At 39.4% G+C, this 144179-nt stretch overlaps 8 protein-coding genes and 3 long non-coding RNA genes across 16 annotated transcripts; 1 reads left to right on the top strand and 10 right to left on the bottom strand.

Moving 5' to 3' along the window:
* Positions 1 to 25550: 25550 nt before the first annotated feature.
* Positions 25551 to 27885, bottom strand: LOC131001732 (protein DETOXIFICATION 14-like). The gene is made up of 6 exons (XM_057928293.1): positions 27515 to 27885; positions 26877 to 27421; positions 26715 to 26801; positions 26586 to 26642; positions 26075 to 26519; positions 25551 to 25993 (listed from the first exon to the last, which is right to left on the bottom strand). The coding sequence occupies exons 1-6, from the start codon at positions 27731 to 27733 to the stop codon at positions 25916 to 25918; spliced, it is 1431 nt and encodes a 476-aa protein (XP_057784276.1). The 5' UTR covers positions 27734 to 27885; the 3' UTR covers positions 25551 to 25915.
* Positions 27886 to 47984: 20099 nt separating this feature from the next.
* LOC131001731 (protein DETOXIFICATION 14-like) lies at positions 47985 to 50081 on the bottom strand. Its single transcript, XM_057928292.1, has 6 exons — positions 49697 to 50081; positions 49068 to 49612; positions 48916 to 49002; positions 48799 to 48855; positions 48278 to 48722; positions 47985 to 48196 (listed from the first exon to the last, which is right to left on the bottom strand). The coding sequence occupies exons 1-6, from the start codon at positions 49913 to 49915 to the stop codon at positions 48119 to 48121; spliced, it is 1431 nt and encodes a 476-aa protein (XP_057784275.1). The 5' UTR covers positions 49916 to 50081; the 3' UTR covers positions 47985 to 48118.
* Positions 50082 to 53090: 3009 nt separating this feature from the next.
* LOC131001734 (protein DETOXIFICATION 13-like) lies at positions 53091 to 53994 on the bottom strand. The gene is made up of 3 exons (XM_057928297.1): positions 53763 to 53994; positions 53490 to 53695; positions 53091 to 53362 (listed from the first exon to the last, which is right to left on the bottom strand). Exons 1-3 carry the CDS (start codon positions 53818 to 53820, stop codon positions 53264 to 53266), a joined length of 363 nt encoding a protein of 120 aa, XP_057784280.1. The 5' UTR covers positions 53821 to 53994; the 3' UTR covers positions 53091 to 53263.
* A 1461-nt stretch (positions 53995 to 55455) lies between these two features.
* LOC131001733 (protein DETOXIFICATION 12-like) lies at positions 55456 to 58888 on the bottom strand. 2 transcript variants are annotated; one of them, XM_057928294.1, is made up of 7 exons: positions 58515 to 58886; positions 57267 to 57811; positions 57100 to 57186; positions 56965 to 57021; positions 56649 to 56887; positions 56376 to 56581; positions 55456 to 56196 (listed from the first exon to the last, which is right to left on the bottom strand). In XM_057928294.1, the coding sequence occupies exons 1-7, from the start codon at positions 58752 to 58754 to the stop codon at positions 56098 to 56100; spliced, it is 1473 nt and encodes a 490-aa protein (XP_057784277.1). In that variant the 5' UTR covers positions 58755 to 58886; the 3' UTR covers positions 55456 to 56097. The 2 variants fall into 2 exon arrangements, with proteins under 2 accessions (XP_057784277.1, XP_057784278.1); XM_057928295.1 differs by having other exon boundaries at positions 55822 to 56196; positions 56965 to 57037; positions 57146 to 57186; positions 58515 to 58888.
* Positions 58889 to 66700: 7812 nt separating this feature from the next.
* On the bottom strand, positions 66701 to 69843 carry LOC131001735 (probable histone chaperone ASF1A). Its single transcript, XM_057928298.1, has 3 exons — positions 69424 to 69843; positions 67640 to 67755; positions 66701 to 67546 (listed from the first exon to the last, which is right to left on the bottom strand). Exons 1-3 carry the CDS (start codon positions 69530 to 69532, stop codon positions 67184 to 67186), a joined length of 588 nt encoding a protein of 195 aa, XP_057784281.1. The 5' UTR covers positions 69533 to 69843; the 3' UTR covers positions 66701 to 67183.
* Positions 69844 to 71376: 1533 nt separating this feature from the next.
* On the top strand, positions 71377 to 72420 carry LOC131001737 (uncharacterized). The gene is made up of 2 exons (XR_009094012.1): positions 71377 to 72007; positions 72090 to 72420. It is a non-coding gene; the product is annotated as an uncharacterized LOC131001737 (long non-coding RNA).
* On the bottom strand, positions 72228 to 73300 carry LOC131001736 (uncharacterized). Its single transcript, XR_009094011.1, has 2 exons — positions 72779 to 73300; positions 72228 to 72682 (listed from the first exon to the last, which is right to left on the bottom strand). It is a non-coding gene; the product is annotated as an uncharacterized LOC131001736 (long non-coding RNA).
* An 8526-nt stretch (positions 73301 to 81826) lies between these two features.
* On the bottom strand, positions 81827 to 82900 carry LOC131001738 (uncharacterized). Its single transcript, XR_009094013.1, has 2 exons — positions 82379 to 82900; positions 81827 to 82282 (listed from the first exon to the last, which is right to left on the bottom strand). It is a non-coding gene; the product is annotated as an uncharacterized LOC131001738 (long non-coding RNA).
* Positions 82901 to 86411: 3511 nt separating this feature from the next.
* Positions 86412 to 96607, bottom strand: LOC131001739 (DNA ligase 6). Of its 5 annotated transcripts, none has more exons than XM_057928302.1 (19): positions 94229 to 96607; positions 94012 to 94129; positions 93756 to 93837; positions 93422 to 93524; positions 93224 to 93320; positions 92063 to 92165; positions 91600 to 91710; positions 91390 to 91437; positions 90609 to 90706; positions 90460 to 90525; positions 89702 to 89861; positions 89429 to 89536; positions 88568 to 88617; positions 88239 to 88273; positions 88089 to 88150; positions 87857 to 88018; positions 87670 to 87758; positions 87252 to 87351; positions 86412 to 86801 (listed from the first exon to the last, which is right to left on the bottom strand). In XM_057928302.1, the coding sequence occupies exons 1-19, from the start codon at positions 96549 to 96551 to the stop codon at positions 86505 to 86507; spliced, it is 4212 nt and encodes a 1403-aa protein (XP_057784285.1). In that variant the 5' UTR covers positions 96552 to 96607; the 3' UTR covers positions 86412 to 86504. The 5 variants fall into 5 exon arrangements, 4 of the variants coding, with proteins under 4 accessions (XP_057784285.1, XP_057784284.1, XP_057784282.1 ...); XM_057928301.1 differs by having other exon boundaries at positions 94012 to 94141; XM_057928299.1 differs by having other exon boundaries at positions 94012 to 94147.
* Positions 96608 to 99379: 2772 nt separating this feature from the next.
* On the bottom strand, positions 99380 to 102190 carry LOC131001740 (uncharacterized). Its single transcript, XM_057928304.1, has 5 exons — positions 101934 to 102190; positions 100943 to 101061; positions 100316 to 100373; positions 100100 to 100177; positions 99380 to 99818 (listed from the first exon to the last, which is right to left on the bottom strand). The coding sequence occupies exons 1-5, from the start codon at positions 102106 to 102108 to the stop codon at positions 99625 to 99627; spliced, it is 624 nt and encodes a 207-aa protein (XP_057784287.1). The 5' UTR covers positions 102109 to 102190; the 3' UTR covers positions 99380 to 99624.
* A 14037-nt stretch (positions 102191 to 116227) lies between these two features.
* LOC131001741 (loganic acid O-methyltransferase-like) lies at positions 116228 to 117589 on the bottom strand. The gene is made up of 3 exons (XM_057928305.1): positions 117427 to 117589; positions 116736 to 117344; positions 116228 to 116663 (listed from the first exon to the last, which is right to left on the bottom strand). The coding sequence occupies exons 1-3, from the start codon at positions 117511 to 117513 to the stop codon at positions 116325 to 116327; spliced, it is 1035 nt and encodes a 344-aa protein (XP_057784288.1). The 5' UTR covers positions 117514 to 117589; the 3' UTR covers positions 116228 to 116324.
* Between the last annotated feature and the right edge of the window lie 26590 nt (positions 117590 to 144179).

Genomic DNA, 144179 nt, shown 5'->3' on the forward strand with positions numbered 1-144179 from the left:
ATTTTTCGTGATGATATATTTAAAGTAAATGTGTTGTCTAGCATGAATATTTTATATCATCTGTATGAATTTTAAATAGCATACACGAATAAAAACAGTTTGCTTTATGAATGAAGAGATATGTTGGTATGAATATTAGGGTTGTACTATTTATATATTATGAGATATGCAAAGTTATGAAATCATGTTTGGTGAAAACTATTTAAACTTTTATAATTTATGTACTCAGTATGTATGACTTGCATGAATATGTGAGTGCGGTTGTATGAATTTTTTTTCTTCCAAATGATTGGTCAATGAATATATTTAAAAGCATACATATTTTTATTAAATAATGGTGTATTTAGTTTGTGGTATAAATGATTTAAAGTGTTGAGTGTTTTTCTAAACTATGCATAAGAATTATATCATGTTTGATGTAGATGTATCTACATCGGCTTTGTAAAATAAATTTATTTTTGAAATGGATCATTTTGAATATACATTCATGCATTTCACGTGTATAAAAAAATTCATTAAAAAACCAAAAAATATATGTTGTCTACCAAAAAAACCAAAAAAACTAAGTAAAAAAAATTCATCTAGGTGTAAGTAAAATATTCACGCATAACTGAATACAGAAAATGCATAAGAAATAAACTGAGATCACATAACAAACTATTCATATAGGTGGATGTAAAACATTAATATACCTCTATTTAAAACATTAGTATAGAAACTATATAAAGTTCTTGAATTGCGATAATATGGGAAAGACATACAATAAACATTTGCAATAATATGAACGAGATCATAAAGAGCTTAATGTAATTGGAAATATATTCAAGTACGTACTCAATAAATAATTAAACACAATTATGCAAAACAAAATAATCATAAAATTTGTTACAGTTATATTTAAAAAATTCTTACAAGAGTGAACACAGAAAATGCATACAAAATAAACTAAGATCATAAGAAAATATTCATACGCTATACGTAAAATATTCATGAAAAACCATACAGAGTACGAATAAATTCTTGAACTGTTATCATGAAATTAAAAGTAGGCTTAGAAAATCCAATCTCTGTACGAATAAATTCATAACGTATAATTTATATTAGGGTATGAATTTTTCATATTATTAATGAATCAAAACCCAATCTCTGTACGAATAAATTCATGAACTGATATCATGAGCTTAAAAGCAGGAAATATTCATATCGTATAAGTAAAATATTCATATAAAACAGTGAAAAAATTCGTGAATTGAGTAAGTATGCAAGGATCATGAAGATCTAAGTGTAGCTGCAAATGTATTCAAGTTCATACTCCAACTAAAACAAATGTGTTCCTTGTAGATGGCTTCCAACGTCTCTTTTTTTTTTTCTTCGGCTGTGCGTCAGACATCTCATCATGTGTGCCGAGATTAATCCCTTCTTTGGCACACACGAGGTGGCGATATATAATTTGACCATATTTCCCCTTCTTAGAGGACCCTCTACGGAACATCGAATCCAGACGAATATTCGTATTTCTTATAAAACTGAAATGCATCTTCTTCACACTTGAAGACTTGACTAACAAACGGCTTCACATATTCATCACAAACTGGTATATATAAGTGGTCACCATTTTGAACGCCTTCATTGTTCAAAAAATAACAACATTAGCAAACAAAACAGATAAAAAATTGATGAATGAAACATAAATCATGGTATGAATATTTAGATAATTAGATGTGAACACTGAACATCCTAAACAATTCATTAATAATATGAAAATATGTATTACTGCATGAATAAATAAGTGTAAATACATGAACCTAATTTGTTATACGAATCATCCCTGCAACAAAATATTAGTAAATGACTCAAACTACAATTTATATTAGAGTATGGATTTTTCATATTGTTAATGAAACAAAACTCAATCTTTGTGCGAATAAATTGATGAACTGATATCATGAACTTAAAAGCAGGCAATATTAATAAGAAATTAAAATACTCTACCGAATCGTATTAGTAATTACTACTTGTGAATGAAATAACCATTTATTTTAGATTTCGATTCTTCAGAGAAGTATAATAGTATATATAACTATACAACTGCAGTTCTTCATTATCGGTATAGCATCTATGAAATAATCAAAAAAAAAACATCTATGAATATTTCGCTTATACCTGGATTGTCGATAAGAACTGATATCGTGAAGTGTGTGAAAACCCTGGATTTTCTGTTTCCGTTGGCAGACATCTCGGTTTTAGAATCTGATAGCATATGTGTGAAAATTATGGATTAATGAATATATGGAGAAAATATGGATGAATTATGATATGGAAACGTGGTCCCCTATAATGTGGAAAGATATTAATTAAGGAAATTGTAATTACATCTTTAACCTTCTAATAAATCTCGATTTATGCCATTCAGATTTTTCAAATCAAAATCTAACCGTCCATATAAATTTAATCAAGCGTTGAGATTGAGTCTTATTTTATAGGATAAGATAGAGTCTTATTTTAGCGCAACCCTATATATATATATATATATATATACGAACAAGTGAGTTTAGGGTTCAAATTTCGCTGCTCTCTCTTTTTCCAAATCCAAAAAAGAAATTAACAAATATGAAACATGTGAAAGTAAACTCGCTTCACATTAATTTTTTTTTTTTTAAACAAACAAAAAAACACCTCACTTCACATTAATCGAGCACATGTTTGTTAAATTTCTGCACTAGGCATAAGATCATGGAAAATACGTAGGGCTCGTTTGGTTTTCAGTAAAGGATTATGTAGGATAATTTGTAACCAGGATATTTAACGTGGGTAATGACAGATTATTAATACTGAGTTGGTGTTTGCTATTATGGTTAAATATAGAATATCCTAGTTTAAGTTAATCCTAGGGTGAAGGTGGTATTATTAATTCTAAGAAATCTGGATTAATAATACTGGGCCGTGAGATTAAACTGGGTCATCCGCATTATTACTAAATAATATTAAACACTAAACTGATCTGTACTAAATTAGTTAATAGAGTGTATTAGCCAATATCAAACACGCCCGTAGGGTATTAATATTATATAGAGCATATAAGTTAATATGCAATACACGTGTCCGGCCACCGTAAAGCTAACTCACTTGACATTAATAAAGCACATATTTGGTAAATGTCTCCACTAAGAATAAACAAATATGGAAAATGCGTCGGGTATACCGTATATATGTCTCATAGCTCACATCCTATTTTCGATTACTTCATTAAATGGCTAAGGAATTCGTCCCACCGACATGCTTGAACGCTGTCTCATAGAGATTTATTTATTTAATTTGATATTGAAAGTTACTTTATCTTACAAAGTTTTATGAGATTTTTGCAAATAAAATCACAAATTATTTCAAATTTGTAATTTTAACATGACTTTTGACTGTGGCGAATTAAATCAAAATTTTTTATATTTTTTTCAATTACGTCCCCTATTTTTTTTAGATCGTCAGAGTGTTGAATTGTAACTTACGTGGATTATTAAAGACAACGCCGTTTTTGTAAGGCCTAAACGACGTCATTTCATACAATTTCAATTTTTTTTTTCAAATTAGAAAGAGACTGTATCTTGTATTTGCACTATAATTTTCAATATGTAGTAATTTTATTGAAAATACATCGTAACATGAATATTACATGGAGAAATAATTCACACAAACTTTAAGTTAACAATTCGACAATCGAAAAAATTGGGGGATGAAATTGCAAAAATTAAAAAAGATGATTGATTTACTTCGCCACACTTTCAAAGTTACGTTAAAAAAAATTTGGACCCCCCTGAATCAAAAGTCTGGCTCCGCCCCTGTCTGTACATATCCCGATTTACGTTTGATTCAACCATTTTGTGTAGTCTTTAACTTTCTTATATACTTTTCCTTCTTATTTTATTTTTTTTGTGTTTTGTTTTTTTTTTCTAAAAACTTTATTATGTACTTTATCAAATTCCATTATATGTTAAGTAATAAGGGTTTTTTTTTTACTTGATTAATAAGGTATTTAACAAAATGGTAGTGGGAAAAAAAAAACCACGCTTTTTAGGGCTTATATGCCTTCTTATAATTATTCAAAACAATTTTTTGATATCGAGATTTTGTGTAGATATCGAAATTCACTGGCTTTTGAGAGATTAAAACATCGATCAGTTCTCGGGAGAAGGGAAAAAAGAATAAAAAAAACCGAGTTAAAAATGTCGGATTTTGCTAAATTTCTTAAAATTTTAGTATTTTCATTCAAAAGAGAAAACTTTAGCAGTTAAATAACAAATGCAATCAGACATTTTCCAAAAAAAAAAAAAAAAAACGCGATCAAATAACAATAACATTACAAATATGCTACGGATAGGATCCTCTGTCCCGCAATTTAGTATGTACCACCGTATACCACTCTTAATTTGTTTATTTTATAATTGTTTGTTATAAAAATAAAATATATTATTATATTATGAACTGATCTAATTAATATTTATCACTAAAATTGAAATTTAAAAAAATTATATACCCTAACTTTAAATTAATTAACCCAAATAATAAATTATTAATTCAAATAAATAAATAAAATAATTATAAACTCTAGTTGGATGAGTGAACCCTTGTTAATTATTATTTTAATATATTAAAGCATAATAAATTAAAATTAAAGAAAATATAATTAAAAATTATAATAAATTATAAAAAAATTATAATAAATTAAGAAAATATCATTAAAAATTAAGTGGTACACGGTGGTACATATTAAATTGTGGGATAGATGATCCCAATTCTATAAGATATGTTTATATTTGAACCTTGACCGATCTTATTTGCTTTGTGTTCTTTTTTTATTATTATTAATAAAAAAATTAACAATAGATACGTCACGTCAAATATTGGCACGTCATATTAGCTTGGTATTTGACCGGAATTTGGATTAGTAGCAAAATCAAATAAAATTAAAAGTTTAGTAATTATCACGCCAGTTGAAAGTTTGTGTGCAAAATTAGAATTGGATGAAATTTCAATATTTTATGGGCAATTAACATTTTTTTTTAATCAAATAAATTAGTGGATAGTTTTAAAGTATTGAGGATTGGATGTATAAATTAGTAAAAAGATGAGATGGGAATTGTGATTTTATGAGATTATTACGGCATCCGAATATATGATTGGTGAAAGAGATCCATCAAGGAAAGAAGTTCCATCGATCCTACACATGCATGCATCATCACAAGCATCCCCCACTTTAGATTCCATTGTCGCTCCATCCACTTTATGAATGTTTCATATATGATTAATATAACTTTAATTAGTCTCTACTGTTGTCTGTTGATGGTCTACAAAAGAGTGCTTAATTACTGAAGTGGCTGACAGACTGTTTCGGTGGTGCCTTGCATGCATGTATATGTTTTACATTGACGCATATTTTTTATGCGACAGGGGAAATATTCAAATAATTAATAGTAGCCTTGTGCACTATCTTTTTTACTTACATTCTGTATCATAGCAGAAGAAAATAAAAGGCAATGAGAAAAGATAGCATGATCGAATCTGGAAATATTACTAAAAAGAAGAAATGGTGTTATCACTATCAAGACAAAAGCACTAAGATCGCGTTAAATAATACTAGCTAGTATAAGATTGAAACTAAGATTAGCGAAAGAGAAGATCTCAACTCTTAGGAGCAAATATATTTTGTTTGATAAAGTTTAAAATAATCGATCTCGAGGACACTGAAAAGTAAAATATACAGGGAATAGGCACTCGTAACTATATTGGGAATTAAAACTTAATATTTGACCCTTTATTTTAAAAATATAAAATTTGACCATTTTTTTATAATTTCAAATTGTATTGTCCTTAATTTGGATGGACCTGATCGAATTGGGCGCGGATTCGGGTGATACTTTTGACACTAATGTTATGATATGTATCAACAGTACTAAATTAATATTTTTGATATTAATATTGTCATTTGTGTCAAAAGTACCAAATTACTTGATTTTTTATTTATTTATGTTGGTACTTTTGGTACCAAAAAAATACCAAGTAATTTGGTACTTTTGGCACAAATTATAATATTAATGCTAGAAGTACCATTCGAACTCGTGCACCCAACTCGATCTGGTTCGTCCAAATTAAGGGTAATATAGTTCAAAATTATAAAAAATGGTCAAAATTTGTGTTTTTAAGATGATGGCCAAATATTGAGCAATGACTATATATATATATATATATATATATATATATATATATATATAGGGCAAATAACGTCGAAATCCCTGAAGTTTTAGCGCAATTCTCGTTTTTCCCCTAACCTAAAAATCTCGCGTTAAAATCCATGATTGTTGCTCCGATTCTCATTTTTTCCTTAGTGACGTTTTTCGGCTATTAATTAGATGACGTGTCAACAACATGGCACACTTATGCTGAGTAGATTAATTATAAGCTAAACGACATCGTTTTGTGTCTGAATTAAATAACCTAATAGTGTCAAAATACTTAAAGTTTGGCGCGATTCTCGTTTTTCCCTTGACCTTAACAATTCTCCGACGCCGGACCGAACGTTTTCAAATGGAACCCTCTGACGCTTCAATACTCCTTTTTCATTATTGTTTGGAATAATATTTGCAGCTGATTGAAGATCCCCTTCTTCGTCTTTGATTTTGAATCACTTTTTTGAATTTATTGAGTTGGATGGGAACAAGGTTGGAAAGATGCTATTCAATACTATCTAGCAATGTGTCTGTTAGAAGATATGAAAAGTTAGAAACGAGAAAATCTTCAAAGTTGAAATTCCTGATATTCTTAGAACATACAGTAGACGATATTCTATTTTGCATATGGAGCTGGGTAAAGACGATGAATGCCATTAAATTCTGCCACATGTCCCATGAGTGGGCCGTTGATCTCATTAGATATTTTTCAACCAAACTCATCTAGTCTGTTCTTGTATTTTTGGTATCGTTTTTGTAATAAATTTTCATTACATTTGAAAAAAAAACAAAGGGTTTTTGCAAATAAAATCACGAACAATTTTGAATTTGCAATTTTAACTTGACTTTTGAAGTGTGGCGAATTAAATCATAACATTTTCAATTTTTACAATTTCGTCCCCTCAATTTTTTCCGGCCACCGGAGTGATGAGTTGGAGCTTATGTGAATTATTTTTTTCCACGTAATTAATTTTTGACTAAGATTAAATTGCTGACTAAGATTAAAATAAAATCAAAACCTAATTCTTTTATTTTTCTTCTTTTTCGTCGAACTTATTTCAGTATCCCTCATTTTCCTTAAACTAGTACGCCCTCCCGTGCGATGCACGGCCACGATATATTTATTTATTTTTAAATTTTGAAATTATGTAAAAATATTACTCCGTGGACAATATAGGAAAAGAAGAAGAGTAAAAAGGTACATAAAGCACAATAGGGCTTTAATTGGTGGACAAAAATTTAAGTGCAAGTAGGGCTTTAATTCGTGGACGGAGGGAGTATTATTTATGAATCAAATTACTCCATCCGTCCCTGAAATAAGTTCCTATTTTTCCATTTTGGGACGTCCCCCAAATAAGTTCCTCTTTTTTTCTTTCTATTTTTGGACAACTACCCCACCACTAATAATACTTTATTTATTCTTACTTTTCACTTTTTCACCACTCCCAATACTAATTATAACATTTTTTTTTCACTATCAATACATTTTACCATTTTCCTTAAAACTCGTGCCGTCCCCAAAGATGAACTTATTTTGGGGACGGAGGGAGTAATTAATAACAAAAAATATATTAATTTAAATATTTGTATTTGATTTAAAATAGTGTATAGTAATAATTTTATCAACTTAATGAGTAGGAGTATAATATTAAGTGCTGATGAGGAGTGATATGTGCAGAGTAGAGAAAGGATACAAATCAGAGGAATCATCCTCATCAGAGGAGTCATACTGGTCAGAAGAATCATTCTCACCAGAGGGATTTCATCCACCAGAGACAACTCATTCGGTAGAGGAATGGTTCTTGCCAGAGGAGTTACGTTCGCCCGAGAAATCATCCTTCGCCAGAGAAGTCATCATCGCCAGAGAAATCCTCATCGCCAGAGAAATCATCCTTCGCCAGAGAAGTCATCATCGCCAGAGGAATCACGTTCGTCAGAGAAGTCATCTTCGACAGAGAGATCATCATCGTCAGAGAAGTCATTCACGCCAGAGAGATCACCTCCATCAGTGGGATCGTCAGAAACGCGGGAGACTTCCCGCGTAAAGGCAAAATTACTGTTCTACCCTTCGACCACGCAAGGAGCATGCGTGGGCATTGATTTTACCTTTTTACCCTCAATTGTAATCTATAAATAGACCTCAACTCATGTATTACAATTACGCTATCTTACACTTTTGAATATAACAGCTATTTTCTCTCTAGTGCAAGGTTTCCGATCATTCACTTCGTCTTCTTCAGTCAATCGCACTAGGTATAGTTTATGATTTCACTTTGTAGTTTTAGGTGTTGGTTTCATAAAACACCAACTGGCGCCGTCTGTGGGAACGCTACTGAGCTAGGATGTGAGATCACGGTCGCCGGCGTACGCAGATCTGAAATTCCAATCGGATTTGCGGGCGTTGGCACCAATCGAGCCGATAATTCGGACACCCAGCTGTTTTTGATCGATTAATTGCGTCTTCCGGGTTAATATGCTGTTAATCTGCTATGATTTGCGTTGATCTATGTTTTTGGTGCATGGGGAAAGGTGGCGACGGGCATAAGTCATGAATCGGGGAATTCTACGTTTATTTACCGTTTGTTTAGGTACCATGGGATCCTCTGATGCTCACCGGAACTTGGAAAAGGAGTTTGACTCCGCTGTTGTCACTACTGAGGTGCCTACCTCGTTGTTCACTGGCCTTCAGGGCAATCCTACTTTCACAGTGCCACCGGGATTCCAGGCTATCTCAGCCATGCCGACAACAGGGCTGAATGTCAGCGCACAGAGGTTTGCTTTGGTCACACCGGGTTCTGATCTACCGAATCTGGCTCCCGCGTCTGGAGGAGGATCGATCAACTTTGGGCTGGCAGAGCAAATGATGGCCTTGCTCAGTTATGCCAACATGCGGCAGGCATTGGGAACTCCCATGATGTCCGTCATCCCTACTGCAGCTACCCCAGTGGGAGCAGCCAACCTGCAGGGCACTGAGGCCCCACCTCCCGCTGCTCATGAGGCAAATATACTGGCAATCAACAAACAGGCCGTGATGCCTGGAGAAGGACAAGGGGACGCTGTTGACAGAGAGTTAGCTATACCAGAGGGGAGCCGTGTTAGGCTTAATAGTGTTGTCAGGAGAGAGCGGGTTGACGAGTCTGACAGTCAATCCGTCTCCCTGGTGTTTGAGGAGGAGAGACCGAAGGAGAAAGCACGGCTGAAAAAACAAGTATCACAATTGAAACATCAGCTTGAAAATCTGGAGGAATCGCTGAGGGAGAAATCCCGGAGGGAAGACAAGGAACAGAGATCTGAACGGTCCTACAGAGTAGAGAAGTCTCATCGCCTGGAAAAATCACGGTATACCGAAAGAGGAGAAGAAAGGGAGCTGGAGTTTTCCTCTGGCAGGCCAGAGCATCGGGCTCACAAACGTCATAACCGAGATGTGCCAAGAGATAGAAGGGAGCAGGGAAGATATAAGGAAGACAAGAGGGCTAAGACGTCAAGGTTTCACCCTATCAACAACCGCAGTCCTTTCTCTGACGATATCTTGGCAGACACCTTACCTAGAAGCTACAAGCCCATCTCACTGGATTATGATGGCACTACCGATCCGGAGGTGCACCTCAATCGGTTTGAAGGGTTGGTGACGCTGCACATGCACACTGAGGGCATCAAGTGCCGAATTTTCTCAACTACTTTGACCGGACCAGCTCAGTTATGGTTTGGAACGCTTCCGCCGAATTCTATTTACTCTTTTGAAGATTTACAGACTCGCTTCCTACGACAGTTTGCGAGTTCGCGGAGGGTAGGAAAGTCAGCCCTTTCACTGATGGATATCAAACGGGATCAAGGTGAGACGTTGAGGGAGTATACAGCAAGATTTAACCTCGCTGCTCTGGAAGTGCCAGAGGCAGAATCACAAATAAAAAATTGCGCCTATGTCAGAGGACTCAGGCCGGGGATCTTCTTTGACGAATTGCAAATCTGACCAGCAAGGGATTTTGATGACATTATGGCAAGGTTGCCAGGTTACTTGCAGTTGGAGGATGCCAAGATGGCGAGAAAGGTGGAAAATGATAAGCATAGGGTCAAGAAAGCTGAGGAAGCACCTGAAAGACAGAGACACCAAGATAGGGCCCCATTCAGAGGGTTGCCTCCAAGGGTATTGCCACCCCAGGGAGGCATGCCACCTCAACAACGCACTGTAAATGAGGTTACGCGATTTACTGAGTACACGCCCTTGAATAAGCCGCAAGATGAAATTTTCCATTTGATAAAAGACCAACCGTTCTTTCGGGCACCGGGAACCTACCGGAATGGGCCGCCACAGGAAGGGTCCAATAACAAGTTATGTGAGTACCACAATGCCTTCGGTCACCTTACAAAATATTGCGGACATCTCAAGCACCAACTGGAGTTGTTGGTGCGCCAGGGATATCTCGACCAGTTTATTGACAGAGGAAATGAGGGCTAGAGGCGGATTGATCAGAGGGATCAGCGAGATCAGAGGGATCAACGAGATCGGAGGGATAAAAGAAATAACCGGGATCAGCGACAAGAGCAGGGAAACAACAGAGATCGCAGGCCTGATGACAACCGGGATAATCGCAGAGAAGGGGCAGAGAGGCCAGCCCCTCCTCCACCATATAGAAGAGAGGTGCACATGATTTGCGGAGAGAACGGGACGCCCACATCAAATCGGGCTAAAAAGCAAGTCATCAGAGCAGTAAAAACAGGGTATTATCCTAAAAGGGTCATGGAAATCACGGGTGCGGCAGAGGAGCCGGCGATTACTTTTGGAGCAGAGGATATACGTACATTAATGTACCCGCATGATGATGCGCTGGTCATCACGGCGGACATAGCGGGCTGCATGGTACACCGTGTCTTCGTCGATTCAGGGAGCGCCGTGAATATTTTATATAAGGAATGCCTCCAAAACATGGGAATAGAAGTGCACATTGAGCCCACAAATGCTCCTTTGTTTGGGTTCGGGGGAGAGATGGTTATGCCATTAGGGTATGTGGAGCTGCCGTTGATCCTCGGCAGTGCAGCCAATATCAGCAGAGCAAGGATGGTACGATTTTTAGTCGTGGACATGCCCAAACCTGCGTACAATATCATACTCGGACGACCTGCCTTGACGGCATTCAGGGCCGTGATCTCTATGTTCCATTTGAAAATAAAATTCCCAGTCGAGGGGGGAAGAGTAGAAGAAGTTTGTGGGGACCAAACAGCGTCGAAAGCATGTCACGTCCAAATGCTTGCACACTCATCAGGCCAGAAGAGGGAAAGAGGGACAGAGGGATCCGATACACGGAAGAGGGGAAAGGTGGGCGAGGTGCATGCCTTAGCAGAGGAACGCCAAGAGTTGGCGGATTTATTAAAAGACAGAGACAGCACAGAAAAAACCGCACTGGTGTCCACCAGTGATGTCTGCAACATGATAGAGTTGTTTCCAGGGAGAGAGGGTTTCCAGACAAAGATTGGGTCTGCCATGAGTGATCAGGTCAGAGAGGAACTCATTGGTTGTCTTCGAAGAAATGCAGACGTGTTTGCATTCAGTACCACCGACTTAAAAGGGATTGACAGAAAATTGGCAGAGCATTGCCTCAACGTGGACCCTAAGGTGAAGCCGGTAAAGCAGAGAACAAGAAATTTCGGGGCAGAGAAGGACGCGGCAATAAGAGAACAGGTCTACAGATTGTTGGAAGCAGGGCACATTGTGGAAGTGCAATACCCGGAGTGGATTTCAAACGCAGTGATGGTACCCAAGAAAACAAATACCTGGAGGATGTGTGTGGATTTCAGAGATCTAAATGCTGCCTGCCCAAAGGACCATTATCCTCTGCCGAGGATCGATCAGCTGGTGGATACCACTTCAGGGTGTGCTTTATTGTCCATGATGGATGCATACCAGGGATATCATCAGGTCAGGATGAATAAGGGAGACATTGCCAAAACAGCATTTGCCATTTGTTGCGGAGTGTATGGATGGAGAAGTATGCCTTTTGGTTTAAAAAATGCGGGAGCTACATATCAGCGGATGATGGAGAAAATTTTCAAAGAGCAATTGGCAAAGAACATTTCGGTATACGTGGATGATATGCTTGTGCGGAGTGTCAGGGCAGAGGATCATGTTTCTGATCTGGAAGAAATCTTCACGGTGGTCAGAGATCATCGGCTTATGCTGAACCCAGCGAAATGCACCTTTGGGGTCACAACAGGGAAGTTTTTGGGATATAAGGTCACGCCTGCAGGAATTGAGGTTAATGCAGAAAAGGTCAAAGCCATTATGGACATGACGCCGCCCAGAGGAATCAAAGAAGTGCAGACTCTGAATGGGCGCATCACTACTCTGAGCAGATTCATATCACGCTCGGCAGAGCGCAGCATGCCGTTTTTCAAAGTATTGAGGAAGGGAACTAAGTTTCTGTGGACAGAGGAATGCAGAGCGGCGTTTGAGGATCTTAAAGTGTATCTAGCTAGGCTACCGACTCTGACCAAGCCGGTCCCGGGGGAAACACTGTATCTGTATATAGCGGTGGGGGAGGATGCGATCAGCTCTGTGCTTATCAGAGAAGAGGGAAGCCACCAGAAGCCCATCTATTTTGTCAGCAGAATCATACAAGGGCCCGAGCAAAATTATATAGAGATTGAGAAGGCTGCTCTGGCAGTCATGGTTACGGCCAGAAAGTTGAGACCTTATTTCCTTTCACACCGAGTGATAGTACGCACGTCTCTTCCCTTCAAACAAGTTTTGGGGCGCCCGGATTTGTCGGGAAGAATGGTTAAATGGGCTGTGGAATTAGGGGAGTATGATGTAGAGTATGAACCGAGAACAGCGATCAAAGTGCAAGCATTGGCAGATTTCATACAAGAAACAACTCGTCGTCCTGTACCAGAGTTTTGGGTGGCCTTTGTGGACGGATCCGTGACGAAAGAAGGATGTGGGATCGGGGTTTATATCACTTCACCGGGTTATGGGACATACCAGTTCGCCATCAAATTCACTTGTCGGTTGTCCAACAATGAAGCGGAGTATGAGGCCGTGGTCAGAGGGGCTCATATCTTGTCAGAACTCAAAGCCGAGTATGTCATCATAAAGACAGACTCTCAATTGGTTGCCCAACAGTTTTCAGGGACTTATAGCATCAAGGATCAGCGGATGAGGGCGTACCATTCCAAAATCAGTGAAATGAAAGAAAAGTTTATGGAATTCAGGATCGAGCAGATTGCCAGAGAGGAAAATACGAAAGCGGACTTATTGGCACGCATGGCTAGTGCGGTGGAGCAAACTTGGAATGATGAAATTACTTTACTCTGTGATACCAGAGAGATGGAGACTTCGCAGGTTTTCTCGGTAGAGATCAGGGATGATTGGCGGGCTCCGATTATACACTTTCTGAAGACAGGGGAGCGGCTGAGCAGAGAATCCAATCAGAGGGCTCGCTATGAGAATTACTGCTTAATCAACGATCAACTCTTCAAGCGATCTTTTACTCAGCCCTTACTTAAATGCTTATCTCCAGAGGAGGCTAATTTTGCTTTGAAAGAAATTCATGCAGGTTGTTGTGGTGGGCATATGGGATTTCGGGATCTCATACGAAAAATTATTCGGGCCGGGTTCTATTGGCCTCACATCAACAAGGAAGCCAGAGAGTTCGTCCGCAAGTGCGAAGCTTGCCAGAGGCATGCAGGGCGAATCAATGTACCAGGGGAGCCTATGGGTGTCATGTACGCGGCATGTCCGTTTGACAAATGGGGCATTGATATAGTCGGGAAGTTGCCTACAGCACCGGGAGGGAAATGCTTTCTCATCGTGGCAGTAGATTATTTTTCTAAATGGGTCGAGGCCGAGGCTGTGGGCAAGATTGATGAAGTTACGGTGGAACGCTTCATTTGGAGGAACATCTGTTGCAGATTTGGAGTACCGAGAATCATTGTATCTGATAACGGGACTCAATTCACAGGGCAGAGAATCGCGGATTTTTGTGACCGAATGGACATCACCCAGCGTTTCGTCTCAGTGGCTCACCCACAAGCAAATGGCCAGGTGGAATTAGCTAACAGAACAATCTGTGAAGGGATCAAGAAGAGGCTGAACCAGAGCAGAGGGAAATGGGTGGAGGAGTTAGACACTGTTCTCTGGGCCTACCGAACTAGCCCGAAGACAGCAACGGGCGAGGCACCATTTACGCTGGTATACGGATCCAATGCAGTAATACCAGCGGAGGCCAGACTGGAATCATACCGCATCATCACCTATGATACAGAGCATAACGCCGACCTTCGAAGAACTGAGCTCGACCTTGCGGAAGCACAGCGGGAAGAAGCGCAAATCAGAGCAGCAAAATATAAAAGTGTCATCAAAGCAGGATACGACAAAAGGGTCAAAGCAAGAAAGCTGGTCAAGGGCGATCTAGTATTGAAAAGAGCAGACGCATTAAAGGCAGTGGGCAAGTTTGAAGCAAATTGGGAAGGACCATTTATCGTTACAGAGGTCTTGGGTGGCGGAGCGTACACATTGTCGGATTCAGACGGCAGAACTCTCCCCAGGCCATGGAATATAAACACACTCAAAAAGTTCTATGTATAACTGCTACTTAGCAGGAGTAATCACTTGTAGACCGTATACTCTTTTTCCCCACAGGGGTTTTAACGAGGTCCGGGGCCATGATATCAATAAAACAGATATGTGGTTCTAGGGAATTCCCTGGTGTTGTGTTCGTTTATTTCAATTATTCTTACTTTACATATGTTATTTAACATGTTCATGCAGAGCATTGCACATGTCACCAGAGGGGGGAGTAGGGTGTATACCCGTAATCCCAATTTTCAAATTCAAAATACAAAATGCTTCTTAGCAGGATAAGGGAGAAACGAGTACAAAAACTGCTTCTTAGCAGGTCAAAGGGAAAGCAAAACATCAGGAGCTGGTGACTTCGCCCCCATGTGCCAACACTTCAAGCTTTTCTCCTCCGTTGGGAGATATTCACGCCAGATCTACCTCAGATCCACTCCGGATTTACCCTACACCTGCAGAATACCAAGAAAAGCAACAAGTCAAAATGCCAGAGGGAAAGAATACGGAGGAAAAAGACCAATCAACTTCCAGATCTCGGGAAACCGGTAATAATGCTCTCAAGTACGGGAAGTCCCCTCCTCACAATCACAAAGCTAGAGACCTGCACTGGAAGCACAGAGGGAAAAGCAAAGCCTTCAAGGATATGAATGTTCTGAGGGGAACTTCCCTTACTTAAGTGCTTTACAACCAAGATGGGAAAAGATACGGGAAATGAGAGACAAGGGATGACAGATCTAGGGTTTGAGAGGAAAATAGTTTGGGGGCGGCGGAAAGAAAATAAGGGATCCTGAGCTAGGTCATGAAGGAGGGAGGGGTATATATAGAGACGGTATTGGGCCTAAGAAAGGGGCCAAAGGATAATGGGCCCGAGCGAGTTTATGGGCCGGAGATGGAATAAGAAGTAATTGGGCCAACATGTTCATAACAGAGTATTGCACATGTCACCAGAGGGGGGAGTAGGGTGTATACCCGTAGGACCTAATTTTTAAATTCTAAAAATTCTTCTCAAGGAAAACAGAGGAATCACGCTCCAGCAGCGCAGAGGAATCACGCTCTCGCAGAGCAGAGTAATCACGCTCCCGCAGCGCAGAGGAATCACGCTCTCGCAGCGCAGAGGAATCACGCTCCAGCAGCGCAGAGGAATCACGCTCCAGCAGCGCAGAGGGAGGGTTACTACTTAATCGTAAGCCGTAAAAGTTGGTCGTGCCATCCGGGCCTTCCATGCTCCGCGCAGAGGTTGCACATAATCGTAAGCTACGAAAGTTGGTTGTACCCCCCCTGGGTCCTCCATGCTCCGTGCAGAGGTTGCACTTAACCGTAAGCCACGGAAGCTGGTCGCACCCCCCGGGTTTTCCATGCTCCGTGTAGGGGGTTACTATTTAATCGTAAGCCGCGAAAGTTGGTCGTGCCATCCGGGCCTTCCATGCTCCGCGCAGAGGTTGCACATATTCGTAAGCCACGAAAGTTGGTTGTACCCCCCCTGGGTCCTCCATGCTCCGTGCAGAGGTTGCACTTAACCGTAAGCCACGGAAGCTGGTCGCACCCCCCGGGTTTTCCATGCTTCGTGCAGGGGGTTACTATTTAATCGTAAGCCGCGAAAGTTGGTCGTGCCATCCGGGCCTTCCATGCTCCGCGCAGAGGGTTACTATTTAATCGTAAGCCGCGAAAGTTGGTCGTGCCATCCGGGCCTTCCATGCTCCGCGCAGAGGGTTACTATTTAATCGTAAGCCGCGAAAGTTGGTCGTGCCATCCGGGCCTTCCATGCTCCGCGCAGAGGGTTACTATTTAATCGTAAGCCGCGAAAGTTGGTCGTGCCATCCGGGCCTTCCATGCTCCGCGCAGAGGGTTACTATTTAATCGTAAGCCGCAAAAGTTGGTCGTGCCATCCGGGCCTTCCATGCTCCGCGCAGAGGGTTACTATTTAATCGTAAGCCGCGAAAGTTGGTTGCACCCCCCGGGTCCTTCATGCTCCGCGCAGAGGGTTACTATCTAATCGTAAGCCGCGAAAGTTGGTGGCACCCCCCGGGTCCTCCATGCTCCGCGCAGAGTGCTCAAGCTGGGATGGAAAGCAGCTCGGATAGGAAGCAGCTTAGATGGGAAACAGCAAAGGAGCACTTGGATGAAAAGCAATCACAAAATCTCTGGCAGAGAAGTCATCAAAATCCTCGCCAGAGGAGCCATCAAAATCCTCGCCAGAGGAGTCATCAGAATCCTCGCCAGAGGAGTCATCAAAATCCTCGCCAGAGGAGTCATCAAAATCCTCGCCAGAGGAGTCATCAGAATCCTCACCAGAGGAGTCATCAGAATCCTCACCAGAGGAGTCATCAAAATCCTCGCCAGAGGAGTCATCAGAATCCTCGCCAGATGAGTCATCAGAATCCTCACCAGAGGAGTCATCAAAATCCTCGCCAGAGGAGTCATCAGAATCCTCACCAGAGGAGTCATCAAAATCCTCGCCAGAGGAGTCATCAGAGCCCTGGACAGAGGAGTCATCAGAACCCTCGCTAAGAAGGGTCATCAAAATCAAATCAAACCAGCAGAGGAGATGTGAGAATATAAACTCAGCATGAACAAGCAACAAAAAACAACACAAAGGACAAAGGGAAAAAAGCGACATAAGCGGAAAAGAAGTTTCATAAAAACGTGCCAAGGAGGCACAGCTGTACACCAAAAATCGGAGGTAAGTATTCAGTCTGTACAAAATAAAGAGTTACAGAAATTGTTATCAAATTAGGCAGGAGGAATGGAGGCATCTTCAGGGGAAGTAGAGGAAGTAGGAGCAGAAGCAGAGGAATCCAATAGAGGGACATCACTCGTGGGGATCCGACTAGCAGACGCCCCCCTGTAAACACAGGCAGCATGCCGATCTCTTTCACCTTGGGAAGACGAGCTCCCAAATCCAACAGCTTCATAGCTTCCTGTACATATAAATTCTCATCTCTATACAGATCAAACAGCTGGTCCACCGCGGCAGAGGAGGAGGCAGAGTCGGAGAAAGCTGAAGGCGCTAAGTCAGAGGGCAGGGGAGGCTCCATGCTGAACTGAGAAAATGTCCGGGTGCCCTTGCCAGTGGGATCCCGCAGCCGGTTCACAAAGCGTATCAGGGAAGCAGAGAAAGCAGGCATATACATGGGAGCAGAGGGCAATGAGTCAAATCCAATCCCAAGAGTAAAATAGGGAATGGCCTTCTCCAGCACTGGATACCACCACTCTGGTTTCCCTGGAGAATTTGCAGGGATCCCCATCAGTTCATTTATTTCCTCATCCTTGAGATTATCCATCAGAGCTCGAAAATTCAAGGAAGCGAGTTGCTCCGGGGTGGCTCCCGCCATCTCCAGTGCCTTTGTAGCAGTACGCTCTATCACGTAAGCAAAAAGGGGCCCAAAATCCTCCAGGTATTCGGGAGTCTTTTTAAAAGCCCCCAGAGTGCCCTCTAGCATCACTCCCAGGAAGTGTTGACCCTGCGGAGACAAGAAATACTCCAGGCGTTGATCTCGCGCCCCCAAGACATAGGCACGATTTTGAGCCTCTACAAGTGTCTTCTTCCAGCCACGCCTGGTTTCCTTGTAGGCTTTTTCATACCCCGCCTTGAACCTGGCAAGGCTCTCATGGCTTTCCTTGGTCGTCCTGGTCAATTCAGAAACCAGGGAGGACTTCTCCACATCTGCTTGGGCCAGCTGAGCCTTCAATTCAGCAATCTCTGCTTCAGCCTTACTCAGACGTTCTACCACTCCAGCGACATCATCATCACGCTTGGTGATGTCCGCTTGCTCCTTCTCTCTTTCTTTCTCTGTCATGTCATAGTCGTGAATGCACTTAACAGCTCCCCACATCCGAGCCTCCACCTGCAAGAAAACAAAATGGGTTCCGACAGAACAATAAAAAGGTTAGTAACTTCGTTTTTCTTTCTATGATAAAAGTATAAGAGACAAGGTACCTGAAGAGCCAACTGGCACAGCTGAGTAGCTAAAACCCCCCGGGTCAACTTCTCCACTTTCTCCTGGTCCTTTGAGTGGACACGAGCTATCAAGGCATCAATTAGCCCTTGACCCGACAAACTCGAAATCGGCCCAGGAACAACATCCTCTGGTTCAACAGGGGGCACCACAGCTTTCCCCTTGCCCTTTCCCCCGACAGAAGCGGGAACCTTAGAACCACCAGCAGACTTCTTTGCTGGCCCCTTGCCCTTTTCCCCAGCAGAAGGGAGGACCTTCGAACCACCAGCCGACTTCTTTGCTGGCTCCTGGGACTTGTCGGCCTTCTTCAGGCCCTCCTGCTTCTCCTTCTCACCCACAGAGATCAGAGAACCCCTTTTCCTTTTCTTCGAAAGCTCAGCAAGGGTGACACCGGGGGCCGAATCGGGTGAAGGAATTTCATCAGTAATATCCACAATCTGGATATCTTCTTCACAAGTGCCAGATGCATCACCAGTACTGGGACGTTTGCTCCTACGAACAAGGGCGCCCGCATCAGTCTCCTCTGCATCAAATGGGCGTGAGGCTTCCACATTTCCTTCTGAGATCTCTACTACAGAGGGAATGGCGATCAGCTCGGCCCCGGTCGGTTGTTCTGATAGGGACGTCCTGGAAACAGAACCCCCCGAGCCATGCTCTCCACTGGGAGCAGGAGCAGTAATGTCAGGCAATTTTGCCCCGCACTTGCTTCTCCAAGACATGTCTGCAAATCAAAATGCTATACCATTAGCATCAGGGTAACAGAAGTTAATGTATTTTTCTAACTCATATTCTTTACCTATTGATTTCTGTGGATATAGGGGAAACAGGCCATTGTAAGCCAGAGCCGAATTGTTCTCAGCCAGGTATTTACAGTCTAAAGGCTGAGCTTTGTTCATAGCATTAAGGTGGGCTATAACCCCCAAATCAAAGGTAGAAGGGGCATCGGGAGAGGCCGGCTTATAGGTGGTGCGAGGGTTATGCCATTGCAGCTCCGAAACGAAATACTCGCGCCAAGAACCCGAAAGAGTACGCACATAACAGTATTGGAAGAGGAAGTTTTTGTCGTGAGAGTTTAGGGAGGAAAGAAAGGTGGTGGGATACTTCTTAAGGCTAGCAAAACTGTACAGAGGGCTGTTCTGCATACGAAGCGACTGAGTCTGGAAGAATAACTGGGCAGTATCTCCAACACCATGGAAGCGGCATAGAATGTGAAAAGCGTACAATCTCCGGATGGCAGAGGGAGTGAGCTGGTAAAAGGGGATACGGTAGTAATTGCAAACTTCGGCCAAGAAAGGAGGAGGAGGAAGTCTTAGACCAGCATCTATCTGGGCTTTCCAGATAGCCACTGTCTTATGATCATAGAGTTTTTCCGGAGGGGTCGAGTCTTTGGAAAAGGCGATAAATTGTAAACCTAGGGGGCAGCGACACTTGCGTCGTATTTTGTCCATCTCCGCAACACTGAGGCGGGATTCAGGAATACACTTGGGGGGTTGGGGTGTCTTCTTACCCCTTCTTTTAGGCGGAGAAGAACTGGGAATAATTGGAGAATCATAAGAGGCAGAGGGGGAAGGGAGGCTCTCGAGATCCTGGAGTTGGGGGGATGAAGATGAAGAAGCTTGAGGGGAAGGGGAAGGCGAATGCGAGAACTGAGGAGCGGAAGTGGAGGCCATGGTCGGAAATGTCAATCCTAGGGTTTCTAGCACGCTCAATCAGAGCACCAATAATTATACCATTACACTACAACTAATCACAAAAATTAGGAGAGGAAGGTACGCGAATTACCTAGGTCAAATAAAGATTGACTGTAAATACCGGAACGGAAGGGTCGCGGAAAAACACGCCGGAACAGGAGGGAAGATCGCCGGAAATTGCAGATAAAGGAGTTCGGAAACTTGGAGAAGAAGAATAGTGAAAAATGGAAGTTCGAATCGACTAAGTAAAATGTACGCGGGCAACTACCAATATGCGGGATGCCCGACACGTGGCATACGGAAATGAATCAACGGCCAAAAATCCCTACGGAAAGGCGAAAAGATGCAAAGGTTAAAAAGTAACCTCGGGGTACGGGAAAAAGCACTGTAGATCGGGCAGGCATTTAATGCAGGTGACGTCATCCATGCGGGCGAATCCTCTGACTAGTTGCACTATTCCAGAAGTGAACTAGCCAGACCAGGGGGTGGGAGTAACAAAAACACCAGAGAGCAACTTACAGGACTCACCTTTATTTTCGTGTAATATTAGAGTGTTTATATTTTCATGATTTGCAGGGATCAGGGAAAACCAGCATAGTGCTGATCTTCACAAAACTCTACTGGTTGAACGCGAAGACTACCCGGTTCAACCAGACTAGAGGGGGGAGTGGTTGATGAGGAGTGATATGTGCAGAGTAGAGAAAGGATACAAATCAGAGGAATCATCCTCATCAGAGGAGTCATACTGGTCAGAAGAATCATTCTCACCAGAGGGATTTCATCCACCAGAGACAACTCATTCGCTAGAGGAATGGTTCTTGCCAGAGGAGTTACGTTCGCCCGAGAAATCATCCTTCGCCAGAGAAGTCATCATCGCCAGAGAAATCCTCATCGCCAGAGAAATCATCCTTCGCCAGAGAAGTCATCATCGCCAGAGGAATCACGTTCGTCAGAGAAGTCATCTTCGACAGAGAGATCATCATCGTCAGAGAAGTCATTCACGCCAGAGAGATCACCTCCATCAGTGGGATCGTCAGAAACGCGGGAGACTTCCCGCGTAAAGACAAAATTACTGTTCTACCCTTCGACCACGCAAGGAGCATGCGTGGGCATTGATTTTACCTTTTTACCCTCAATTGTAATCTATAAATAGACCTCAACTCATGTATTACAATTACGCTATCTTACACTTTTGAATATAACAGCTATTTTCTCTCTAGTGCAAGGTTTCCGATCATTCACTTCGTCTTCTTCAGTCAATCGCACTAGGTATAGTTTATGATTTCACTTTGTAGTTTTAGGTGTTGGTTTCATAAAACACCAAGTACAATGAGTATTGTATAATAATAATTAAATTTACCGAAAGTTTTTTGTTATTGATTATTATTTTCTATTAAAATTAAAATTAATAAATACTTTTATAATATTGTCTCGATATTTGTTGATAATTGTGCATTATATTTTTCAATTAATATTTTTAATTTAAATATTTTTATGTATGCTTTGATAAAATAATTCAACAAATAAATATTATGTTTTTTTAATCAAAAGAGAAGAGAAGATATATAAATTTTGTAGGAGAAAAAGATACAAATACAAATACTAATATAATAACAAAATAAGGAGAAAGAGAAAAAAAATAAAGAATATTGTAAAAGAGATAGGAGAGAGAAAAATAATCACTTTAAAATTTTAAATTATAATAAATTATTTATTTCAAATTCATATTTAATGAATTTTAAATCAAATTGAAGATCTTGTCATGATCTTTAACTTAAGATACACATCAAATATATTTTTATAATAGACGAAAAAGAAGTAAAATAAAAGAATTAGGTTTTGATTTTGTTTTAATCTTAGTCAGCAATTTAATCTTAGTCGGAAATTAATTACGTGAAAAAAAAATCCACATAAGCTCCAACTCACCACTCCGGTGGCCGGAAAAAATTGGGGGGATGAAATTGTAAAAATCAAAAAAGTTATGATTTAATTCGCCACACTTCAAAAGTCGCGTTAAAATTGCAAATTCAAAATTGTTCGTGATTTTATTTGCAAAAACCCCAAAAAACAAAGATCATAAAGCGCAATCTATTCATAAAATATTTTCCTTTTATTTAGTATTCAGATTCGAACCATTTAATGTTTAAAGAGTTAATATGTCGGTGTATTTTAATTTCTTTGGCAATAATTATTTTTAAGAAATTGATTACCAACGGCCCAATGAATTAGAGGGTGTTTTACTGAGCTTATATATAAGCTCCTCAAAACAGCTTATAAGTTGTTAGAAGCTTATAAGCTCCTTCAAAGTGTTTGACAAAATAAGCTCCTAACAAAATAAGCTCCCAACAAAATAAGTTCTCTATCCCAACTTATTTTTTTATAATCTCATATGCAACAATCTTTTTACAAATATTTTCAACTATAATTTATTAATTTTCATTATATATCATTCGAGTTCATTTTTCTTCGATTTTCTCTTTGCAAAAAAAAATTCTCTCTCTCTAGTAAAAAAAATTCTCTCTCTAACTTATAAGCTCAATTATTCAAACACTTTGACAACTTATAAGCTCTTAAAAAATACATCTTATAAACTCTTAAACATCTTATAAGCTGCTCTTTAAAATAAGCTTAGCCAAACACCCTCTTAATCGCATCATCGCATCAGCCCAATAGTCGCTAAAGCGAGTAATATATAAGTTTTGTGGGAAAAAAAATAGAGTAACTATTTTTTTTTTCTCAATAATAGACCATAATTGTTTTACCATTTTATATATAGCTTAACAAGAGGCAAATATTATATAGATTCCATAATACCTCACCTTAATTTAATCTATTAATTAGTAAACATTTTCCAATTAGGAGGACCATGAACGTCTATATTTGTTAACATTATTATACATTTAGGGTGTGTTTGTTTTTTATCCCTTTAAATGAAGGGATAATATAATGAGGTATAAACTTATACCTTAAAATGGGGATCATTTATCTTATTTGATTCGAAGAATAATATATTTATCCACTCCTTATAAGGTGGTATAAAATTATATCACTCTCTAAGGTATAAAATTATCCATTTTCCAAAGGAGAAGGGGCTGTCCGAAAAATTATATAACATGCCCGATTTTTTTTGTACATCAAAACAAACGAAGTATAAGGTGGTAAATGTAACGTATCTCTCCCTTATACCTCAAAGCAAACACACCCTAAATCGTAGCGACGGTATTAATCGACATGACGGTATATATTATATTATCTCGGTAAATGTTCGGTATTTATTGATTTTTTTAGTATATATATACCGTAATATCGGTTATTTTGATATTTTAAATATTCATATATTTATTTTATTGTATATCTTTAATACGATATCACATATCTTACCAAAGATTTTGATATAAATTCAATATTTTTCTGCACGATAAGTGCGGTATATCAAATTTTCAATATATTTCCTCATCCCTAAATGTGAATATTACTACGATTTTTTAACCCCCTCCTTTTCGTTTTACTTTTTGGGTTTTAAGTTAATAGACGGTGTTTGGAAAGTGGGTTATCGAACAGAGATTGGGGTTCGTTAGGGTTTGCTAGCAATAGTAGGCAGCCCAATAATTTTTTTTGAGCCATAATTCGTAAACGAATTACACGCGACTTTTGCATCAGATATTGAATTTTAGTTATATGATCTATATATATATATGATCTATATATATATATATATATATATATATATATATATATATATATATTAAAGCAAAATCATGTGAAAAATCAATTTCCCGCTCATGTCTAGGGTATTTATAAATGGCAAGTGCATTTATTATTTTTATCTTTTTCATCTAATTAAATTTGTGGCAAGCACACAAATTTGTGTGAATGGGCCTATATATAAAGGTTACTGTATTATAGTATATTTAAAACAATAAGCTATTTTATTTTCATACTTTATGTTATTTTTGAATAAGACCATTTTAATCAATGTGATTCATTTATGACTCTCTCAGTCTACATAACAAAATTATCACAATTTTTTTTACGGTTCGTCCACGAAAATTTTGTAACTTCCATTTATAGTAATAGTGTTCACACAACTTCACTCATATTAAAGTGAGACCCTTACCCCACTCACATTTAATTAAAACTCGTGTCGTTCATAATATGTCAATTTTTTTGTGAACAGAAGAAGTATATTGTATATGAGTATATAAAACATATTAATAATACTGAAAGATTATATTTTAATTTTTGTTAGAAATTTTTAAATTTTAAATTTACTTATTTTTTTAGTGATTAGTTGGTATTGTTTCTGTCTGTGTCTTAATTCGCATGATATCAAAGAAATAAAGGCTACTTTTATCTTTAATTCTTTTTTTATAATAATTGGATATAATTATTCTTTGAGAATAAATTGTATAATGATTATGATTTTCTAAACGTAATCATTACAAAAATAGTATCATAAGCGTGTAATATAAAGTAGTTAACAATTTAGAAGTATGATTTACTTTCAAATATGTTTATTTTAATTATATAGTAAAATGTTCAATTTTTACCTCCCTAATATAAAATAGATCGTCACTATACAATAAAAAACCTCAAATATACGATACTTACATTTATACAACTAAAACTTTTATACAACATAATTTTACTCACAAAAAATTATACTCCCTTCGTCCCAAACCAAATGTCCTATTTTTCTTTTTGGGCTGTCCCAAACAAAATATCATGTTTCCTTTTTTGGCAATACACACTCTCTCTCTATACTTAATATTTAAATAATTTCCACCAACCCACTTTATCTACTTTATACACATTTCTTAATCCCCGTGTCGAAAAGATAGAGGACATTTCGTTTGGGACGGAGGGATTACTATTACTCCGTATTTGATTTAACCTTACTAAATACACACACTAAAACTACACACATCATTTCATGTGTATCAAAAATTTTAATTATCATTATTTTGGTGAAGTTATACACACACACACAACACACACACTCATATATATATATATACATATATATATACTCCCTCCCTCCCACTTCAAATGATCCAAAATTATAGAATTTGTCCTATAATTTTGGGCCATTTAAAGTGTGACGAAGGGAGTAATATTTTTGTGTCTTGCATAGGAGGAATGCTAGTTTATTATACACAGAACAACAGCAATAAATATAAAAACATAATAATGTGCATGAGTTGGCCTACCGACAGAATGATTAATGTCTAAGGCTAAATGTCTTGCGATCGAGTCCACCGTGGCGCGGCCTCTATGCATCATGTTATTCGCATTGCTGACAGATTCAATAAGATAGGCAGCAGTAGAAATTGAAACCGGAGATTATGCTGCAAGCATTAATCTTGGAAAGGGGAAAAGGCTTTCAAATTGGAAAAACAAGATTGTAGTATAGTATAAGTGAAGAATCATGAAAATTGTCAGCCCAAAAGGTGGGGACAGAAAAAACAACCAAAACTTGGATCATGCTATTAAATGGGCCTCAATCTCATCTGGCAGTGGAATTTTATGAGTAAAAACTCGGTGCCTGGCCTCCCTTGCCTGTAAGTAATTAATTAACAAGTGCATCACTACAAAGTGTGACAAAAGCAAACAACAGTAGATAATGGAAGGGAAGGATACCTGGTTGTCCCAATTAGTAAGAGATGTTATGAAAGAAAGTGAGAGAGCCTGCACAGTTGTTCCTGCAACCAATCCACTCCAAAGGCCCTTCCCTTTGAGGTCCAGCACAAACCCCAGTAGCAAAGCCACTGGGATCCCCACTATATAGTAAGACCCCAGATTCACATACGCCCCTATGTGCTGCCATCCGCTCCCTCTAGCTACTCCCGAAAGCACCGCCTGCGAGCTATCCATGACGATGGACATGCAAAGCAGAGGAACCATTTCTTTCACGCCCTCCACCACTTGTTTCTCCCCGCTAAACGCATATCCTAATATGCCGCGGCACAAGTAGAGGCTCGTGCTGGCTATCACGAACTCCGCTACTGCCAAAACTACCACTGCATACACAGCAATTCGAGCTCCCTCTGGTTTCCCTGCTCCAAGCTCGTTCGACACCAGGGTGCTACATTAATTAAAGCCAATCATCATTCCCTTATTCATACGAATATAGAGAGTATCAAGAATCGACCTTGCAGCAGCACCGAAGGAATACGGTATGTGATAGTGCAGCGAAGTCATTGTGAAGCTGCACACAACCAACAATTACACATTCAATACAGCATTACATAGAACAATGATTCGAATACAGCATACATACCATACAGCAAGAACGGATGTTGCCAACTCTGGATTTGGCAGCAATCCTGAAAGCAATATCACCAGCTCAAACGACCACCACTCCAAACTGCAAAAATCAGCAATGAGAATATCACCAGAATGAAGGCTGCCGTGCGGCAAAACAATCAAATCAAAGTATTACCAGACCATCACAGCAGATGGGACAGCAAAGCGGAAGAACTCCCTCACAGTGAGAAAAATATCTTTGGAAAAGGAAGCGCGAGTTTTCTCACAGGTTGGTGAAAACTTGACATAAAGCACAAGCAAAGCAACGTTAAACCAATAGGAAATGGCGATGGACAGGGCAGCCCCGCCGTTTCCAAGATTGAACTTGAACACAAAAGACCAACACAGGAGTAACTGGAAGCAGAGGGAGAGTAAAGCGGTCCACAACATGGGAAAGATCAAACTCTGCGTCTGCAGGTAGCGAACAAGAGACTGAAGAATAGCATAGGGAAACAATGTAGGGATGAGATAGATGGTGTATTTGCCAGCTTCAGCAGAAATGAGAGGATCTTGACCCATCAAAATTAGCAACTCCTCTGTGTAGATCCAAAGCACACAAACAGGGAGGCACACAATAAACAGACAGAAAATAGCCCCATAAGTGAAAGCCCCAACTCTCTCGTATTGCTTGGCGCCGTATGCCTGCCCGCACAGAGTCTCCAAAGCACTAGCCATCCCGAACTGCATCATTACCAACACACATCACATACTAGTATTCTCCAATCGAATCATCAACTTAAAAACTGAAATAATTAGTGTTTGGAAATTAAATACGAGTAAGCTGAATCCGGTGACGTTGGAGAGAGAGGTGGCTATGGAAGCACTGGAGAGAGAGAGTTCGCCTAAATGACCTAACATGAAGATCGGAGACGTACGCAGAAGGTACTGCGACAGCGTCACCACGATCATCGGCAGCGCAATCAGATTCACACGGTTCAGATCTCCGGCGGCCGTACGCCACCGTTGGGTCCCCGTCAGTAGAGGTACCTCCATTGGCAGCTGCTTTTTGATTCGATATATTTATGAACCAGAGGTTCTAGTGTTCAAATTCATTTTGGCAAGGGAGACACCACATCAATGCGCAGTTAATATTTGTCCTTTTCTTTCTACCTAATCTCTTGTCGTTTAACTCATGCATGCAAAAAACATGTCATGTCATCTCATCTGCAAATATAAATAAGTGACGCTGATAGGACAAAACAAAATACTACGTGGGTACAAAATGGGGTTGGTGGCTCAATCCGGATTAATTCCATCCACCACTTATTATTTGGGTTTTCACTTCCAATCTAAAATATGTTGCCAACCCATAAAAAAAAAAATATTTTGGCTCCAACAGATCCTAATTGTAATTCATCGCATCAGCAAAGCATAATTCTAGCTGCCATATCTTACGTCGGAAAAAAAATTAACATTATGTAGAATCATGCATGGTAGCCATATCTCAAGTCAAATTAAAAAAATAAAAAAAAAAATCTTTCATGGCAGATGAAACTGCAAGAGAAGATGCTTTAATGTTTGAGTTATTCGAATTTATGGACAATGCCATGGGGAATAAGGTGTCATGCAATACCTTGAAAAAGAGCAAGATGAACAACAACAAGAGCAAGGTGAAATAGAACGAGAAAAAATTGAATTAAAAGATCAAGACAATAAATATTTGTTTGAAGGTGATAACACAACTGTTGAGATGCTGCAAACTGATCCAAGGCCTAAATTGATATTTGAAAGTGGAAAAGATCTACTAGAATCCTATAAAGCCTATGTCAAGGCTAAACGTTTCAATGTTGCAACAAGATCCATAAGTAGAGTTAAATATCTTCGATTCGATATACGTGTAAAAGGGAACGACAGTAGGAGAGTAAAAGTTTTAGTAAGAGGATGGACTGATTCACTCGTATAAATGCAACATACAATGGTGATAGTGTTTGGTTGATTAGGAAAGTGTTCAACGAGCAAAATCATGAACTTGAGCCGGAAATGTTGGAGTTCATGCCGGCTCATAGGCACTTATCAAGCAAACTGAAAGGATATATAGTTAGAAGCACATGATCGTGTTGGGATGTGACTATATCTAAGAGTAAAAGGATGCTGAAAATATTTCCTAGGGACCATCTAATTTTGGAGCAATGGTCAAAGTTTGTAGGAATTATGTGGAAGAGAGTATAAGGGTGGCTCCAACAATGATCCCAGTTTCTAGTTTCTAAATTGCCACATCACTGCCACATCAGCTTTAGAAACCCACCTACTTTTTTTTCTCACATCTTCTCCAACAATAAACCAGTTTCTTACTTTTTCAGGGTCCCACCATAATACACACTCCCTCTATATATCTATATATATATATTTCTCAATTAATTTTATTTGTATTATTATTTATATACTTTAATTATATTTTTAAATTAAAATTCTATATTTTAATTATCTAATTTAATAAAATAAATTAGCCGTTGAACAGTCGGGAAAAAAAAGCAAAAAATGTGAAAAGCTCCAAAAGAAAGCAATTATGTCAGCTGAAGAAAACAATAAATGAAAAAGAATAAAAAGAAATAAATATGAAAGCTTTGAAATCAGTTGAAAACAAAATAAGAAAATAAAATAAAAAAGAAAAAGGTTGAAGGAGGGCCCGCACATGTCAGCAGAAGCTGGGTGCAAGAATGCACCTAGTTCCTCCGATTTCCGAGCCGCACCCAGTTCTTGAATTCTCCAACGGTGGTTCCCAAAATAAGAAACTAGAATTTGGTGCCGTTGGAGGCACCCTAAGGTTGCGACTCGGCACAAGAGACACCATTGCTATTCAAAAGTTGTTCAATTCGTGTCAAAAGAATGACAAGGATTTCTTTTATTTGATGGATGTCGATGACGACTCTAGACTCCGCAATGTATTGTTGTTTACAAAAGAATGACAAGAAGTTCTTTTATTTGATGGATGTCAAACGAAGGAAGTATTTAACTTTATTCAATATGTTTGTTGTTTACAACGTCACTGCACATATTGTGTTTGATGATAAAAGAAATACGAGATGAAAGATCAAATTACACCTAAGCACTAAACTAGGAAAGATGCATATGTAAAAAAATATATGATTATGGGTGTATATATATTCATGAAATTCTGTTATTTTTGTTTTTAGTATGCACTGAATAAATTTCTATTTTTATATAATAATGCTAATGAAATTCGAAATTTGTGATCTTTACCCTCAGAAAAACTCATTCTACCACTAGACCTTCTAAAAAAGACAAACAATATGAATTTCGACATGCAACCAAAGGTTTAATACAAGCACTTGAGATATGCTTGAGTTTTACATAAGTTAAAACCAATTAATAATGAAAGAAATGGGTTAATCTATATCTATACCTATTATAAAAATGCCTTATTTTATAAAATTTGATTTGCCTATTTTGTCCTTATTTTTAAATCTATTTTAAGGTCAACAATGTCACATCATGTTATTAATATTATCCTAAGTTCCTAACCACGCACAAGAATCTATTTCCTAGGACAATTCTAATTTCTAAATAAGTTTGAACTCCTTCAAATCACTCACTATTTATATATATATATATATATATAGATTATAACTTTCAAACCAAATATATCCAAAAAAAAAAACATAAGCGCATTAAGCATTAAGGGAAATATAATTTGGTATGATAATAATATAAGATAATAGTATTGTTACCCGTCCATGAAAATAACATTGGTAAAATTAAATCACATAGAAATTTCAATTAGATAAATATATAAAAAGTTGCACAACAATACATAAAGGATACTTGTCATTTAAAATGATTGATCTAATTAATTTGCAAATTTGACTAAGTATTAATAAATTCTTGAATTATGTTATACTGATTTTCTACATTTTTAATTTAAGTTCTAATTCTTTTAATTTCTTATTAAAATTTTATCTATCATTTATATATTATTTTAATGTTATACTGCTGAAATAAGATTTTATTAAAAAGAAAAGAAACAACAACGGAGAACCAAAAACCCTTGAAAGCACAAAGCTGCAGACTAAGGGCCGAGCCTCGTTAAAACCTCATAACAGTTGAGGAAAAAGAGTACTCGTCAAGGACCAAGGTTGACAGAGCTGAGTTAGGAGGTCTCAAGGATTCCGGCCGAACCATTACCCTTAGGCCTCCCGGCTCGCAACCGATCCATAACAAAAGAAAAGAAGACCAAAAAATCAAGCGAAACGAGTAAAATAGGGAATAGAAACATCCTCCTTGACAAAATCATGTAAACCAGCAATGGCATGAGGCCAAAAACCCTCCTCCGAAGCTTGAGAAGCCAAAAAATCCGCCGATCTGTTGCCCTCACGAAAAATGTGAGAAATGCGCCACGTGAAAGTATGGAGTTTGGAGAGAGCAAGCTGCCACCTAGGCTTGAATCTCCAAGGAACCGTCTCAGAGAGCGACTGAAGAAGCTGAACCACGTAAGAAGAATTCGACTCAAACCAAACTCTCTCCCATTTGGCACGATGCGCAGATTCAATCGCAATAATAATAGCTAAAAGTTCTGCTTCGAATGCAACCCCCTGGCCGCCTGAGAAATGATAACAACCAAGAACGTCATTGAAGGCATTCCTAAAGACGCCCCCCGCATGAATCCTCCCTTCACGGACCGAGCCATCAGTATTAACTTTAATCCAAGACGGCGGGGGAAGGTGCCAAGCAACGTAAATAAAGGAGAAAGGCTTCCTTGGTTGTCCAGCGATGGAAAGATTCTTAAGAATGAGAAGATCAAAAACCGAGTTGTCCATAGAGCCAAGGACGAAATTGTTGGCAGATTCACAAAGAAAAACCCGGACCTGCTTGAGAATCAAGTGGCGCGAAGGTGCTAAATTTTTATGTATGACGTTGTTGCGGTGAGACCAGAGACTCCAGAGGAGAGAGACCACCCCAACTTTCCACAAATTGCCCACTTGTTTGCTATTTTTCTGGTGGATAGAGAAGCGAATCATGCTGCCCACATCCAACGGCAAAGTTTGCTCAATCAAAAACCAACGAAGGACATCCGCCCAAATAGAAGCCGAGAAGGAGCAGTTCAACAGAACGTGATCCATCGTCTCTTCCGCTGCCGAGCATAAAGGGCAGCGGTTAGGCCCGTGAAAACCAAGGAGGCGATTCATATCAAAGGTAGGGAGCTTGCCAACAATCGTGCGCCAGACAAAGAGAGATCGCCGAGCGGGGATAAAAGGGGCCCAAATCCAGGAACCCCAGTCGACCTTAGGGAACTGTGGTCGTAAGTGACCAAAGGCCGAAGTAGCAGTAATGTTCCCGAAACCCGAGTGTATCCAGGATCTGTCGTCCGCCAATCCAGGAATGGGGGTAGATATGATGTCGAGAGCAATGCGTGGGAAAGACTGAATAAAACTAGAAGTGAGGTGCCACTTATTATCAAAGTAGAAGTCTGAAATCTTCTGAGAGAAATAGGGTGTCATGAACTCCGAAATATGAAGTTTGTCGATCAGCCGATACCCGAGCCAATTATCTCTCCAAAAATAAATTGTATCTCCAGTACCAATCGTGCAGAAGGTATCCGAAACAATCTCCCGAATCGTCCTTCTAACACCAGTCCAAATCGATGAACTCGCCCATTGGGAAGCCCAATCCATGGTCTGAGTGAGATATTTCTGACGAAGCAGCCGATAGCCGAAGCTGTTCATGTTCATAATATACCAACCCAGCCGAAACATGAAACTATTATTGATGTCAGAGAAAGATTTGACTCCAATGCCGCCATGTTCCTTCAGAGCACGAGCTCTGATCCAACTCACAGAAAAAGAAGGTTTCTTCAGAGTACTCCCAGTCCAGATGAACGATCTACAAGCTCTGTCAAGAGCATGCAGAAGTTTCGCTGGCCATTTATAAACAAGCATGCTATGTACCGCAGCACTGTTGATAACAGAAGAAACTAAGCAGATCCTGCCCGCCATAGAAAGTTGACCACCTTGCCACCTAGGGAAATGGGCAAGAATCCGATCATAGATAGGTCGAAGTTTAGCAGCAGAAGCTCGACCCGAGAAAATAGGCACTCCCAAGTAAGTGAAAGGCATGGAGCCAACGTTGAAGTCCAAAATCCGTTGAAGCCGAGAGCGTCGCCCAGGAGACACCCCTTTTCCGAAGTAAAGAGTAGACTTTTGCTTGTTGCAGTATTGACCAGAGACCGTGGCATAGAGCTGAATAATCGAGTCTATCATAATGCAATTACGCTTGGAGGCCTGACAGAACAGGAGCACATCATCAGCGTAAAGCAGATGAGAAGGGAATCTCAAAGATCTCCAGAAACGCATGCCGTCAATTAAACCCCGATTACCAGCATCCAAAAAAATACGGCTAAGAACATCTTCCGCCAAGGCAAAAAGAATGGGAGACAAAGGATCTCCTTGTCTTACTCCCCGACCGCATTCGAAATATCCATAGAGAGCACCGTTGAACCGAATAGAGATGCGAGCCGAGCTGAGAATAGTTTTGATCCAAGAGCAAAAAATATTGGGGAAGCCAAACTGTTGAAGCACGAACAGAAGAAAATCCCATCTAAGCGTATCAAAGGCCTTATGAATGTTGAGTTTAAGAGCCATGTTTTTGCCGTGTAAAGACCTCTCCATGCAGTTCGCCCCTTCTGAGGCAAGAGTGATACACTCATGAATATAACGTCCCAAAATAAACCCAAATTGATTTTTGGAGACGATGTTGGCGGCAGTAGCATTCAGCCGGATTGCCAGAATCTTGGCAATAACTTTGTAAAAGAAATTGCCAAGAACGATGGGCCGATAATCAGATATAACCTTGGCATTAACTTTCTTGGGAAGAAGGCTCAGAGTATTGGAATTGAGACCCGAAGGGAGATAATGATGAGTGAAGAATCTTCTGATGGCGGAAGTGAAATCATGCTCAATAATTTCCCAAGCGGAACGATATAAAGTACCTCCAAAGCCATCCGGGCCGGGAGCGCTATCTTTGTCCATAGCAAAGACCACCGCTTTGATCTCTGTAGCAGTCGGACAAGTAACCAAAGCCGATTTCTGATCCAAATTGAGGCTACTGGTGATATAATTACTAATCCACGAAAGATCGCCCCCAGGATTGAAATTCGCCGCAAAAAGAGATTTATAAAAGTTTTCCACATGAGACGCCAAAATGTTATGATCTTCAACCAGGACGTCGTTAATCTCAAGATGTTTGATAGTATGGCTAGCGCGCTTCATTCTCACCATGTTATGATAAAACTGAGTATTTCGATCTCCATCCTGGAGCCATCTAATTCTACTTTTCTGGCGAAGTAGGTCCTCTTGCCGAGAGAGCATGACCAAGATAGAGGCTTCAAGCTCAACTTCTTGATCAAAGAGCGCCTCAGAATAGCCAACATTATCGATATTTGCCTGAAGAGAAGAGAGCTTATTATAGAGCTCCTCAAGCGAAGTGTTGAAGTTCCCAAAAGTGGATTTATTCCAAATTTTGAGCTCCTTCCTCAAACGTTTCAACTTGTGCATCATACGCACCATGGGGCAGTTCGAATCAACAACAGGAGCCCAAGAACGCTGAACCATTGGAATAAAATCAGAGTGAGAACTCCACATGTTCAGGAAACGAAAAGGACGGGCGCCAGAGGTATTAGGAGGAGTGGAACATTTAAACAAAATAGGAGCATGGTCAGAGCCAAGACGAGGCAAAACCCAGCTCTCAGTAGAGTGACATTGCGCAGCAAAATCCTCTGAGAAAATAGTGCGGTCCAGGACAGACTCAGTAGTCATAGGAAATTTACGCCTGTCTGTCCAAGTAAAAAAAGGCCCAGAGGTGGGAGCTTGAATGAGAGCATGACGATCAATGAAAGCTTGAAAATCTCTACATGAAACACGGCTGGGAAACCGGCGTCCACGCCGCTCATGAGCTCCAAGCACAGCATTAAAGTCCCCAAGAATAACCATTTGAGGGACCATACAAGAAGAGATATCATCCCAAAGAATCCTGCGAGTGATATAATTACAACTTCCGTGAACAATAGCCACTCTGAAAGAATAGCTAGAAAACAAGATGTCAAAAATAACCATCTGCTCCGTGGACATAATCAACGAGCAGGTAACCCCGGTGGCGATGAGAATCCAGATGTTGGAAGCATGAGGGGCGCGATCATTTTGATGGAAAGGAGTCAAATTGATAGAGTTCCAGAAGGAGGCCGGAATATGAAGAAAGTTAGTCTTAGGCTCAATAATGCCTAGAATAATAGGATGATGAACATGACAGTAATTGTGAAGCAAATTACGTGCTGTGTCCGTCATACCACGAATATTCCAAGAGAGAATATTCATTGAGAAAGGTGGATATTTTCGTCCTCCTCTTGAGGATCGTAATCATCATCCACCATATCACCCCATTTCCGTGAAGAAGCGGCGTCCATACTTTTACCAGCAGCAGAAGAAGTTTGAGAGATAAGAAACTCTGAAATTTGGACGCCTTTATCCACCACTTCCTTAACCAAAGAGTTAAACTCTGTCGTGGTCCCCTGAAGTTGTCCTACCTGATCCCCAATAGTATCGGCCTGATTGTGCCGTAGACGATCTTTTATAGTCGGAGTAGCCGTGCGCACCAACTGTTCGACAGTTTGCTTAGGCGGCCTACCCCGCCCCCGTTTGAGTGGTACGGCTTCAATCATCTCATTTGTAGTACGACTAATGGCACCAACTGTTCGACAGTTTGTCTCTTGTTCTTGCCTTTCACTAGCACTATCAGCCTTTTGATTTTGAGTTAATGAGGTTTCTAAAATCTGCACTTTCATCATGTTACCCAAGGCTACCTCCTTATCAGTAAAAGTACCCATCTCAGTGCTCTTGTTATTAGTATCATCTTCGGATATTATAAGTGGTACGGTGTTCGAATAAGGAACGGGTCTGCACGCAGCTGCAAGCAAATCAGGTCCGGACAAACCTTCTTTACGCTGGGGCAAATTCTGTGCCCCATCTGTCTGACGAAACTCCTCAGCGGGAGTGTGATTAATATGTTCCGAAGCGCTGATAATGGAAGTCCTCTCCTTCTCAATAAGAGGCTCCTGGTTGACGTCCTCATCTCCGGAAGGTTCTTGAGATAAAGCATCGAAAGAATTACCGATAGGAATCTCTTTATTTTTCTGCCATTCTTTCCCCATAGTTTTGTTGTGAATGGTTTTGAGAGAAGGTTGATCCGAGCTTGTGGGATTCGTGATGTCAGTGTTGTTGTCCTGCTGTTTCTTGCGGCGGCATTGAGCAATGTTATGACCTGCAAGTCTGCAAAAGCCACAAAAATGCGGCAAATTTTCATATACGAATTCAACCTCGAACGAGCGCGTCCCCGCGTCCCCTTATCCACCGTGAGAGTTTCGGGAATAGGCTTAGAGACATCCATGTCAACAAGAACACGAGCAAAGTGACCCACTTGCCCAGAGAACGCAAAACCATCAAGTTTAATAGGAAGACCGACATATCTGGCGATACCGATTATCACTTCCGGATGCCAGTATTCGTGAGGAAGATAATAGATTCTTAGCCAGACTTGGGAGAGAGCAGATGATTCTTTGTATGGGTCAAAATCCGGAACCCATTCCCTGATTCGAATAATACCTTTGCTCAATTTCCAAGTAGCCCTAGATTTTGCCGTAGCAAGCTCATATTCATTCGCGAAAATTATCGAAAAGAAACCTTTTCCAAGTGGCACCACACGGATGGCATCCGAGGTTTTCCATAAAGCCATGAGTTCTTGTTTAATGTCAGAAGCAAATCTGGGGGCGTCTCCCTTATTCAGCAAAAGCCTGGCGTGAATAGCGAACTCAAACTCCTTGAGTTTACTTTGATACAGGGATTCTGGAATCCGAAGAATAGATTTGTTGCCAATGTTTACAGGGTGAAGAGCGTTGTAGTCCTGGGCGAAAACATCTGCTGGTTTGGGAACTGATCGCTGGACCGTTCGCGCAAAAGAGAGTTTGTTCCTTTTCGCCTCAGTGCTAGGGCTAGATATTCCATGCAGCGTCGATTTGACAAGAGCTTCGGAATGACTCTTGCTGTTCTCAAAAGCGGGTTTGAGAGTGGAACTCGAGGGAACCTCCGAGGGCCGAGTTTGGTTCTTACCGGAAGAAGCAGGCATAGGCCTTACAAAGTTGTTGGAGATTGGAGGAAAATCTATAGTCATGGAAGCAGGCGGGGTAGGGTTGCTCATGTCATCCAAAGGAAATCTTACTTGGGCAACAGCAGAATTCAAACACGATAACTAAAAACAGCAAATGGTCGATTTATCCGAATAGAGCACGATGTATGAACCAGATCGAGCAAAATCGAGCCAAACAAACAACGAAAAAAGAAGAAGGAAAACAAACTGAATAAACGATGCACCTCAACAATAAATAAAAGACTTTCCAAGCTTACAAGGGTTTTCGATCGGGGAGAGAGGACGAGAACCGCATCATCCGTTCCGGAGGATTGACGGAGGCTGCGGAGGACGTCCAGACGCCGCGTCGTTGTTCTCGATGGACTGCTGGGACCGCCGCTGTGGTCCGGCGAAGCCGCACCAGACCAGCAGGGGGTCGAGGTGCAGCAGGCGCACAGTGTTCGATCGACGTCAAACGGCTGGAGGCTGCGGTGAGGAGCGCACCCCCAGTCCGGCCGTGAGTGGAGAGTGGAGCCGAGAGCAGCGGCGCTCAGCTCACGATCGGACGCCGTGTCGTCTGGAGCGGAGTGGAGGAGCGCACCAGTCCGGTCTTGAGTGGAGAGCGGAGTCAAGAGCAGCGGCGCTGTGTGGAGGGGCGGAGTCGAGAGCAGCGGCGCACCACTCACGATCTAGAGCAGCGGCGCTGCGTGGAGGGGCGGAGTCGACTCCTGTGTGGAGGGCCGGAGTCGAGAGCAGCGGCCTTGAGTGGAGAGCGGAGTCTAGAGCAGCGGCGCCCCACTCACGATCGGAGCAAGTCAACGGCGGCGGCAGCTGAGGGGCCGAACGCCGTGTGGCGGTGGGGACGGTCCGGACGCCGACAGATGGGAAACGGAGGGCGTAAAGGTCAAGCCCGTGGGCTGCGCATGCTCATACATATTAAAAGTTTCGAATATAGATCACATTAAATTAGTATACAAAAAGGAAAAATAATTTAACCATCAAAATAAAGATTTGAATAAGTTAACCAAAGTAAGCTAATTATCATTATAATACCATTCCAAACTCCGATAAAATAATACAGTATATATAATTAATTGGATCTTGAATATTAGCACTTTGATATTGTTTTAATATCATATTTTAATTTATATACTATAGATTATAGATGTTATGACCACTTGCAATATCCAATTATTCTAAAAATGTGAAATGGGTCAGATTTGTATCTAAAAATCTTTTAGAATTTGGATTAATTTTTTATTTTAATTAACTATCTCAATATTCTTTATTGTGGTTTAGATTATTTTTTTTCAATTTATGTTGGAAATAAGCTAACCGTATAGTTCTTATTATAAAAAAAATACCATTATTTCTTATGCATTAAGAACAAAGGATTGACATCGACATGTCATCCAATCTACTAACTACCATTAAGATATATGAAAATGTGTACTATTTGTATGTTTCACTTTGTTAAGATTTTACTTCATTAAATTAAGTAATTAAATTTAGGTATAGCTTAGTTTCACGAACTTTATTTAACTTAAAGATTTCATTGAATATTGGGAACAACCTTATGTTATATCAAAATATTTCCACTCATTGTGATGTCTATAAGATCAACTAAAAAATAAGTATGCATGACTATTATGATATACTCAAAACTCAATCCATGATGACTTTAACCAACAATTGTACATTTCTTAGGTAATCATGCATTTTGGTCCAGTCTCAAGTCCATTAATATTTTTTTAAACTTTCAATTTCCTAATTTAATTCATTGGTTTGATGATTCTTGTCATAAAGAAAGATTTTATTTGGGATGGAAGTAGGAAAGCTGAAAAAGCAAGAAAAAAAACTATTCTTTTACTATGGGATAGGAAAAAGCTTCACATAAGACAAAAGTTGAAAATAAATTACTCCAAAAAAGGACACATCACACAACATGAGCACAAATCTTAACAATTTTTTAATTAAAATATTTATGTTTATATATTGCACTAATGAGGTATATAGACAAAGAAGACATCTACAAAAGCAAAAGAAACATAAACGAAATGCAAGTGATTTGAATTGTAAGTATTACATTATTTTAAGATAAAAATACGTTTAATATATTATGATAAACTATCAATATATTTTTTAATTATATGGTTTATCTATTTAGGTTCATTGCTACATGAATTGAAAAAGGTGTCTGATTGCATTCATTGTGGTGCTAGAAGATTTGAATATGAACCTCCTACTTTTTGTTGTGATAATGGAAAAATTAAACTTGCATTTTTGAAGTTCCTCTGGAGTTGGATGAATTGTTTACAGTCAATTACAAGAAGCTATTAGTTTAAGGAGGAATATTCGTGCTAATAATAGTATATTCTCATTTGCTTCGTTCGGTGTAAATTAAATTGGATAAACAACTCGCATCTGCAAGATGAGGAGTTTTTTCTTTTCGAGCACAAGGAATGGTTTATCATGATCTTCCTGGATTTATCCCACAATATACATCTCCAATATTTTTTCAACTATACGTTTATGACACGCAAAGTGAGGTTGAGAACATAATTAACATAATGCAAAATCAAATTTTGTCAATGGACAATGTTCAGCTTCATATTTCTAAAGATGTCAACTTAGATCAATGAGTATATAATTCTCCACATGCAGATCAAGTTGCAGCTATATGGGTTGAGGGAAATAATGAAAATATCCCATGGAAGCGGGATATTGTAGTTCATTCTCATTCCGGTGACAGACATAGAATAAAACATTATTATGGATTTTATGATCCATTGCAATATCCAATTCTTTTTCCAATGCCCATAACAGGTTCGCATTAAAAACATTAGAAAGATTGATCCAACGTCTTCAGTTCGTAACACATATTCTGTTTCTACTTCTACTTTATTAGCAAGAACCGTGATCGTAGGCGATATTATCTCCAATGAATAACAAGGTATCTCTATTAACTTTTTATAAATTGATCGATGATTAAATTAGTTACGTAGTTATCATATTTTATATTTTTATAATGTTTATAATTGATTAATTTGATCAATTGTAGTATCAAACTTTTGGATTTAAGCGTGTGAAAACAATAAAAATATACTTTGAAGTCTTTCTGCTCTTACCGCTAACTACCGGTACATGAATGATCTGAATTGATAAAGTGTTGATTTTTATTTAGAGAGTTTAGCTAATAATGAATACATTGAAACAATAACAAAAAATATACTCTATTAATTTTTATCATTTTATATAATTCTAGATACAAAACAACAATAAATGTTATACACGACGACTGTAATGCACATGTTACATTGTTCGATCAAGCGGCGAAGGTATATGTAGGATGCTCTGTGTAACACCCTAATCTAATTAAGGAGTAAAATAAAACTTTGAAATAAATATTTAATGCGGAACTCTTTAAAAAAAATTATTAAATCAACTTTTAAAATAAAATTCTAGCAAACAATTTAAGGAAAGTAAAGCCTTAAATGTAATAAACTTTTAAAACAATTTTCAAACGATTTAAAAGATATCAACTTTTAATGATATATTCAAATACTACATTTGGTTTAAAATCGACAATCAACATCCTGTCCCAAAGCATGACATAAAGATGTCATGAAAAATATTTAACTATTAAGTAAAACTTTAAATACTTGAATCAGTTATCTTCAAAATGACTTGAGGCGGCCATTCGACCTTCCACGTGCCTCCGGCCTTTAAAACCTGAAAATGTTAATAATGGGATGAGCATACAATGTATACTCAGTGTGAGATATCATGCAATAATTGTCCAAGATAATAACACAGTAAACACATACGGTCACTTCATATATATCCTCAATATTCGCACTGTGGCAACCCAAGGACGGTGAAGTCCTGGACCCTATTTACGGGCCCCTGGCGACATCCTCAAAATAAACCTCAAATCGCATTGTGGCAACCCAAGTACGGTGAAGTCCTGGACCCTATTTACGGGCCCCTAGCGATATCCTCAAAATATACGTCATAACACATATGGTAAACACATATTATTAAAATGGACAATAAATAACCACAGCATGTATTTAAATAAATCTCACACCTGAAAATTTAACTTGAACTTGAACTTGAACTTCAACTTGAGTAATTCAATTAAAATTCATATCCTAGTCGCGCCGCACCTAGTCAGATAAAATTAAATAACTTATAAGGGCCTAATCAAGCTTTAAAATATTTAATTGAAACAAAGGAATTGATTTTATAAAATCAATAAAATTAATTATTATGAAATTATTAAATGATTAAAGGTATTTTGTTATATAAAAAAATAAATGGCTCAATTTCAAATTAATAATATCAACTCGTATTATACCTCCATTTCAACTTTAAAATTAAAAGAATCAAAAGTCCAATTGACTAAATTTTATTAAAAGGCAATGTTTCAGCCTACTAATGAATAAGCTTAAGCCCACAAATGGGAGCCCAACTTCTCCTTCTTAACTCACGCTAAATCCCTCTGTTTCCTATTTTCTCTTCCTCAAACTTACGCTTCATCTCTCCCTCTGAATCTGACTCTCGCCTACACCGTCTGCCACCCTCCGGCGAGCAGCCGACACGAATGCCGCCGCTACGCCGGCCGCCTCCTGCTCTGGCCCGGCGTCGCCCTCACCTCCTCTCTCCCTCGTTTCCACGGTTGAACAACGCCAGCAGCAGCGCTGCCGTGACAGCAGCGGCGCCGCCCGCGACTTCGCCGACCACCCCCGAACAGCCGCCGAAACTCCTTCTTTTCTTCCCTTAGCTTACCCCCTGGTTTAGCCCCTCAATTCCCCAAAGTCAAAAACGTTTTCTTTTCTGTGATAGAGTTTTATTATACCTCTCATTGCTTTCAATTTCTTTTCAATTGCAATGAATTAGGAAGGGATTTGATTATGTGCGTGGGTGTATTTTTATATTTCATGGAAAAATAAAGCTTGGATTTCAAGAAGAGAAATTATGGTTTGAGGCATGTGAATCTATGTGTTGCTTGATTGAAGGTATTAAAATTGTGAGAAGCTCAATTGTATTTCTGCAGAGAATAAAATGAGAAGGAGGATAGTATGAGATGGTAGCTTACTGTATTGAAAAAGACTTACAAATAATTTTAGATGTAAATGAAATTACCAGCAGCTGTAGAGGTCAAGATCAAAAAGAAAGGTGAGAAGGGAAATCTGCTGAACAACATGCGTTTACCAAATTTTCAGGAATGAGGGCGGTGAAGCTGATGGGTGAATTTAAATATAACAATTTCTGAAGTGATACGTGGCCAAGCAGAATATGTAGGTGGCTGAGGGAGGAGAAAACCAAATGAGATCATCTGTCCCAAAATATAGTGTGTACCACATGTACCATTCTTCATTTCTTTATATTTTAAAATTATTTTTTATTCAATTTTGATTTATTATGCTTTTATATAATATAAAGATAATTAACAAGGGTTCACTCATCCATTTAGGGTTTATAATTATTTTTTTATATTTATTTGAATTAATAATATATTATTTGGGTTCATTAATTCAAAGTTAAGGTATATAATTTTTTAAATATTAATTTTTCAATGATAAATACTAATTAGAGTTTATCATATAATAATAATTTTTATTTTTATAAAAAACAATTTATAAAACAAAGAAATGAAGAGTGGTACACGTGGTACACACAATATTGTGGGACAGAGGATCTCATCTGGGAGGAAACACGTAAATTTATCTCTTCATATCATAATTAAACTACAAATTACTATTATTAGTATAATAATAAATTCCTAAAAGTTATGGGCTTACATATAGATATAAGCCTGAAGAATCACGTTACATCGCTCTAAAATTTAATCAGGCCCAACATGTAAAAAGTATATAAATATTTTATCTAAGGCCCAAATTTGCATTAAAAATATGAGAGAATATAATTTTTTTTTTCTAAAACCAAAGTCTTAAAATTTATTCATTTAACTAGGAGCGCGACTAGACAAATTCTTCAGCTTAACATAATAAAATTTTCAATAACTTCACAATTTAAATGCTTCAAAATAATTGGAATTTAAATTAATTTAAAATAAATAAGTTTAAATAAATGATTTGGTTTCGGGCTGTCACACTCTGTGGATGAATATCTTTTTTCAATCAAAGAGGTAAATTAAGATTTCCTACTTAAACACTTACTATAATTTAAATAATTTATATAACAAAATTCAGTATTACGTAATTATAACAATTATATATTTGCATAGGGTGAAACAGACTCCATATACTATAGAGGATTAAACACACAAGCGTACACAGAAATGTGCTTCATGACGATGCTCAAGTCTATAAAATTCGATCAACGGGGAAATCTCAATATTTTAGCAAATGCAATTCAAAAGACGCAACCAATGGAAAACATCAATGTTGGAGAAATTGAAGAAGAGTCAACTCAATAAGAAGAAAAGAAACATTCACCCGAGAAATAAAAAAAATAACCCCGTCTAGAAAGAAAAAATCTACGATGCAGTTGCAGCCTACACAGAACCGCAAAAGAAAAAAAAGTAGAGTAGCTAAGAAAAAGTTTGATGAATACATTGAGTATATAAGTGACAAATTACACGCGACTTTTGCATCAGATATTGAATTTTAGTTATATGATCAATCAATCAATCAATATCAATATATATATTAAAGCAAAATCCTGTGAAAAATTAATTTCCCGCTCATGTCTAGGGTATTTATAAATGGCAAGTGCATTTATTATTTTTATCTTTTTCAACTAATTAAATTTGTGGCAAGCACACAAACACAACTCGAAGGGTAATTCTATTTATAACCCCCATTTTACTCCTTATAACCCCTTATATAAAATAATATTAAAAAATATATACAAATTTACTATTTTAACCTGTAGATTTATTTTTGCAGCTAAGGTGTATAGCCCCCAGCAGAAAACTCCTCACTTTCTAACTTGTAGCCCCAATCTACAGAAGTGCAGAAACTCCTCACCTTCTTCCTAAATCTACCATAGTCGTTTCTTCCTATTCCGGCGAAGGTCACCGTTGCTTCAACCACCACCACTGGCGCCTCTCCTTCTCTCCTTCTAACCCTCTCTCTCGCGATCCAGAACACACACACACACATAAAGAGGCACCGCCCCACCCTTCTTTCTAAATCCTCCGCCGATGCCCCCTTTATATTTCCGGCGAGCAGCAATGGCAGGGCAGCTGACGCCGTCGTCAGCATCCTCGTCTCTAGGTATCTGACTCACGGCTCGAATATCTGTTTGAAACTTTCGATCCCTAAATCTACCACCGCCTCCTCCCTCAATTTCCGACGACCGCCTCCGCCTCTTCCCTCAATTTCCAGCGACCGGTTCTGCCTTCAATTTCAACGAAGGCCACTGCCTTTACCCTCTCACGCTCCGAACAATAACAATGGCGAGCAAAACCGCCATGGTTGCTAACTGTCGGCCAACAGCAATGGCCAAACAGAGGACTAGCATTTTGCAATATGTATAAATTTTGTCTATGTGGTTATAGATTATACATCAACAAATAAGCCTTCTTGAATCTGCTTCTCTCTCCAACTATAGTAGCCTTGCCTTCTATTCCCTTTAAACAACTACGAGCAGGAGTGAGATAAAATAGGTAGAAGGAAGTTGGTCGTTGCCATTGCTCCACTATTGAAGAAAAGATTGTTCATAGCTCTATTTGTTGTTCAAATTGAAAATCATAATATGGTAAAGCCAATGAATTTGAAAGCACATGATGCTGATATAGAGAAAACAACGAGACTTGCCAGGAGTTCTATTTACTGTATAATAGAACTGTGATTTTTTGATGTAAATGTAGGGGCTATACAAAAAATTAAATTCTAATTTAATTGCAAAATAAATTATAATTTGAGGCTATATAAATTAAGGATAAAATTGGAAACTTATAATTATTTTTTATTTTTATTTTATATGAGTGGCTATATGGAGTAAAATGAAGGCTGTAAATAGAATCACCCCAACTCGAATTGCTTTTGAATTCATTTTTATTTGTGTGAATGGGCCTATATATAAAGGTTACTGTATTATATATTTACATCAATAAGCTATTTTATTTTCATACTTTATGTTATTTTTGAATAAGACCATTTTAATCAGTGTCATTCATTTATGACTCTCTCCGTATGCATAACAAAATTATCACAATTTCTTTTACGGGGTTCGTCCACAAAAATTTTGTAACTTCCATTTATAGTAATGGTGTTTGCACAACTTCACTCTTACTAAAGTGAGACCCTTACCCCACTCATATTTAATTAAAATTCGTGTCGTTCATAATGTGTCAATTTTTTTGTGAACAGAAGAAGTATATTGTATATGAATATATAAAACATATTAATAATACTGAAAGATTATATTTTAATTTTTGTTAGAAATTTTTAAATTTTAAATTTACTTATTTTTTAGTGATTAGTTGGTATCTGTGTCTTAATTCGCACGATATCAAAGGAATAAATGCTACTTTTATCTTTAATTCTTTTTTTATAATAATTGAATATAATTATTCTTTGAGAATAAATTGTAGAATGATTATGATTTTCTAAACGTAATCATTACAAAAATAGTATCATAAGCGTGTAATATAAAGTAGTTAACAATTTAGAAGTATGATTTACTTTCAAATGTGTTTACTTTAATTATCTATACTATATTAAAAAGACAGTTTTCAATTGGAAATCAATTTCAAAATTAAATGGCAATTTTATAGTTATAATAAAATTGAAGGTTTATGTTTTAACTATATTGTTCTTTTTATTTTCTATTTCTTTAATTTTTGATTTGTTGTTTTAATTTATTTTCAAAATTGTGAAATTCGATTAATTATAAAATATTTAAGATGCATATCAAATTAAAGATCATGATAAGAGCTTTAATTTGATATATTTTATGTAAATATTTGATTTAAAATGTACAAATTAAATTTGTTTTAATATTAAAATCTTATAAATTTCTCTCTCCTCTCTCATTTTGAAAAAAAAATATTTTTAATTCTTTTTTATCAGTATTTTTTATTTTTTAACTTTTTCTTTCTTTCATAATTGTTAATTATTTTTTTATTTTTTTTATTTTAAATTCAAATATATTTAGTTAAAATTAATTTTTATTATATTCATGAGTATGATAATTAAATTAGTATTAATTTATATATAAATTTAAAAAATAAAAAATATTTTACCGTGCAAATGCACGGGATGCAAATACTAATATAGTAAAATGTTCAATTTTTACCTCCCTAATATAAAATAGATCGTCACTATACAATAAAAAACCTCAAATATACGACACTTACATTTATACAACTAAAACTTTTATACAGCATAATTTTACTCACAAAAAATTATACTATTATTTGATTTAACCTTACTAATATATACGCACACACTAAAATTACAGATGCCTATATACGACTATACACACATCATTTCATGTGTATCAAAAATTTTAATTATCATTATTTTGGTGAAGTTACACACACACACACACACACACACACACACACACACATATATATATATATATATATATATATATATATATATATATATATATAGGGTTAGGTTATATTGAGAAGCTCAAATGTGTTGAGAAGTTGAGAAGCAATTTAATAGATGAACATGCCAATTAGTTTTTATGAACACGAGTTTGATCTGGGGTTCGATCATTGGCGGTGACGTATTTTTTAATAAATTAAATAGATTCGTATGTTCGTCAGTTGTATTTGGTATGTTCAAAGAATTTATTTATATAGTGTCTAATTACCATGTTCATCAAAATGTACTAACATGTTCATCTATTACATTGCTTCTCAACTTCTCAACACATTTGAGCTTCTCAATTGAACCAATTCCTATATATATATATATATATATATATATATATATATATATATATATAGGGAAGGGCTAAAATAAGAGCATTTCTTAAGATATAAAATAAGAATCATTTTCAGCCCTTAGATCATCAAGATCTACGGTTGATTCGTAATCATGTTGGATGATTTTAAGGTCCTGAGTTCGAATCCCAAAGGTAGCAAAAATTTTATTTTCACAATTCATACTTTTATACAGCGAATTCATACGTGTTCTACATAAAATTCATACATTAAAAATTGCTCTTATTTCTTATTTTAAGATGTGCTCTCACGGTAGCCCACCCCTATATATATATATATATATATATGCATATATATATATAGGGTTGAGTTCAACAGAGAATTATCTTTTTCGAGAGAACGAACAAATCTATATATTTTACGAACAGATCAACATAAGTAATGAACAGACGTATTTAGTAAAAATATAGAAAAACTCGCCACCAGCAGGATTTGAACCCGGGGCAAATTGTTGTTCATACGGTACATTGATCTGTTCATTAAAATTATAGATCTGTTCGTTTTTATTTTACGAATTCTCTATTCTCCACAATATTTAGCTTCTCTGTTGAACCCTTCTCTCTCTCTCTCTCTCTATATATATATATATATATATATATATATATATATAGGGGGGGCGCTCTAGTGAGACCCCCTATTTTTCATGTAACATGAGGACAATGAATAAGACATATATCTAGCGAACAAGATGTATATACAGATGAAAAACAAAATTAAAAAAATTGGTAATGAATAAGACATATATACTGATGAACAATGCAATATATACTAATGAACAATGTAGTATATATTCATGAATAACAAAATTTAAAATATTCTGCTCCCTCCAGAATTCGAACCCTCCGAAAAAAAATCACCCTCGAAATACAATATCAACCATAGGATTGATGAAATAAACGCACCAGATTGTACCCTAGATCTCACTAAAATTAGGGGGTCTCATTGGAGCGGCCCCCTATATATATATATATATATACTCCCTCCGTCCCACTTCAAATTATCCAAAACTATAGAATTTGTCTTATAATTTTTGGCTATTTAAAGTGTGATGAAGGGAGTAATATTTTTTTTGTGTCTTGTACAGGAGGAATGCTAGTTTATTATACACTGAGAATAGTAGCAATAAATAAAAAAACATAATAATGTGCATGAGTTGGCATAGAATGATTAATGTCTAAAGCTGCAAGCATTAATCTTGGAAAGGGGAAAAGGCTTCCAAATTGGAAAAACAAGATTGTAGTATAGTATAAGTGAAGAATCATGAAAATTGTCAGCCCAAAAGGTGGGGACAGAAAAAACTAGCAAAACTTGGATCATGCTATTAAATGGGCCTCAATCTCATCTGGCAGTGGAATTTTATGAGTAAAAAGTCGGTGCCTGGCCTCCCTTGCCTGTAAGTAATTAATTAACAAGTGCATCACTACAAAGTGTGACAAAACCAAACAACAGTAAATAATGGAAGGGAAGGATACCTGTTTGTCCCAATTAGTGAGAGATGTTATGAAAGAAAGTGAGAGAGCCTGCACAGTTGCTCCTGCAACCAATCCACTCCAAAGGCCCTTCCCTTTGAGGTCCAGCACAAACCCCAGTAGCAAAGCCACTGGGATCCCCACTATATAGTAAGACCCCAGATTCACATACGCCCCTATGTGCTGCCATCCGCTCCCTCTAGCTACTCCCGAAAGCACCGCCTGCGAGCTATCCATGACGATCGACATGCAAAGCAGAGGAACCATTTCTTTCACGCCCTCCACCACATCTTTCTCCCCACTAAACGCATATCCTAATATGCCGCGGCACAAGTAGAGGCTCGTGCTAGCTATCACGAACTCTGCTACTGCCAAAACTACCACTGCATACACAGCAATTCGAGCTCCCTCTGGTTTCCCTGCTCCAAGCTCGTTCGACACCAGGGTGCTATATTAATAAAAGGCAATCATCATTCCCTTATTCATAACCAACAATTAGACACCAGAGAGCATCGAGAATCAACCTTGCAGCAGCACCAAAGGAATACGGTATGTGATAGTGCAGTGAAGTCATTGTGAAGCTGCACGCAACCAACAATTAGACATTACATAGAACAATGATTCGAATACAACATACATACCATACAGCAAGAACGGATGTTGCCAACTCTGGATTTGGCAGCAATCCTGAAAGCAATATGACCAGCTCAAACGACCACCACTCCAAACTGCAAAAATCAGCAATGAGAATACCAAAAGAATGAAGGGCAAAACTATGAAATCAAAGTATTACCAGACCATCACAGCAGATGGGACAGCAAAGCGGAAGAACTCCCTCACAGTGAGAAAGATATCTTTGGAAAAGGAAAGGCGAGTTTTCTCACAGGTGGGTGAATAGTTGACATAGAGCACAAGCAAAGCAACGTTAAACCAATAGGAAATGGCGATGGACAGGGCAGCCCCGCCGTTTCCAAGATTGAACTTGAACACAAAAGACCAACAGAGGAGTAACTGGAAGCAGAGGGAGAGTAAAGCGGTCCACAACATGGGAAAGATCAAACTCTGCGTCTGCAGGTAGCGAACCAGAGACTGAAGAATAGCATAAGGAAACAATGTAGGGATGAGATAGATGGTGTATTTGCCAGCTTCAGCTGAAATGAGAGGATCTTGACCCATCAAGATTAGCAACTCCTCTGTGTAGATCCAGAGCACACAAACAGGGAGGCACACAATAAACAGACAGAAAATAGCCCCATAAGTGGAAGTCCCAACTCTCTCGTATTGCTTGGCGCCGTATGCCTGCCCGCACAGAGTCTCCAAAGCACTAGCCATCCCGAACTGCATCACATCACATACTAGTATTCTCGAATCGAATCATCAAGTTGAAGACTAAAAAATAATTAGTGTTTGGAAATTAATTACGAGTAAGCTGAATCCGGTGACGTTGGAGAGAGAGGTGGCGATGGAAGCACTGGAGAGAGAGAGTTCGCCTAAATGACCTAACATGAACATCGGAGACGTACGCAGAAGGTACTGGGATAGCGTCACCACGATCATCGGCAGCGCAATCAGATTCACACGGTTCAGATCTCCGGCGACCGTACGCCACCGTTGGGTCCCCGTCAGTAGAGGTACCTCCATTGGAATATAGTAAATGGCAGCTGCTTTTTGATTCGATATATTTATGAACCAGAGGTTCCTAGTCAAATGTAGTGTTCAAATCCATTTTCGCAAGGGAGACAAATAGTAAAACAGTAGATGGGCAGCGCACGCAATTCGATTTGGCAATTGGCAAGGCAACACCACATCAATGCGCAGTTAGGTTTTGTTCTTTTCATGCTACCTAATTTCTTGTCGTATTGCAAAAAACATGTCATCTCATCTGCAAATATAAATAAGTGATGCTGATAACACAAAACAAAATATGCGGGTACAAAATGGGGTTGGCAGCTCAATCCGGATTAATTCCATCCACCACTTAATTATTTGGGTTTTCAATAAAAAATAAATATTTAAAGTTGTTGTTTTACCCTTCACTTGTTTCACTTCCAATCTAAAATATTTTGCCACCCCATAATTTTTTTTTTAATATTTTGATCCTAATTGTAATTCATCGTATCAACAAAGCATAATTCTAGCAGCCATATCTTACGTCAGAAAAATAAAAAATTAACATTATGTAGAATCATGGTAGCCATATCTCAAGTTAAACTAAAATAAACATTCTTTCATGGCAGATGAAACTGCAAGAAGAGAGCTTTAATGTTTGAGTTATTCGAATTTATGGACAATGCCATGGGGGAATAAGGTGTCATATGCAATACCTAATTTTTCAAAGATGAAAAATAGCAAGATGAACAACATCAAGAGGAAGGTGAAATAGAACGAGAAAAAATTGAATTAAAAGATCAAGACGATAAATATTTGTTTGAAGGTGATAACACAGCTGTTGAGATGCTGCAAACTGATCCAAGGCCTAAATTAATACTCCCTCTGTCCCATTAAAGTTGGCAACATTTCTATTTTGGGTGTCCCACTAAAGTTGGCCACTTTCTAAAAATGGCAAAAGTTTACTTTAATTAAGTCAACAATTACTCACTAATTTGGTCAACAATTGTAGACTACTTTCTAAAAATGCCAAAATTACTTTAATTAAGTCAACAATTACTCACTAATTTGGTCAACAATTGTAGGCCACACTCTATTAAAACATATAACACTCAATTTCTTAATCTCCGTGTCGAAACGAATGTTGCCAACTTTAGCGGGACGGAGGGAGTATTTGAAAGTGCAAAAGATCTACTGGAATCCTATAAAGCCTAGGTCAAGGCTAAACGTTTCAATGTTGCAACAAGATCCATAAATAGAGTTAAATATCTTCGATATACATGTGAAAGGGGACGATAGTCAGAGAGTAAAAGTTTAATACAAGCACTTGAGATATGCTTGAGTTTTACATAAGTTAAAACCAATAATGAAAGAAATGGGTTAATTTTTTTTCCGTCTGCCCCTATGTCTTTGTGAAGCATTTTCGTTACTAAATTATGTTATTTGTATCAAATCAGTTACCTAAAATTCAATGAGATTTGTTATTAAACTTCCAATTCAAAATTTCAATCAATTCTAGCTGGTGGCAACCAAAATACCACATACTTTCCTTGTAAGCCGAGTGATATCTATGAGATCCGCCAACGTCATGTCAAGAAAAAAAAAAGATGGAAGCTCTCGTTTTTAGCAGCCAACCAACTTCCTCGACCACTGAAATCACTAAACTCAGGATCCAAGCATAAAAAGTAGGGGTAATTGCGGGAAAATCCATCAGAAATTTTCATTTTCTGAAATATATCATGACCCCTCAATTTGACTTATAAATCTACCAATTTATAATTTAATCTGATTTTTCCCCCGGCGAGAAGCTCCGGTGAAATTGAAACTGACGTGGCTCCTAATTGGCAAAATTGATTCTGACGTGTATTTAGTTTAGTATTGTTTTATTTTATTTTTTGCTTTAAGAGAATGAAACGGTGTCGTTTGCAATGCTGACTAAAAAATTAAAAACCTAAAATCCTACACGTCAGCTTTCCCCTTCACCCCCACCCAACCCAGACCACCCCTTTCCCCCTTCGGCCACTCCGCCGCCGTCACTTTCTCACCCCCGTTGTCGGCACTTCTCCAGGTATCTCTGTTGACTGTTGTCTGTCCATTGAGGAAGAAAGATAGAGAGAGAGGCGGAGGAGATGAGCGAGAGAGAGAGAGAGGCGGAGGCTATCTTCCCACATCCGCACACCTCCGTCGGACCCTCTCTCTTCCCCCACCTCGGCGCCCCCACTTCCCCCTCCCCAGACCCCTGTCAGCCCTTTCCCCACCCTCGCAGACCTGAAATCGGCGAATTTAGGGCTCAACAACGAAGGTAGCGGCAGATCTTTGCTTCAACTCTGAAATTTCACTCATTTTCTGGAAAAATTAATGAATGAATTTGGTGTTGTGGAAAAATTGATGAATGAATTTGGTGTTGTGGAAAAATTTCACGGCAGATCTTTGTAGGTGGTGGAGGGCCGCGAAGGCAGAGCCTCTTTGTGAGGCAGAGGAGATGAGCGAGAGAAAGAGAGGCGGAGGCAGAGGAGATGAGCGAGAGTAAGTGGTGGAGGGCAGCGGAGGGGAGGTCGCCGAGGGGAGAGGAAGGCGGAGGAGATGAGAGGCAGAGGTGGAGGTGCAACTGTTGCCTATTGCCCGTTGTTGAGAAAGAGAGAGAGAGAGAGGCGGAGGCGGAAGCTCATACTCGATCTGTTTGAGGCGGAGGAGACGAGTGAGAGAGAGAGAGGCGGAGGCCTGAGGCGGAGGAGATGAGTGAGAGAGAGAGAGAAGAGGCGAAGGCTCTGGGGCGGCGAAGCTACCGGCCGGAGCTGTGGCGGTGGTCAAGGGGAGGGCGGAGAGTTGTGAATCTGTGAGAGAGAGAGTGGTGACGTGTGGAGTGTGTGTGTGTGACGTGTGATTCAGGCTGCCACATTGGCATTCCGGCGTCCACATCAGTATCAATTTGGGGGGACTTGTAAATTATGGGAAAAATCAGAATAAATTATAAATTGATAGATTTAGAAGTCAAATTGAGGGGTCATGATATATTTTAGAAAATGAAAATTTCTGATGGATTTTCCCGCAATAACCCCTAAAAAGTATATCCACACAAAATAAGACGACATTTTTCAGAGATCATAACAAGTGAGCGTATCCCACAACGGAAATCGTCGATCGAGTAAAATGCTGTGAGAAATGGCCTCCTTTCTAATCAAATCATGATGGCTGCCATTGTTATGAATTTGATTAAGCGGCAACTACCATAGAAGATGCTCAACGCTGCAAAGCACATCAGATGTTTGAGGAAATGTCTGAAAGAGAGTTCAAGGCTGTGTTCACTGAACGAAGAGTGGCTAGTATATATGTGTGAACATTTAATTTGCTTCCAAAATCAATGCTTGGAGATTTTTTTTTTCACACTATCTCCACCAATTTTTCTCTTTCGTGCTCGCATACGGAATCAATTCCAGCTGGAAATTCCTCGGAGAAGATCATCTGCCTTGCTTCAATTGCCTAGCATAGTGGAAAAAGAAGAAAACAAATCATGAATGAAATGAAAACTGGTGTCGATAGGAGATGAAATCATATTTGATGTGCAGTGGCATCACAAAAATTGAAGACGTCTCGATTAATAGAGTACCTTATTTTCCCAGTGAGTGAAGGCAGTTAGAAGAGAAAGCGCGAAAGATTGTACGGTTGCTCCTGCTACGAGTCCGCTCCAAAGGCCTTGCCCTTTGAGGTGGACTACAAATGCAAACAAGAGAGCCACTGGGATGCACACCAAATAATATGCACCCAGATTCACGTACGCCCCTATATGCTGCAACCCGATGCCTCTCACCACCCCTGCACAAAAATGAAGGTTGCTTTTGGACTAATTTGTTTACATGGAAGAATTTGAAATGAAGTTTACCCGAAAGAACAGCCTGTAAGCCATCCATGACGATGGAGATGCCGAGGAAAGGCGCCATTTTCCTGACATAATGGATCACTTGTTTGTCCGCGCTAAACGCGTACCCTAACACAGGACCAGATGATCCAATGGCAAAGCCAGCTGCTAGGAACTCTGTGATCGACAGAGCCAACACTGCATACAGAGTGGTTCCGGCTGCTTCCGGCTTTCAATATATATTTACATTTACGTGCTAATATTTCAATATCCGTCAGACTTATTTTGTTTTGTTCTTTTATATTGAAAGCTTAAGATGACGTGTCTAAAAAATAAAGAAATATAAAAAGCTTATATAATTATAAAGATCAACACTAACCCAAATTAATTTAGTGTAATAGCATAGGTCAAATTAAAATTACAATCATAACTTTAGCTGGAAAAAAATTACAATAATAACTTAGTTCAAATTATTAATTATATAATGTTTAATTTAATAACATTAATTATGTAAGATACAATAAAAGAAACAAAAGTTATATGTCGGCAAACAAATGTGATCTCGTTAACTACGTTAGATGCAATAAAAGAACTAAATTTTATAAGTAATTCAACAATAATAACATATACTTCCCCGTTCACGATATTAATTGTTTTCACTTTGTGACGACACAAATTTTTAAAAAGTGATGGATAATAGTGGGTATTCTTGTGAGTGGAATTTGGTTCCCATTATTGTTATGAGTGGAATTTGTGGGACCCTATTAATATAAATAGAAGTGAAAACAATATTGTGAACGGACCAAAATAGCAAAAGTGGAAATGATATCGTGTACGGAGGGAGTAGTATTTTTTTCCTAATGTACCACCCACGCTATATGCGGTGATTGTGATTTTAGACTTGCGTAAATTGTGCATATGTTTAATTATTACTCATCTCGTCCCAATTTGAGATGTCACATTTCCTTATTTGGACGTTCCAATTCAATAGGTCACTTCCTAACATGAAAAATAGATACATAACAAACACCATCACTCAATTTATTATTTACATCAAATGTCATTATGACCCATAAATAATTATCTATCTTTTCACGTAAAAAATAATATCTTCGTTCTCTTTTCTACTTTTTTGACAAATATACCCTATAAGAAGTTATCTAGAAAGCAACAATAATTTTATGCAAATTCAAACATATATAATTTTCTTTATTTCTTAAAACTTTTGATCCAATTAAAATTAGATTATTTAATCTTGACTTTAATTTAAGTTCATTTGATGATGAAATAAATATTGAAAATTAATTAAAATCAAAATTAAGAAAATAATAATATCTGATAACATATTTTAAGAATTTTTTTTATGTAAATATTTTATACATATATTTATTGTGGTATTTATTTATTTAATATATAGCATTTGCAACCGTACAATGTATGAGAAATGTTTTTTAAATTTATTTATATATATAAAATAAATATTAAGATTATCATATAAACATTATAAATACAATAAAAATTACAATAATTTTATTATAATATTTAAATAACATATCACAATAAGAAATAATAACTCAATTATACATTATACATATAATAAAAGAATTTATATAAATATTTAAATAAAATCTCATAATCACTTAATTTAAGTACATATATATTAAGTATAGTTAATTAGTGTCTTTCAATTATTGAACACCTTAGAATTTGGAAGATTTGAAAACTACAGATATATTTCCTGTAGCCTCATATAAGAAACCGATGCCAGATATTTGCACGGAACAACTTGCATTAACTAATGCAAGAACTAAAAATGACTTGAGTTTTGACAGCAAAAAAATAAAACCACCACAGCTGAGACCTAATTAAATTAATGAAACTAACAATGTCAAACGCGGATACCAGGATAGCCCAGCAACAACTTAATAACTAAAGAAGCCATGGAAATGGAGATGTTATCTGAAATGCTTATCCAGGGTTCTCCGTTCTCACTGTTTTCCGGGTTGAAATTGATGGCAAATATTTCTCTGAATCCTGTCAATCATGCATGATCTTCTGGGGAGGCTCCTCTCGCAGCTGCTCATCATTATTTGCTTCTTTTCCCTAGAGAATACTCCTATGTAGGAAGGATTCCTTCCATCTCATTCTTTCAACTTTCTCTCCATGTGAATGCACTTGTAATTCCCACTATCATAACCCAAATAAACATAGAGGGCAAAGGGCAATGCCTATTTTTCATCTTAGCTAGGTAACAATACCAGCAACAAAACCAATAATGGAAAAAATATAATAAAGAATAAAACAAGTAATTTTCCTTCACTGAACGAATAGTGGATACTCTATATGTGCAAACATTGTTTCACAATATCTCCACCAATTTTTCTTTTTCTTGCTTGCATATGGAATCATTTCCAGCTGGAAATTCCTCTGAGAAGATCATCTGTCTTGCTTCAGTTGCCTATAAATTCCAGTCCAGCAAACATATATTTAGGGGAAAATGAAGAAAACAATTCATGAATGAAATTAAAACTGGTGTTAATAGGAGATGAAATCCTTTAGTCCAAAACTGATGTCTCAAATCATATTTGATGTGTACTGGCATCACAAAAAATGAAGACGTCTCGATTAATAGAGTACCTTATTTTCCCAGTGAGTGAAAGCAGTTAGAAGAGAAAGCGCGAAAGATTGTACTGTTGCTCCTGCTACGAGTCCGCTCCAAAGGCCTTGTCCTTTGAGGTGGAACACAAATGCAAACAAGAGAGCCACTGGGATGCACACCAAATAATATGCACCCAGATTCACGTACGCCCCTATATGCTGCAACCCGATGCCTCTCACCACCCCTGCACAAAAATGAAGGTTGCTTTTGGACTAATTTGTTTACATGGAAGAATTTGAAATGAAGTTTACCCGAAAGAACAGCCTGTAAGCCATCCATGACGATGGAGATGCCAAGGAAAGGCGCCATTTTCCTGACATAATGGATCACTTGTTTGTCCGCGCTAAACGCGTACCCTAACACACGACCAGATGATCCAATGGCAAAGCCGGCTGCTAGGAACTCTGTGATCGACAAAGCCAACACTGCATGCAGAGTGGTTCTGGCGGCTTCCGGCTTTCCTGCCCCCATCTCATTCGAGATCAGGGTGCTGGACTCCACAAGGAAAACAGTTAATATTCACAACAACTTATGTCAGACTACAGTAATGTAAAATCGAGAGTAGACCTTGCAGCAGCGCCAAAAGAATAGGGGACGTGATAGTGCAAATACGAAATCGTGAAGCTGCAAGCAAATGGAACTAGACACTTGAAATATACATAGATTAATAGATAGTGTGAGTTATTCAATCAGCCAGAATACCATATAGAAAGAACTGATGTCTCCAATTGTGGATTTGGCAACACACCTGACAGCAACAGTATTATCTCAAAAGACCACCATTCCAAACTGTAAAAATACCATATGAATTTAAGACCAATCCAAATTTGAAAAGATAAAAACAAAAATGAAAGCCAACTCAAACTCACCATACCATGGCAGCAGATGGTATTGCAAGCTGAAAGAATTCCCTCATGGTAACAAGCACATCCCATGACAAGGGAGCTCGTGTTTCTTGGCAGGCAGACGAATACATAACATAAAGCACAAGCAGAACAACATTAAACCAAGACGATATGGCTATGGAGATAGCAGCTCCAGAATTTCCGAGATGGAATCTGAATATGAAAGCCCAACAGAGAGGTAGCTGGAAGCACAGAGATGCTAATGAGCTCCAAACCATAGGGAAAATCAAGCTCTGGCTCTGCAGGTAACGAACAATGCACTGAAGAAATGCGTAGGGGAACAACGTTGGGATGAGCTGGATTGCGAACTTCCCTGCTGCAGCTGAAATTGAAGGATCTTGGCCCGTCATGAGCAACACTCTCTCCGTCAAGATGAAGACGAGAGATACAGCTATACACACCAAAAACAGACATAACATTGCACCATAAGTAAGAGTTCCCACTCTTTTGTATTGCTTAGCACCGTATGCCTGGCCGCATAGAGTTTCCAGAGCACTAGCCATCCCAAACTGCACGGTATCGTTCACTTAATTAACCAACATCTAACATAACATTCTATTCTATATGAAGCAACCAAGTTAGAACATTAGTTGTTGCAATTGGAACTATGTTACGCATAGAGATTCGGGATACTGTGATAAGATCTATAGATAGAACATATGATTGAGTATTTAAAAGATTATGTGATCCAGGGCGGCCGGGGATGCCTCCGCGATCGCCCATCTTATTATCCTCGCATATTTAAGTAAAAATGTAATTTCGTCTGTCCAAACTTGTTTCTAAATACAAAATTTAATTTCGCCCGTCCATTTGAAAAATGTTAGCTCCATCCCTGAGAGAATCAACTATAGGTTCAAAGTAAATGATAGTATTTTCTATCTATTTAACCATCCTAGCACACATGCATAGTAATACTTGGATGTTTCGCTAGAATGATGAGGCAATGCCTTCTCAATGTTGGTTTTGAGTGTAGAGTTATTTAGTATTGAACTAAATTGTCAATATTGTTAGAAGATGAAATTTTAAAATGCTTATCTTTAGATAGAAAATAATAATGGATATCAAATCAGGTTGAATGGTCGTCCAACTTTAATTTGTTTATATATAATCTTCCATTTTGGGAGGTAATTCGTTGGCAATTTCCTAGAAGACACCACAAAATTGATAATGAAATTTGGAAATGAAAAGTGGTAAGAGAAAATGACAACTTACAACGACACTGAATCCGGTGACGTTGCAAAGAGAGGTGGCGATGGAAGCACTGGAAAGGGAGAGTTGGTCGACGTGGCCGAGCATGAACATGGGCGAAACCCGCAGCAGAAACTGCGACACCGTCACCACGATCATCGGCAGAGCGATCCAATTCACACGATTCACCTCCGCCGTGAAGGCGATTTTCCTCGCGGCTGCGGCTGCGGCGCTTCGCTTCGGCACTAGCCTCTCCACCTCCATTCTCACCGGACTCCTTTTTACGTAGGATTCGTATGTTGAGAGTTGTGTATTAGTAAAAGTTGCCCAATTTTATACCTCCACTCAATTACACGTGGCCGCATCCTACTTTCCGTGCACTCCTTTGTTTTGTATACATAGGGTCAATCTCAGAAATTGCATTCAAGTTTCTGCATTATTTAATTTTAACTTTTTCTTAAGGATCTTATATACATATGAGTAATAGTGATTAATTATATGATAAAACTTTATAATATTAAATAATTTAATATGGTTTTTTTTTATCTCAATAATTTAATATGTTAATAGTTACTTCCTATATCCTATTCAAATAAACTCATTTTCTATTTTAGGATGTCACACTAAAATAGACTCAATCTTAAATTAAAAATAATTAGGGACATCTTAATTCTTAATTAATGGGTAATTACAAAAAAAGAATCTTAATTAATGGGAGATATACCTTTTAATTTGAAAACCCAATTTTCATTTTTTTAGTTTTAACTTCATTCCTCTCCACACACACTCTCTAGTTGTTGGTGTCGTTTCTTCAAATTCCCTTCTCCTCTTCAACGGCGACGATCGCGCCGCCGACTCTCCAGGCTAAACCTCCGTCGTTCCTTGCCAACCGTCGCCGCCCTTATCTCTAGCGACCACATAATTGGAAGGTTGCCGCCGTTGGGCCCTAGGTACCCAAATTCCTATATTTCTAAATTGCGGCCACCTCCCTCTGTTCTCTCCTCAATTTCCGGCAACAACACCACAACTCCGCCCCTTCCCATTCTCTCATTTGTTATCTCCTCAATTTCCGGCGACAACACCACAACCCCACCTTCCCCTTCCCCTTCTCTCCTTAATTCCCGATTCCAAATTCTCGGACCATATCTTTCGGATCATATCATGATCTGTCTCACATCGGTTAAGTATGGGCTGATCGATGTGATTTATAACACCTTAGACACTCTTCTTGATAGCCTGATTTTTTAGTATGAATTCTACCTAGGGAGTTGTAACAGATCATTATCGGTCTGCTAGGGGTTTTGGCCACCATCGTTGCTGCAAAAAATTGAAATTGAAATTGTTGAAATACGAAGGGGAATAAGGAAAAAGAGAGAAGAGTGAGACGGAGATAGTGAGAGAGAAAAAATGGTTGATGTTTCTTGGGAAGAAGAGGTAGAATTAGATATGGCATGTGATACGTTTTTAATTTAGATTGACAGAGTGGGAGGATTCAGTGTTCCTAGATGACATAAAATTGGTTAAGTATGTTATGAATGGAAAAAAGGTCCCACCATAAAGGTAGTGTTAATAATTATAATTAATTGTATTGTGAGTTGAAAGATGATCCACCATGTGGTAGAATAGGTAAATAAGTTAACATATGGAGGGTAATCTATTGTGGAATAGTGTACATAAATAGAATAGGACTATTTTGTGGACATTCCAAAAAGGAAAATTAGGACTATTTTTATAGGACGGGGAAAGTACAACTTTCTATCTGTAATTTGCGCATTAAATAATTCATGGCTACTACTTCCTCCGTAGTCCTAATTTTTCTTTTTGGAATGTCCACAAAAAATAGTCATAATCTATTTGTGGACCCTATAATAGATTACCCTCCATATATCAATTTATTTACCTATTCACTTTTATTAAAACTCATGTCACTCCCTCCTATGACTATATTTACAGGATGAAGGGAGTATTTCACTCCATTTTCAACGTCTTTCGCTATTTGGAACAATGATCCGACATCCTTGAAATTGGGGAAAATGGGGTTGAAGATTGTGATGGTGACGTCGATGTTGTTTTCGACGAATGCTCGCAGGGTGTGTTTTTTAGTGGAGAAGATCTGTAGGTGTCTGAAGATTTTCCGCAACAACGGATCCATTAATTGACGAACGAAATGAAATTTGTGGAGAAATTGTTACAGATTAATTAAATATAGTGGCAAACAAAGTGAAATTTGGGGAGAAATTATTGTGAATTTAATCAAACATTTAAGGTTGTGTGGTGTCAAATTATTGTGGATGTGCATTTGTGTTGTTAATGTTCTTGAATTCACAACCACTTCGATGAATTCACAACTGAATCGCTAGTGTGGTTGTGAATTCGAGTTTTAAAACTAGAATTTTACAACTCGAACATAGATTGATTGTGAATTAGTTATCTTGGTAGTGAATTCGAGTATTAAATCTATATTCACAGTCGTTCAAGTATTAAAGCTATTAATCACAACTAGGTGTCTTGATTGTGAATTCAAGTTTTAAAACTAGAATTCATAACTCAAATATAGATTGGTGATAAATTCAAGTTTTAATAGTATAATTTACAATTAGAAATAATATTGCTTGTGAATTCGAGCTCAAAAACTCGGATTGACAACTAAAAAAATTAAGGGTTAATTGCATTAAAATACCTGACCTTTTCCCAAAATTTGGTTTTTTAACAAACTTTTTAATTGTAGCAAAAATTTTAGCTACATTTCAATTTATTGCAGTGTTCGTCCCGCGTATATTTCCGGCCAAATCCATTCATTTCCGGCCAATTTATTTTAGCTACGTTTCAATTTATTGCAATGAATTTGAGACGACAATGTTTCATTACCCGGCACGACATGCCACCTAAGCTTTACGGAGGTCCACCTCAGCATGAATTTGGCCGAAAATATACGCGGGACGGACATTGCAATAAATTGAAGCGTAGCTAAAATTTTTGCTACGATTTAAAGTTTGTCAAAAAATCAAAATTTGGGAAAATGTCAGGTATTTTGATGCAATTAACCCAAAAATTAATGGGTAATTTTTAAATTTTTTATATAAAGGATGGTAAGTGTGGCTAATTTTTTTTTTAATCTTAATAAATAATTTTTATTTTTTATTATTTCAATTTCAGTATTTTTAAAGTTTACTCCCACAAAAATATATAAATACGATGATTGTTTGAATCTATTACCTTTGTAAAGTAAATCAAATATGAAAATTTTACGGAAAAAAAAAAAAAAAAAAACTCGTGTATGTACTTTTTACTGAGATTATCCATTTGATATACTTCTTTCGTCCTGCGAAGCTTGAGCAATTTCTTTTTGGCACGAGTTTTAAGGAGTTAGTATATTGGGTGTTAAATGCGGTAGGTGAAAAAGTGAAAAGGTCAATAAAGGGAAAAAAATTTGCCATATAAAAAAAATGCTCAAGTTTCACTGAACAACCCGAAAAAAAATACTGCTCAAATTTCGCGGGACGAAGGGAGTATAACAATTTTGAAAGAGGACAAATTGTTGTTTTGCTATATCTGCAAACTTTCGATAGTATTACTCTACAAATCTCTAGATAATTATTCCCTCACTTCCAATTTTTAGTATTCTTAATTCTATTTTAACTAGTACGTCCGTTCATGCGATGCACGGCCAATATTACAATTGAATGATATTTTAAATAAATAAAATATACTACATATTAAATATAATTTAAATATGAGTTAATGCACACATGAATCTAAAAAAATTGAAATTATTCACGACACAATCTCCAAAAAAAAAAACATGAATTTGAAAACGTTTGAATTTTCAATTTTTGAAATACCAATTAATTAATTTTAATTGATAATGTGTATCAATATATACGTAATCAAATATCAAAAGCAATTATAAATGATAACGGGTATCATTATGTATCATATAATATTCTAAGATGTACAAAACTGTTTATTTGCGTATAGTTTAATAAATTTTTTGAATGCATATTTATATCATATTTATTTGGTCATTTTGTTTAAATACAAATTTTTAAAATAAAGTTCCTATGCAACATCCAAATATTTGATTTGAATAAACATGACAACGATTATTTTTATATGCGTCAAAATTTTTATTTGTGTTATTTTACCGATATTTTTTTATCAATGGGTAAGTGAAAAAATAAAGGGTTGAACATGAGATATATGTAGTTTATTTTCAAAAATAAAATGTACTCCCTCCGTCCCAAACGAAATGTCCTATTTCTTTTCGGCACAGAGATTAAGAAATGTGTATAAACTAGATAAAGTGGGTTGGTGGAAATTATTTAAATATTGAGTATAGAGAGAGAGTGTATTGCCAAAAAAGAAAACAGGACATTTCGTTTGGGACAGCCCAAAAAGAAAAACAGGACATTTCGTTTGGGACGGAGGGAGTATATGATTTAATATTTAAAATGCTATTTATATATATATATATATATATATATAAATATATATATATATAAATTAATTATTTATCTACACATTTATATTCATATAAATTTCACTTCAAAAAAATATTTTTGAGGTAAAGTGTTCTAAAATAAACAAATATAATTTTTATCCGTTTAGTTGCATTAAATTATCATAATATAAAATAGAAAAATATAAAAAATGATATTTAATACAAATATAAAAAATGAAATAAATTATATATGAAATAGATAAACGGGTCCGGTCATTGATTTACATGTTTGCATAATAAGGCACAAATTCTATAAACTGATTACTTTAAAACAAAATCTTATTATATGTCTATCAAAATAATTAAAATTTTATTTTTATTTTTAATAAAATAAATCCATACATTTTATTTATATAGGGAAGAAAAATATATTTTTCATTTCTGCAAACTTTATTTGCTTCTGTTCGTCCATTACTACAACAATAATAATAATAATATCTATTCTATAATACGATTAGACCTTAGCCTACATGGCAGGCCTCAAATTCTTTCTTTTCAATCTCAATCTGCAACGTGGCATTTGAGAATCCAATTTATATATTCTCATTCTCACTTTTAAAACAAAAGTCAGGCCTCCCTCTTCCTCACGCCTCCATTTTCCTCACCCCATCGCCGCCGTCCCTGAATCAGGTCAGCATCGTCTCCCCCTTCACTGTCTCTCTCTTCTTTCAATCCTTTTATCTCTCTAAAGTCGATTGCACACTCAAATTGAGCCCTAATTCCCCCCTTAAACTGCCCGCCTCTCTCTCCCTCTAAATTCAGGCGTTGCCGCCGTCCTAAGGACAGTGTTGCTTCGCCCCATCTCTGACTCCCTCTTCCATTCCTTAATTAGTTCGATTCTGTTTCCACTTCTTAAACCCATGAGAATTATCCATGAGAATTATCCATTCGAAGTAATTAATACAAGAGCCCTAAGATTTCTTTTTCCTATAACCCGTTGCCGTTCCTTCTTCTAAACTCCGGCGAAATAGTCGCCACTGAACTTGCGGTTCGTCCGCTGCCGAGTCACCGCTGAGTTGAGCTGCCAGAGCAGAGCTGCCAGAGCCAGAGCTAGCCAGAGCAGAGATGCCAGAGCCAGAGCTAACCAGAGCAGAGATGCCAGAGCAAAGCTTCCAGAGCAGAGTTGCCAGAGCAGAGCTTCCAGAGCAAAGCTGCCAGAGCCAGAGCTAACCAGAGCAGAGCTTCCAGAGGGCCAGAGCCAAGTTGCCAAAGCAGAGCTGCCAGAGCAAAGATGCTAGAGCTAAGTCATTAAAGTTAGAGCCAGAGCCAAGTCGTCAGATCCAGAGTCAGAGCTAAGTCGTTAGAGTCAGAGCCAGATCCAGAGTCAGAGCTAAGCTATTGAAGCCAGAGCGCGGAGCCACACGCCAGAGACAATTCGCCAGAAGGCGGAGCTATTTAGCAGAGCGGAGCCAAAGAGTAAAAGTCTGCCCCAAGGAAGGAAATCCAGAGCTACTAGACAGAGCGGGATGATGAGGACATAATCCAGCTCTGTAATTAGGAGACAACGACCTGACAAGTTATAATCTAATAATAGCCTTAATTAGTTTAATGGCGAGCATGCGGAATAGATGACCAAACGAATTTACTACTTTACCCCTGTAATGCTTATAAATACCTACGATGATGAAATAAAGCACACACTCTCTCTTTTACTGCTTTAAGATCTCTTCTCTTTCCTTTCTCTCTAGAGTTTGAACTAATAAAATTACATATATAAATAAAATATCTAAATTGTTAGAGTTATGTTTGTTAGATAGTTGACAATTGGAGTCATGGTTGAATATAATTTCATATTTGATGATGCTCTCTCAAACTCTAGATGAGATGATGCTCAAAACTCCAAACGAGATGATGCTCTTTCAAGTTTTAGACGAGATGATTCTCTTTCAAGTTTCAGACAAGATAATACTCAGAAGTTAGAGATGATCTGTCAAGTTTGCGACGAGATGATGCCCACAACTTGGTTGGTCTTAAAACTCCAAATGATACGATGTTCGATAAATCAGTTATGGTCTTTTAAATATCAGGCGAGATTATTTTCATAATTAGTTATGCTTTTAGAAGTTCGGAATTATATGATACTCACAATTCAATTATGATTTTTCAAACTCCATATAAAATTATGGTCAAAAGGCAAAAAAAAATAAAAATTGAACAAAATTAATAAATCTTGTAACAACAAATGCAACAAATCAATCTGCCATCATACCTATGTCAAATTTATATATATTTCTACTCTCTTTTTTTCTTACGCGTTAACTTTTTATAAAATTTCATATGAAAACTAATGGGTATTTTTATGATCTCAACAAAATTAATAATTTAATTGCTAAAAGTTGTTGAGATTAATATAATTTAAAATATATTACTAATTTAATTTAATTTAATTAATTATATAAATAATTTACATAAAAAATTATTTTATATAATTATCATAAGAATAACATAAAATATATAAATTACAAAAAATATGTACCCGTCGAATTTCGACGGGTAATACACTAGTATATGAAATAGATAAAAGGAATGAAAGATAAGAAACGTAACATTCTATTTGGAGAAATGAGAAAGGAGATGATAGAGAAAAGATGGTAGATGAGAGAGAAAAATAATAATTTTATGACTTTAAACGATAATAATTTATTCGTTATAAATTTAATTTTTATAATTTTTATATCAAATTAAAGATCTTGTCATTATCTTTTATTTAACATTCATATTAAATATTTTTTTATGAATCGAAGTTGATGATTTTAAGAAAAGAATCAAAACAAAAAAAGATATATGAAGATAGAGAAATTTTGGTGGGAAAAAGTTACTGTTAGACTCATCTTTTATATACTATATAGATTTGTCCTATATTTCAGTATCCATTTTTACTTCAGGTGGTCTTGGGTACAATCGGGGTGCATCTGCACAAAAAATAATGTCATTTACACAATTTGAGTCAGGATGAAGGTTCGAGTCAGGGTGTGGATCAGGGTCTGAGTGCAGATGCCACCTGGTTGTACAATACACCCGATTGTACTCAAGTTTTTGTATTTTTATTTTTTAGTAAAAAGTAGGTGGGACCCTTACTTCACTTTAATTATTTTAACACTCACATAAAATGTGAGACCCTAATTTCACTCACAACATAATCAACTATTTTATTAAAATATGAATCACTCTCAAATGAATACTAAAAGTTAGAAGGAAGAGAGTATCAGATAATATTAAACGTAACTCAATTTTTTTGAGAGATTTTATTATGGACACAAAGATGGAAGGGTTAATTGCATATAAATTACTAATTTTCAACGAATTCTCATTTTGCACGTGAACTTTAAAATATTTATTAAAATTACTCAACTATTAATTTTTCTCACTTTGCATATTTACCCATTTTCAGACTAAATTTTGGAATATGGAGATGACCCTCCATAAATGATGGAAGTTCGTTCCAAACATGAAGTGCATCGGCATCTCTCACCCTCAGAGACTCGCAGTATTTTCAAATCCTTACATCAGTAGAGTTGGCTGAAACCGTATTCATCCTCTACACTCCGACTTGGCTGCATTATGCTCACTTTGGCCTTAGTCTCCTCCTCTGTATAGTCTGTAATACTTACCACAACAAAAGGTAAATCTTAGAATGACTCACACCGCTCTGCCACAACCTTCCAACAATCAACTGCAAGAGCCCACACAACAAAACAATGCCAAAGAGTTTCAAAATCACCCCTACAAATTGCATTCCACGCTTCAACAGATTTCCTTTCGTCAGCAGGTTTTTACAAAAACACAAAAATCACATTAACAAAACTGTAACTTTAGTAACAGGCAAAAGCCAGCAAAAAAGAGGCTCCTAAAGCTTCTCGAACAAAAAAAAAATGGCTCCTAAGCCATAAGTTTGAACTAAAAATGGCTCAACACTGCACAAGTCCTTGAACACCTTAGAATTTGGAAGATCTGAAAACTACAAATATATTTCCTGTAGCCCCATAAGAAACCGATGCCAGATATTTGCACGGCATAGCTTGCATTAACTGATGCAAGAACCAAAACGACTGACAGTTTTGACAGCAAATAGCAGCCACAAAAAATAAAACCATCCTAGTTGAGATCTAATTTAAACTAACAATGTCAAACGCGGATACCCAGCAACAACATGATGACTAAAGAAGCCATGGAATTGGAGAAGTTAGTCGCATCATGTTTTAGGCTCATCTTTATCTGAAATGCTATTTGCTGAGTGGAGTGTCTCTTCTTCATGCTTATCTGCTTCAGCAACTTGATCAGGGGAAGGAGCTTGTTCTCCGTTCTCACTATTTTCCGGGTTGAAATTGATGGGAAATTTGGTCACTCTTGGTTTGTCAGATAATATATTTCTCTGAATCCTGTCAATCATGATCTTCTGGGGAGGCTCCTCTCGCAGCTGCTCATCATCATAGTCATTATTGACATAATAGCCCACACGGACAAATTCTTGTCCCACGTAAGAGCATGTCAATAAAAGCACCGTGACACCTATAATGTCTTCCTCGCGAATTCTGGAAGGATCCGGAGGGTCTGCCTGATATTAATAACCAAAACAGAATATAAGATCGTGAGAAGCATGCAAAGTAGTTTAAGTTTCCAATGTCTAAGTACTTGACAATAGTTTTACCTGCAAAACAAAACGATAATTGCCAACGTTGACTGGGCCAACAAGAACACTTTCCAAAAGTTGGTCATAAGTTTCATCTTCAGCAGATCCTACGTAAATAAGTTTCCACTCCAGATCTGGAAAGCACTTTGTTAAACAATGCATTACCATGAAAATTTGTGTATCTATGTGAAGTCAATGATCCACAGACCTTAAAACTGAAAAAACCTAACCACCCGTATTCTGGAAGAGAAAAAATGTATAGTATTTGGACAAGGTTTACAGTACATTTCCAACAAGCAATCATATCATTATTTGCTTCTTTTCCCTAGAGAATATGTAGGAAGGGTTGCTTCCATGTCATTCTTTGAACTTTCTCTCCATGTTAAATTATTAATGCACTTTTAATTCCCACTAGTAACAATTATGATAACCCAAATAAACAGAGGGCAAAGGGCAATGGATATTAAGCCTAATTTTCATCTTAGGTAACAATACCAGCAATGAAACCAAGAACTTAAAACACTAATTGATAATGAAATAGCATGAGAAGCTTCACATCCAAATTATAATCCTCTCAGTAAACCCCTCGGTTTTTCCTTCATTACAGCCTTCATGCCTATTATGAGGAGTTCTAAAGTCAGTAGTGGCTTTCTCACCCAGAATATGGGTGGAAGTTCCATCCTCATGCCACTCTTGTTTGCTTGCATGTGCATTATATAAGAGGTTAATTCTGCAACTGGGCTCAGCAGCTCATGGCTAGTACTATATAATTCTAAATCCACTCAAAACAGGAGAACCAGCCCTATTGCTGCTCATAAAGACCCATGTAACAATTTGACAGATTAGGTTACTTGAGGTCACGATGTACAAGCAAATTCCGATCACTTCTGGATGTTGTTATACGAAGTAAGTAGCACAAATCATATTAGGTATCTGGGAGAAATATAGGTTTCAATAGAAATGGATATTACTAAAGCATCCCTTTCATGGTCCGCAGCCATTGTAGTGAACTTGTTTGCCTAGCACATGGCAGAATGAACAATGTCTTCTGACTATACATTTTCAGATAATTTCAGCTTCAAAGCTCATGCATCTTAGTTTGAAAGGCACCATAAAAGGTTCAATTTGGTCTATGTTTACATGACAATGAGCTACCAAATTAATGGTAATTTTCATTTTCGAATTAATGAATCAATGGAACTTGAAAATTCTCAATTATGTCTAGCAAGATTAGCGAATTTTACAACTGCAGGGTTTTCGTGATTGGGTGAGAGAATAATCATCTATCCTGTCTCAAACAATTTTTACATGAAATCAGGGAGAGGTCCTAAATAGCAAAACAGAGTCTATAACCATGTAGTCCATGAATGATGAATCCATCCTCTTTCCCCAAAAGTCAACTTAGAAAACATGATATGGATTTTACCTTGTCTTCTAATAGGTTTCTCTCTAAGCTCCACCATTTATTTCTGCCGATCTAGTTGTTAGGGGATTAAGACCAACAGCAGAACATAATGTTTGTCGAAATCCTATCAGAAGCTTAATATGAATTACAAACCCTAGAAACACCCAAATAAACTCTCTCCGTCATCACTTAAACCGATATACCAAATGATTAAGTTTTCACATTCAGGATAACTAATACGGCAAATCAAATAACACAAAATCGCCAAAAAGAAGGAAGTCCAACACGCATATCTAGAATCAAGTAGCCCTAAATGTTCTCCGAGCTAATAGAGGAAAATATTCACCTCTAACTCAAGTGAGCACGAAAATAACAACAGAAAATGGTAAAGAATTACCGTCTTTGAGAGGAGTAACGCATTCGTAGGAGATTTCGAACTGAAAAGGGGACAAAAAAGAGGCCGGATTGTCGAGCACGGCGACGTTGGTGATGTTCACCGCACTCATTGTACGGGCAAGGACGTGGCAGAGTTGGAGTTGGTAAAATACGCCTCCGATGGAACCGCACGCAGAGCAAACTTCATGGAACGGAGGGGCAGCAGAATTGAAAAGGAGCAGAAACAAGATTTGGATAATTGTCAGAAACCGAAGAAAGGTGAACACAGGCGAAGCGAGAATTGGATGTCACAAGACAAGAGGAAGAGCGCCCGGCACAAAATAATATTAATAATTAAACACTAAAATAAATTGAGCTTCTGATTTTTTTGCTTTGGGGAATATTTATACGACTGACTGCCTACTGTCTCGGCAACCGGGTGTAGCCGGTTTCGGAATTTGGCGGGAGTTTCTTTCATTTGGGCTAATAAATTGGGTTGGGTCAGCTGGAACTACGTGGCCCATAAAACTGAGCCCAATTCAATTTGATAGTATTAGATTCAAATATTTTGGGGAATCGAAAAATTTTGAAGGCGTGAATGTATGGAGATGATTTTCTCCATGAACCATTTCATGGAGTTTGGTAAATTTTCTAATTGGAAAAAGCAGGAATATTTGGTGTGACAAACCATCTCAAAGATGAAGCATAACACCATCGTCCTCACTTTCACCTTTGTTATATTAAGGTCATCGTCTCTCACTTTTGAGATACTATCATTTTGAGGTCTTGGTATCAATATCAATATGATAGTTGCCTTTTTCAAAAAAAAAAAATAATAATAAAAAAATAAAAAAATGATAGTTGCCGAATTATCACAAACCAACGAGCAAAAAGAAAACCGAACTGTTAAATATTTTTTAAATACTCCTTCCGTCCCACTTATCTTGGCACATTTACTTTTGACACGAAAATTAAGAATAAATTGTTAAAGTGTAAAGTGCATAGGGACTATTTATTTTATGTGTGTAGAGATGATAGAGACTACATGCTATTTTTGAAAATTGTCATTATAAATGGGATAAACTAAAAAGGAAAGTGTGACAAAATAAGTGGGACGGACTTACTCCGTCCCATTAATAGTGTCCCACTTTCCTTTTTAAGTTGTCCCATTAGTAGTGTCTCATTCCCTTTATGGTAATATTCTCTCTCTCTATATTTAAGAAATGGGATAGTCTCTATATCTAAGAAATGGGACAGTACTAAGAGCATCTCCAATGCTCGTTGCGAAGGAGGCGTCGACCCGGTGCTTCCTCAGCTGCGCTGCATTGGAGAACCAGGGGGAGTCAAAGCCGATGCTTAGCGGAGACCCGGAGTGAAGAGGAGAAATGGTTGGCGCGTCCAGAGGACGCGCCCTATTTAAAAAAAAAATCGAAATTTGCTTAAATCTTTTAATTATTTTGGTTTTTAATTATTTTGGTTTTTTAATTATTTTGTTTGTTTTCTTATTTTGGTTTTTAATTATTTTAATTTTTTCACAAGATGTTTAGTTATTGTAATATTTTTAATTTTAAAATTCTATATTTTATTTTAATTGATGCAATATTGAATATTTAAATATAATAAAATTTTAAATTTTAAAATAAAATTTAAATTATGTAATTTCTTTATTATTTAAATAATGTAATTTTTATTTTTATTGTAATGTTGAATTTTAATTTTAATGAAATTTGGAATTTAAAAATAAAAGTGTAAATATGTGAATTTTGTGCAAATGACAAGTAAACATTTTATGATGGTACATTATCATATTGTTCTTTTTCTAATCTATATAAGTAAACATTTTATGATGGTACATTATCATATTGTTCTTTTTCTAATCGATGTGGTATCAGCGGATAACAAAAAAATAAACTTCCTTGATTTTTGAAAGAAAACAAACTCTCTTTTTGTCATATCCCAGTTTTTAATCATTGATTAAAGACTTAATAATTAGGGTTCGGCATCCATTAATAATAAAAATGGTTTGATTTATCAGATGTCATTTAATTGTTTTATATGTGTCTTGATGTGCTTAATTCTTATTATTATTTGAATCCGTTTGAATTTTTAAAGGATCTTTATAAATATGGTGCACAAGTTTAATTAGTGGTTTGAGCATATTATATGAGCCTTATGGATTTTTTTTTTAGTGGGCATGAAGCCATGAAATTTCCTTTAAATGGGATATTAAGTTTTATAAAGTGTTTTACTTCAATAATTTTACTGCAAGGATTTCATAAAGAATCTTTTAATTGATCAGAGTCAAGAGCTCTATTTAAATTTGATACATCTTAACCGTAGCCTACTTCCCCACCATTACATTTTTTTTTCTTCTTCTTTCTTTTTCCCCACCACTACACCTAATCTTCCACTTCACTACCAACTTTCACCACCAACTCTCCTTTATGCAGACAATCAAATCCTCATAATCTTAGCAAATCTTATCATCAATCCTCTGCCATTTCAATTAGACAAAAGCCAAGTTTTAAAAGCTAAGTTTCATTCTATTAGTTCATCCGCTCTTTCCTTCTCTTTTCAACACACCCAACAAAGTTTAAAGTGCAGAGGTAAGTGTTCCAACCAATTCTCTTCTTCTTCCTTGGGGATACAACCCTCCATTTTAACTATGTTTATGTTTCCAAATTCCAGTAATCAAGCAGATTCAGATCCAAATTCATTGTTAAATTGTTGATTCGCAGATCCAACTTTGTGAGTTCAGAAAATTATCAAGGTTACCTCCTACTTTACTTTTTCCATACATTCATTTGTTAAATTACAAAACTATGATTCAAATGAAAACAGATAGAACACACGCATCCATTACCACTTCTTTTAGACTATTATTGTTTCAATTACATTAGCTTATCACCATCAGAGAACCACCAACAGAATAATACACACGCACACATTTTACTATATTTCTATCTATTACAAGTACAGATCAGTTTTTGTAAATAGAAATGAATGAAAATGAACAGAATTGAAACCCTAAGTGCTCTATGTGTGTTTTGTGCGTGTGACTGGAATTTGGGGGGGGTGAGAGCAGCCGACGGCTGCTCGCGGCCGGAGGCGGCGCGGCGGCAGCCGCCGCCTTTTTCCTTTGTCTATCTGAAACGAGAGAGAGATGGTTAGGGCTTCTGTAAAAATAAAAAAAAGAGAGAGAGATACGGGAAAAAGGGGGAGAGACTTATCTTTTCCGACGACGCGGCGGAAGCAGCGGCGCAGCGACACGAACGGCGGTTCTGTTCGGCCGGAAAAGAGGAGAAAAGGGAGGAGTTCAGATCTGTTTTTTTTTAAAATAGAAAGGAGAGGAAAGGGAGCTCAGATCTGGAGCTTACCTTTCCGGCGAGACAAAGCTCGGCCATCCACCACGATTCCGGCCATGGCGGAGACGGCGGAGAACAGGGGAAGCGGCGCGGCGACGCTCGGCTTTTCACAACGGCCGGAGAAGGCACATGCAGCGGCGGAGAGGCCTCTGCCACCCTGTTCCAAGGCCGGGGACGACCAGGCGGCGCCGTGCTTGGCCACGGCGGAGGCGGCAGTGGCACGCGAAGGAGGCAGAGGCGGCGTGTGGTTGTTTCCGAGAGATAGAGACGGACGAAAAGGGAAGAACCAAAGGGGAAAGAGAGAATAGGGGAAGGGAAGAGAAGCGGCCGGCGAAGCGGCGCTCGCTGCTGACGGCGCCGCTGTCGTCCGGCGAGGGAGAGGGAGGCAGACCGAGAGGGAGAGAGAGGGAGAGTGAGGCGTGCTGTGTGTGTGCGTGTGTTATGTGTTTTGTGTGTGTATGTATATGTATGTATGATTAGGGTTAGGCTTGGGCTCAAAGCCCTATAATGAGGATGGGCCGAAATTTTTTTAAAAAAAAAAAAAAAAAACGAGTGGGCCGATTTTATTTCTGTTGGGCTCATTTTAATTAATTTTGGGCTGTTATTGATTAATGAAGCCTACGAATTTTGGCCTAATTTAATTTAAAAATGCTTGATTTTTTTTCACTAAATTATTTTAGTGAATTTAAATCTCTTGACTTAATTTTAATATTGAAAATTGGGACTATTTATTTTAAATGAAGTCCGTTCTTTTATCTAAATTTATTAATGGACTTTAAAGCAAATATTTTGGGATTAAGCCCCATTTATTATATGATAAAATTATTTTCAAAGCTTACGAGTATGGATTTTTTGTTTATGGTTAAAATGTTTTATTTCATATCAATGGATTTTAAAATGTTTTATTATTTATAAATGAATAATGGAATTTCTTATTTATTTTCATGATAAAAAAAAAATGTGGAATTGTGTTATAGAATGATTAAGTATATGATTTACTTTAACAAATGAGCTTGGGATTTAATTGAGATATTAAATTACTAAGCATGTGTTTTTAAATGATTTATTTATTTAAGTGATGAAAATGTGCGAAGTATTGGAAAGCATGATTTATAATTTTCAGGGTGATAATATATGGCTTGTTCTTAATTGATGGAGTACTTGACTAAATGACGGGTATAGAGGGAGGTTATGGATTATGTACATGTTGATGTTCGAACAAATGGGTTCGAACCTATATGATAGTTACATGATAATTGGTTACATTTTATTGATTGAATGAAACGAGATTAATATGGATGCTAGAACCCTAAAACTTTAAAAGATACCTTAGGCACGTAGAATTAGACTTTGTCTTATGACAATTTCTTCACGAACTTATCGACTCTTCATCAATGAAGGTCCGAGCGACAGAAAGTGAAGCAGAAGAAGAAACGATTCCACGCCAACTTTAAGAACAATTGAGGTGGGCATTATTTTATTATTACGTATATAGAGATCCCCTGCGTGACGTAGGCCTCATATGCGAATATATATGCATGATATGTTTTGACTATTTATTCAGTTCTTATGAAATGTTTATATGTTTAATGCCCTTTATGAAAATGAAAATGTTATGAAAATGAAATGTTTATGAAATGATTGACTGCCAAAATGTTTATGTTTTTATATGTATCCTATCTGTGTTGGTTCGCCAACTTTAAAGGAAATCCAATTGGGATCCTATGCTAGACAAAGGTCGCTAGCTAGGGTTAACGTGTACACTCATGGAGACCGCGAGTCGCTTGCGACCGGTCTTGGCGTCCGTGGTAAGGAGGCCTCCTTCCCGGCGCGTGACAGAAAGGACAGATATGGATCATATAGACTGAAAATGGGATGCATCCACCTTTATGAAAATGAATGAAATGTTTTAGTAAGCGCAGGTCATTTATGAAAACCCCTGTGTGTTACTGTTATGGCAGTTCAATTTATATATGTATGCATGTTGTATTTTCGGCTTATGTCACTGAGTATTTTTATACTCAGCCCTGCATGTATTTCTAAATGTGCAGGTTGAGCAGGCGATGGAATGGATCGGTGTTGAGCGGATTTCCCTTTTGATGTTTATGTAATGAAACCTTGAGTATGCATCTCCATATGCATAACTCACACGTTTTTCCGCTACAAACACTCTGAATTTGTTATCGTATTGTGGAACTTATTACTCCTTCATTTTGTTTAACTCTCATTTGGGGTTTAGTCGTTATGGCTGGCTCATTTGTTAATTACCCAAGTGGTTATATATATATATATATACCACTAGTTTGTTGTTATTAATGTTGGTTATTTAGTAAATCCCTTTTTAATTTCCATTTCTTATTGTTCACCCAAGTCATAACCCCGGTTAACCCGTCATTGGGATAGTGGGCTGTGACAGAGTGGTATCAGAGCAGTTCATTTGCTCTGGCCCTAGAAACCTTATTCTAAAAAGTCATGTCTAGATTGATTCACTTGACATATGTGGGATCATACGACACCGCTCAACACTCCATTGCATCGTGCTCAATCAAGGAAAAAGGTAACTGCAGTTACAATGTTTTAAAGATGTTATTATTCTAAACTGTTTCATGAAAATGTTTATGTAAAGAGCATGCTATGATGAAATGTTGAAAGTTTTGCCTTTCATTGAAATGTTGAATGTTTTGCCTTTCATGGCATATCATTGCAGTTATGATGTTATGATAAGAGAAGAATGATAGAGAATTGACACATGCTTTCCCCAGAAAACATAGATTGCTATAAGTTGCATGATCACTATTCTAAAAGAACATAGACTGCTGGATTAGTAGGATATCTCTACAATCTAGATTCTTAAAGTGATGATGTAGAAGAATGAAAGAGAACTTAGAGCATTTCAAACTCCCACAAGAAAACAATGGTTCTTTTGAACTACAAAGAGGAATGAAAAGACATGTACACGTTGAAGGAAAAACACGGGATGATGATACAAGACGAATTCAAGGCAAACGCTGCATCAAGGGTTTGAGCATAGTCTCTACGTTCAAATGTTCACACGCGATGGAACACCGAATCGACTTTTAGTACACGATAGATTTTAAGAACAGTATGCTTTGCCTATATATATATGTATATATTTGTGTACATGTTATAGCGGGGGTTTGGGTCCAATAGGACATAGAACTTTAAATTAAGCTTTTGGTTTGCCAGTACGAACTTGAGTTTTATTATTATGAATAGTTGTCCACGGCTTTCTAAGTTTGGGATGATGTTTTCCGTGTGATTGGGAGGTGATGATGATTGGACCTAGCCAGTCCACATGATCCAAATATCAGTCGACGTCTTTTGGGTTGAAAACCCATGTGTTTCAACTTTCGGTTGAAAAGCCAGATGAGTTTTTATTCTAGATCATTTTGTTCGACCTAGTAGTTACTCCTTTCTACCATCTGGTTATTCGTTTGAGTTTCTCAACAAATTTTTTTTCTGCACCACTTTGTTTTGATATCGTTCAAGAATTGAGCCTTACAATTGTTGAGTTGTCCTAGTACCCTCTTGTGATCAATAAGGATTTAGATGTTTTGTTATGATGCTTTCATGATTAAATCAAGAGGAATATGTTATGAATTGAGGTAAGGAATATACTGAGGATCTTTTATTTTTGAAGCACAGAATGCCTCCCAGAAGAGCCCCAAGAAACAATGTGGGAACCGCAAACGAACCCCCACGAAGGGTTGAGGAACTTTTTCTTAAACAGAGCCCACCAACATTCAACGGGACCGGCAACCCGACTGATGCCGAAATCTGGATTAGAGCAATGGAAAGGATTTTCGACTTTCTTCACTGTACTGATCAAGAGAGACTCTCTTGTGTTGCATTCCAACTAACTGGGTCGGCAGATTTTTGGTGGGAAACCAAGAAGAGGGCAATGACCCTCGAACAATTGGAAAACCTGACTTGGGAAGACTTCAAGACGGAGATCTACGATAAATACATTCCCAAGAGCTACAGAAAGAAGAAAGAGACGGAGTTTTTCAATCTGAAACAAAACAAGATGTCCGTGACGGAATACGATCGCGCTTTCTGCGACATGTCTCGCTATGCCCCTCATCTGATCGACACTGATGAAAAGATGGCCGAGAAGTTTCGTTCAGGCCTTAGGCATGAGATCAAGATGGCGCTTGCTAGTCATGGTGATCTCACCCACTCTGAAGCACTTAGCAGAGCCCTGGATGTTGAAGCAGCAATGCCTGAAGACCGCCCAACCCAGACTCAAGCTCCGGGAAACAACGATCGTGGGAAGAGAAAATGGGAAGGCAACAACAACAATAATAGGGGTTACTACAACAACCAAGATAACAAGAGGCCATGGCAAGGAAACATGATGCCACAAAGGCAATGGCAAGGACGACCAGTCAATCCAGGATCAGCTGGAAACAATCAGGGCCAGCTCAGGGCACCTTTGTGTCCCAAATGCTCCAAGTCACATCACGGCATATGCTTGGCTGGCAGCAATACCTGCTTTAAGTGTGGCCAGAAGGGCCATTTTGCCAGAGACTGCCAAGGAAAACCACAAGGAGGAATGAAAGGGCCGAATCAGCCGGGCCAAGTACAACCACTCAGGGCTATCCAAGGCCAACAGTTACTCTACCCACCACCACAGCAACAGTATCGACCTGCGGCACGTCCACCGCAAATTCCACAGGCAAGAGCCTATGCATTGCACAAGAATAAGCAAGGAAATAACCAAGGGAATTTGGCAGGTATGGGCACATTACTTGACACACCTGTTATACTTCTGTTCGACACGGGTGCCTCGCATTCTTTTATTGCAAGTGTATGTGTAAAAACTTTAAAGCTCCAACCTGAAAAGACTAATCAGGACTTGAGAATTTCTTCACCAATAGGAGGAATAGCAGTAGTAACACATGCTTGCTCGAACCTAGAACTGACCATAGGATCGTTTAAGGTTATAGCAAACAACTTGCACGTCATATCGATGGAGGACGTTGATATAATCCTGGGAATGGACTGGCTAGCGGAGAACTATGCCACGATATTGTGCCAAGAGCGGAAAATCGGTTTCAACTTTCCAGGAAGGGACGCTTTGAGTTTCCACGGAATATGCAGGAGGAACAGAGTGCCGACTATTTCAGCTTTACAGGCAAGGAAGATGATGAACAAGAAAGACTGCCAAGCCTTCCTCGTATACCTGAACGGGGGAATTGAGACCGAAAAGACAATGGAAGATGTAGAGATCGTGCGGGATTTTCAAGATGTTTTCCCAGAAAATTTGCCAGGATTACCACCTGACAGACAAGTAGAATTCACCATCGATCTAGAGCCAGGAGCGGCGCCGGTATCAAAAGCACCGTACAGAATGGGCCCGAAGGAATTGGAAGAGTTGAAAATCCAGTTACAAGAGTTATTGGACCTAGGCTTCATCAGGCCTAGTGTGTCCCCATGGGGAGCGCCGGTGCTGTTTGTCAAGAAGAAAGATGGCACCTTGAGATTGTGCATCGATTATCGAGAGCTGAACAAGCTAACGCTTAAGAACAAGTATCCATTGCCCAGAATTGAAGATTTATTCGACCAACTCAAGGGCGCGAGTGTTTTCTCCAAAATCGATTTGAAGTCTGGGTATCATCAGTTAAAGGTTAGACATGAAGATATACCCAAAACGGCTTTCCGAACAAGATATGGTCACTACGAGTTCGTAGTTGTGCCGTTCGGACTAACAAATGCACCAGCTGTGTTCATGGACCTCATGAACAGAGTATTTCATTCCTATTTGGATAAGTTCGTCTTGGTGTTTATTGATGATATTCTCATCTACTCCAAGAATGAAGAAGAACATATGGAACATCTGAGAACTGTGTTACAAACGCTAAGGGATGAATGCCTTTATGCCAAATTCAGCAAATGTGAGTTTTGGCTCAAAGAAGTTACATTTCTGGGACATATTGTATCTTCAGAAGGTATTAAGGTGGACCCCGCCAAAGTGGAAGCAGTACAAGGATGGAAGTCGCCAACTACCCCAAACGAGATCAGAAGTTTCTTGGGATTGGCTGGCTACTATCGAAGATTCATTGAGGGATTTTCCAAGATAGCAAGGCCGATGACGCAATTGCTCCGAAAGGGAATTAAATACACATGGACTAACGAGTGTGAAGAAAGTTTTCAGCTGCTCAAGGAAAAGCTAACTACAGCGCCAGTGCTAACAATTCCGGAACCAGACAAGGAGTATGTGGTCTACACGGATGCATCAAAGAACGGACTAGGATGCGTTTTGATGCAGGAAGGCAAAGTGATTGCATATGCATCGCGGCAACTTAGGCCACACGAATTGAATTATCCGACCCATGATCTTGAACTAGCGGCGGTAGTGCACGCACTAAAAATTTGGAGACATCATCTATATGGTGTCAGGTGTGAGATTTACACCGATCACAAAAGTCTGAAGTACTTCTTCGAGCAAAAAGATCTCAACATGAGACAGCGAAGGTGGCTCGAATTAGTAAAAGATTATGACTGTGGTATAAATTATCACCCGGGGAAGGCCAATGTAGTAGCCGACGCATTGAGCCGCAAGGTCCCATTGAAACTGGGATACATCCTTACAAAGGAAGAAGAGCTCATACGAGATTTTGATAGGATGAAATTAGAGGTGATAAACCCACCTGCTACAATAGCGGGGGTGGTCGCGATTATACCGAATTTGAGGAAATTGGTGGTAGAAGCTCAAAGGAAGGATGATAAATTGGAGAAATTACGAGCTAAGATAAGAGAAGGAAATCTCAAGAACTATCACGAAGAAGCCGACAATGCTATTTTCTTTGAGAAGAGAATATGCATCCCTCATGACAATGAACTCAAGAACAAGATCATGAGCGAAGCCCATGACACTCCTTATGTCGCCCACCCGGGAAGCACTAAGATGTATCAAGATCTAAAAGAAAATTTCTGGTGGGAAGGAATGAAACGAGACGTGGCTTTATTCGTCGAAAAGTGTCTAGTTTGCCAGCAAGTAAAGGCTTTACACCAACGACCTTACGGCGAGCTACAACCTTTGGAGATTCCAGAATGGAAATGGGACGATATTGCAATGGACTTTGTTACAGGATTGCCAAAAACAAGACGAGGTAACACGGTAATATGGGTCATTATAGACAGACTCACAAAGAGTGCACACTTTCTGCCTATCCCTATCACGTATAGATCAGATAAGTTAGCCCAACTCTACATCAAGGAGATCGTGCGTTTACATGGGGTGCCGAAGACAATCACGTCCGACAGAGATTCGAAGTTTACCTCCAGATTCTGGATAAGCTTGCAGAAGGAATTGGGAACAAGGTTGAATTTCAGCACAGCTTTCCACCCGCAGACCGACGGTCAGTCCGAAAGGACAATTCAAACGCTAGAAGATATGTTAAGGACTGTTGTGCTAGATAGAGGAGAAGATTGGGAGCGTGTGTTGCCACTAATCGAATTTGCTTACAACAACAGCTATCAAGCAACTATCGCCATGGCACCTTATGAGGCGTTATACGGGAAGAAATGTAGATCGCCGCTTTACTGGGATGAAGTCGGCGAAAGAAGAATCTTGGGGCCAGATACAGTAGGCGAGATGATCGAAATCGTCCGTCAGATTCGACAGCGTATTAAAGAGGCCCAGGATAGACAAAAGTCTTATGCCGACAAACGTCGAACCGACTTGCAGTTTGAGTGTGGGGATAAAGTCTTTTTGAAAATTTCTCCCTCTAAAGGGATTACAAGATTTGGCGTAAAGGGTAAGCTTAGACCCCGTTTTATAGGACCCTATGAGATCCTAGAAAGGGTGGGCCCGGTAGCTTACAGGCTGGCGTTGCCGCCAAGCCTTGGGAATGTGCATAATGTGTTTCATGTGTCGCAGTTGAGAAAATATGTTTATGATCCAAAACACGTGATCCAAAGAGACGACGTTATCCTTAGCCCAGATATGAGCTATGAAGAGAGACCCGAATCTATTCTAGATCGGAAGGTTCAAGTACTAAGGAATAAGTCGATACCCTTAGTAAAAGTCCTTTGGAAGCACCATGATCAAGAAGAGGCGACGTGGGAACTCGAGTCTAGCATGAAGGAGAAATACCCAGAATTATTTCCTGAGGTACAAATTTCGGGACGAAATTTATTTTAAGGGGGATAGTATGTCATATCCCAGTTTTTAATCATTGATTAAAGACTTAATAATTAGGGTTCGGCATCCATTAATAATAAAAATGGTTTGATTTATCAGATGTCATTTAATTGTTTTATATGTGTCTTGATGTGCTTAATTCTTATTATTATTTGAATCCGTTTGAATTTTTAAAGGATCTTTATAAATATGGTGCACAAGTTTAATTAGTGGTTTGAGCATATTATATGAGCCTTATGGATTTTTTTTTTAGTGGGCATGAAGCCATGAAATTTCCTTTAAATGGGATATTAAGTTTTATAAAGTGTTTTACTTCAATAATTTTACTGCAAGGATTTCATAAAGAATCTTTTAATTGATCAGAGTCAAGAGCTCTATTTAAATTTGATACATCTTAACCGTAGCCTACTTCCCCACCATTACATTTTTTTTTCTTCTTCTTTCTTTTTCCCCACCACTACACCTAATCTTCCACTTCACTACCAACTTTCACCACCAACTCTCCTTTATGCAGACAATCAAATCCTCATAATCTTAGCAAATCTTATCATCAATCCTCTGCCATTTCAATTAGACAAAAGCCAAGTTTTAAAAGCTAAGTTTCATTCTATTAGTTCATCCGCTCTTTCCTTCTCTTTTCAACACACCCAACAAAGTTTAAAGTGCAGAGGTAAGTGTTCCAACCAATTCTCTTCTTCTTCCTTGGGGATACAACCCTCCATTTTAACTATGTTTATGTTTCCAAATTCCAGTAATCAAGCAGATTCAGATCCAAATTCATTGTTAAATTGTTGATTCGCAGATCCAACTTTGTGAGTTCAGAAAATTATCAAGGTTACCTCCTACTTTACTTTTTCCATACATTCATTTGTTAAATTACAAAACTATGATTCAAATGAAAACAGATAGAACACACGCATCCATTACCACTTCTTTTAGACTATTATTGTTTCAATTACATTAGCTTATCACCATCAGAGAACCACCAACAGAATAATACACACGCACACATTTTACTATATTTCTATCTATTACAAGTACAGATCAGTTTTTGTAAATAGAAATGAATGAAAATGAACAGAATTGAAACCCTAAGTGCTCTATGTGTGTTTTGTGCGTGTGACTGGAATTTGGGGGGGGGTGAGAGCAGCCGACGGCTGCTCGCGGCCGGAGGCGGCGCGGCGGCAGCCGCCGCCTTTTTCCTTTGTCTATCTGAAACGAGAGAGAGATGGTTAGGGCTTCTGTAAAAATAAAAAAAAGAGAGAGAGATACGGGAAAAAGGGGGAGAGACTTATCTTTTCCGACGACGCGGCGGAAGCAGCGGCGCAGCGACACGAACGGCGGTTCTGTTCGGCCGGAAAAGAGGAGAAAAGGGAGGAGTTCAGATCTGTTTTTTTTTAAAATAGAAAGGAGAGGAAAGGGAGCTCAGATCTGGAGCTTACCTTTCCGGCGAGACAAAGCTCGGCCATCCACCACGATTCCGGCCATGGCGGAGACGGCGGAGAACAGGGGAAGCGGCGCGGCGACGCTCGGCTTTTCACAACGGCCGGAGAAGGCACATGCAGCGGCGGAGAGGCCTCTGCCACCCTGTTCCAAGGCCGGGGACGACCAGGCGGCGCCGTGCTTGGCCACGGCGGAGGCGGCAGTGGCACGCGAAGGAGGCAGAGGCGGCGTGTGGTTGTTTCCGAGAGATAGAGACGGACGAAAAGGGAAGAACCAAAGGGGAAAGAGAGAATAGGGGAAGGGAAGAGAAGCGGCCGGCGAAGCGGCGCTCGCTGCTGACGGCGCCGCTGTCGTCCGGCGAGGGAGAGGGAGGCAGACCGAGAGGGAGAGAGAGGGAGAGTGAGGCGTGCTGTGTGTGTGCGTGTGTTATGTGTTTTGTGTGTGTATGTATATGTATGTATGATTAGGGTTAGGCTTGGGCTCAAAGCCCTATAATGAGGATGGGCCGAAATTTTTTTAAAAAAAAAAAAAAAAAAACGAGTGGGCCGATTTTATTTCTGTTGGGCTCATTTTAATTAATTTTGGGCTGTTATTGATTAATGAAGCCTACGAATTTTGGCCTAATTTAATTTAAAAATGCTTGATTTTTTTTCACTAAATTATTTTAGTGAATTTAAATCTCTTGACTTAATTTTAATATTGAAAATTGGGACTATTTATTTTAAATGAAGTCCGTTCTTTTATCTAAATTTATTAATGGACTTTAAAGCAAATATTTTGGGATTAAGCCCCATTTATTATATGATAAAATTATTTTCAAAGCTTACGAGTATGGATTTTTTGTTTATGGTTAAAATGTTTTATTTCATATCAATGGATTTTAAAATGTTTTATTATTTATAAATGAATAATGGAATTTCTTATTTATTTTCATGATAAAAAAAAAATGTGGAATTGTGTTATAGAATGATTAAGTATATGATTTACTTTAACAAATGAGCTTGGGATTTAATTGAGATATTAAATTACTAAGCATGTGTTTTTAAATGATTTATTTATTTAAGTGATGAAAATGTGCGAAGTATTGGAAAGCATGATTTATAATTTTCAGGGTGATAATATATGGCTTGTTCTTAATTGATGGAGTACTTGACTAAATGACGGGTATAGAGGGAGGTTATGGATTATGTACATGTTGATGTTCGAACAAATGGGTTCGAACCTATATGATAGTTACATGATAATTGGTTACATTTTATTGATTGAATGAAACGAGATTAATATGGATGCTAGAACCCTAAAACTTTAAAAGATACCTTAGGCACGTAGAATTAGACTTTGTCTTATGACAATTTCTTCACGAACTTATCGACTCTTCATCAATGAAGGTCCGAGCGACAGAAAGTGAAGCAGAAGAAGAAACGATTCCACGCCAACTTTAAGAACAATTGAGGTGGGCATTATTTTATTATTACGTATATAGAGATCCCCTGCGTGACGTAGGCCTCATATGCGAATATATATGCATGATATGTTTTGACTATTTATTCAGTTCTTATGAAATGTTTATATGTTTAATGCCCTTTATGAAAATGAAAATGTTATGAAAATGAAATGTTTATGAAATGATTGACTGCCAAAATGTTTATGTTTTTATATGTATCCTATCTGTGTTGGTTCGCCAACTTTAAAGGAAATCCAATTGGGATCCTATGCTAGACAAAGGTCGCTAGCTAGGGTTAACGTGTACACTCATGGAGACCGCGAGTCGCTTGCGACCGGTCTTGGCGTCCGTGGTAAGGAGGCCTCCTTCCCGGCGCGTGACAGAAAGGACAGATATGGATCATATAGACTGAAAATGGGATGCATCCACCTTTATGAAAATGAATGAAATGTTTTAGTAAGCGCAGGTCATTTATGAAAACCCCTGTGTGTTACTGTTATGGCAGTTCAATTTATATATGTATGCATGTTGTATTTTCGGCTTATGTCACTGAGTATTTTTATACTCAGCCCTGCATGTATTTCTAAATGTGCAGGTTGAGCAGGCGATGGAATGGATCGGTGTTGAGCGGATTTCCCTTTTGATGTTTATGTAATGAAACCTTGAGTATGCATCTCCATATGCATAACTCACACGTTTTTCCGCTACAAACACTCTGAATTTGTTATCGTATTGTGGAACTTATTACTCCTTCATTTTGTTTAACTCTCATTTGGGGTTTAGTCGTTATGGCTGGCTCATTTGTTAATTACCCAAGTGGTTATATATATATATATATATACCACTAGTTTGTTGTTATTAATGTTGGTTATTTAGTAAATCCCTTTTTAATTTCCATTTCTTATTGTTCACCCAAGTCATAACCCCGGTTAACCCGTCATTGGGATAGTGGGCTGTGACACTTTTATTCTACTCTTTCCATCTTAATTATATAGATCGATTGAAATTTGTACAAGAATTAAAAAATATATTTAAATAACTTCCTAATATATTCATATTTATTAGTATTTGACAATGCAATCATGCTAGAAATCAATCAGAATTTAAACACGCATTACCTTTTTTAAAAAGGGTAAATATCATGAAAACTCCTGAACTATACCCATTTTATCAAAAATACCCCGAAACTTTCAAAATGTTCTCTAAACCCTCAAACTATCAGGTTTTTATCAAATATATCCTGTATTTATTTTTCGGTTACCAAAAACGTGATGTGGCTCGCCGGATGCCACAATGTAATTTATATTATATTTTGTTTAAATGACATGAAAAAAGCGACTTCGTTTCGTACCATATTCTACCGCGTTTATCCCTAGTTCTAGGTTATTAGCATGAATTTCAAACACGATAGGAGTCAATTTTAAATTTCAGAGTGATTTTTTTTTAAATAATATGGTACGAAATGACGTCGTTTTTGTCATTGCATTTAAAAAAAAACTAAATATAAATTACATTGTAGCATCCGGCGAGCCACATCATGTTTTTGGTGATCAGAAAATAAATGCGGGATATATTTGATAAAAATCTTATAGTTTGAGGGTTTAGAGAACATTTTGAAAGTTTCAGGATATTTTTGATAAAGTGGGTATACTTCAGGGATTTTTATGATATTTACCCTTTTAAAAATTAGCATCTATATTTGAGACATCTAAAAGAGAATAATAAACCTATATACAGAACCGATCACCTACCCACCGTGGGCAAACATAACGTGCCCACCATTGATGTGACAATTTTAATTAGGAAAGATAACTAATAAATCTTACTCTAATTAAAATTATCTTACTATAATTACAATTGTCGCATCATGGTGGGCACATTATGCATGCCCACGGTGGGTAGGTGATCGGTTCTGAACCTATATATTAATTAATTGGGACGGTATAAAATTTTCTGGGTTGCCATATCTCTGATTCAACATATATTGTTGACAGAATCAACGTTAGAAGCTAGATAAATTTGTTATGGCCTGATTGAGTCGAGAGTTATGTACTTAGAGGTGTTTACTTTGCAGGATTGATAAAATATATGTTTGAGGGGTGTCTTACTTTGATGGAAAAAAAGAGAAAAAATATATTTTCACTCATTTTCTACTATTTTCACATGTTTACTAATTATTATGATGAAAAAAATTTCTCCGAGTAGGATGAAATATTTTCTCGGACAGCTTCTTTTCTCTCATTTTCTCTTCAATGTTGAATAATATTATCCTAGGATAGGGTAGGGGTGTGAATATTTTCCAACATTTTCTCATTTTCATCTATAGATGAAAATTTTACCACCAAAATAAACGCACCCCGAGTATTTTTATCCTTCATACTAGGATTACTTCAATCTCACCCTTTGAATGAGATATGAATCAAGCAAAAATTGCTCAAATGATAGAAATTATCAAGAGCATTAAGATATCCCAAAATTTCATGCTACTCTTTGGCCTTGTTTCAAATTAAGAGGAGAGAGCAGTTTTCAGCTCACTTGGAATCTATGGCTCGAAATATGTATTGTCACGTTTGTCTAAGCATGAGATATGTAATACCAAAGGTTGATTTTCCATTTTGGCAAGCTCAAAAAATAAGTTACTAATATTCTTCAAAAATAGGGGATCACAGATACCCGGTGTGTCATATTTCCATTTTTCTGGTCTGCAAAGTGAACATATCAGCTATATCAGAAGCTGTGGTGCAATCTTCAGGCTTTCTGTCCATTAGGGATCGAATAAATCTAGGAAATCTAACAGAAATACCGCGGGATGGATGGACTAAACCAAAGGCAGCATCATGCACTGGTGACAAGGTCAAGTCTGCACCCTTTATCTGCCACACGACTTCCGCCGAAAACCACATGTCAGCCACCTCTGCTGTTCGATAGTATGCTGGCCTTTTTGACATAATTCTCTCACCACTAAAGAAGTCTTTCATCTGAAAATTTTATTCAATACATTTGCCCCATATCACATTACAAATAGATATAATAATCCTAAAAAATAACTAGACTAAAACCCATGTGCTAAGTAGACTACAATGACTACACCAATAATCACCAACTCTTCCCCAAAGAGTGGCCTAAAATGTGAACAGAATATAATTTGTGTTAATAGGCAAAAATGCCCTTTTTTATAAACACTTGTAAAAATGCCCTTTTTCATAAATGAAAAAGGGCATTTTTACAAGTGTTTATAAGAAAAGGGCATTTTTGCAAATGCCTCATATAATTTCATAGAGTTTATCAGAGACCAAACCACGTAAATCTAATGGAGACTTGAAAAACTCTATTACTACTATAAAAGTGTGGATTCTTACAAAGTTTTGATACACCAACAATATCCCTACTTATTTTATTCTCTATGGATAGTTAGCTTTTCGACATACCTCTTTGTAAAAAGCATCTGAAAATCCTGACATGACTCGGCAGACACTCTGGAATTCTTCAGTATCAGGATTGTAGCAGGCCATTAGAAACGGACTGAACCTGGAATATCATAAATGCAGTTTTACACGCGTCAAACAAAGATTCTTCTCTTTCTTTCTAGACTCTGAGGAAGACGTGCAAAAGTGAAACTACCATCACTGCACTCAAAATGCCCCACTAGATTTTGACTGCATATGTCATAAATGGGATAGCAATATTGGGTTTCAACATCAATTACTACACTCAAAAGGAAATAGTTTTCACTGTTTCCTCCTTTTTTCAATTGACATATTCCCAGCACAGGATTAATTACTGCCAGCTTGACGTTTAGTATCATATTCATAGAGAAAGAGAAATATTAGAGATAGTACTCTTTACCATCCTGCTTTTCTTCCATTTCCATACCAAGCACCTATAGGTACCAAGTCCAAGGAATCACTTAGCCCTTCTACATAATCTCTTTTTACCTGCAAAAGGAAAGGTTGATTTGCTCATTAGTAAAGCGTTACAGACCACTTCGTAATAAAATAATGTTTTAATAAAAAGTTTCAAATGCATATAACACCTTCAACCAGGCATCAGAACGCTTTGATGGAGCATACCCAGAATCAACATCAAGAGATTTAACCATGATCCCTTCACATGAGGAGTATATGGCGTCAGATAGAAAACTGCTCATCCTATTTGTCGTAGTTTCATTATTTGAATCGGCATCTTGGGGTTCAACCTAAAAGAGATGGGTTATTTCGTAGGAACAGTGTAACATACTCATTCATCAAAACAAGAGAAAAACTCACAGTCATTTCTTTAGCATATTCGAAATAACCTGGTCTCTCTTCACCAAATAAATCCCTCAAATCTGGTCCCCCAAAGAGAATGCAAAATTAGGCTACAAACTAAGTCATCCAGCATAACAGGGATATGATCAATAAAAGGAAATTCCATACATTTCCGTCTTGCACGTAAGGGCAGATCCAACAACCTGCATTTAAAATTTTGTATGGCTTGAGTGAGAAGTTATAAATCAAATGCTTCCATAATAACACAACAAAATTATCAAACACAAACAATAAAATGAAATCAGGAGCAAGTTGTGAGTAAATCAACACATTAGGTATGAGCATCTGTATGAGAGTTGAATGAATCTTTAAACTAGTTACGATCATCATATGCATTCTTCTTCTTTTTTTTTCTTAATTTTCTATGGGTATGTGGGGTTAGGGCCTTTGGGGGGGGGGGGGGAACATTCTCAAAAGAGCTGCAGGGCAACACTTACTGCTCTCCACTTGCAAACATGATGTCAAAGACAAAAACGCATATGTCAACCTGCATAAACAGAAGAGGTCAAATACAATAGTCTTTTTTTCCCCCAACAATAACCAGCTTCAGCACAGTCCTACAAATATAGCATCAAACTGGGACATTTAAGAAAGAGTTTGCCAGCAATGGAACCTTCTCATCTTAGGATATCACTTTGAAGTTTTTATGTTCTGATGTGGAACCACAATATACTAGATTTTGAATATTTCATGTGGAGATCTATTGTTTCTCGAATCTGATTACTTTTCACCTACTTTAACAGAGACTTAATGAGTCATAAGACCCATAGAAGGTCTTTGTACACATCTTCATATGAATAATGCCTTTTGAAGTGAGGAATACTAATAAAATTATTAGAAACTAAATGGCATGCCCAATATGTCCATCAAGAAGGAGGAGAATTTAGTAGCATTCGGATTTAAATTATTTTGGTAAGAAGCAATCAATGAAAAGTGGTTATTTTGAAGTGCATTAAAGGTTAACACATCGAAGGAAAAGGAAAAGAAAGAAAATATCCAAAGATAAAAAAGAAAAGAAGAAAAGAGATTTGCACATGGTTTCCATTTTCCAAACACATCCTCCAAAGCCTTCAATCTAAATTTCTAAACACATACGGCAGGGAGTGTATGTGTTTAAGGCCAGAATAAAATTTTCATTGATTTATTACCCCTATCTATTTGGCTGTAAGCAGAGATTCATATCATAATGTAAAATGCGAAACAAACTTATAGAATAAAATTTCTAAACTTGAGGAGCAGATCAAGCCAAAATCATTTCCACGATTAGTTTTAAACTTTAAATAGTGACATTGGATAACCTTGATTTTATCTAAGTCAACCAGGGAATCCTTACTCCCTCTCTCCCTGGTAGATAGCTCTTGAAATGACATTAGCCTCCGACCATTCTTTCGATCAATTGCAACCACCTGAACTCAAAATAAATTATGTGTTATTATAACCCAAGGTCCCTGTAAATCTGAAACCAAGCAATGAACATATGGATTTGCAGATTGCTAATAATTTAGGTGCATCTGCATCAGAATGAAAATAGAAAAATAATAGAAAAATAAAGAGGAAGAGTGAAGATTGACCTCAGTGTCCAAAATAAATGTTACAGAAGCATTCACACAAGAGTCTAAGACTATCTCAACTAAATCTGGGAATCTTGATGTGGTTTCATCACCATTCCTTGAGAAGACACGTATAGAACCGTCTGCTAATCTGTGAATTTGAGCGCGTTGGCCATCATATCTAGAGAACACAAGGAATCTAAATGTTCAGCCATTGCCAATTTGAACTCCATTGAAGAAAGTGTAAGAAGGAAATTTGGATCTTTTTTTGTAATGTATATAGTGTATACTTAGCCGATTTGGATGTTACGAATTGCCATACTACCAAGAACTATTCAAAGGAAAATGGGCTGTCTTGTGCAAATGCCATATAATGTAGGAAAAAATTGAAGCTTTAACTTGGAATTTAGGAACAATCTCTTGATCCTTAGAAATTAACAAAACCAAAATACTGATAAGTAGCCCCAAAATCAAAGCCAGAAACCATAATTCGGTAAATAAGAAAGCTATCATTTCTGATGGAAAACCAGACTCAGTAGTTCTGAAGAATGACTTGATAGCAGGAGCTCAGTAGTGGGGTGCAGTTGAAAATTCTTTCAGTTCAACACAATGACGATTGATTTTCAACGCCAGTTGAGAACTACGCAACACGAGAAATGGAACTGAGTACTAGTAGTATCAAATTACAAAAGCCAACTGGATTTCCAGATCTGCATTTAAATTGCAATAACCAACATTCGAGAAACCAAATCCTTATAGTAAGTATTTTAAGAACTGACTTATATTCACATGTGAATGCTCTGTTTTGGAAGATCTTCAGCACCTCCAGCACTCCATTAGTAATTCTGAGATGATATACCATGAGAATAAGCAGGCATACGTAAAATAATCAGTTTTATGTCGAACACAAAGGAAGTAGCCATAATACTTGGCAAGCATTGGCTTGATTGGTATGCCAGGGACCATTGATATGGCTGATGATGAAAACTGGATCCCTTTTTCCATCAGAGATGGGATAAGTATATCCTGTTAAAACAACAAGAACAACTAACAAGTTCAGAATATCTCAATCACAAACAACTCTCTATAAGTACCTATCAAGAGGTTGGTGTTCGACCAAAAAGATATAGTTGTAAGGAACAACCTTACAGCAAGTTTAAGAGAAGATAATATAAAAGTAGTAAATATGCACTATTATATCACCAGACTATCTATATTCTGAAATATGAATCCTACAAGAGAAATAAGCAAATCAAGTAAATAAATCATTGTTCCTATGCTTCTTTACATTTTTTCTTAAAACATGCTATGCTTCTTTACATTTAAAGTCACTAAATGGAAAGGAAAAAAGAAAAAGTCTCAAGAATAGTTGCTTTAGAGAAAGAACTGAAGCCAGATAAGAAGTTTAATCACATGAAAAATAGTAAGAAAAAGAGAGGCAAATCTCTTCTTCGTGAAAATCTTTCAGCTATTAAAATCAGAAGGAGGGATAACTGAGATATGAACATGCACACACAACCTCACATATTCTCCACTAAAAAGTATCCAAGCATCTTATCTGATCTGATGAAGTTCTATCAAAGATAGGAAATGGCCAATTCAAAATTTCATTGTTCACAGAATTTCAACCATATTTAATGCAGGAACAGAGTGTACTGACAATAAAACAGCCAACAAGAATGAGGCAGGATGATCGAATCAGAAGTTACCAAGTTTGGAATTTTGTTGTATGCATCAACTACAGCACTTGAGAGACGCTGTCAAAAAATGAAGAAAAACAGATAAAATGAGCAAAAACTACAGCATTCCATTCATTGAACAGGTGATTTACAAAAAGTACCAGGATATTGAGTAGAACAGATTACAAAACTTGATACCAAATGAAAGACGGCAAGCATAGCAACTCAAAATAAACAAACCTGAATGTCTTCCTTCAAGTTTTCAGCTGCTCCTTCATAATTAATCACAATGGCCTGGGCTAAAGCAGGAAGAATGGTTCGCATCATAGCTCCAATTCTTAAGTTCCTAACCTACACCAATTAAAAAATATGAAGTCATATACCCATGAGTAACGCAAAACCATGACTATATATGATGTAAAATAAGCTACATGGGAGGAAAAGCTTGTTGGGTTATTTTTCATTTTCGTACTCAGCTACAGTAGAGAGACATCAGTCTCTCATCATCTTTGCAGTCAGGCGATTCCAAATCTCAGGGAACAAACAATCCTTCCCAATCTTCCGTTCTTTTATTTTTAATTGTATTTGGAACATGTTCCTGTTCCCCAGTAATTGTGCTACATAATCTTTTTCTATAGCCTTAAAATACTGGTTTAAAAATAATCCAATTATTAGCATAACCACTTTTACGTTTTTACCATACCAGAGTTCTGACAAGAAATTTCATCTCCTTCTCTCTACATGAGCACATGAGATTCACAATGAGGCTTTTCTTCCGGCTCGTACTACCACTACCTGTTTGTACACTGACGAATTTCATGTAAAGGTGAAAGATGCTTACAGAATATAGTAGGATAGATAAAATCATAAGACCACTTCAACTTGGAACACATCAGTTTTTGACATAAAAAACATTTCCAAAGCAAACTCTACAGTATCACAACAAAAAATGTGTAGTTCATCGAAAAAGTTATTGCCCAAACCAATTTAGAGCCTAGTAAAAGAACACATAATAAACTTAACAAACAGCATTAGCTATGCACCCTAAACAGACTTAGAAGCTACCAAATAATCAATTTCATGATTGCAGCACAACACATAGGTTAGAATGGAGTCACTGGACCAGCTGAAGTCCAGATCTTTTAAGTTGGATTCAATCCCATCATTTTTTAATTTTAATACCCATATTTTACCTTCTACGCACCACCGTCTCTACTCTTTTATGTTCAGATGCCCCATATTCAAGATCAGAGCAACAGGGTATTCTGGCCACCTGATGCTAATAATTGATGCCATGTTTCTTTCTTCCCCCAAGAAAGGTGACCGACGATAATATATTAATCTTCATGAGAAAATTTTAGCACTTCTCATCTGTGTCCTTATCAAGTAATACTCAGCATTCAGGACTTATAAAACCAATTTTCTCCTGAACAGCAGGCAAAGGTACCAAAGTAAGCATGCACTAGAAAGAGAATGAAGAGTATGACAACTAATTTGCAAGCTAGAAGATCAATAATACATTGGCATGTTCCTAAATTGGTTTGATCAATTAAAATAGTTACATGAGAAAAAAATAACTCACATATTAGAAATATATTGGTATTTACTAGAAGATAATAGAGTATCAAAAGGGGAATACATACAACGTAGCATGACATAAGTAAAATGCATATTTTTCATCAAAATCCAGAAAAAAGGACATGGAAAAGTAAATTTCCTGGCTTCACCACTCCACATAAGACACACAAATGCTGCTCTCAGATTCATGGAAATTAATTTTGGGCTTTGTTTTCATGCAATTGTTTGAGGCCATGGACCAAAGATATATGAGTGTCTTTTTAATCCATAATTAGGATATGCATACCTTATCTTCTGTAAGATAGAATACACTTGCCGAATTGTAAGCGCTGCTGGGGGAGCAAGTAGTGATTGCGTTTGCCGACAAAGCTGAGCAACATCACCTGATAGAATACAAGTTACTTGATAACAAAGCAAACCCACCAGTACCACAGAGGAGATTGTACAGAATAAGGAGAAAGAAGTCAAAATTGTAATCATATACCAAGATCACCAAGGCTGTCATAAAGAGTCTTTATTTTTGATCTGTTAGTCCCACAAGCTTCTTCAAGGGCCGAAATAACAATGCCACCACCAATATTCAGTTCCTACAACATCCCATACAGCCAAAGGATTCCAGAACAAACATGAGATATGCAATGTAAATAAACTATACATATACAGCTAAATATGTGAATATAAGAAACAGGATGGGAAGGGTTTTATCCCCACGAAATTATAATTTCCAGCTCTTGCATTTACATTGAACTGTTCCAGTACAAATTTATACAAAAATATAGAAAGAATGGAAGGAAAAACAAGATTGAGTAAAATATTACCGTATTTTCATGCTCAGGAGCAATCCTATTTGTGCACAAATACACAGCAGGAAGCACATCCTCTGGTGAAAGGACCAATAAACTACATAATGAAGGATAATGAATGGTATAAAGAATACGGCACAGACCGATTAGTTGGGATTCTTGGGAAGAGAAATATTACATACTAACGTGCAATTCGCCTAAAAAAATACTAACATGCAATTCATATAACAGATTCATTTTATATCAAATAACAAATAAGAGGACAACAGACCTCCTAAACATGTTACACAGCATTGATGTAGCTTTAATTTTGCCCTTTTCTTCTTTAACCAAATCAAAAGTACGCGCTATATGGATGTATGGAGCAGGCTGTCCTTTCCTCCAGCATGCTGGAAAAGATTCTAACCCTTTAAAAGCATGATATTTAAGCAATAACGTCCAAACATGAGACATAATCAGTTTTCACAATCAGATGACTATAAACTAACCATGTTCAATAGGGGAGTATCGGTCAGGTGGCAGAGATACATAATCTACAGAAAGATTGTCCTTTGATAAAGTAGGGAAGAGAATATCAGACTTGATTTCAAGATTCTTCCTCTCAGATTGTTCAGCATCGCCTTCCATGGAGGAGATTATACTGGTACACTCAGACTCTTTGAATTTGTTACTACCCAGCAAATTGTCTTTAATGTCATTGGCAGTACTAGCATTGTTATTGTAATATGTATCCAGAGCCATATTGATGTCTCCTTTGGTCTTCTCAAGAAGTGTTGCTGCATAGCTTCTTAAGGATTCACCACCATTCACAAGCTGAATAAACTGATTCACCTCTTCTTTGTTCAACTCAGTAACCTCAGTGGGAAACTTTCTTTTATCATCGGTAAATTCAACCTCAACTTTAGTCTCTTCAGGGACAACAGGCATTTTATTTTTAAAGAATTTGGTTATGGTATACTGTTTTGAATCATTAACATTCCGGGTTAAACCTACTCTTGCTTTTTTTGTTCCCTTGCTATCGAGGTTTCTCTTCCTTTTACCTGGAGAATTTGCACTCTTCTTTATATTCTTAGGACTAGATAACTTGAAACTCTGACTCAGAGAAACAGTCTCAGAGTGATTGGTCTTCACAATAGATTTAATAGGTGAAGCTGGTTGATTTTCTGGACCTTCAGCAGAAGCACAGGAGACCAATGCACCAGGAAGGACCTGTTCATGAAACTCTGTTTCATGTTCATAAAAATTAGACGCTGCTTCAATAACATTTCCACCTGAACTATCAAGTAAGTCCAATATCTGAGATAGAGTGACCCAAATGGGCAAGCAGTCCCGAAGTTCCTGTGCAGATTTCTCCAAACAATCTTTTCTGATATCCTCTGAATCACATTGCGCATGTTCCTGTTGAGGAAACGGAGATCTCCTGTCACTTTCCTGTTCAACGTCAGTACAGCAATGTGATGCAGAGCATGGGGCATCCTTTTTATCTTCCATTATTACATCATCGGACCTGAAAGGGGAATCCTTCCCTACATCCACTGCCTTCGTCCCAGCACGAAGAAAACTCATCAAAAATTCCTGCTTGATGGCCATTTCATCAACCAAACCAGCAAAATGCTTTTGCATTGCATTGGCATGTTTGCTATCAATATTTTCAACATCAGCACCAACTGTGGGAATAACACGCTTTGGCTTCAAGAACTTCACATACGCTCTAAGCTCATCATAGTTCGAATGCTCACTATATGGAACTAGATGAATCTCGAATGAGTCCTTAGTTCTCACTGAGAACTTATTCCGCTTGACTTCATATGTCCACCCAGTCGGAACAAAGCCTACAACCTTTGAATAACCTCTCTCACTCATAATCTCGCTAATCTTCATGAAGTTAGGTCGAAAATATGGCCATGTCTCACCCAACACATTCCAACCAACAACATGAACATCACTCTCGGACTCATCCAGTGTGAAAACTCCCGTCTCTCCCAATCCCAACGCGCATAAAACTGCCATCTTCCTCCCACTCACATGAATCTTCCTCTTACACCTCCGCGAGATCTCCACCAAAATCCTCTCCTTCCCAATAACATATGTAGCCACCAAAAACAACACATTCTTCGCAGTTACACCCGCATTCTCAACTCCAAGCCTCTCAATCACCCCAACAATATAATCAATCGACTCCTCCTGACTCGGAAACACAAACTTCGGATTACAATACGTGGTATCTAGAAACACAGCATCAGCACCAACGAACTCAGAAATCACACTTTCATTCTTCATTTCCTCAGAATACCTGAAATCACCAGTATGCACATACTTATCAAACCTAACAATACTACCACTACTACTACCTGCACCGCCGCCACAGCTCGCCGGTACCTTGAACAAGAACTGAACTGCGCCGGGGCAGTGGTTGGCGTCGACGAGCCAGACTTGGGAGCCATCAATTAGTACAGTTTGGGCGAGAGGTAAGGGGAAAATCAATTGCTGGGGAATGTTGAGGATTTGGTGGAGGAGAGTGGCAGTGGTGGCTGAGCAATAAATGATGCCGCTAGTCCACTGAGGCGAGAGGCCGGTGTAGTGATCGGAGTGGAAGTGGGAGAGGAAGTAAGAGACGGAGAAATTGGGGTCGGCATGTTTGAAGCCGTCGACGATGAAGCGGGTACGGGGAATGAGTTTAGAATAGGGGAGGGAGGCGGGGGGAGAGGTGAGGGGGCAACCGGGTGGTGGCGGGGGCGGCAGAGAGAGGGAGGAGAGGGCGGCGCTGTGGAGGGCGGCGGTGGTTAACATGAGCGGTTTGGAAGCGGACATTGAATCGCAAGCCCGATCATCCACGACTGTAATTGCACCGGTATCGTTTCTTCCCTTATTGCCTCACCAACATGAATCAAAATATAAAATATTTGTGATTTTTCCAGTCTGTTAGTATACTGCCTCTATCTCTCAATTCTCAATAATTTCCTAATTTTCTGATTTGATCCAAAAAAAAATTATTTTATTTTTGGAACGATTCTTACCATTAATAATACCTCATTTATCTAAACTTTTCGTATTTTCATCACTTTCAATACCTCATTTACCCTTATTCTCGTCTTAAAATATATGCACCTCACTCGTAAGAAGTTATTTAAGGACAAAAGAAGTATCCATTTTAGGGTTATTGACTTATAAATACATTAATTTTGCATCAATTTTAATTTTTAACATAATAAATTTTAAAAAGTGTTTAAAAAATATACAAATTTATTGATTGTAGTAAAATTAACTTTTGCACCGCTTGTCCGTGTGATGCACAACAAGCATCAAATTAAATAAAATTAATATAAAAAAAAAAAACAAAGAGAGAAAAAAATTAACATTAACAGGAACAAGAGAGAAAATAAAAATATTTTAAATTTTAAATTTCTCATAAATTATTTGTTTTAAATTCATTTTAATTGTTTTTTATAAAATAAAAGTTCTTATCACAAATTTAAATTTAAGATGCATTGTGAATATTTTTTTTCATAAATCAAATTTAACGATATTTAGATAAGAATTAAAATAAAAAGAAGAAGAAGAAGAAGAAAAAAAGAGACAGTAATAAATTGGTGGGAGAAGAAAGAGAAAATTGGAGGGAAGAAGTGGAGGAAAAAAAAAAACTTCCTTTTTATGTATATAGATTGAACTGGTGTGCCACATCGGAATGTCAATTGTGGATAAATCGGACATTTACAAAAAACGACAGCGTGGACGCATTATGTCAATGTTGTCATTTCTTATCAAAAAAAATATTTCTATGTTCAAATTGGACAGATATCAAGCTGAGATGTTGACGTTGAGGTCAATTGCGAATCCTAAACGACGCTACTATTGTTGCCTAATATGGAAGGAATGTTCCTAAAAAAATATGGAAGGAATGAAATTTTGTTCTATTTGCTACTAAGGTCATTCAAAAAATGATTATTTTAGAATTATGTTTGGGTTTAATTCTTATTGTTAATTTAAAAGTTAATTAATTCATTCAAATTTTAGAGTTTTCATCAAAGTTAACTTTAATTTGATCGGACATAGAATTCGTGTTAAAATTATTTTGACTAATAAGTTGTTGTATTTTTTGACATTTTTAAAAAATTGAATTAAAAATTTAAATTAATTCAAAATTGATGTATTTATGCCCCACAACCCTTTATTTTATTTTCAATTTTACTTATATTCTTTTCATAATTACATTTCATGATTTTACATCCACTACTTATCTATATATTATATAAAAGAGCAGTATAACGACTACTTTTATCCGCCAAAATTTCTCTCTCCTCATTTTTCTTTTTTTGTTTTGATTCTTTTATAAAAATCATCAACTTTGATTAATAAAAAGATATTCAACATTGATGTTAAATTAAAGATAACGAAAAGATCTTTAATTTGATATAAAAATTATAAAAAATAAATTTAAAATGAATAAGTTATTATTAATTAAAGTTACAGTTTTTCTCTCTCTCATCTTTTATCTCTCCTTTCTCTTTTCTAATTTCTTTTAATTATACGGTTCTTTCTCCGTTCATTTTTCATATTTTCTATTTATTTTTTTATTATAACAATTTAATGCAACTAAAAAGATGAAACTTATATTTAACCCATTGATAAAAAATATTTGTCGGTAAAATACACAAATAAAAATTTTGATGCATATAAAAATAATTGTTGTTATATTTATTCAAATTACATGGCATGTATGCACTTACGACTCACCGATGAAACCATTTTTCGGATTTATATTTACATTTATTTATATTTAAATTATATATATTTAATATGCATATTTATTTATTTAAAATATCGTTCAGTTTCACTGATCGTGCATCGCACGAATGGACGTGTGCTAGTAAGTCATTATACCAAGGTTACTATTTTATAAAGATACTAAAACTTAGGAATTGTAACAAGAAAAACGTTGGAAAAAAAAAATCTTAAGCCACATTTATTTTCATGAATGGGTAATTTTATCCCTGTTATTATGATCTTTTCAATCTCTTATTTTCGATTGAATTTGAATAAAGCAAAATTATATCAAATAATAAAAATTATCAGAGAATTTTTAAGATATTATAAAGTTCTAATCCATCACAGACTTCATAATAAACAAAGGACTAGCAATATTGACATTTATTTTGCATGATCGATCGGACAACTGATTGAGTATTTTTATCTTCAATATTAAGATTTTTTCAATTCCACACTTTTAAATGAGACATAAATCAAATAAAATTAGCTAAAAGTTATCAAGAACATTAAGATATACCAAAATTTATATCCATCAAAATAAATAAATGATTAATTTACTATTTTTATCTATTAAAACTAATCGATTAATCCTAAAAAATAAATGCACTTATTTTATAGTACTCACTCCGTCCCCTAATTTTTTATCACTTTGAGAGTGACATGTATTTTAGTAAAATTATTGACTGTGCTGTCAATAAAATAAATATCCCATTTTATTGGGATGTTGAAATAATTAGAGTGAAATAAAAGTCTCATTTTTATGAAATTGTATGTAATAATTTTACTAAAATAGAGAAGAGTAAATATTTTCGAGACGGAGTAAAATAGCAAAATAGAGAAATGATAAATAATTGGGGAACGAGGAAGTATTATTTTTAGAAACTCAAGCTTCTTTAAAAACTAAAAACAAACAGAACAACGGAATAAAAAGTTGATCAAAAAAATATACACATAATCCAAAACATAACAACAGCAAAAGCTGTTGTAACTAGTTTGATGAGTCGATGGTAGTTGGTTCCATGGAAAAGCCAGTTAAATCAGAAAGAGATGGAAAAACAATTTCTAATAATCCAGTGACATTCCGGAACTCAAAACTACCTTCCACGGCCAACAATTATTATAGAGGCAAAAGCAAAACGGGGCAAGGGCTGAACTCCGCTAACAGGTTCGCGTCAACGTGCTTGGAGTGGATGGCCTCCATGCTCATAACCACCAGATCCATATTCATTTCATCAGCAACCTCTCCGATGATTGCAGTTGGCTTGTTTCCTTCTCCCAGTCGCTCTAACAGCTTGAATTCATGGAAGCCCCCTGTATTGTTTGACGATAAACAAGTCAACCAACATTGCCCCACCCAAGGAGTGAATTTGTATGAACTCAGCAATCATCTATAAAGATAAGACCCTAATCATATATACTGCGTGTTTACTGGAAGAATCGAGCCATATGCAGTCCGGGGTAGAAAATTTTGGTCGACTACAAGATATTCTCAAACAAGGAGGTTCTCAAGAAAGTAAAACTTCACACACAAACGCAAGAGCAAAGACAAACTTCATGCAGTGAACATATCCAATTATGGAGAAAACATTTACCTTCAGATAAATGCCAACGAATACTAGCTAGTTGAGTATCATGCTCCGACAATGTTTCCTTCTCCTTTTCATCGATAACTGCAAAGAACATTAAGTTCTATATTTCTTGAATCTGGCATCAAAAAGTTCTGCAGCATGTAAGTTCTCCCCCCAACCCCAACCCACAAGTTAGTTTTGCAGAAATGTATAAGAGAAAGGTGGAGTTGTTGACCATACCTACAACTGTTATTTCAGCCCCATATTTCTTTGCCAAAGCGGCAATTGTCGATGTCGCCTATTAAAGCAATGCTAGTTCTATAAGTATAACCACAAACACATAGGAGAATCACAAGGTAAGCACTAAGCCATAAATAACTTTATCCAACAAACTGTAGCCTGCAGAAAGGGTCTCTAGTCTGAAAACATGTACTCACCGCCCAACAGATATGGTAGTAGCAGAAGTATGGAATTAATGATTTTTTTTGCTTGTACAATATATATATATTTTTAATATCTCTTATTAGTGGTTGTTAATTAGTTGGAGCAGTTCAAGAAATGAAATTGAAGCAGAGATTTCAGGGTGCATGAGCAGATGATTATTAATTAAGAGAAACAACAAACTTTAGACACTACATGAATATGAGGGACAAAGGACTTTGCTAATATACCATACACCGATATGTAAGTATCCAGGGAAAAAGTATAAGAAAAGTTGGGGGCAAACCTAATGTAAGTTAACAGTGAATATCTACACTTAAAAATCTGAAGAGTTGCTAGAAACCTTTGAGTCTACTGTCTACACCTACATACAACGGTAACCATATGCAGCTAAGATTCTCTCGAAACAAAACAAAAGAACCATACCTGCTTTGTACCATCTGTAAGATAAGGATTACGATCTATGACTGGAAGGAGCAAGTGCTTGAACTCAGTAAAGGTATATGCAAGAGGAATGGCTTCTGCTTCGTTTGGTTTAGATTTCACTGGAAGGAGAAGAGAAGCAAGAAATCTTCAGAAACTGAAACACGTGATCACAAAGTGATCTTTCATATAATCCAAGTATCTAACATAGGCACGGATCCCTTCACAATGAAATTACCTATGGGATTTGAAACATGCTACTGCATTTTCTTCAAAGAACTATAAATTCTTGATTGGCGGAAGACTAGATTCAAGACCACAAAATCAAATTCCAAATTCACACTTCTATAGTTATAATATGAAATGTTCAAGCGGGTGAAAATGAAATGAAATTAACCTTGGCCAGATACTGTTCAGCTCACTCCTTTTATTCTTTCGTATTAACCCTAAACTAGTATCATTATGCCGTGATGATGCAATACTGATTCATGACTAAAAGTCGAGTAGATAACTATTTCTGACATACTGACAAAGCAAGTTTCTCAATTCATAAGAAATCAGGAAATAACAAATAAAAGAGTCGATCATAGTTCCACCATGCAACTATTTTACAAATACTTGAAATCATTCATAGCTCGATTACGCAACTACTACTTGTTATCACGAGAATAGACCCTACTTGCACCGAGTATAAGAAAGCTAAACCAATAATCTAACTAAAAAAAGTTAAAGGCGATAGAAGCATCCGTAATTTCAAATTATCAGTAAAAAAAAAAGGATCTTTGCCGCACCAACTACTTAATATAATAGCATCACAATCAAATAATCCCAAAATTTAATGCATCGGACAATCAAAAAGGGGGAAAGAGAGCAAACGTCAGCTGCATAATTTAAATTTCAAATGCGCGCCTAAATTTGTAAATACATCAAGTTAACTGGAGATAATCGCAAAGTGGGGCAAATATAACGAGTAGAGACTGAAGAAATGAATCACCTCGAAGCAGAGATGTAGTGGATAGTAGGGGAGAAAAGCAGAAATTGCGGGGTTTGAGTAGCCGCGAAGGGGGGTAAGAGAGAACTGAAAGTGGTGGTGCGAGAGAAGACGCAGCGGTGAAGAGGGGCTCTGCTGTTTGCGGCGGAAGTGCAAGCGAGCAAGACGAGACGGCCATGGAAGAAGATTCAGGAAAGCGTGGGGGTGTGAGTGTGGGGTTGCTAAAAGACCAGAAATGCCCATATGAATATATGATTGATTGAGATGGGCCATAACTCAAAAAAAAAAAAAAAAAAAAATTACTACTATAAAATTTGGATTTTTTAATAGTGGATAATTGTAAAATTAATCATGGGTTATTAGCATGTAAATACACGACCTTTTTATATTTTTTGAAATTTAACATGACTTTTATTTTTAGCCCACAAATACACGAATTTGGCATTTTTTTTTCTGATTTTTGACATCGATAAGAAAAAATTCTAATTTACTATTAACGTGAAGGTCGGTATACCATGTCATCCACTCTCTAATCAAAATAATGAATCAAATTACTCTATTCAAGTGCATATTTCGTAGTCCACGTCATGTATTCCGACCTCCACCTCAACAATAAATAGAGTTTTTTCAAGTCGATGTTAAAAATCAGAAAAAATACTAAGTTCGTGTATTTATGGGCTAAAAATAAAAGTCATGTTAAATTTCAGAAAATATAAAAAAGTTCGTGCATTTACAGGCTAATAACCCATTAATCATGGATGCATACTCGTTTGATAGTTACAATTTTATTTTCGAACCTTCATAATCGAGGCTTAAATAAATTTTCGGACGATCGAAAAAATTATATAACCATATACTCTCTCGTCCATGAAACAAGTACTCATTTGCCTTTAAATTTTTGTCCACGAAATAAGTACTTGCGTTTTTTGAACATATTTACCCTTTCTTACTTTCAAAATTACTACACTTTATCAATTGGACTCACCCATCTTCTACTTAAATAACTAATTAAACACTAGGGGTGAGCAGAAACCGAACCGAAATGCAAAACCGAACCGAACCGAACCATTTTGGTGCGGTTTGGTCTCGAATCTATTGGTTCGGTTTTCAGTTCGGTTCCAAAAATTAAAAACCGATAAGTTTCGGTTCGGTTTCGGTTTTCAGTTTTTGGTTCGGTTTTAAACCGAACCGAACCGATAAATATTACTCCCTCCGTCCCTAAAATAACTTCCTCTTTTTCCATTTTGGGACGTCCCCCAAATAACTTCCTCTTTCTTTCTTTCCATTTTTGGAAACCTACCCCACCACTAATAATATTTTATTTATTCTTACTTTTCACTTTTCACCACTCCCAATACTAATTATAACACTTTTCACAATTTCCAATAATAATTATATCACTTTTTCTCCATTATCAATACACTTTACAACTTTTTATTAAAACTCGTGCCGTCCCCAAAGAGGAAGCCATTTCAGGGACGGAGGGAGTAATATTTTATTATATATTTATATTTTATAATATATATTCAATTTTCTAATTTTTAATTGGTTTATATATTTATATTTTATATAGTTTATAATATATTAATTGGTTTTTCATAAATTATACTCCCTCCGTCCCAATATTGTTGGCCACATTCTTTTCGGCATGGAGATTAAGAAAGATATAGTTAGTGGAGATTAAGTGTGGTCCCTACTATTTAATGTATTTTGTGAAATTTAATTAAATTATTAATTAAGTCTTTCTTGAACCTAAATACATGTCTTCTTCTCCACTTTCTGGCTGACAGCGACGCCGGCGCCGGCGATGGCGACAATCGCCCCAAATTTTTTGCCTAAGCTTTGTCAAAAACCAAATCAATCCCAAAAAATCAAAACCAAATCAACCCCAATTTCCTCAAAACCAAATTAGTGGAGGGAGAAGGGCGGCGCCAAATTAGAAGAGGGAGAAGGGCGGCACCGTGAAGAGGAAGAAGAGGACCCACGCTTCGATTTTCAGCCCAACACCGGTGTTGTCGTCGTCGCCGTCGCCCATAACCACTGCTCCTCCAAATCGCGTGGTGAGGGGGAAGGGTCGCAGCCGCTACTTGAATGCCCTAGCCCCCAGGCTTCGATTTTCAGTGAATCAGTGAAGAGGGAGAAGAGCAAATCGGCGACGAAGGAGAAGGAATCTGCGAAAAAGCCTAGCCCCAAACCAGAGCAAACCCGCGATGGCGACGAGGTGGGCGGCGGAGCCTTCAGATAGGAAGAAAGGGGCGGCGCCGGTGGTGCTCTGTGCGTGTGTGTGCGCAACAAGAGAGAGACAGAGGGAGAGAGCAAAGACGAGGAATAGGGATGGTGTCGTCGTGAAGGAGCTTGACGCCGGCGTCTGGCTCGCCGGCGACCAAAGACAGCGGTCGTACTGGGGAGGAGCGGTGGTGGTAGGGGGGAGGGCGGCTGTGTGTGTGTGTGTTTCTTTAAGAGGGTTTAAGTTTAGTTAAAAACTTAAATTAAATTAATTAATTGTATTTAATTAAACTAAACTTTGCCATTTTTCGAAAGTAGCCAATAATAGTGGGACAATCCAAAAAGGAAATGTGGCCAACAATATTGGGACGGAGGGAGTAGTATATTTATATTTTTATATTATTTTACAGGTTTTTAATTGTTTTTTTTCGAAAAAAAAAAGAATTTTTTTTTGCATTGGTTCGGTAAACCGAACCGAAACCGACGGTTTTATCGGTTCGGTTTGGCACCCTCAATTGGTGCGGTTCGGTTTCAATTTTAACCATCGGTTCGATTTTCAGTTTTAAATTTTTGGTTCGGTTTTGCACCGAACCGAACCGATGCTCACCCCTATTAAACACCATTACTTAATTAAATTGGGCCGACTGATTTGCATCTGCTAATTTTAACTTGTTTTCTTTTTTCAGCCCACATTTGCTAGGGTTGGATCCCACCTATTTCTCTCATTTATTCCCTAAAGAGGGAATAAATTTGGTAGCCTCGAAAACCCTAAAAACTAGCCGATTCTTCTTATTCTTTGCCGATTATCTTCCGATGGCTGATGCTCCTACATCTCCTCCTAATTATTCATGGATTTTGGAGGACGAATCGGTGGAAAATGCTGGTGGTTCCGGAGGTGGTTGAGACGGAATCCATGGTGCCGGAGATCGAATCCATGGTAGATGCGATGCCGGCAAATGAAATTCCCCTTCTTAGTGCTCCGACTCCTGGATCTGTTGAAGAAGCGATCTTCTACGACTTTGCTCAATATGAAGGCGAAAAGTATACTAAATATGTGGGCCTTTCAGAGTGTATTCTTTCGGACAGTGGCTACGACGAGTGGGTGGCCACCGGTAGCCTCATCCTCAATGAAGAGCCACCGCGGGTCTGGCAGAAGCTCACTGACACCTGTGTGCGCCGCCGCCGTCTACAAACCCTAGCAATATACTTCTCTGCGTTGCTAGATCTGAGCGATTAAGGTGATATCTGTGAACTTTAGCTTTTGTTATAGTTTGTGTTTGGGTTTGTTGGTTGGCTGGTGATGCCATTGTTTGTGTTCTATGGTTATATTGTGTTGATGGCTGGTGATGCACTTATTTGTGTTCTGTGTTTATATTGTGTTGGTGGCTGGTGATGCCCTTATTTAAGTGATTAAACTGATATTGGATGCATTAATACTACTACTTGTGCCATATGATGTTATCTTATATGAGGGTGATTGTTTATCTACTAAGTGAGCAACCACTAGGTTTGTAACCTAGTATTGGATGCATACTTAAGAGATAAATAGTCTGAAATGTGTACTTAATAAACAAAAACACAATAAAAGAAGTTTACATTCCAAACAAATTCAAAACATTCTAAGATATGTTTTGTTATGTTCCAAAAGTATGTTCACCCAATCTTCTAATTGATGTTTACATATGTGAGACCCTCTAGGATGTCTGACATGTTCTGTTGAAATTCTTCAACTTGACCATCTGTGTATTCTGCTGTGTCAGCATGATTGTTGCCCTCTAAGAACTCCATACTCTTATCCACTAGCTGTTGTGAAATTGAAATTGCATCTGGTAGCATGCCAATCATTTCTAACCTCCCTTTGTTCATGTGCGGGATTTTATAATTGTTGTCTCATTTAGCTTTGATAATCTCCTGGTAGCAAGACTGCAGAGTTAGAAAAACATGATTTATCTTTTGAGGCGGGTACTCATTGTATGCATCTTACACATTCTTAATTAGTTCCCCTACGTCCTTCGCTGGTTTCTGATCTTTAAGGCTTTGAATTGCTCTAAAGAATCCCAAATCATTAACATTGGTGTCTGGAGAGTTAGCAGGTTGGCAGAGCAGTTGGATATTGAATCCATCTGCTCTTGCAACTGCTAAGAACTCCGGATCATCAACCTTGATGTGTGGTTTGGCATTGTCTTGTTGTATAAATATATTATTGCTTGCAAATGAAGGCCACTTTGATTTGAAGTAGGGAAACATCTGTGACATGAATATAAAATGGCTAAGTGATGAATTATTAATTAAATTCTGATAGTATAATATAAAATTGCATACCTTGTTAATCATTGAGTCCCTTATGACGTTTTGGGTGATATTGGGTATTGCTTTCACTTCCATTGTACCGTTAACTCTATTTTTTCAGTTCCTTTGAGCTGCCTCTTCGTATGTGAATGGGAAAATTCCCATCTTCCCATCAAAAATCACATTTCCTTGAGCATCTATGATAGGTCGTGCAATGGCACAAGTAAACATAATCTTTGGTATGTACCTCTTTGATTTGCAAGCCCTATACGGGTCCAACTCACCCAGCATAAGGTAATATCTATCCTTGCTTTTGGTTAAGTAAAACCACTTCTCGTATGTGTATATGGTGTTGAACATAGTTTGAAACTTGATAAATCCCTCATCATTTATGTCACTAAGCTGCCTAAGGCTCCATGGCAGCCTTGATATCTTGTTTTGAGGGGTTAAAAACGGCTTGATAGCATTGATATGTGCTCTAAGTTTCTTGTCTTTCACCCACACACCTACAAGTGACTTACTAACCCCTAAATTACATGTCATGACTCTAATTGAAGATCTTTGTAGCACACTTAACTTATTTACCTTTTCTGAATCGATCGTTCATTTATCCTTGTGTGTTGAACCTCTTTTCATTGATTTCAATTGTATAGGTTGTCCGAGCGCTTGTTGGGCAGTTGCCGATTTCCAAATGCACCAAATAGTCTTCAAACTAACTTTGAAGAGTGTGGTTGCCTCCTTCTTTGCACCGTATTGAAGTTTGTTGTTGGAACTCCGTTGCAACAACCACTGTGCAACTTGATTTCTTTCGTCATTAGTTAGCTTTGAAGACTCTCTATTTTCTGCCATTTTAAGGAGTTGGGTGAAATTAATGTGTTTACCCAACTCCCACTTATATTTATTGATTCTAGCATTGGTAGTTGTAGTTTTAAATTTCCCTCCAATCTTTTGGAGTTAAGGTTTGCAAAAAGTGGCGCCACTTTTTTGTCTAAGTGTAGTCTGCCACTTTTTAGTCACTATGTAATCTGCCACTTTTTAATGTAATCTGACACTTTTTAATTTTATGTAGTCTGCCACTTTTCAGCTTATTCTTACTGCCTTGCTTTCGAATTTTATGGAAATAGATTACTAGAAAATAAAAGAATAAATAAAGAAAAGAAATAAAATAAATAGAGGAATACTAAAATTAAATTACAAATAAGTTAAATTGAAGTCAAAATAAGTAAATGAATAAAACTAATGTTAAATGCCTTTATGCTAATGAAAAATTAGTAAAAGTAAGTAAAAGTTATTAACACTACCATTTTAGTCTTTCACAACACCTTTTTCAGCTTTTTTAGTCTTTGTGCCTAGCACCAAGTAGGTACTTGTTTCGTGGACGGAGGGAATAGATACTAATATAGATTAAAATCAATTGAAAAAATTATGTATAGACCCGTTTAAGATGATTCTACAATCTAAAAGATAGATGAAAGAATGAATAATTCTAAACTCATCCTTCAATTTTTTCGATGATGATGATGATGATGATGATGATGATGATAATAATAATAATAATAATAATAATAATAATATTAATAATAATAATAATAATAATAATAATAATAATAATAATAATAATAATATTCACAGGGTAATACCCTTACATCTTTTTTCTCTATAGTAGAAAATGAAAATGAAGAAATTAGTTCTGCCTTTATTATGAATAAAAAACAAGAAGTTATATTTCTTCTTGAAGAAAAAGACATGAAATGGAAAGATGATCCATAGACCTTAATAGAAAGATACATGGAAAATGCATCATATGCATCCCGGGTTTATAAACCAAGATTATATTATGAGAATATACTCATTAATAATGGGTGTGAAAATTCACATTTTTCTAGTGAGCAACCTGAAGTTTATAACTTTAGTAAGATTATTATTAAGAAAATTATACCTTTGGAAGAATGGGGAATATCTCCACAGAGGATTAAAGAGTTTTCTTATCCCTCTAGTAATAGTCCTGTCAAATATAATTATTGGGATTCTATTGATGCTTTTGATAAGGTTTTATTATATGAAAACAATAAACGAAAGAATTCTTGGTTTTTAAAAATTTGCTCAGAAGTCTATAAACATGATATTCCAATATGGTTTATTAAATGGTGGCAATATTTTGGTACTAGTGTAAATATTTTGCCAGAAGAGTTTTAAAAAGATTTTGATAAATGAGTGAAAATTTCACCAAAAATTTTAGAGAATGAAGATAAGGATTATTATATAGAAGGAATATCTTCTTTATACTTCTTTGTTGAATTCTCTATTCCATGGATTTGGAGATGGACTCCAAATTTTGGTTTTAATGAAGAGAGTGTCCGTTGTATTAAGAGGATACTCATTCAAGATTTTGGGATAAAATGATCAGAGAAAATCCCAAAACCAATAATCCACATGGTATTGATACCATGATTAAAATAAAAGAAACAATTTCAGAATATGAGAAACAAGTTAAATTGGGACTCGGAAAAGAATCAACTTCTCCATTTGATTATATTTCAAGAAAGTTAAAAATGCAATCAGAAGTTATATCAAAGGAGAAAATGATTGAAACTTATATTGAAGAAATGAAAAAACATTTGCTATCAAAATTTGATGATGACGAAGCAATGTCGCAGAAATCTGCAAAGTCTGATACTTCAATGGCTAATGCGAGTCATAATGATTTTCAAGATGCCCAAGATCCTAATGAGGATTCAATGGATCATGTTTTTGGAGCTATCAAAGATGTCCTTATTGAAAATTTCAAAATAGGAGAATCTTCTTCTGCTTCTAATCAGAAGATATGACGAGCAAGTTCAAGAAAGCAATAATATTGCTTGTTGAAGATATATTTGAAGATATGATCGGATAGTCTAGATAAGGTATGATAATACCTTTAGAAAATTTTAATTTTCTAAAGATGTAATGATTTTCGTTTGACTTCTGTAAAATATTAAGCACTAAAAATAGTGCTATAAATAATTGTAATGGAAGAGGAGAAGACATTCTCTTTCTTCCGCAGTTTTTTTTTTTCTTTCTCTCTATTCTCTGCATTGTAAAATATTTGTATGAGAGTGGTGTATCTTGCAATAAAAGCTTCTAGTTTGTAAGTCTTCTTATTTATTTATTTCTTGTAATTATTATTATTATTGTTGTTTTTATTGTTTTAATTATATGGATAGCCTAATAGGCTAAACCTTATTATGTGATAAATTATATTTGAGCTATATAATTATTTTAACATGGAATCTTGGTATTATATGATGTGATTAGGGTATAATAATGAATTAATAAAGAAGAATAAGAGGTTAGATGTAATGATATCGGGCATGCTCAAGGTTTCGTAAGATTTATTTGTCACACTGTTTACCCATGTGAAGCCATTGTGAGGCTATTGTCTGGGGTTTTTGTGTGAAGTTCCTGATCTGGAAATTTTGAGCTGATGACTGATATCTATTTACCTGTAAAAGTAATCAATATTATGCACTATTCCTCTTCATATTCTTCTAATTTAATTCTTATGTTACCTACAGTCGCTCTTATGTTTTTTATTATTATTATTATTATTATTATTATTATTATTATTATTATTATTATTATTATTATTATTATTATTATTATTATTATTATTATTATTATTATATTGGGAAAAGGTGCAGATTGGCCCCCGAAGTAGTAGCCCCTATAGCGTATAACCCTTCTTACTCACTGTGTGTGCAACTAAACCCCCTAAACTCCGAGAAAAGGGTGCAAATTCCCCCCTCTGACCTAACGCCATTAAGTGTCCGTTAAAGTTTGGGTTTAATTGCACCCTCTACTTCAGCGGTGGATCTGCACCTTAATTTTTTTTTTTTTATAATTTCAGCAACCCACCTCCGGCATCAACTTAACCACCCCGTACTCATCGATTCTGACTTGCATCTTATCAGCTCGCACGCGCCCAATCTCTTGGTTGTCGACTGCCCACTGCTTACGTGCAGCAACGCCACCAACTTCTTCACCGCCCCGCACAACAGCATCTCCTCCAACACCTTAACCTTTTAGGCTTATCTTAGATATTAATTGTGTATATATTTATCTATATAATATATATTTAAATTTTATTTATTTATTTTTGAATAATTATTAAAACTCTAGATAATAATTATGATTTTATTTTGGGTTAATTTAATATTTGTAAATTTATTTTAAAAGAGAAAAAAGAATGGATTCGATTCAGGACTCGAGACCCTGTGAATCTAATGATCTGGACATGAATCTCGTTTTTTTGGACCTAATGGATTTGGACCGGATCCTGACCTAAGTAAAAAAATACGGATATGGATTTGAACCAAGCAGGATTCGATCCAGGTCAACATCTGGAGTTGGTGATGCTGCTGGATGTCGGCGGTAAGCAGTCGACGATCAAGAGATTGAGCCAAAGTGTAAGTTGGAGCCGATGAGTACGGGCGGCGGTTAAGTTGATGCCGGAGGTGGGTTGCTGAAATTATAAAAATAAAATAAAAAATTAAGGTGCAGATCCACCCCTGAAGTAGAGGGTGCAATTAAACCCAAACGTTAACGGACACTTAACGGCGTTAGGTCAGAGGGGGGAATCTGCACCCTTTTCTCGGAGTTCAGGGGTTTTGTTGCACACACAGTGAGTAAAAGGGGTTATACGCTATAGGGGCTACTACTTCGGGGGCCAATCTGCTCCTTTTCCCTAATATAATAATAATAATAATAATAATAATAATAATAATAATAATAATAATAATAATAATAATAATAATAATAATTGCCTGTAAATTCAAAACGTTTTCACGAATTCTAAAATTACACCTATTTTTTTCCCTCAAAATCTACAACCTTTTATTTTCTTCTAATTTATGACCGATCATTAGTTCTCCCTGACATTCATGTGCATCTCGATCAACTCGATCTGCCACTACTTCCATGATAGCATATAGCTTTACCACTACCGTCATATCTGACTCATTGGGGTTTTCATTTTTTGCGAGGGTGTTGATTTTGATAGGCTTCTCTATTTGCTCCATGAATCCTCCAATTCAGAGCCCCAAAATCTAGATTCCGACGATCCGCCTTGGGATGTTGTTGGCGGCCTTGACAATTTCTCTTTGGTTCAGGCCGCCTGAGGCGGGGCCGCGGCAGGTGGGGGAGAGGAAATGGAACGACATGTTTGGGGGAAGAGGAAGGGATTTTATTTATTTATTTATTTTCTTTTTTTATTATTTTTTAAGTGTCATTTTTAGTCAATATATCAATTTTTTAATCTAAGTATCATTTTCGATCGACACAGTGTCATTTTAGACGACCACGTCAGAGAAAATCGATGATCAGACATAAATAAAAAGAAAACAAAAGGTTATGGATCCCGAGAAAAAAAAATATAAGTCAATTTCAGAATTAGTGAAAACGTTTTGATTTTACTGGAAATTAGCCCTAATTATTATTATAGCCCCTGCAACTAAAAAATGAATTTAAAAAGTGTCAACTCAAATCATCGCTTGAATTGAAGAGGGAAATGTAGAGGCTATTATGGTGTGTTTGTGGGAGGGAGGGAGCATAAGAAAGCACCCACTATGGCAACCATTTTTGAGATAGTTGCTGACCTAGCTTGGGTAGCACCATAGTAGGGAGGGACAAAAATTGGGTAGCAGAAAGTTGAAGGTAGCAAAATTACTATCTGGGTAATAATTACGGTGGTGTCCCCACAGAGGGAGAGAGTGACGCGCGAGTGGGTCAGCAGCGCGTGCAGTGCATGCACCCCAGTAAGCATTGTCGCGGGTCCTAGCGCCAACTTTTGCATTTAATTCTCTTTTCTTTCAAAAATTGTTTGCCTTTTTTTTCCTTCTTCTTTTCTTCTTTCGAGCCGTTGGTTCATCTTATTTTCTTTCTTTTTTTGTAAATTATATTTTAGCATATATTTGCTATTTTCTCTTGTTTAATTTAATGAAAATAAATTCTAACGTTATAATTCTAACAAATAAATTTAATAACAGTCTAAAATTCTTTTATATATATTGAATCAAATTCATATGTTTTCTACCAAAAAATCATTCTTCTCCATTTCTCATGTTTCTTTTTTCTTAAAAAATTCAAAAACATCATTAGTGGATTTCAAAATTGGTTTGATCCTATGATCAAATTATGCTTCTCAAAATTCAAGTTTTTCTTCCCAAAATTTTGATGATCCTTCTCAAAATTCCAACGTTCGTCCCAATTTTTCGAATTTTTCTTGGCCAAATATGCATAATTCTCAAATATATCATAACAATCTCATGAGTCAATCGATCTCTCCATTTGGATTTTCATCCTAAGGGCATCTGCCTTCGCTTGCGTTTATGCTTTCAGACTCGTTGAGGATAAACATCGTAGATGGGAGCGGTACTGGCTAAGGGACACCATTTTCAGGAAATGAAGTTCAAAGTTTGGAGAATATAAATATATATGTCGAGCCACAATCCTACAATGACCATAATATCAACAAGTGTTGAACGTTTTATTCAGATGCGGAGTGTGAGGTTCTTACACAATATTGGATCGATATTAGTATTGATTTAGTGGCTGGAAAATATCAAAAGAACAAGCAAATGTGGAAATGAGTTGGAGAAGTCTACAATGCAAATCGCTCCACCAGCACTCCAAGAAGGGACATAAATAATTGAAGGTTCATTTATACAAAATGCAAAAATAGACAAAATTATTTTATGAATGTTACGACAAGATTGCAAGATTCTGGAAGAGCGGTAAGAATGATGCTGATATTTGGAAAATGACACACACAAAATACAAGCTGCATCACGGTACACAAAGTTTGGTTGAGTCAATGCATGACTCATCCAAGCTCCGAGCCCACTTTCGAGTCAAAATCTGCATTGGGTTGGCTCATCATGTTGACTCATATTAATTAATTTTGAGTTTTTGAATTTTTAATTTAATTTAAATAACACAAATTTAAATTAGACATTCACTTAAATTAAAAATACATAAATTTAAAATACTAAAATTTAAATTATATAAATTTAAAGGGATTATGGCAAAAAAATACACGAACTTTGGAAAAAGTTGTAATTTCACATGAACTTTCAAGGGATATATTTGCTTCACTAATAAAATAAAGTACAGCATTTCTCATGCAAATCAGCATGCTTTCTTCTTTCCAAAGTGAAACATCTATCACCCACAACATCACATGTCTCGGTGCCCCTCTATTTAAAATTTAATCATTCAACTCCTCATCACACTCTCCTCTCTGATGCCAAGCCACAGCCAGACCACCATCGCCACGGCGGAACACCACCACCACTAGTGCCCCACCAATCAAGTAATCGTTGTTGCGGACGCCTTTTTCATTTTTTTTAATCCAACGCATGTAATACACGCTTTGTATATTTTGGCCTGATGAGTTAGCCTCGTACACTTGAGTTGCGCCTCGAGTCACCTATCCTTGCATCGGTTGGCTCATCGCCAAGGCCGACTCGAGTCGGCTATGAGCCAGCACTGATGCGGCAAAATTTTAAATTGAGGTTAAGCTAACACCGATGCTAGTGGTCCAAGTACTTTGAAGTTTGGAATACAAAATTTTAAATTGAGGTTACTTTTTTTTTTGATCGGTTTAAATTGAGGTTACTATCAACGACAATTTGTAAGCATTATTATTTTATATTGATGTTTCACTTTCTTCTTATTAATATTGTTATAAACTAATTTTGTGTTTGTGCGGTGCACTGAAAACATTATGTTACACTAAATATGATAAGATTATTATTGATACACAAGTTATAGTGTTTTGGTTAATCTTAAATATTTATAATTTTGATGACTGTTGACTAAATTCTTGATAATTTATTTATTATTTTGACTATTTTTTGCAACATAGGGTATTTTAAGCACATGACTATAATTTATTTGTTGTTTTGACTAGTTTTTGCAATATGGAGTATTTTAAACATATGAGATTAAATCAACAGATGCCATAAAAGTTTTTATGTAAGGAATAAAAATGTCCGCCAACTGGGCCTCTTATTTATATATAAGTTAATTTATTGAGGTAATTTATTCAATCCTAATAATTATTAATATGATTTTGTTCCATTGTCTCAATTGAATTATAAGTTAATTTAAAATGAAATTATGGTAGTCGTTGTGAATTTATCAAGCAATAATTGTAGTTTATATAGTGTAATGAATTATAATAATATACAACATATTTTTTTAATTACAACAATAAATTATAGTGCTGCCATTTATAATGAATACAATGAGATTATTATTAATACACAATTTATTATATATGATAATTAAGTTCGGCTAGAAATCTCTTAATCTTCGTTCCATAAGAGTGTGCATGATTGTTGGTGAGACGAGTTTTAGTAAATGTTATGTGAGTGTGTTATTAGTGGAATAATGATCCAAAAAAAAGTGCAACCTCTTATGAGACGTACTAACATAGCAAAAAATATATATTCTTATGGGATAGAGGGACTAATAAATATGAGATAATTATATATTTTTTTTAAAAAAAAATAGAAAGATAGTTTTAACAGAAAAATATAGGTTATTATATTTATCAATGATTCTTTTTATATATAAATATATATAGATGTCATTAATTGAACTATTAGGTGTTAAAACAAGTGTCCTTTATACTTTATAATATATGGCATAAAATTTGTCCATTGTATTTAACAAGATTTCATATATTTTTATGTTGGCTATTAAAGAAGTATAAATTTGTATTTTAGTGAAATTATGTAAATTGTGTGCTACAATATGTGCTAATATAATAAAACGGATAAAATAGATTAAAACATCATTTGTTGTCCAAAGACATCAACTGCATATTATATACTATAAGTTTTGTTTCATAGAAAGTTAATTAATAATTTGCATATTTGTATCTTAGTCGCTATAAATTAATGTCTGTCTTTCACGCAACTAGTTTATTTGTGTGATTGGAAAGGAGAAATATGCCGTACAATTATTGTTGGATGAATCCAACTATCAACTATAAACTACTCGAGTAGTCTTATTAACTTTATTATCTTAAGACTAACAAACTATTATTGTGAAAGAAATTTAACCCATCAACCAAAAGTGGTCCAAATAAATAAAATGAAAGCACCTGGAATATATTATTCAGCAAAAAGCTATATAGCGTTTACGTAGATGGAAAATGAGAGAAAAAGTATAATTTCACCTATTTTCCATCATTTTCATATATTTACTATGATGAAAAAATTTCTCAGCGCAAAGTGAAATATTTTCTCGAGCAGCTTCTTTTCACTCATTTTCTCTTTAATGTTGGGTGTGAAAATATTTTTTAAGATTTTCTCATCTTTTTATCTTTAGTAAACATATGATAAAAAAAAAAAGAAGAAGAAGAAGAAGAAGAGAAAATGATAATATTCTCTCATATTTTTTTATCCATCATTTTCTAATGAAAATTTTATAACCAAAATAAACACACCCTATGTGTACATTGTTACGCTCTTTTGACTAAATCGTGTCTTTTACATAATTAGGTTTATAAATATGTTATATGTAAGTGCAATTAACAATACAAACTTGTTATTATCACACAAATAAATATTTGTGTACATGTTTGGAAAAATTAATTATCTAGCCTTGAACTAGTATTTGAGATATATACTGTCCGGCAAAACACTGATTGTCTCGCCACATATTTCACAGATTAGCTAATCTTTCATAAATGAAACGAACGAAGCTAGTTGCACAATTTGTGGAGAAGTAGGATGTCCAAAAACACACATAATTTACATCATTGTTATTGTGAAAGCTAAAAACATGTAGAATTATGAGCAATGAAACACAGAAACAATACAATTTTGAGAATCATGAAAACGCCTTCCGTTTGAGGAACAGAAAGTAGATAGTCTCTTTGTGATGAGTGTGATCAAGAATGGGCCTCTCCAACAGTTTGTTCAAGTGCAGCTCAAACACTTGTTCCACAATCCCACTCCCAAACCGCTCCTCAACAAGCACCCCCACCACAGCTCTCATATGAGACACCACACTTGCAGCATCCGGGTCGCGCCTCATCGGAGCACCCATCTCAGCCACTCTCTCCACATCAAACACCCCGTTCGCCACGATCACCGCCTCCACCTCCGTCCGACTCGGGTAGTAGAAAGGCAAGTTGAAGGAATCCACCTCCTCTTCCCCTATCTTCCCCTGCAACCCCAAGGCTTAAATCACCAAAACAAAAAAAACTGCCTCCTGTGAATTCATATATATATAACTCACCATCTTGGCCATCTCGTAGAGGCAGGATCCGAGAGTATGAAAAGCGTGACCGATGCTAGAGTCGGAAGCAAGAAGGTAACCATCAGGAAAGCCGATCAAAAGCAGCAGCACGAGGCCTCCGGGCACGAGCTCGAGGCCTCTGGCGCTCAAGAAAGCATCCATGTCCCTCTCGTACTGAGCCCGATACGCGTCTCTCACGTCCTTCCCTGCTCCCGAGTAGTGAATGCGGCCCTTGTTGGGCTTCTCCGGAGCCGCCGACAGCCAGTGAAGCGCGGTGGAGCAGTGCGCCAAGTGGATGCTGCCTCTGGGGAAGAGGCGGCCGTGGAAGGAACCGGGCGCCGCGGCGGCCAAGTAGTTCCGGGAGGGAGGCAGCAGCTTGAAGAGAGTGTTGAAGTCGTTGCCGATGAGATCGTTGAAAAACACCTGGAACTCGGGGACATGAGCTCCGCATCGCTCCTCCACGGCAGCGATGATGTTGTCCACGGCCAAGAAGGCGTTGGGGCCCACGGAACAACCCAAGTCCGCGATGCGGAACGTCTCCAAATCAGTGTCCACGTGCTTACTGATGAGCTCCCGCACCAAATCCTCTGCAGAAACCAGCAATTCCTTCTGTGATCACACAATCCATTAATTAATTTCTCAACATAATGTTTATGTACATTTGCTAAAGAAGAGAGAATTAGTAAAAAACCTGGTATGCAGAATTGCGAGCGTAACTGTTGGGGCCATCGCCTCCTATCATATGGTGTTTGGAAGAAGAAGCGCCGACTTCACCCATCCCCTGCTGTTTCTGCTCATATAGTCGCTCACTTCCATCTTTATACTAACTCAATTTTCTATTTTTATTTATTTATCATCTCTGTTTCGTTTTGTGATGCACTCGGGATCGTGCGGATCAGCCCGACCATAGTCGTAACCCTCTGAGTAAGCTTGAAATCAGCATTGGTTTTACATGAATCCGACCCATAACGAATGAGTTATGCCCAAAACAGTGGACGTCTACCGGGAAACGGAGCCCAATGGAGGCCACTTGGATTCTGTTGTCTTGGCACTGTTTCTTGCGAAATAATGTTTGGGCCTTATCTCCCTCATTACTTATCGGATTGCGGCGATTCACACGTCTATGGAAACCTTAATCCGATCCCTACGGCCCGATGCGGTCGAATTTGACGTTCGACTTCTGCAAAAAAAACTGGGCAAGAAACGGGATATAGCCCTTGACGGAAAACGCAGATCCCCACTGTTTTGGTCGTATCTCCTTCGTTACTCGACGGATTGGGACGATTCTCGTGCCGTTGGAAAGCTAATTCAGAGGCCCACAACAATACTGAACGGTCCAAATCACAATTCTAGTCCGTTGAAAAATTATCGGGCAGGTTGACCGGTAATCCATGCACCGAGCGATCTCGCCCTCCCGGCCCGAACCGAGATGCGATCGGAGCGTGGTTGGAACGTCACTGTATGTTTCCCATGACATATGGGTTCCAAAGGTGAAAGAATCAAGGCATTCCGACTTGTAACGAAGGAAAGGTTCGCATAATACCCGATTCATCGTTCAGAAGCAGTTCTGAACCGCACGATTTTCAAATACGATGCACTCGGGATCGTGCGGATCGGCCCGGCCAAAGTCGTATCCCTTTGAGTTAGCTTGAAATCAGCGTTGGTTTTACATGAATCCGACCCATAACGAATGAGTTATGTACAAAACAGTGGACGTCTACCGGGAAAAGGAGCCCAATGGAGGCCACTTGGATTCTGTTGTCTTGGCCCCGTTTCTTGCGAAATAATGTTTCAGCCTTATCTCCCTCGTTACTTATCGGATTGCAGCAATTCACACGTCTATGGAAACCTTATTCCGATCCCTACGGTCCGATGCGATCGAATTTGACGTTCGACTTCCGCAAAAAAAAAAACTGGGCAAGAAACGGGATATAGCCCTTGACGGAAAACGCAGATCTCCACTGTTTTGGCCGTATCTCCTTCGTTACTCGACGAATTGGGACGATTTTCATGCCGTTGGAAAGCTAATTCAGAGGCCCACAACAATGCTGAACGGTCCAAATCACAATTCCAGTCCGTTGAAAAATTATCGGCTAGGTTGACCGGTAATCCATGCACCGAGCGATCTCGCCCTCCCGGCCCAAACCGAGATGCGGTCGGAGCGTGGTTGGAACGTCACTGTATGTTTCCCATGACATATGGGTTCCAAAGGTGAAAGAATCAAGGCATTCCGACTTGTAACGAAGGAAATGTGCGCATAATACCCGATTCATCGTTCGAAAGCAGTTCTGAACCGCACGATTTTCAAATACAATACACTCGGGATCGTGCAGATTGGTCTGACCATAGTCGTAGCCCTCTGAGTTAGCTTGAAATCAGCGTTGGTTTAACGTGAATCCGACCCATAACGAATGAGTTATGGCCAAAAGGGTGGACGTCTACTGGGTAACGGAGCCCAACGGAGGCCACTTGGATTCTGTTGTCTTGGCCCCGTTTCTTGCGAAATAATGTTTCGGCCTTATCTCCCTCGTTACTTATCGGATTGCGGCGATTCACGCGTCTATGGAAACCTTATTCCGATCCCTACGGCCCGATGTGGTCGAATTTGACATTCGACTTCCGCAAAAAAAACTGGCCAAGAAATGGGATATAGCCCTTGACGGAAAACGCAGATCCCGACTATTTTGGCCGTATCTCCTTCGTTACTCGACGGAATGGTACGATTCTCACGCCGTTGGAAAGCTAAATCAGAGGCCCAAAACAATGCTGAACGGTCCAAATCACAATTCCAGTCCGTTGAAAAATTATCAAGCTGGTTGACCGGTAATCCATGCACCGAGCGATCTCGCCCTCCCGGTCAAAATCGAGATGCGTTCGGAGCGTTGTTGGAACGTCACTGTATGTTTTCCATGACATATGGGTTCCAAAGGTGAAAGAATCAAGGCATTCCGACTTGTAACGAAGGAAAGGTGCGCATAATACCCGATTCAACGTTCGGAAGCAGTTCTGAACAACACGATTTTCAAATATGATGCACTCGGGATCGTGCGGATCGGCCCGACCATAGTCGTAGCCCTCTGAGTAAGCTTGAAATTAGCTTTGGTTTTACATGAATCCGACCCATAACGAATGAGTTATGGCCAAAACAGTGGACGTCTACCGGGAAACGGAGCCCAATGGAGGCCACTTGGATTCTGTTGTCTTGGCCCCGTTTCTTGCGAAATAATGTTTCGGCCTTATCTCCCTCGTTACTTATCGGATTGCGGCTATTCACGCGTCTATGGTAACCTTATTCCGATCCCTACGGCCCGATGTGGTCGAATTTGACATTCGACTTCCGCAAAAAAAAAACTGGGCAAGAAACGGGATATAGCCCTTGACGGAAAACGCAGATCCCCACTGTTTTGGCCGTATCTCCTTCGTTACTCGACGGATTGGGACGATTCTCATGCCGTTGGAAAGCTAATTCAGAGGCCCACAACAATACTGAACGGTCCAAATCACAATTCCAGTCCGTTGAAAAATTATCGGGCAGGTTGACCGGTAATCCATGCACCGAGCGATCACACCCTCCCGGCCCGAACCGAGATGCGGTCGGAGCGTGGTTGGAACGTCACTGTATGTTTCCCATGACATATGGGTTCCAAAGGTGAAAGAATCAAGGCATTCCGACTTGTAACGAAGGAAAGGTGCGCATAATACCCGATTCATCGTTCGGAAGCAGTTCTGAACCGCACGATTTTCAAATACGATGCACACGGGATCGTGCGGATCGGCCCTGCCAAAGTCGTAGCCCTCTGAGTTAGCTTGAAATCAGCATTGGTTTTACATGAATCCGAGCCATAACGAATGAGTTATGTACAAAACAGTGGACGTCTACCGGGAAACGGAGCCCAATGGAGGCCACTTGGATTCTGTTGTCTTGGCCCCGTTTCTTGCGAAATAATGTTTCGGCCTTATCTCCCTCGTTACTTATCGGATTGCGGCGATTCATGCGTCAATGGAAACCTTATTCCGATCCCTACGGCCCGATGCAATCTAATTTGACGTTCGACTTCCGCAAAAAAAAACTGGGCAAGAAACGAGATATAGCCCTTGACGGAAAACGCAGATCCCCACTATTTTGGCCGTATCTCCTTCGTTACTCGACGGATTGGGACGATTCTCATGCCGTTGGAAAGCTAATTCAGAGGCCCACAACAATGCGAAACGGTCCAAATCACAATTCCAGTCCGTTAAAAAATTATCGGGCTGGTTGATCGGTAATCCATGCACCGAGCGATCTCGCCCTCCCGGCCCGAACCGAGATGCGGTCGGAGTGTGGTTGGAACGTCACTGTATGTTTCCCATGACATATGGGTTCCAAAGGTGAAAGAATCAAGGCATTACGACTTGTAACGAAGGAAAGGTGCGCATAATATCCGATTCATCGTTCACAAGCAGTTCTGAACCGCACGATTTTGAAATACGATGCACTCGGGATCGTGCGGATCGGCCCGGCCAAAGTCGTAGCCCTCTAAGTTAGCTTGAAATCAGCGTTGGTTTTACATGAATCCGACCCATAACGGATGAGTTATGTACAAAACAGTGGACGTCTACCGGGAAACGGAGCCCAATGGAGGCCACTTGGATTCTGTTGTCTTGGCCCCGTTTCTTGTGAAATAATGTTTTGGCTTTATCTCCCTCGTTACTTATCGGATTGCGGCGATTCACACGTCTATGGAAACCTTATTCCGATCCCTACGGCCCGATGCGGTAGAATTTGACGTTCGACTTCCGCAAAAAAACTGCACAAGAAACGGGATATAGCCCTCGACGGAAAACGCAGATCCCCACAGTTTTGGCCGTATCTCCTTCGTTACTAGACGGATTGGGACGATTCTCATGCCGTTGGAAATCTAATTCAAAGGCCCATAACAATACCGAACGGTCCAAATCACAATTTCAGTTCGTTGAAAAATTATCGGGCAGGTTGACCAGTAATCCATGCACCGAGCGATCTCGCCCTCCCGGCCCAAACCGAGATACGGTCGGAGCGTGGTTGGAATGTCACTGTATGTTTCCCATGACATATGGGTTCCAAAGGTGAAAGAATCAAGGCATTCCGACTTGTAACGAAGGAAAGGTGCGCATAATACCCGATTCATTATTCGTAAGCAGTTCTGAACCGCACGATTTTCAAATTCGATGCACTCGGGATCGTACGGATCGGCCCAACCATAGTCGTAGCCCTCTGAGTTAGCTTGAAATCAGCGTTGGCTTTACAAGAATCCGACCTATAACGAATGAGTTATAGCCAAAACAGTGAACGTCTACCGGGAAACGGAGCCCAATGGAGGCCACTTGGATTCTGTTGTCTTGGCCCCGTTTCTTGCGAAATAATATTTCGGCTTATCTCCCTCGTTAGTTATCAGATTGCGGCGATTCACGCGTCTATGGAAACCTTATTCCGATCCCTACGGCCCGATGCGATCGAATTTGACGTTCGACTTCCGCAAAAAAAACTGGGCAAGAAACGGGATATAGCCCTTGATGGAAAACGCAGATCCCAACTATTTTGGCCGTATCTCTTTCGTTACTCGACGGATTGGGACGATTCTCATGCCGTTGGAAAGCTAATTCAGAGGCCCACAACAATACTAAACGGCCCAAATCACAATTCCAGTCTGTTGAAAAATTATCGGGCTGGTTGACCGGTAATCCATGCACCGAGCAATCTCGCCCTCCCGGCCCGAACCGAGATGCAGTCGGAGCGTGGTTGGAACGTCAATGTATGTTTCCCATGACATATGGGTTCCAAAGGTGAAAGAATCAAGGCATTCCGACTTGTAACGAAGGAAAGGTGCGCATAATACCCGATTCATCGTTCGGAAGCAGTTCTGAACCGCACGATTTTCAAATACGATGAACTCGGGATCGTGCGGATCGGCCCGACCATAGTCGTAGCCCTCTGAGTTAGCTTGAAATCAGCATTGGTTTTTCAAGAATCCGACCCATAACGAATGAGTTATGGTCAAAACAGTGGACGTCTACCGGGAAACGGAGCCCAATGGAGGCCACTTGGATTCTGTTGTCTTGGCCCCGTTTCTTGCGAAATAATGTTTCGGCCTTATCTCCCTCGTTACTTATCGGATTTGCGGCGATTCACGCATCTATGGAAACCTTATTCCGATCCCTACGGCCCGATGCGGTCGAATTTGACGCTCGACTTCCGCAAAAAAAACTGGACAAGAAACGGGATATAGCCCTTGACGGAAAACGCAAATCCCCATTTTTTTGGCCGTATCTCCTTCGTTACTCGACGGATTGGGACGATTCTCGTGTCGTTGGAAAGATAATTCAGAGGCCCACAACAATGCTGAACGGTCCAAAACACAATTCCAGTCCGTTGAAAAATTATCGGGCAGGTTGACCGGTAATCCATGCACCGAGCGATCTCGCCCTCCCGGCCCGAACCGAGATGCGGTCGGAGCGTGGTTGGAACGTCACTGTATGTTTCCCATGACATATGGGTTCCAAAGGTGAAAGAATCAAGGCATTCCGACTTGTAACGAAGGAAAGGTGCGCATAATACCCGATTCATCGTTCGGAAGCAGTTCTGAACCGCACGATTTTCAAATATGGTGCACTCGGGATAGTGCGGATCGGCCCGACCATAGTCGTAGCCCTCTGAGTAAGCTTGAAACCAGCGTTGGTTTTACATGAATCCGACCCATAACGAATTATTTATGGCCAAAACAATGGACATCTACCGGGAAACGGAGCCCAATGGAGGCCACTTGGATTCTGTTGTCTTGGCCCCGTTTCTTGCGAAATAATGTTACGGCCTTATCTCCCTCGTTACTTATTGGATTGCGGCGATTCACGCGTCTATGGAAACCTTATTCCGATCCCTACGGCCCGATGCGATCGAATTTGACGTTCGACTTCCGCCAAAAAAAACTGGGCAAGAAACGGGATATAGCCCTTGATGGAAAACGCAGATCCCAACTGTTTTGGCCGTATCTCCTTCGTTACTCGACGGATTGGGACGATTCTCATGCCGTTGGAAAGCTAATTCAAAGGCCCACAACAATACTAAACGGTCCAAATCACAATTCCAGTCTGTTGAAAAATTATCGGGCTGGTTGATCGGTAATCCATGCACCGAGCAATCTCGCCCTCCCGGCCCGAACCGAGATGCGGTCGGAGCGTGGTTGGAACGTCAATGTATGTTTCCCATGACATATGGGTTCAAAAGATGAAAGAATCAAGGCATTCCGACTTGTAACGAAGAAAAGGTGCGCATAATACCCGATTCATCGTTCGGAAGCAGTTCTGAACCACACGATTTTCAAATACGATGAACTCGGGATCGTGCGGATCGGCCCGACCATAGTCGTAGCCCTCTGAGTTAGCTTGAAATCAGCATTGGTTTTTCAAGAATCCGACCCATAACGAATGAGTTATGGTCAAAACAGTGGACGTCTACCGGGAAACGGAGCCCAATGGAGGCCACTTGGATTCTGTTGTCTTGGCCCCGTTTCTTGCGAAATAATGTTACGGCCTTATCTCCCTCGTTACTTATTGGATTGCGGCGATTCACGCGTCTATGGAAACCTTATTCCGATCCCTACGGCCCGATGCGATCGAATTTGACGTTCGACTTCCGCCAAAAAAAACTGGGCAAGAAACGGGATATAGCCCTTGATGGAAAACGCAGATCCCAACTGTTTTGGCCGTATCTCCTTCGTTACTCGACGGATTGGGACGATTCTCGTGTCGTTGGAAAGATAATTCAGAGGCCCACAACAATGCTGAACGGTCCAAATCACAATTCCAGTCCGTTGAAAAATTATTGTGCAGGTTGACCGGTAATCCATGCACCGAGCGATCTCGTCCTCCCGACCCGAACCGAGATACTGTCGGAGCTTGGTTAGAACGTCACTGTATGTTTCCCATGACATATGGGTTCCAAAGGTGAAAGAATCAAGGCATTCCGACTTGTAACGAAGGAAAGGTGCGCATAATACCCGATTCAACGTTCGGAAGCAGTTCTGAACCGCACGATTTTCAAATATGGTGCACTCGGGATCGTGCGGATCGGCCCGACCATAGTCGTAGCCCTCTGAGTAAGCTTGAAATCAGCGTTGGTTTTACATGAATCCGACCCATAACGAATGAGTTATGGCCAAAACAGTGAACGTCTACCGAGAAACGGAGCCCAATGGAGGTCACTTGGATTCTGTTGTCTTGGCCCCGTTTCTTGCGAAATAATGTTTCGGCCTTATCTCCCTCGTTACTTATCGGATTGCAGCGATTCACGCGTCTATGGAAACCTTATTTCAATCCCTACGGCCCGATGCGGTCGAATTTGACGTTCGACTTCCGCAAAAAAAACTGAGCAAGAAACGGTATATAGCCCTTGACGGAAAACGCAAATCCCCACTGTTTTGGCCGTATCTCCTTCGTTACTCGACGGATTGAGACGATTCTCATGCCGTTGGAAAGCTAATTCAGAGACCCACAACAATGCAGAACAGTCCAAATCACAATTCCAGTCCGTTGAAAAATTATTGTGCAGGTTGACCGGTAATCCATGCACCGAGCGATCTCGTCCTCCCGACCCGAACCGAGATACTGTCGGAGCTTGGTTAGAACGTCACTGTATGTTTCCCATGACATATGGGTTCCAAAGGTGAAAGAATCAAGACTTTCCGACTTGTAACGAAGGAAAGGTGCGCATAATACCCGATTCAACGTTCGGAAGCAGTTCTGAACCGCACGATTTTCAAATATGGTGCACTCGGGATCGTGCGGATCGGCCCGACCATAGTCGTAGCCCTCTGAGTTAGCTTGAAATCAGCGTTGGTTTTACAAGAATCCGACCCATAACGAATGAGTTATGGCCAAAACAATGGACGTCTACCGGGAAACGGAGCCCAATGGAGGCCACTTGGATTCTGTTGTCTTGGCCCCGTTTCTTGCGAAATAATGTTTCGGCCTTATCTCCCTCGTTACTTATCGGATTGCGGCGATTCACGCATCTATGAAAAAACCTTATTCCAATCCCTACGGCCCGATGCAATCGAATTTGACGTTCGACTTCCGCAAAAAAAATTGGGCAAGAAACGGGATATAGCCCTTGACGGAAAACGCAGATCCCCACTTTTTTGGCCGTATCTCCTTCGTTACTCGACGGATTGGGACGATCCTCGTGCCGTTGGAAAGATAATTCAGAGGCCCACAACAATGCTCAACGGTCCAAATCACAATTCCAGTCCGTTGAAAAATTATCGGGCTGGTTGAACGGTAATCCATGCACCGAGTGATCTCGCCCTCCCGGCCCGAACCGAGATGCGGTCGGAGTGTGGTTGGAACGTCAATATATGTTTCCCATGACATATGGGTTCCAAAGGTGAAAGAATCAAGGCATTCTGAGTTGTAACGAAGGAAAGGTGCGCATAATACCCGGTTCATCGTTCGGAAGCACTTCTGAACCGCACGATTTTCAAATACGATGAACTCGGGATTGTGCAGATCGGCCCGACCATAGTCGTAGCCCTCTGAGTTAGCTTGAAATCAGCGTTGGTTTTACAAGAATCCGACCCATAACGAATGAGTTATGGCCAAAACAATGGACGTCTACCGGGAAACGGAGCCCAATGGAGGCCACTTGGATTCTGTTGTCTTGGCCCCGTTTCTTGCGAAATAATGTTTCGGCCTTATCTCCCTCGTTACTTATCGGATTTGCGGCGATTCACGCGTCTATTTAAACCTTATTCTGATCCCTACGGCCCGATGCGGTCGAATTTGACGTTCGACTTCCGCAAAAAAAACTGGGCAAGAAACGGGATATAGCCCTTGACGGAAAATGCAAATCCCCACTGTTTTGGCCGTATCTCCTTCGTTACTCGACGGATTGGGACGATTCTCATGCCGTTGGAAAGCTAATTCAGAGGCCCACAACAATGCTGAACGGTCCAAATCACAATTTCAGTCCGTTGAAAAATTATCGGGCAGGTTGACCGGTAATCCATGCACCGAGCGATCTCGCCCTCCCGGCTCGAACCGAGATGCGGTCGGAGCGTGGTTGGAACGTCACTGTATGTTTCCCATGTCATATGGGTTCCAAAGGTGAAAGAATCAAGGCATTCCAACTTGTAACGAAGGAAATGTACGCATAATACCCGATTCATCGTCGGAAGCAGTTCTGAACCGCACGATTTTGAAATACGATGCACTCGGGATCGTACGGATCGGCCTGACCATAGTCGTATCCCTCTGAGTTAGCTTGAAATCAGCGTTGGTTTTACATGAATCCGACCCATAACGAATGAGTTATGGCCAAAACAGTGGACGTCTACCGAGAAACGAAGCCCAATGGAGGCCACTTGGATTCTGTTGTCTTGGCCCCGTTTCTTGCGAAATAATGTTTCGGCCTTATCTCCCTCGTTACTTATCGGATTGTGGCGATTCTTACGTCTATGGAAACCTTATTCCGATGCCTATGGCCCGATGCAGTTGAATTTGACGTTCGACTTCCGCAAAAAAAAAACTGGCCAAGAAACGGGATATAGCCCTTGACGGAAAACGCAGATCCCCACGGTGTTGGCCGTATCTCCTTCGTTACTCGACGGATTGGGATGATTCTCACGCCGTTGGAAAGCTGCCCAAAACAATTCTGAATGGTCCAAATCACAATTTCGGTCCGTTAAAAAATTATCGGGCAGGTTGACCGGTAATCCATGCACCGAGCGATCTCGCCCTCCCGGCCCGAACCGAGATGCGGTCGGAGCGTGGTTGGAACGTCACTGTATGTTTCCCATGACATATGGGTTCCAAAGGTGAAAGAATCAAGGCATTCCGACTTGTAACGAAGGAAAGGTGCGCATAATACCCGATTCATCGTTCGGAAGCAGTTCTGAACCGCACGATTTTCAAATACGATGGACTCGGGATCGTGCGGATCGGCCCACCATAGTCGTAGCCCTCTGAGTTAGCTTGAAATCAGCGTTGGTTTTACAAGAATCCGACCCATAACGAATGAGTTATGGCCAAAACAGTGAACGTCTACCGGGAAACGGAGCCCAATGGAGGCCACTTGGATTCTGTTGTCTTGGCCCCGTTTCTTGCGAAATAATGTTTCGGCCTTATCTCCCTCGTTGCTTATCGGATTGCGGCGATTCACGCGTCTATGGAAACCTTATTCCGATCTCTACGGCCCGATGCGGTCGAATTTGACGTTCGACTTCCGCAAAAAAAAATAGGCCAAGAAACGGGATATAGCCCTTGACGGAAAACGCAGATCCCCACTGTTTTGGCCGTATCTGCTTCGTTACTCGACGGATTGGGACGATTCTCACGGTGTTGGAAAGCTAAATCAGAGGCCCAAAACAATGCTGAACGGTCCAAATCACAATTTCGGTCCGTTGAAAAATTATCGGGCAGGTTGACCGGTAATCCATGCAACGAGCGATCTCGCCCTCCCGGCCTGAACCGAGATGCGGTCGGAGCATGGTTGGAACGTCACTGTATGTTTCGCATGACATATGGGTTCCAAAGGTGAAATAATCAAGGCATTCCGACTTGTAACGAAGGAAAGGTGCGCATAATACCCGATTCATCGTTCGGAAGCACTTCTGAACCGCACGATTTTCAAATACGATGAACTCGGGATCGTGCGGATCGGCCCAACCATAGTCGTAGCCCTCTGAGTTAGCTTGAAATCAGCGTTGGTTTTACATGAATCCGACCCATAACGAATGAGTTATGGCCAAAACAGTGAACGTCTACCGGGAAACGGAGCCCAATGGAGGCCACTTGGATTCTGTTGTCTTGGCCCCGTTTCTTGCGAAATAATGTTTCGGCCTTATCTCCCTCGTTACTTATCGGATTGCGGCGATTCAAGCGTCTATGTAAACCTTATTCCGATCCCTACGGCCCGATGCGGTCGAATTTGACGTTCGACTTCCGCAAAAAAAACTGGGCAAGAAACGGGATATAGCCCTTGACGGAAAACGCAGATCCCCACTTTTTTGGCCGTATCTCCTTCGTTACTCGACGGATTGGGACGATTCTCATGCCATTGGAAAGCTAATTCAGAGGCCCACAATAATGCTGAACGGTCCAAATCACAATTTCAGTCCGTTGAAAAATTATCGGGCAGGTTGACCGGATAATCCATGCACCGAGCGATCTCGCCCTCCCGGCCCGAATCGAGATGCGGTCGGAGCGTGGTTGGAACGTCACTGTATGTTTCCCATGACATATAGGTTCCAAAGGTGAAAGAATCAAGGCATTCCGACTTGTAACGAAGGAAAGGTGCGCATAATACCCGATTCATCGTTCGGAAGCAGTTCTGAACCGCACGATTTTCAAATACGATGCACTCGGGATCGTGCGGATCGGCCCGGCCAAAGTCGTAGCCCTCTAAGTTAGCTTGAAATCAGCGTTGGTTTTACATGAATCCGACCCATAACGAATGAGTTATATACAAAACAGTGGACGTCTACCGGGAAACGGAGCCCAATGGAGGCCACTTGGATTCTGTTGTCTTGGCCCCGTTTCTTGCGAAATAATGTTTCGGCCTTATCTCCCTCGTTGCTTATCGGATTGCGGCGATTCACACGTCTATGGAAACCTTATTCCGATCTCTACGGCTCGATGCGGTCGAATTTGACGTTCGACTTCCGCAAAAAAAAAACAGGCCAAGAAACGGGATATAGCCCTTGACGAAAAACGCAGATCCCTACTGTTTTGGCCGTATCTGCTTCGTTACTCGACGGATTGGGACGATTCTCACGGTGTTGGAAAGCTAAATCAGAGGCCCAAAACAATGCTGAACGGTCCAAATCACAATTTCGGTCCGTTGAAAAATTATCGGGCAGGTTGACCGGTAATCCATGCACCGAGGGATCTCGCCCTCCCGGCCCGAACCGAGATGCGGTCGGAGCGTGGTTGGAACGTCACTGTATGTTTCCCATGACATATGGGTTCCAAAGGTGAAAGAATCAAGGCATTCCGACTTGTAACGAAGGAAAGGTGCGCATAATACCCGATTCATCGTTCGGAAGCAGTTCTGAACCGCACGATTTTCAAATATGATGCACTCGGGATCGTGCGGATCGGCCCGACCATAGTCGTAGCCCTCTGAGTTAGCTTGAAATCAGCATTGGTTTTACATGAATCCGACCCATAACGAATGAGTTATGGCCAAAACAGTGAACGTCTACCGGGAAACGGAGCCCAATGAAGGCCACTTGGATTCTGTTGTCTTGGCCCCGTTTCTTGCGAAATAATGTTTCGGCCTTATCTCCCTCGTTACTTATCGGATTGCAGGCGATTCACGCGTCTATGGAAACCTTATTCCGATCCCTACGGCCCGATGCGGTCGAATTTGACGTTCGACTTCCGCAAAAAAAACTGAGCAAGAAACGGGATATAGCCCTTGACGGAAAACGCAAATCCCCACTATTTTGGCCGTATCTCCTTCGTTACTCGACGGATTGAGACGATTCTCATGCCGTTGGAAAGCTAATTCAGAGGCCCACAACAATGCTGAACGGTCCAAATCACAATTCCAGTCCGTTGAAAAATTATTGTGCAGGTTGACCGGTAATCCATGCACCGAGCGATCTCGTCCTCCCGACCCGAACCGAGATACGGTCGGAGCATGGTTAAAACGTCACTGTATGTTTCCCATGACATATGGGTTCCAAAGGTGAAAGAATCAAGACTTTCCGACTTGTAACGAAGGAAAGGTGCGCATAATACCCGATTCAACGTTCGGAAGCAGTTCTGAACCGCACGATTTTCAAATACGATGCACTTGGGATCGTGCGGATCGGCCCGACCATAGTCGTAGCCCTCTGAGTTAGCTTGAAATCAGCGTTGGTTTTACAAGAATCCGACCCATAACGAATGAGTTATGGCCAAAACAGTGGATGTCTACCGGGAAACGGAGCCCAATGGAGGCCACTTGGATTCTGTTGTCTTGGCCCCGTTTCTTGCGAAATAATGTTTCAGCCTTATCTCCCTCGTTACTTATCGGATTGCGGCGATTCACGCGTCTATGAGAAAACCTTATTCCAATCCCTACGGCCCGATGCAATCGAATTTGACGTTCGACTTCCGCAAAAAAAATTGGGCAAGAAACGGGATATAGCCCTTGACGGAAAACGCAGATCCCCACTTTTTTGGCCGTATCTCCTTCGTTACTCGACGGATTGGGACGATCCTCGTGCCGTTGGAAAGCTAATTCAGAGGCCCACAACAATGCTCAACGGTCCAAATCACAATTCCAGTCCGTTGAAAAATTATCGGGCTGGTTGAACGGTAATCCATGCACCGAGTGATCTCGCCCTCCCGGCCCGAACCGAGATGCGGTCGGAGTGTGGTTGGAACGTCACTGCAAGTTTCCCATGACATATGGGTTCCAAAGGTGAAAGAATCAAGGCATTCCGACTTGTAACGAAGGAAAGGTGCGCATAATACCCGATTCATCGTTCGGAAGCAGTTCTGAACCGCACGATTTTCAAATACGATGCACTCGGGATCGTGCGGATCGGCCCGGCCAAAGTCGTAGCCCTCTAAGTTAGCTTGAAATCAGCGTTGGTTTTACATGAATCCGACCCATAACGAATGAGTTATATACAAAACAGTGGACGTCTACCGGGAAACGGAGCCCAATGGAGGCCACTTGGATTCTGTTGTCATGGCCCCATTTCTTGCGAAATAATGTTACGGCCTTATCTCCCTCGTTACTTATTGGATTGCGGCGATTCACGCGTCTATGGAAACCTTATTCCGATCCCTACGGCCCGATGCGATCGAATTTGACGTTCGACTTCCGCCAAAAAAAACTGGGCAAGAAACGGGATATAGCCCTTGATGGAAAACGCAGATCCCAACTGTTTTGGCCGTATCTCCTTCGTTACTCGACGGATTGGGACGATTCTCGTGCCGTTGGAAAGCTAATTCAAAGGCCCACAACAATACTAAACGGTCCAAATCACAATTCCAGTCCTGTTGAAAAATTATCGGGCTGGTTGACCGGTAATCCATGCACCGAGCAATCTCGGCTTCCCGGCCCGAACCGAGATGCGGTCGGAGCGTGGTTGGAACGTCAATGTATGTTTCCCATGACATATGGGTTCCAAAGATGAAAGAATCAAGGCATTCCGACTTGTAACGAAGAAAAGGTGCGCATAATACCCGATTCATCGTTCGGAAGCAGTTCTGAACCGCACGATTTTCAAATACGATGAACTCGGGATCGTGCGGATCGGCCCGACCATAGTCGTAGCCCTCTGAGTTAGCTTGAAATCAGCGTTGGTTTTACAAGAATCCGACCCATAACGAATGAGTTATGGCCAAAACAGTGGACGTCTACCGGGAAACGGAGCCCAATGGAGGCCACTTGGATTCTGTTGTCTTGGCCCCGTTTCTTGCGAAATAATGTTTCGGCCTTATCTCCCTCGTTACTTATCGGATTGCGGCGATTCACGCGTCTATGGAAACCTTATTCCGATCCCTACGGCCCGATGCGGTCGAATTTGACGTTCGACTTCCGCAAAAAAAACTGGGCAAGAAACGGGATATAGCCCTTGACGGAAAACGCAGATCCCCACTGTTTTGGCCGTATCTCCTTCGTTACTCGACGGATTGGGACGATTCTCATGCCGTTGGAAAGCTAATTCAGAGGCCCACAACAATGCTGAACGGTCCAAATCACAATTCCAGTCCGTTGAAAAATTATCGGGCAGGTTGACCGGTAATCCATGCACCGAGCGATCTCGCCCTCCCGGCCCGAACCGAGATGCGGTCGGAGCGTGGTTGGAACGTCACTGTATGTTTCCCATGACATATGGGTTCCAAAGGTGAAAGAATCAAGGCATTCCGACTTGTAACGAAGGAAAGGTGCGCATAATACCCGATTCATCGTTCGGAAGCAGTTCTGAACCGCACGATTTTCAAATATGATGCACTCGGGATCGTGCGGATCGGCCCGACCATAGTCGTAGCCCTCTGAGTTAGCTTGAAATCAGCGTTGGTTTTACATGAATCCGACCCATAACGAATGAGTTATGGCCAAAACAGTGAACGTCTACCGGGAAACGGAGCCCAATGGAGGCCACTTGGATTCTGTTGTCTTGGCCCCGTTTCTTGCGAAATAATGTTTCGGCCTTATCTCCCTCGTTACTTATCGGATTGCGGCGATTCACGCGTCTATGGAAACCTTATTCCGATCTCTACGGCCCGATGCGGTCGAATTTGACGTTCGACTTCCGCAAAAAAAACTGGGCAAGAAACGGGATATAGCCCTTGACGGAAAACGCAGATCCCCACTGTTTTGGCCGTATCTCCTTCGTTACTCGACGGATTGGGACGATTCTCATGCCGTTGGAAAGCTAATCAGAGGCCCACAACAATGCTGAACGGTCCAAATCACAATTCCAGTCCGTTGAAAAATTATCGGGCAGGTTGACCGGTAATCCATGCACCGAGCGATCTCGCCCTCCCGGCCCGAACCGAGATGCGGTCGGAGCGTGGTTGGAACGTCACTGTATGTTTCCCATGACATATGGGTTCCAAAGGTGAAAGAATCAAGGCATTCCGACTTGTAACGAAGGAAAGGTGCGCATAATACCCGATTCATCGTTCGGAAGCAGTTCTGAACCGCACGATTTTCAAATACGATGCACTCGGGATCGTGCGGATCGGCCCGACCATAGTCGTAGCCCTCTGAGTTAGCTTGAAATCAGCGTTGGTTTTACAATGAATCCGACCCATAACGAATGAGTTATGGCCAAAACAGTGGACGTCTACCGGGAAACGGAGCCCAATGGAGGCCACTTGGATTCTGTTGTCTTGGCCCCGTTTCTTGCGAAATAATGTTTCGGCCTTATCTCCCTCGTTACTTATCGGATTGCGGCGATTCACGCGTCTATGGAAACCTTATTCCGATCCCTACGGCCCGATGCGGTCGAATTTGACGTTCGACTTCCGCAAAAAAAACTGGGCAAGAAACGGGATATAGCCCTTGACGGAAAACGCAGATCCCCACTGTTTTGGCCGTATCTCCTTCGTTACTCGACGGATTGGGACGATTCTCATGCCGTTGGAAAGCTAATTCAGAGGCCCACAACAATGCTGAACGGTCCAAATCACAATTCCAGTCCGTTGAAAAATTATCGGGCAGGTTGACCGGTAATCCATGCACCGAGCGATCTCGCCCTCCCGGCCCGAACCGAGATGCGGTCGGAGCGTGGTTGGAACGTCACTGTATGTTTCCCATGACATATGGGTTCCAAAGGTGAAAGAATCAAGGCATTCCGACTTGTAACGAAGGAAAGGTGCGCATAATACCCGATTCATCGTTCGGAAGCAGTTCTGAACCGCACGATTTTCAAATACGATGCACTCGGGATCGTGCGGATCGGCCCGACCATAGTCGTAGCCCTCTGAGTTAGCTTGAAATCAGCGTTGGTTTTACATGAATCCGACCCATAACGAATGAGTTATGGCCAAAACAGTGGACGTCTACCGGGAAACGGAGCCCAATGGAGGCCACTTGGATTCTGTTGTCTTGGCCCCGTTTCTTGCGAAATAATGTTTCGGCCTTATCTCCCTCGTTACTTATCGGATTGCGGCGATTCACGCGTCTATGGAAACCTTATTCCGATCCCTACGGCCCGATGTGGTCGAATTTGACGTTCGACATCCGCAAAAAAAACTGGGCAAGAAACGGGATATAGCCCTTGACGGAAAACGCAGATCCCCACTGTTTTGGCCGTATCTCCTTCGTTACTCGACGGATTGGGACGATTCTCAGTGCCGTTGGAAAGCTAATTCAGAGGCCCACAACAATACTGAACGGTCCAAATCACAATTCCAGTCCGTTGAAAAATTATCGGGCAGGTTGACCGGTAATCCATGCACCGAGCGATCTCGCCCTCCCGGCCCGAACCGAGATGCGGTCGGAGCGTGGTTGGAACGTCACTGTATGTTTCCCATGACATATGGGTTCCAAAGGTGAAAGAATCAAGGCATTCCGACTTGTAACGAAGGAAATGTGCGCATAATACCCGATTCATCGTTCGGAAGCAGTTCTGAACCGCACGATTTGCAAATACGATGAACTCGGGATCGTGCGGATCGGCCCGACCATAGTCGTAGCCCTCTGAGCTAGCTTGAAATCAGCGTTGGTTTTACAAGAATCCGACCCATAACGAATGAGTTATGGCCAAAACAGTGGACGTCTACCGGGAAACGGAGCCCAATGGAGGCCACTTGGATTCTGTTGTCTTGGCCCCGTTTCTTGCGAAATAATGTTTCGGCCTTATCTCCCTCGTTACTTATCGGATTGCGGCGATTCACGCGTCTATGGAAACCTTATTCCGATCCCTACGGCCCGATGCGGTCGAATTTGACGTTCGACTTCCGCAAAAAAAACTGGGCAAGAAACGGGATATAGCCCTTGACGGAAAACGCAGATCCCCACTGTTTTGGCCGTATCTCCTTCGTTACTCGACGGATTGGGACGATTCTCATGCCGTTGGAAAGCTAATTCAGAGGCCCACAACAATGCTGAACGGTCCAAATCACAATTCAGTCCGTTGAAAAATTATCGGGCAGGTTGACCGGTAATCCATGCACCGAGCGATCTCGCCCTCCCGGCCCGAACCGAGATGCGGTCGGAGCGTGGTTGGAACGTCACTGTATGTTTCCCATGACATATGGGTTCCAAAGGTGAAAGAATCAAGGCATTCCGACTTGTAACGAAGGAAAGGTGCGCATAATACCCGATTCATCGTTCGGAAGCAGTTCTGAACCGCACGATTTTCAAATATGATGCACTCGGGATCGTGCGGATCGGCCCGACCATAGTCGTAGCCCTCTGAGTTAGCTTGAAATCAGCGTTGGTTTTACATGAATCCGACCCATAACGAATGAGTTATGGCCAAAACAGTGGACGTCTACCGGGAAACGGAGCCCAATGGAGGCCACTTGGATTCTGTTGTCTTGGCCCCGTTTCTTGCGAAATAATGTTTCGGCCTTATCTCCCTCGTTACTTATCGGATTGCGGCGATTCACGCGTCTATGGAAACCTTATTCCGATCCCTACGGCCCGATGCGGTCGAATTTGACGTTCGACTTCCGCAAAAAAAACTGGGCAAGAAACGGGATATAGCCCTTGACGGAAAACGCAGATCCCCACTGTTTTGGCCGTATCTCCTTCGTTACTCGACGGATTGGGACGATTCTCATGCCGTTGGAAAGCTAATTCAGAGGCCCACAACAATGCTGAACGGTCCAAATCACAATTCCAGTCCGTTGAAAAATTATCGGGCAGGTTGACCGGTAATCCATGCACCGAGCGATCTCGCCCTCCCGGCCCGAACCGAGATGCGGTCGGAGCGTGGTTGGAACGTCACTGTATGTTTCCCATGACATATGGGTTCCAAAGGTGAAAGAATCAAGGCATTCCGACTTGTAACGAAGGAAAGGTGCGCATAATACCCGATTCATCGTTCGGAAGCAGTTCTGAACCGCACGATTTTCAAATATGATGCACTCGGGATCGTGCGGATCGGCCCGACCATAGTCGTAGCCCTCTGAGTAGCTTGAAATCAGCGTTGGTTTTACATGAATCCGACCCATAACGAATGAGTTATGGCCAAAACAGTGGACGTCTACCGGGAAACGGAGCCCAATGGAGGCCACTTGGATTCTGTTGTCTTGGCCCCGTTTCTTGCGAAATAATGTTTCGGCCTTATCTCCCTCGTTACTTATCGGATTGCGGCGATTCACGCGTCTATGGAAACCTTATTCCGATCCCTACGGCCCGATGCGGTCGAATTTGACGTTCGACTTCCGCAAAAAAAACTGGGCAAGAAACGGGATATAGCCCTTGACGGAAAACGCAGATCCCCACTGTTTTGGCCGTATCTCCTTCGTTACTCGACGGATTGGGACGATTCTCATGCCGTTGGAAAGCTAATTCAGAGGCCCACAACAATGCTGAACGGTCCAAATCACAATTCCAGTCCGTTGAAAAATTATCGGGCAGGTTGACCGGTAATCCATGCACCGAGCGATCTCGCCCTCCCGGCCCGAACCGAGATGCGGTCGGAGCGTGGTTGGAACGTCACTGTATGTTTCCCATGACATATGGGTTCCAAAGGTGAAAGAATCAAGGCATTCCGACTTGTAACGAAGGAAAGGTGCGCATAATACCCGATTCATCGTTCGGAAGCAGTTCTGAACCGCACGATTTTCAAATACGATGCACTCGGGATCGTGCGGATCGGCCCGACCATAGTCGTAGCCCTCTGAGTTAGCTTGAAATCAGCGTTGGTTTTACAATGAATCCGACCCATAACGAATGAGTTATGGCCAAAACAGTGGACGTCTACCGGGAAACGGAGCCCAATGGAGGCCACTTGGATTCTGTTGTCTTGGCCCCGTTTCTTGCGAAATAATGTTTCGGCCTTATCTCCCTCGTTACTTATCGGATTGCGGCGATTCACGCGTCTATGGAAACCTTATTCCGATCCCTACGGCCCGATGCGGTCGAATTTGACGTTCGACTTCCGCAAAAAAAACTGGGCAAGAAACGGGATATAGCCCTTGACGGAAAACGCAGATCCCCACTGTTTTGGCCGTATCTCCTTCGTTACTCGACGGATTGGGACGATTCTCGTGCCGTTGGAAAGCTAATTCAGAGGCCCACAACAATGCTGAACGGTCCAAATCACAATTCCAGTCCGTTGAAAAATTATCGGGCAGGTTGACCGGTAATCCATGCACCGAGCGATCTCGCCCTCCCGGCCCGAACCGAGATGCGGTCGGAGCGTGGTTGGAACGTCACTGTATGTTTCCCATGACATATGGGTTCCAAAGGTGAAAGAATCAAGGCATTCCGACTTGTAACGAAGGAAAGGTGCGCATAATACCCGATTCATCGTTCGGAAGCAGTTCTGAACCGCACGATTTTCAAATACGATGCACTCGGGATCGTGCGGATCGGCCCGACCATAGTCGTAGCCCTCTGAGTTAGCTTGAAATCAGCGTTGGTTTTACAATGAATCCGACCCATAACGAATGAGTTATGGCCAAAACAGTGGACGTCTACCGGGAAACGGAGCCCAATGGAGGCCACTTGGATTCTGTTGTCTTGGCCCCGTTTCTTGCGAAATAATGTTTCGGCCTTATCTCCCTCGTTACTTATCGGATTGCGGCGATTCACGCGTCTATGGAAACCTTATTCCGATCCCTACGGCCCGATGCGGTCGAATTTGACGTTCGACTTCCGCAAAAAAAACTGGGCAAGAAACGGGATATAGCCCTTGACGGAAAACGCAGATCCCCACTGTTTTGGCCGTATCTCCTTCGTTACTCGACGGATTGGGACGATTCTCGTGCCGTTGGAAAGCTAATTCAGAGGCCCAAAACAATGCTGAACGGTCCAAATCACAATTCCAGTCCGTTGAAAAATTATCGGGCAGGTTGACCGGTAATCCATGCACCGAGCGATCTCGCCCTCCCGGCCCGAACCGAGATGCGGTCGGAGCGTGGTTGGAACGTCACTGTATGTTTCCCATGACATATGGGTTCCAAAGGTGAAAGAATCAAGGCATTCCGACTTGTAACGAAGGAAAGGTGCGCATAATACCCGATTCATCGTTCGGAAGCAGTTCTGAACCGCACGATTTTCAAATACGATGCACTCGGGATCGTGCGGATCGGCCCGACCATAGTCGTAGCCCTCTGAGTTAGTTTGAAATCAGCATTGGTTTGACTTGAATCCGACCCATAACGAATGAGTTATGGCCAAAACAATGGACGTCTACCGGGAAACGGAGCCAAATGGAGGCCACTTGGATTCTGTTGTCTTGGCCCCGTTTCTTGCGAAATAATGTTTCGGCCTTATCTCCCTCGTTACTTATCGGATTGCGGCGATTCACGCGTCTATGGAAACCTTATTCCGATCCCTACGGCCTGTATGTTTCCCATGACATATGGGTTCCAAAGGTGAAAGAATCAAGGCATTCCGACTTGTAACGAAGGAAAGGTGCGCATAATACCCGATTCATCGTTCGGAAGCAGTTCTGAACCGCACGATTTTCAAATACGATGCACTCGGGATCGTGCGGATCGGCCCGACCATAGTCGTAGCCCTCTGAGTTAGTTTGAAATCAGCATTGGTTTGACTTGAATCCGACCCATAACGAATGAGTTATGGCCAAAACAATGGACGTCTACCGGGAAACGGAGCCAAATGGAGGCCACTTGGATTCTGTTGTCTTGGCCCCGTTTCTTGCGAAATAATGTTTCGGCCTTATCTCCCTCGTTACTTATCGGATTGCGGCGATTCACGGGTCTATGGAAACCTTATTCCGATCCCTACGGCCCGATGCGGTCGAATTTAACGTTCGACTTCCGCAAGAAAAACTGGGCAAGAAACGGGATATAGCCCTTGACGGAAAATGCAGATCCCCACAGTTTTGGCCGTATCTCCTTCGTTACTCGACGGATTGGGACGATTCTCGTGCCGTTGGAAAGCTAATTCAGAGGCCCACAACAATGCTGAACGGTCCAAATCACAATTCCAGTCCGTTGAAAAATTATCGGGCAGGTTGACCGATAATCCATGCACCGAGCGATCTCGCCCTCCCGGCCCGAACCAAGATGCGGTCGGAGCGTGGTTGGATCGTCACTGTATGTTTCCCATGACATATGGGTTCCAAAGGTGAAAGAATCAAGGCATTCCGACTTGTAACGAAGGAAAGGTGCGCATAATACCCGATTCATCGTTCGGAAGCAGTTCTGAACCGCACGATTTTCAAATATGATGCACTCGGGATCGTGCAGGATCGGCCCGACCATAGTCGTAGCCCTCTGAGTTAGCTTGAAATCAGCAGTTGGTTTTACATGAATCCGACCCATAACGAATGAGTTATGGCCAAAACAGTGAACGTCTACCGGGAAACGGAGCCCAATGGAGGCCACTTGGATTCTGTTGTCTTGGCCCCGTTTCTTGCGAAATAATGTTTCGGCCTTATCTCCCTCGTTACTTATCGGATTGCGGCGATTCACGCGTCTATGGAAACCTTATTCCGATCTCTACGGCCCGATGCGGTCGGAATTTGACGTTTCGACTTCCGCAAAAAAAACTGGCCAAGAAACGGGATATAGCCCTTGACGGAAAACGCATATCCCCACTGTTTTGGCCGTATCTCCTTCGTTACTCGACGGATTGGGACGATTCTCATGCCGTTGGAAAGCTAATTCAGAGGCCCACAACAATGCTGAACGGTCCAAATCACAATTTCCAGTCCGTTGAAAAATTATCGGGCAGGTTGACCGGTAATCCATGCACCGAGCGATCTCGCCCTCCCGGCCCGAACCGAGATGCGGTCGGAGCGTGGTTGGATACGTCCTGTATGTTTCCCATGACATATGGGTTCCAAAGGTGAAAGAATCAAGGCATTCCGACTTGTAACGAAGGAAAGGTGCGCATAATACCCGATTCATCGTTCGGAAGCAGTTCTGAACCGCACGATTTCAAATACGATGCACTCGGGATCGTGCGGATCGGCCCAACCATAGTCGTAAGCCCTCTGAGTTAGCTTGAAATCAGCGATTGGTTTTACAAGAATCCGACCCATAACGAATGAGTTATGGCCAAAACAGTGAACGTCTACCGGGAAACGGTGCCCAATGGAGGCCACTTGGATTCTGTTGTCTTAGCCCCGTTTCTTGCGAAATAATGTTTCGGCCTTATCTCCCTCGTTACTTATCGGATTGCGGCGATTCACGCGTCTATGGAAACCTTATTCCGATCCCTACGGCCCGATGCGGTCGAATTTGACGTTCTACTTCCGCAAAAAAAAACTGGGCAAGAAACGGGATATAGCCCTTGACGGAAAACTGCAGATCCCCACTGTTTTGGCCGTATCTCCTTCGTTACTCGACGGATTGGGACGATTCTCGTGCCGTTGGAAAGCTAATCAGAGGCCCACAACAATGCTGAACTGGTCCAAATCACAATTCCAGTCCGTTGAAAAATTATCGGGCAGGTTGATCGGTAATCCATGCACCGAGCGATCTTGCCCTCCCGGCCCGAACCGAGATGCGGTCGGACAGTGGTTGGAACATCACTGTATGTTTCCCATGACATATGGGTTCCAAAGGTGAAAGAATCAAGGCATTCCGACTTGTAACGAAGGAAAGGTGCGCATAATACCCGATTCATCGTTCGGAAGCAGTTCTGAACCGCACGATTTTCAAATATGATGCACTCGGGATCGTGCGGATCGGCCCGACCATAGTCGTAGCCCTCTGAGTTAGCTTGAAATCAGCGTTGGTTTTACATGAATCCGACCCATAACGAATGAGTTATGGCCAAAACAGTGGACGTCTACCGGGAAACGGAGCCCAATGGAGGCCACTTGGATTCTGTTGTCTTGGCCCCGTTTCTTGCGAAATAATGTTTCGGCCTTATCTCCCTCGTTACTTATCGGATTGCGGCGATTCACGGGTCTATGGAAACCTTATTCCGATCCCTACGGCCCGATGCGGTCGAATTTAACGTTCGACTTCCGCAAGAAAAACTGGGCAAGAAACGGGATATAGCCCTTGACGGAAAATGCAGATCCCCACAGTTTTGGCCGTATCTCCTTCGTTACTCGACGGATTGGGACGATTCTCGTGCCGTTGGAAAGCTAATTCAGAGGCCCACAACAATGCTGAACGGTCCAAATCACAATTCCAGTCCGTTGAAAAATTATCGGGCAGGTTGACCGATAATCCATGCACCGAGCGATCTCGCCCTCCCGGCCCGAACCAAGATGCGGTCGGAGCGTGGTTGGAACGTCACTGTATGTTTCCCATGACATATGGGTTCCAAAGGTGAAAGAATCAAGGCATTCTGACTTGTAACGAAGGAAAGGTGCGCATAATACCCGATTCATCGTTCGGAAGCAGTTCTGAACCGCACGATTTTCAAATACGATGAACTCGGGATCGTGCGGATCGGCCCAACCATAGTCGTAGCCCTCTGAGTTAGCTTGAAATCAGCGTTGGTTTTACAAGAATCCGACCCATAACGAATGAGTTATGGCCAAAACAGTGAACGTCTACCGGGAAACGGAGCCCAATGGAGGCCACTTGGATTCTGTTGTCTTGGCCCCGTTTCTTGCGAAATAATGTTTCGGCCTTATCTCCCTCGTTACTTATCGGATTGCGGCGATTCACGCGTCTATGGAAACCTTATTCCGATCCTACGGCCCGATGCGGTCGAATTTGACGTTCGACTACCGAAAAAAAAACTGGGCAAGAAACGGGATATAGCCCTTGACGGAAAACGCAGATCCCCACTGTTTTGGCCGTATCTCCTTCGTTACTCGACGGATTGGGACGATTCTCATGCCGTTGGAAAGCTAATTCAGAGGCCCATAACAATACTAAACGGTCCAAATCACAATTTCAGTCCGTTGAAAAATTATCGGGCAGGTTGACCGGTAATCCATGCACCGAGCGATCTCGCCCTCCCGGCCCGAACCGAGATGCGGTCGGAGCGTGGTTGGAACGTCACTGTATGTTTCCCATGACATATGGGTTCCAAAGGTGAAAGAATCAAGGCATTCCGACTTGTAACGAAGGAAAGGTGCGCATAATACCCGATTCATCGTTCGGAAGCAGTTCTGAACCGCACGATTTTCAAATACGATGCACTCGGGATCGTGCGGATCGGCCCGACCAAAGTCGTAGCCCTCTGAGTTAGTTTGAAATCAGCATTGGTTTGACTTGAATCCGACCCATAACGAATGAGTTATGGCCAAAACAATGGACGTCTACCGGGAAACGGAGCCAAATGGAGGCCACTTGGATTCTGTTGTCTTGGCCCCGTTTCTTGCGAAATAATGTTTCGGCCTTATCTCCCTCGTTACTTATCGGATTGCGGCGATTCACGCGTCTATGGAAACCTTATTCCGATCCCTACGGCCCGATGCGGTCGAATTTAACGTTCGACTTCCGCAAGAAAAACTGGGCAAGAAACGGGATATAGCCCTTGACGGAAAATGCAGATCCCCACAGTTTTGGCCGTATCTCCTTCGTTACTCGACGGATTGGGACGATTCTCGTGCCGTTGGAAAGCTAATTCAGAGGCCCACAACAATGCTGAACGGTCCAAATCACAATTCCAGTCCGTTGAAAAATTATCGGGCAGGTTGACCGATAATCCATGCACCGAGCGATCTCGCCCTCCCGGCCCGAACCAAGATGCGGTCGGAGCGTGGTTGGAACGTCACTGTATGTTTCCCATGACATATGGGTTCCAAAGGTGAAAGAATCAAGGCATTCCGACTTGTAACGAAGGAAAGGTGCGCATAATACCCGATTCATCGTTCGGAAGCAGTTCTGAACCGCACGATTTTCAAATATGATGCACTCAGGGATCGTGCGGATCGGCCCGACCATAGTCGTATCCCTCTGAGTAAGCTTGAAATCAGCGTTGGTTTTACATGAATCCGACCCATAACGAATGAGTTATGGCCAAAACAGTGGACGTCTACCGGGAAACGGAGCCCAATGGAGGCCACTTGGATTCTGTTGTCTTGGCCCCGTTTCTTGCGAAATAATGTTTCGGCCTTATCTCCCTCGTTACTTATCGGATTGCGGCGATTCACGGGTCTATGGAAACCTTATTCCGATCCCTACGGCCCGATGCGGTCGAATTTAACGTTCGACTTCCGCAAGAAAAACTGGGCAAGAAACGGGATATAGCCCTTGACGGAAAATGCAGATCCCCACAGTTTTGGCCGTATCTCCTTCGTTACTCGACGGATTGGGACGATTCTCGTGCCGTTGGAAAGCTAATTCAGAGGCCCACAACAATGCTGAACGGTCCAAATCACAATTCCAGTCCGTTGAAAAATTATCGGGCAGGTTGACCGATAATCCATGCACCGAGCGATCTCGCCCTCCCGGCCCGAACCAAGATGCGGTCGGAGCGTGGTTGGATCGTCACTGTATGTTTCCCATGACATATGGGTTCCAAAGGTGAAAGAATCAAGGCATTCTGACTTGTAACGAAGGAAAGGTGCGCATAATACCCGATTCATCGTTCGGAAGCAGTTCTGAACCGCACGATTTTCAAATACGATGCACTCGGGATCGTGCGGATCGGCCCGACCATAGTCGTATCCCTCTGAGTTAGCTTGAAATCAGCGTTGGTTTTACATGAATCCGACCCATAACGAATGAGTTATGGCCAAAACAGTGGACGTCTACCGGGAAACGGAGCCCAATGGAGGCCACTTGGATTCTGTTGTCTTGGCCCCGTTTCTTGCGAAATAATGTTTCGGCCTTATCTCCCTCGTTACTTATCGGATTGCGGCGATTCACGCGTCTATGGAAACCTTATTCCGATCCCTACGGCCCGATGCGGTCGAA

Source organism: Salvia miltiorrhiza, chromosome 8 (assembly GCF_028751815.1).
Source record: "Salvia miltiorrhiza cultivar Shanhuang (shh) chromosome 8, IMPLAD_Smil_shh, whole genome shotgun sequence".
Classification (NCBI taxonomy): Eukaryota; Viridiplantae; Streptophyta; class Magnoliopsida; order Lamiales; family Lamiaceae; genus Salvia; species Salvia miltiorrhiza.

Excerpts from the sequence above, each read along its gene's own strand:
- LOC131001732 (XM_057928293.1), bottom strand. The coding sequence starts at position 27,733 with ATGGAGGTACCTCTACTGACGGGGACCCAACGGTGGCGTACGGCCGCC. Across the intron at positions 26,643-26,714 it reads ACATCCGTTCTTGCTGTATG|CTTCACAATGACTTCGCTGC; the intron begins GTATGTATGCTG and ends GGTTGTGTGCAG. Across the intron at positions 25,994-26,074 it reads TTACTAATTGGGACAACCAG|GCAAGGGAGGCCAGGCACCG; the intron begins GTATCCTTCCCT and ends AATTACTTACAG.
- LOC131001731 (XM_057928292.1), bottom strand. The coding sequence starts at position 49,915 with ATGGAGGTACCTCTACTGACGGGGACCCAACGGTGGCGTACGGTCGCC. Across the intron at positions 49,003-49,067 it reads CCATCTGCTGTGATGGTCTG|TTTGGAGTGGTGGTCGTTTG; the intron begins GTAATACTTTGA and ends TGATTTTTGCAG. Across the intron at positions 48,197-48,277 it reads TCACTAATTGGGACAAACAG|GCAAGGGAGGCCAGGCACCG; the intron begins GTATCCTTCCCT and ends AATTACTTACAG.
- LOC131001734 (XM_057928297.1), bottom strand. The coding sequence starts at position 53,820 with ATGGCGCCTTTCCTCGGCATCTCCATCGTCATGGATGGCTTACAGGCT. Across the intron at positions 53,696-53,762 it reads CTTACAGGCTGTTCTTTCGG|GGGTGGTGAGAGGCATCGGG; the intron begins GTAAACTTCATT and ends ATTTTTGTGCAG. Across the intron at positions 53,363-53,489 it reads TCACTCACTGGGAAAATAAG|GCAATTGAAGCAAGGCAGAT; the intron begins GTACTCTATTAA and ends CCACTATGCTAG.
- LOC131001733 (XM_057928294.1), bottom strand. The coding sequence starts at position 58,754 with ATGGAGGTGGAGAGGCTAGTGCCGAAGCGAAGCGCCGCAGCCGCAGCC. Across the intron at positions 57,022-57,099 it reads ACATCAGTTCTTTCTATATG|CTTCACGATTTCGTATTTGC; the intron begins GTATTCTGGCTG and ends ATTTGCTTGCAG. Across the intron at positions 56,197-56,375 it reads TCACTCACTGGGAAAATAAG|GCAACTGAAGCAAGACAGAT; the intron begins GTACTCTATTAA and ends TGGAATTTATAG.
- LOC131001735 (XM_057928298.1), bottom strand. The coding sequence starts at position 69,532 with ATGAGTGCGGTGAACATCACCAACGTCGCCGTGCTCGACAATCCGGCC. Across the intron at positions 67,756-69,423 it reads CGTTACTCCTCTCAAAGACG|ATCTGGAGTGGAAACTTATT; the intron begins GTAATTCTTTAC and ends AGTGCTTTCCAG. Across the intron at positions 67,547-67,639 it reads ATTATCGTTTTGTTTTGCAG|GCAGACCCTCCGGATCCTTC; the intron begins GTAAAACTATTG and ends TATTAATATCAG.
- LOC131001739 (XM_057928299.1), bottom strand. The coding sequence starts at position 96,551 with ATGTCCGCTTCCAAACCGCTCATGTTAACCACCGCCGCCCTCCACAGC. Across the intron at positions 92,166-93,223 it reads TCTATCTTACAGAAGATAAG|TGTACAAACAGGTAGTGGTA; the intron begins GTATGCATATCC and ends GAAATTCGTCAG. Across the intron at positions 91,438-91,599 it reads ACTTGAAGGAAGACATTCAG|CGTCTCTCAAGTGCTGTAGT; the intron begins GTTTGTTTATTT and ends ATTTTTTGACAG.
- LOC131001740 (XM_057928304.1), bottom strand. The coding sequence starts at position 102,108 with ATGGCCGTCTCGTCTTGCTCGCTTGCACTTCCGCCGCAAACAGCAGAG. Across the intron at positions 100,178-100,315 it reads GGCTGAAATAACAGTTGTAG|TTATCGATGAAAAGGAGAAG; the intron begins GTATGGTCAACA and ends TGTTCTTTGCAG. Across the intron at positions 99,819-100,099 it reads TCGTTGGCATTTATCTGAAG|GGGGCTTCCATGAATTCAAG; the intron begins GTAAATGTTTTC and ends CAAACAATACAG.
- LOC131001741 (XM_057928305.1), bottom strand. The coding sequence starts at position 117,513 with ATGGGTGAAGTCGGCGCTTCTTCTTCCAAACACCATATGATAGGAGGC. Across the intron at positions 117,345-117,426 it reads CTCGCAATTCTGCATACCAG|AAGGAATTGCTGGTTTCTGC; the intron begins GTTTTTTACTAA and ends GTGTGATCACAG. Across the intron at positions 116,664-116,735 it reads TCTACGAGATGGCCAAGATG|GGGAAGATAGGGGAAGAGGA; the intron begins GTGAGTTATATA and ends TTGGGGTTGCAG.